Below are 144,179 nucleotides of genomic sequence, written 5' to 3'. Positions count from 1 at the left end.
TGTTACCAGTAAAGATATTTAATGCCAATGTTATTTTCTAGAACAGAAATATAAATAATGTATTATGTTTAGAAGTAAATATGTAATAAATACGTTCTTTGTGTTATCTGAAGATTGAAATGGAATCTTCTGTAAGAAATATATTTAGGTATGTTAACTTTGTTACTATAATTATTTCAGTAACAGAGACAAAGTCACAATGAACTAGAACTGATATTATTGATCTAACATTATCCTATTTTATAGACTCAGTTGAACATAGCAACCTTATAAAGAGTGACGTTACTATATATAGTGGGGCACATACTAAAATGTTACAGAAATATATCAAGCATACAAATATCTAAAAAATTTAAATTAAAAATCTTCTGCACCCATTTGATATATTACAAAGTAAACAAAATATGAATCCCTTTTAAAATATATAAAATTATATAGCATAAATGTATGCATTATAACATGCATGTTGTGTGTGCCTGCATATAGCGTGCCAAACGATAAATGAGACCCCTATAAAAGTACGGCTAAATACATTTAGCTATTTATTATTATTATTATAAATTTGCTAATCTAAAGTTAAATATTATATATCCCATATACTTTAATAGACGATTTACTGTTAACTCATGTCATCTTATTTCATTATTATGCATATTTAATTATTTTTATTATCTTAAATCACAAACATACATTTATTAAGAAAGGGTATTATCATATAACTTTACCACATATCCTTTTGGCTACTAATATGGGGAGAGGCATGGGCACCCCGCCTGTGACATCATTTTCTGTGTACCTCAAGTCTGTGTGTTTATATATATCTTTTTATACCTACTGTGTTGATTTCACATAATGTTAGAATAAACATATTATTTTAAACAGATAGGTAGATAGATATATATAGATAGAGACTTATTTAAATCTATAAGTAAACTGTACATTAATGTTGTGGTATGGGTGTTTGATGGTAGTTTGTGTTTAAATGCATTTGTACACAAGGTAAAGAGTGAACTGTGTTTTTGTGTGCTTTTATATATGTGATTGATATGTAAATTTAAAATAATGTATGTATGTAAGTGTATTGTTGAGATATAATTTATATATAAGTATTTATATGGGATGGTACTTAAGTTAACGTATGACCCAATTGTGCAAGTTTATGACAGTTTTAATTGTATTTGTAAGTACTTATGTTGATACAAGTCTCTATGTATTTTTAGTATATTATATACATATTTATGTCCATACATTTATTTCAGTGACATACTTAATATACTTAAAATCCCTAGTTTTATTTGTAGCAGTTGTAAATTTGTGTGTAACTGTATGTAAATAAAAATTGGAAGGAAATCTAATGTATGCTGCTTTGTGTATAGCTATATGTATATATATTCATTACCAATACTATACGTACATCTACTTATGTGAATCGTATGATTTGCACTCAATCGTATAATTTGTTAATAAATGTGTTTGCAACTCTGAAGTTTAAACAAGTCTGTCTTTTTGAAAACATAACAAATCCTAGATAACTCAAATAATTTGGGGTAAACGTCTATGCAGATTTTAACTAAATAAGTAAGTTGTTTATATTTTCCTTTATACGTTAGGTAAAATGTCCTACATTTTTAACATACAGTGTCCTAATCTATTGTTTTAACCATGAATGGTGGCTCCTGAGCGGGATTATTATTATAGTTTGTATAGTATTGCGGAATTCTGTAGAGCTGGGGTTAAGTCTAGTTATAATTAAGAGAGTTTACTGGTTGCTAGCATGGGGGGTCGGCTTTCGTTCCCTGGTAACTTTGTTCATGTGCAGCTTCTTAAGACTTTTGCTTCTTAACTAGATGATGCAGGGTCACAAAGGTCCAAAGCTGCATCCCCCGCTTCATAAAACAGCCCATACTGTTTAAATCTACTATTTATGTGGTAGATGAATGGGGAATGGGAAATAGTAAGGGAGTGGATGTGTTTTGAGAGAGAAGATAGCCAACATGTGTTTTCTGGAAATAAATTGGTAATCCTCTCCTTAATTAGAGAGCTTTAGGGCTGATAGCTGAGCCCTCACTACACCACAAGCTTCACTACTTTAAATATGGCTTCTCGCAATCCCTGGGAGCTGATGTTAGGAAATATTATACAACTAGGATAGCGCTCCCCTTTACAAATGAATGTGTGTGAGTTAGACAGTTACTAAGGCACATGGTCCCAAAACAATATCCAGGGAAAGTGCATGGAGGTAAAAAGCTAAATGTATACACACAAAAAGAGAGAGAGAGAAAATAAATAAGTGGATCTTGCCCTACACTACCCTTGCACAATAAATTCACTCATTGTTATAGCAAATAACAGTCACACCAGCATCTTCAGATACTAAATGTACTTTGTTATTAGTACAAGATACAAATAAAATCCTAGAGATTGCATTGAATTGCTATAAAACTAGGATCCCTGTGTAAAAATATAAATATGCTCATATACACCATATACCTAATATAAATATGCTTATATACACCATGCTCTCTGTGCTAGTGAAGGGTTAATACCCACTGTGCTGCTCTATGTGCTAGTGAAAGGTTAATACACACTGTGCTGCTCTCTGCATTAGTAAAGGGTTAATACACACTGTGCTGCTCTCTGCATTAGTAAAGGGTTAATACACACTGTGCTGCTATCTCATAGTTGCCAACAGTCCCTGATTTCCAGGGACAGTCCCTGGATTTTGTTGTATGTCCCTGGATTTTTTTTGTCCCTGGAAATGTCCCTGAAAATCTCTTTTGCACAACATTTGTTGTTTGTATATATATATATATATATATATATATATATATATATATATATATATATATATATATATATATATATATATATATATATACAGATAGATAGATGATAAATAGATATAGTGTATTATTTAAATATAATTCATTCCTAATGGAATGTTATTATTATTGAATGGGTTCACATATTATTTGTCTTTCTAATTTTGATGCTGTGTTGTAAAAATAACCATATGCCCAGAAAGTGTTCCAGAGACTGGGCAGGTGTAAGAGCTTGGTGCTGTAATATGTATAATAAACTATGGATAAATCTAAATAATACTATTACTTTCAAATGGGTGTGTTTTGATTGCAGAACTGAGTGGGCGGAGCAGCTGAACAGTAGGTCGTCAATACTCCAGTAACCCGCTTGCTTGCTCTGCTGCAAAGTGTCCCTGGAATTTTTTTTGAAATGTTGGCAACTATGTGCAGCTCTCTGTGCTAGTGAAGGGTTAATACACACTGTGCTGCTCTCTGTGCTAGTGAAGGGTTAATACATACTGTGCTGCTCTCTGTGCTAGTGAAGGGTTAATACACACTGTGCTAGTGAAGGGTTAATACACACTGTGCAGTTCTCTGTGCCAGTGAAGGGTTAATACACACTGTGCAGTTCTGTGCTAGTGAAGGGTTAATATACACTGTGCTACTCTGTGCTAGTGAAGGGTTAATACACACTGTGCTACTCTGTGCTAGTGAAGGGTTAATACACTGTGGGCGGAGCAGTTGAACAGTAGGTCGTCAATACTCCAGTAACCCGCTTGCTTGCTTTACTGCAAAGTGTCCCTGGAATTTTTTTTTTTAATGTTAGCAACTATGATACAAAGTGCAGCTCTTCTCAGTGCTAGTGAAAGTGCTTATATATATATATAGTGTAGCTTTATGTATATTGTATAGCTGTATGTATATAGTGTAGCTGTATGTATATAGTGTAGCTTTATGTATATAGTGCAGCTTTATGTATATAGTGTAGCTTTATGTATATAGTGTAGCTTTATGTATATAGTGTAGCTTTATGTATATAGTGCAGCTTTATGTATATAGTGCAGCTTTATGTATATAGTGTAGCTTTATGTATATAGTGTAGCTTTATGTATATAGTGTAGCTTTATGTATATAGTGCAGCTTTATGTATATTGTGTAGCTTTATGTATATAATGTAGCTTTATGTATATAGTGTAGCTTTATGTATATTGTATAGCTGTATGTATATAGTGTAGCTGTATGTATATAGTGTAGCTTTATGTATATAGTGAAGCTTTATGTATATAGTGTAGCTTTATGTATATAGTGTAGCTGTAATGTATATAGTGTAGCTTTATGTATATAGTGTAGCTTTCTGTATATAGTGCAGCTTTATGTATATTGTGTAGCTTTATGTATATAGTGTAGCTTTATGTATATAGTGTAGCTGTATGTACAGTATATAGTGTAGCTTTATGTATATAGTGTAGATGTAATGCACTAGTAGAGGATATGACAGTGACAATGTGCTCAGTTACTAATTTTATGAATTTGCAGCACTTAAACAATGTTATAAAGCATCCAATTTGTCTTTAAAATGGTTGGATTTTTTCTTTTGTCTGATTGGCTGCTGCTTAACAAATGACTTCTCAGCATGTATTCTGGGAGATGTAGTTCAGTATTGAACTGCTCTTTGTTCCCCAAACCCCTCCCATTTACTTCCTGACTGTGCAGCAGACGTTGCTGGGTGAGTGAGTCAGGCTGTGTGTATTGTGTGATAAAACGTTTTATTAACTTTCTGGTCTTCTTAAAATGTTTATAATTGTTATAAATGTTGTTATTTAATGTTTGTTATTCATCTGCTTGTGCCAGACAATTGGTACTAAGTGCTGTTCAACTAGTTGTGTTAGTGAAGGGCTAACACACACTGTGCTGCTCTCTGTGCTAGTGAAGGGTTAATACACACTGTGCTGCTCTCTGTGCTAGTGAAGAGTTAATACACACTGTGCTGCTCTCTGTGCTAGTGAAGGGTTAATACACACTGTGCTGCTCTCTGTGCTAGTGAAGGGTTAATACACACTGTGCTGCTCTCTGTGCTAGTGAAGGGTTAATACACACTGTGCTGCTCTCTGTGCTAGTGAATAATTAATACACACTGTGCAGCTATCTGTGCCAGTGAAGGGTTAATATACACTGTGCTGCTCTCTGTGCTAGTGAAGGGTTAATAAACACTGTGCTGCTCTCTGTGCTAGTGAAGGGTTAATACACACTGTACAGCTCTCTGTGCTAGTGAAGGGTTAATACACACTGTGCTGCTCTCTGTGCTAGTGAAGGGTTAATACACACTGTGCAGCTCTCTGTGCTAGTGAAGGGTTAATAAACACTGTGCTGCTCTCTGTGCTAGTGAATGGTTAATACACACTGTGCAGCTCTCTGTGCTAGTGAAGGATTAATACACACTGTGCAGCTCTCTGTGCTAGTGAAGGGTTAATACACACTGTGCAGCTCTCTGTGCTAGTGAATGGTTAATACACACTGTGCAGCTCTCTGTACTATTGAAGGGTTAATACACACTGTACAGCTCTTGGGGCTAGTGAAGGGTTAATACACACTGTACAGCTCTCGGGGCTAGTGAAGGGTTAAACACACTGTGCAGCTCTCTGTGCTAGTGAAGGGTTTATACACACTGCTAGTGAAGGGTTAATACACACTGTGCTGCTCTCTGTGCTAGTGAAGGGTTAATACACACTGTGCTGCTCTCTGTGCTAGTGAAGGGTTAATACACACTGTGCAGCTCTCTGTGCTAGTGAATGGTTAATACACACTGTGCAGCTCTCTGTGCTATTGAAGGGTTAATACACACTGTACAGCTCTTGGGGCTAGTGAAGGGTTAATACACACTGTACATCTCTCGGGGCTAGTGAAGGGTTAAACACACTGTGCAGCTCTCTGTGCTAGTGAAGGGTTTATACACACTGCTAGTGAAGGGTTAATACACACTGTGCTGCTCTCTGTGCTAGTGAAGGGTTAATACACACTGTGCTGCTCTCTGTGCTAGTGAAGGGTTTATACACACTGTGCAGCTATCTGTGCTAGTGAAGGGTTAATACACACTGTGCAGCTCTCAGAGCTAGTGAAGGGTTAAACACACTGTGCAGCTCTCTGTGCTAGTGAAGGGTTTATACACACTGTGCTGCTCTCTGTGCTAGTGAAGGGTTTAAACACACTGCTGCTCTCTGTGCTAGTGAAGGGTTTATACACACTGTGCAGCTATCTGTGCTAGTGAAGGGTTAATACACACTGTACAGCTCTCAGAGCTAGTGAAGGGTTAAACACACTGTGCTGCTCTCTGTTCTAGTGAAGGGTTAATACACACTGTGCTGTTCTCTGTGCTAGTGAAGGGTTTATACACACTGTGCTGCTCTCTGTGCTAGTGAAGGGTTAATACACGCTGCATCTTTCTGTGCTAGTGAAGGGTTAATACACACTGTGCTGATCTCTGTGCTAGTGAAGGGTTAATATATACTGTGCAACTCTCTGTGCTAGTGAAGGGTTAATACATACTGTGCAACTCTCTGTGCTAGTGAAGGGTTAATACATACTGTGCAACTCTCTGTGCTAGTGAAGGGTTTATACACACTGTGCTGCTCTCTGTGCTAGTGAAGGGTTTATACACACTGTGCAACTCTCTGTGCTAGTGAAGGGTTAATACACACTGTGCAACTCTCTGTGCTAGTGAAGGGTTTATACACACTGTGCTGCTCTCTGTGCTAGTGAAGGGTTAATACACACTGTGCAACTCTCTGTGCTAGTGAAGGGTTTATACACACTGTGCTGCTCTCTGTGCTAGTGAAGGGTTAATACATACTGTGCAACTCTCTGTGCTAGTGAAGGGTTTATACACACTGTGCTGCTCTCTATGCTAGTGAAGGGTTAATACACGCTGCATCTTTCTGTGCTAATGAAGGGTTAATACACACTGTGCTGATCTCTGTGCTAGTGAAGGGTTAATACATACTGTGCAACTCTGTGCTAGTGAAGGGTTAATACATACTGTCAACTCTGTGCTAGTGAAGGGTTAATACATACTGTGCAACTCTCTGTGCTAGTGAAGGGTTAATACATACTGTGCAACTCTCTGTGCTAGTGAAGGGTTAATACACACTGTGCTGCTCTCTGTGCTAGTGAAGGGTTAATACACACTGCTGCTCTCTGTGCTAGTGAAGGGTTTATACACACTGCATCTTTCTGTGCTAGTGAAGGGTTAATACACACTGTCCTGATCTCTGTGCTAGTGAAGGGTTAATATATACTGTGCAACTCTCTGTGCTAGTGAAGGGTTTATACACACTGTGCTGCTCTCTGTGCTAGTGAAGGGTTAATACATACTGTGCAACTCTCTGTGCTAGTGAAGGGTTAATACACACTGTGCTGCTCTCTATGCTAGTGAAGGGTTAATACACGCTGCATCTTTCTGTGCTAATGAAGGGTTAATACACACTGTGCTGATCTCTGTGCTAGTGAAGGGTTAATACATACTGTGCAACTCTGTGCTAGTGAAGGGTTAATACATACTGTCAACTCTGTGCTAGTGAAGGGTTAATACATACTGTGCAACTCTCTGTGCTAGTGAAGGGTTAATACATACTGTGCAACTCTCTGTGCTAGTGAAGGGTTAATACACACTGTGCTGCTCTCTGTGCTAGTGAAGGGTTAATACACACTGTGCTGCTCTCTGTGCTAGTGAAGGGTTTATACACACTGCATCTTTCTGTGCTAGTGAAGGGTTAATACACACTGTCCTGCTCTCCATGCTAGTGAATAGTTAATACACACTGTGCTGCTCTCTGTGCTAGTGAAGGGTTAATACACACTGTGCTGCTCTCTGTGCTAGTGAAGGGTTTATACACACTGTGCTGCTCTCTGTGCTAGTGAAGGGTTAATACACACTGTGCTGCTCTCTGTGCTAGTGAAGGGTTAATACACACTGTGCTGCTCTCTGTGCTAGTGAAGGGTTAATACACACTGTGCTGCTCTCTGTGCTAGTGAAGGGTTAATACACACTGTGCTGCTCTCTGTGCTAGTGAAGGGTTAATACACACTGTGCTGCTCTCTGTGCTAGTGAAGGGTTAATACACACTGTGCTGCTCTCTGTGCTAGTGAAGGGTTAATACACACTGTGCTGCTCTCTGTGCTAGTGAAGGGTTAATACACGCTGCATCTTTCTGTGCTAATGAAGGGTTAATACACACTGTGCTGATCTCTGTGCTAGTGAAGGGTTAATACATACTGTGCAACTCTCTGTGCTAGTGAAGGGTTAATACACACTGTGCTGCTCTCTGTGCTAGTGAAGGGTTAATACACACTGTGCTGCTCTCTGTGCTAGTGAAGGGTTTATACACACTGCATCTTTCTGTGCTAGTGAAGGGTTAATACACGCTGCATCTTTCTGTGCTAATGAAGGGTTAATACACACTGTGCTGATCTCTGTGCTAGTGAAGGGTTAATACATACTGTGCAACTCTCTGTGCTAGTGAAGGGTTAATACACACTGTGCTGCTCTCTGTGCTAGTGAAGGGTTAATACACACTGTGCTGCTCTCTGTGCTAGTGAAGGGTTTATACACACTGTGCTACCCTCTGTGCCAGTGAAGGGTTAATACACACTGTGCAGCTCTCTGTGCTAGTGAAGGGTTAATACACACTGTGCTGCTCTCTGTGCTAGTGAAGGGTTAATACACACTGTGCTGCTCTCTGTGCTAGTGAAGGGTTAATACACACTGTGCTGCTCTCTGTGCTAGTGAAGGGTTAATACACACTGTGCTGCTCTCTGTGCTAGTGAAGGGTTAATACACACTGTGCAGCTCTCTGTGCTAGTGAAGGATTAATACACACTGTGCTGCTCTTTGTCTTAGTGAAGGGTTAATACACACTGTGCAGCTCTCAGAGCCAGTGAAGGGTTAATACACACTGTGCTGCTCTCTGTGCTAGTGAAGGGTTAATACACACTGTGCTGCTCTCTGTGCTAGTGAAGGGTTAATACACACTGTGCTGCTCTCTGTGCTAGTGAAGGGTTTATACATACTGTGCTGCTCTCTGTGCTAGTGAAGGGTTAATACACACTGTGCTAGTGAAGGGTTAATACATACTGTGCTGCTCTCTGTGCTAGTGAAGGGTTAATACACACTGTGCAGCTCTCTGTGCTAGTGAAGGGTTAATACACACTGTGCTGCTCTCTGTGCTAGTGAAGGGTTAATACACACTGTGCAGCTCTCTGTGCTAGTGAAGGGTTAATACACACTGTGCTAGTGAAGGGTTAATACATACTGTGCTGCTCTCTGTGCTAGTGAAGGGTTAATACACACTGTGCTGCTCTGTGTGCTAGTGATGGGGTTAATACACACTGTGCTGCTCTCTGTGCTAGTGAATGGTTAATACACACTGTGCAGCTCTCTGTGCTAGTGAAGGGTTAATACACACTGTGCTGCTCTCTGTGCTAGTGAAGGGTTAATACACACTGTGCTGCTCTCTGTGCTAGTGAAGGGTTAATACACACTGTGCTGCTCTCTGTGATAGTTAAGGGTTAATACACAGTGTGCTGCTCTCTGTGCTAGTGAAGGGTTAATACACACTGTGCTGATCTCTGTGCTAGTGAAGGGTTAATACACACTGTGCTGCTCTCTGTGCCAGTGAAGGGTTTTTTTCTGCATGGTAGTATCCCCCTAACCTCCCTGCCCCCCCCCCCCCCCACCCAAACAGCTCTCTAACCCTCTGCTTTTTTTTATATATATATATATATATATATATATATATATTTTATATAAACTTTTTTCTATAGTGCAGCTGCACCCCTCATTCCCCTACTACCCTACCCCCTCCCAGATCATTTTACTTGCTAATATCCCCCTCAATGCCTCAATATCAAGGCATCGCTACAATACCCTGAAACTTATCAGAAGCCCCCAAAGTGCACATTATCAGTCCTGCTTAAAAGTATAAAGAACATTTTATTTTCATGAGACGTGTGTGGTGTTGCACTAATCTAACACACAGGCCTAGTGAATACACTTTCCAAACAGATTAACACTTAGTTTTCTAATGGCCAACCCCCCCCCTCTTAGTTTGCCTTATGTATAGGAGCCAATTGGAACTTGTTACTGAGTAGACAAAGGGTTGTCACTGCTATTTTGTTTGCAACCCTTGTATTGTTTTACATGATCTTATCAACCCTGCTCAGACTTACTAGGGCTGAGCCATGTTGAGAGTCACAACTCAGGAGGTACATTTACTGATGCTAATTCTAAAAGAACTGGTTTAAAATGGCGAGCATCAAAAATTTTTCAAACTCTCTCTGAGAATGCTTCCCCCTCTTGTGGTGAGGAGGGTTTTTCAGATGAATATAAATATGAGATGTTGCAATCCTCTGATGATTCAGATTATTCTGATTTTTATCATTTTATTGAATTCAAAAGATGCAAAATATCTTTTTCTGTGTTAATGATTCTGAAATAGTTTTTGTCAACCCCCTTGGTAAACCTAGATTTTAAACCTTAGGAGGTTAAGCATCCCATATCCTCGGAGTGATTTCCCTCCTCAGGTGTTAAAGAATATATAGATTTTTATTTAAGGCACCCCTTATTGCAAGAAATTTGTAGTAAACTTTGTGCTGAATGTCCTCGTCCTTCTCTCCCAAATAATTCCACCGTCACTCCTGATATTGACCCCCAAATTTTAAAATTCCTGGGTTTTCCTGGATCCAGTATTGGATCAGCCAATAGGATTGAAGCTTAATCCTATTGGCTGATTGCATCAGCCAATAGGATTTTTTCACCTTTAATTCCGATTGACTGATAGAATTCTATCAGCCAATCAGAATTCAAGGGGCGCCATCTTGGATGATGTCATTTAAAGGAGAATTAATTCTTGAAGAGCCGTGGAAAGAAGAAACTCTGCGCCGGATGTCTTGAAGATGGAGCCGCTCCGCGTCAGAAGGATGAAGATAGAAGATGCCGTCTGGATGAAGACTTCTGCCCGTCTGGAGGACCACTTCTATAAACACATATTAACACATAAATATATATGTATATAGTCATATACATAAATCTATAAAAATATGATGCCATCACTGCGCTACTTACTTCTTCGCTGCATACTATCTCTGACAGCATGAGAACGAGGCTCCCATTGGAAACTATGGAAACCAGCTCTTGTGACTTGTAATAACAGTGTACATTAGCGTGCACTCGTTTTACACAGTGGAACCTAAATATTGCTTTCATGAAAGTGATATTTAGCGCTCCACTTGTAATCTGGCACTAAGTGTACAAACAATAAAAGGGTCAAATTATTAGTATTGAAGTACTCGGCATTGTATCTCACATATATCTAATAACTTGTTAATATTATACATCTTTTTACAACTAAGTTCTGTTAAAATAACCATTTCCATCAATAAAAACATAATATAATGCTGTATCCTGAGATATTTTAGGACACAACAGAAAAATCTCTGACATTTAAATAAACAGTTTGTTTCCTCCGACGAATGAAGGTTCCTTTAAATGATGTCATCCAAGATGGTGTCCCTTGAATTCCGATTGGCTGATAGGATTCTATCAGCCAATCGGAATTAAGGTAGGAAAATCCTATTGGCTGATGCAATCAGCCAATAGAATTGAGCTTGCATTCTATTGGCTGATTGGAACAGCCAATAGAATACGAGCTCAATCCTATTGGCTGATCCAATCAGCCAATAGGAATTTTTCTACCTTAATTCCAATTGGCTGATAGATTCCTATCAACCAATCAGAATTCAAGGGACGCCATCTTGGATGACGTCATTTAAAGGATCCTTCATTCATCGGGAGTCGTCGGAAGAAGAGGATGCTCCGCGTTGGCTGGCTTCAAGATGGACTCGCTCCGCTCCGGATGGATGAAGATAGAAGATGCCGCCTGAATGAAGACTTCTGCCTGTCTGGAGGTCCTCTTCTGCCCGGATCGGATGAAGACTTCTGCCCCTATGGAGGACCACTTGTGCCCGGCTGGGTGAAGACGGCTCAAGGTAGGGTGATCTTCAAGGGGTTAGTGTTAGGTTTTTTTAAGGGGGGATTGGGTGGGTTTTAGAGTAGGGTTGGGTGTGTGGGTGGTGGGGTATTGTCTTTTTTGTTTCACAGGTAAAAGAGCTGATTACTTTGGGGCAATGCCCTGCAAAAAGCCCTTTTAAGGGCTATTTGTAATTTAGTATAGGGTAGGGATTTTTATTATTTTGGGGGGCTTTTTTATTTTATTAGGGGGATTAGATTAGGTGTAATTAGTTTAAAATTCTTGTAATTATTTTTTTATTTTCTGTAATTTAGTGTTTGTTTGTTTTTTTGTACTTTAGTTTATTTTATTTAATTGTAGTTAGTTTAGGTAATTGATGTAATCATAGTGTCGTGTTAGGTGTATTGTAATTTAGGTTAAGATTTATTTTACATGTATATTTGTCTTTATTTTAACTAGGTAGTTATATAGTTAATAACTATTTAATAACTATTGTACCTAGTTAAAATAAATACAAAGTTGCCTGTAAAATAAATATAAACCCTAAGATAGATACAAATGTAACTATTAGTTATATTGTAGCTAGCTTAGGTTTTATTTTACAGGTAAGTATTTAGTTTTAAATAGGATTAATTTATTTAATTGTAGTAATTTTATTTCGTTTTATTTAAATTATATTTAAGTTAGGGGGGTGTTAGGGTTAGACTTAGATTTAGGGGTTAATACATTTAATATAGTTGCGGCGACGTTGGGGTCAGCAGATTAGGGGTTAATAAATGTAGGTAGGTGTTGGTGATGTTAGGGATGGCAGATTAGAGGTTAATAAAATTTAACTAGTGTTTGTGAGGCGTGAGTGTGGTGGTTTGGGGGTTAATATATTTATTAAAATGGCGGCTATGTCCGGTCGGCAGATTAGGGGTTAAAAAATGTATTTAAGTGTTTGCGATGTGGGGGGGCCTCAGTTTAGGGGTTAATAGGTAGTTTATGGGTGTTAGTGTACTTTTTAACACTTTAGTTAAGAGTTATATGTTACGGAGTTAGCCTATAAAACTCTTAACTACTGACTTATAAATGCGGTAGGAGTCTTGACAGGAGAGGCTGTACCGCTCACTTCTTCCAAGACCCGTAATACCGGCGTTAGGCAAATCCCATTAAAAAGATAGGATACGCAATTGACGTAAGGGGATTTGCGGTAAGCTCGAGTCATGGAAAAAAAGTGAGCGGTACACCTGTACCTGCCAGACTCGTAATACCAGCGGGCGTTAAAAAGCAGCGTTGGGATTTCTCAACGCTACTTTTTAAGGCTAACTAAAGACTCGTAATCTAGCCGATAGTATGTTAAAAAAACAGCTTATTAGGCATAATTATTCTCTAAAGAAACATAATACCAAGTGAATGATTACATAACTACCATGCAAAATCTTATGTACAAAATTCATTCAACCAGATAAAACACTTTTAATGTATAACACTATACTGCTAGTGAAAACTAACAATTTGCTAATAGCAGAAAGCAGAAGACTATAAATTATTGCTAAAACAAACAAAGCATACTACTATCACAAACCACTTAGTATATGTCATGATCAGATCCGATCATCGTCGTGTCTCTGCGGCTCCCGGATCTCTTACTGTCACTTAGCAACGTGACGCGGCCTTCCTGTTTCCGGCCCCTTCATCATCAGGCTTTAAAAGCCTCAGCGGGACATCGCTCCGGTGCCCGTTTGTTGTTGTTTTCTTGCTGCTGCATACCGGCTTGTGAGTACCTGGTATCTGATTAAAGGGACACTGACCATTGCTTTGCCTGACCATTCTGCTACCTCATCCTTGTATCTAATTAAAGGGACACTGACCATTGCTTTGCCTTACCATTCTGCTGCCTCATCCTTGTATCTGATTAAAGGGACACTGACCATTGCTTTGCCTTACCATTCTGCTGCCTCATCCTTGTATCTGATTAAAGGGACACTGACCATTGCTTTGCCTTACCACTCTGCCGCCTCATCCTTGTATCTGATTAAAGGGACACTGACCATTGCTTTGCCTTACCATTCTGCTGCCTCATCCTTGTATCTGATTAAAGGGACACTGACCATTGCTTTGCCTTACCACTCTGCCGCCTCATTCTTGTATCTGATTAAAGGGACACTGACCATTGCTTTGCCTTACCATTCTGCTGCCTCATCCTTGTATCTGATTAAAGGGACACAGACTATTGCTTTGTTTGACCACTCTGCTGCCTCATCCCTGTATCTGATTAAAGGGACACTGACCATTGCTTTGCCTGACCACTCTGCTGCCTCATCCCTGTATCTGATTAAAGGGACACTGACCATTGCTTATCTGACCACTCTGCTGCCTGATCCTTGTACTTGATTAAGGGAAATTGTTCACTGCTTCATTTGATCACTCAACTGCCTTATCCTTTGCCTGTTTTAAAACTCCAATCTGAAGACCTGCATCTGTGAGTACTCCTTTTCTTTTTCTACAAGTTAACCTGTTCATTGTTATTCCTGAGTGGGTCACGTCCTGGTTTCCTCTCAGCGTGCTAGCGTGTGTTTATCTTTTCACTCTAGCAGTTAGATCCAATCCTGGACTGGTTCTATAAGACTGACAGTATATATATGAACAAGGAAATAAAGGCTGATGTTTAACAAAGGATTTATAGCTAAATGGCGATATATCAGGTACCGCTACAAAAGAAACATGGTCTGATGTTCAACAAATGATTCTCTTAACAGCTACTGTCAAAATAAATAAAGCATATTACAACATATGACCTGAAAAGCAGCAGATTACAAATTATTGCTAAAATAAATAAAGCATTCTACTACCACAAACCATTGAGTATATATACGAACAAGGAAATAAAAGACTGATGTTTAACTAAGGATTTATAGCCAAATGGCGATATATCAGGTACCGCTACTAAAGAAACATAATCTGATGTTCAATAAATGATCCCCTTAACAGCTACTGTCAAAATAAATAAAGCATATTACAACTACAAATCTCTGAGTATATACAAGAATATCTAAATCTCTCTATTCTGGGTTGGGGCCTGTGTAAGTGTCTATTCTGTTCTGCTTTATATATCACCTCAATAAAAAAATTAAATAAAAAAAAAAGGGACACTGACCATTGCTTTGCCTGACCACTCTGCTGCCTCATCCTTGTATCTGATTACAGGGACACTGACCATTGCTTTGCCTGACCACTCTGCTGCCTCATCCTTGTATCTGATTAAAGGGACACTGACCATTGCTTTGCCTTACCATTCTGCTGCCTCATCCTGCCTCATCCTTGTATCTGATTAAAGGGACACTGACCATTGCTTTGCCTTACCATTCTGCTGCCTCATCCTGCCTCATCCTTGTATCTGATTAAAGGGACACTGACCATTGCTTTGCCTTACCATTCTGCTGCCTCATCCTTGTATCTGATTAAAGGGACACTGACCATTGCTTTGCCTGACCACTCTGCTGCCTCATCCTTGTATCTGATTACAGGGACACTGACCATTGCTTTGCCTGACCACTCTGCTGCCTCATCCTTGTATCTGATTACAGGGACACTGACCATTGCTTTGCCTTACCATTCTGCTGCCTCATCCTTGTATCTGATTAAAGGGACACTGACCATTGCTTTGCCTTACCATTCTGCTGCCTCATCCTTGTATCTGATTACAGGGACACTGACCATTGCTTTGCCTGACCACTCTGCAGCCTCATCCTTGTATCTGATTAAAGGGACACTGACCATTGCTTTGCCTGACCACTCTGCCGCCTCATCCTTGTATCTGATTACAGGGACACTGACCATTGCTTTGCCTGACCACTCTGCTGCCTCATCCTTGTATCTGATTAAAGGGACACTGACCACTGCTTTGCCTGACCACTCTGCTGCCTCATCCTTGTATCTGATTAAAGGGACACTGACCATTGCTTTGCCTTACCACTCTGCTGCCTCATCCTTGTATCTAATTAAAGGGACACTGACCATTGCTTTGCCTGACCACTCTGCTGCCTCATCCTTGTATCTGATTAAAAGTACACAGACCATTGCTTATCCGACCACTCTGCTGCCTGATCCTTGTACTTGATTAACCCCTTAAGGACCAAGGCCATTTTTCAATTTCTTTCCCTTAAAGACCAAGGCTATTTTTACATTTCTGCGGTGTTTGTGTTTAGCTGTAATTTTCCTCTTACTCATTTACTGTACCCACACATATTTATATACCGTTTTTCTCGCCACTAAATGGACTTTCTAAAGATACCATTATTTTCATCATATCTTATAATTTATTATTAAAAAAATTATAAAATATGAGGAAAAAATGGAAAAAAACACACTTTTTCTAACTTTGACCCCCAAAATCTGTTACACATCTACAACCACCAAAAAACAACCATGCTAAATAGTTTCTAAATTTTGTCCTGAGTTTAGAAATACCCAATGTTAACACGTTCTTTGCTTTTTTTGCAAGTTATAGGGCAATAAATACAAGTAGCACTTTGCTATTTCAAAGCCACTTTTTTTTCAAAATGAGCGCTAGTTACATTGGAACCCTGATATCTGTCAGGAATACCTGAATATCCCTTAACATGTATATATTTTTTTTAGAAGACATTCCAAAGTATTGATCTAGGCCCATTTTGGTATATTTCATGCCACCATTTCACAGCCAATGCGATCAAATAAAAAAAATTGTTCAATTTTTCACAAATTTTTTCACAAACTTTAGGATTCTCACAGAAATTATTTACAAACAACTTGTGCAATTATGGCATAAATGGTTGTAAATGCTTCTCTGGGATCCCCTTTGTTCAGAAATAGCAGACTTATATGGCTTTGGTGTTGCTTTTTGGTAATTAGAAGGCTGCTAAATGCCACTGCGCACCACACGTGTTTTATGCCCAGCAGTGAAGGGGTTAATTAGGGAGCATGTAGGGAGCTTGTAGAGTTAATTTTAGCTTTAGTGTAGTAGACAACCCAAAGATTTGATCTAGACCCATTTTGGTATATTTAATGCCACCATTTCACCGCCAAATGCGATCAAATTTTAAAAAACGTAAATTTTTTCGCAATTTTAGGTTTCTCACTGAAATTATTTACAAACAGCTTGTGCAGTTATGGCACAAATGGTTTTTAATGCTTCTCTGGGATCCCCTTTGTTCAGAAATAGCAGACATATATGATTTTGGCGATGCTTTTTGGTAATTAGAAGGCTGCTAAATGCCGCTGCACATCACACGTGTATTATGTCTAGCAGTGAAGGGGTTAATTAGGGATCTTGTAGGGAACTTGCAGGGTTAATGTTAGCTTTAGTGTAGAGATCAGCCTCCCACCTAACACAGCAGACCCCCTGATCCCTCCCAAACAGCTCTCTTCCCTCCCCCACCCCACAATTGTCCCCGCCATCTTAAGTACTGGCAGAAAGTCTGCCAGTACTAAAATAAAAGGTATCTTTTTTTTTAATTATTTTTTTTTTTAGCATATTTACATATGCTGCTGTGTAGAATACCGCTTAGCCCCAAACCTCCCTGATCCCCCCCCAAACAGCTCTCTAACCCTCCCCTTCTACATTATTGGGAGCCATCTTGGGTACTGGCAGCTGTCTGCCAGTACCCAGTTTACAAAAAAATATATATTTTTTTATTTTTTTCCCCACTTTTCTGTAGTGTAGCTTCCCCCCTCCAAAGAATAAAACCCCCACCCCCTCCCAGATCACTTCGATTGTTTAGAATAGATTTTTATTCCCCCTCTCTGCCTCTATATTTTAACAAACTGTTCCATAGTGTAATGGTTCCCACCCGCTCCCTCCCCGTGCACGCGCCCGCCCGCCTCCCTGCGTGCACGCGCGCGCATCCGTGCGCGCCCCCAGCGAGCCCGCCCACGATCCCGCCCACCGCTGCATTACGACATGCACCGATGGCCGCCCACCCGCCTCCCACGTCGGCTCCCACCCACCAACGATTGCGGGCCATCGATGTCCGGTGCAGAGAGGGCCACAGAGTGGCTCTCTCTGCATCGGATGGGGTAAAATGTTATTGCAGTGATGCCTCGATATCGAGGCATCACTGCAATAACCGGAAAGCGGCTGGAAGCGATCAGGATCGCTTCCAGCCGCTTTCAACCCCAACGTCGTACAGGGTACGTCGCTGGTCTTTAAAGACCAGGTTGTGTGCGACGTACCCTGTACGACACGTGTCGTTAAGGGAAATTGTTCACTGCTTCATTTGATCACTCAACTGCCTTATCCTTTGCCTGTTTTAAAACTCCAATCTGAAGACCTGCATCTGTGAGTACTCCTTTTCTTTTTCTACAAGTTAACCTGTTCATTGTTATTCCTGAGTGGGTCACGTCCTGGTTTCCTCTCAGCGTGCTAGCGTGTGTTTATCTTTTCACTCTAGCAGTTAGGTCCAATCCTGGACTGGTTCTATAAGACTGACAGTATATATATGAACAAGGAAATAAAGGCTGATGTTTAACAAAGGATTTATAGCCAAATGGCGATATATCAGGTACCGCTACTAAAGAAACATGGTCTGATGTTCAACAAATGATTCTCTTAACAGCTACTGTCAAAATAAATAAAGCATATTACAACATATGACCTGAAAAGCAGCAGATTACAAATGATTGCTAAAATAAATAAAGCATTCTACTACCACAAACCATTGAGTATATATACGAACAAGGAAATAAAAGACTGATGTTTAACTAGGAGCAGGAGCGAGCTGCACTTAGTGCTATGGCACGGTCGGGCCGGGCTGTGACTATACAGCTGGCCCGATGCGCTGTTTGAAAAAAACAGACCCGCTCAGAAGATCACAGAGAGCGGGTCTGTAAAACAGCAGTTTTTTTAAAAAATTCAAAGGGGAAATTTTGTTTTATAATGTTTGCGCTAATATAATGTTATATAATTCTGCACTATGTGCAGAATTATTTAACATTATTTTTAAGGTTTACTGTCCCTTTAAGCTATCCAAAACTTGTGATCAACTAATTTTTCTCACTGAACAATTTTGTAATCTATAACCCAATATATTATCTTAATAAGAAGCCAAATTATTGCATGTGTTTTTAATTCAATTTCTTTCCCCCATATTTTTAGTAGTGTTCAAACAATAAAAATTAAGTTTTATATTAAGATATTTTGACTCTGTCACCTTAGAGATCTGAATACAAATCAATAACTAAGTCTATATAATAAGTAACAAATAACAACATATCTAAATATAGCTCTTGAGTGCTATAGATGTACTCTTCTAGTGGTTCTTTTTATAGCCAATAATAACCTGTAAAGTTTTAAATTATTCAACTACATCCCTGACCATATTGTACTCTTTGTACATAAGCAACAACTAAGAGATAAACATATGAAAGTTCAACTAGCCTATTAGTATCCATGTGGGGTTTCCTCATACAACAATGAGTATTCTCAATACACCCCACATAATTAAATAGGATACAAATTAGATGGTTTTTAAGAATGTGCACACAGTAGCACTTATCTTTTTAAATAGACTTATCCTTAGATATTACACTGTAGTACCACACTTATCTTTAGTTATTCTTAAGATCCTTTTTTTTTTCTTTTTCCTTTTACCATCTTTCTCTTACTTATGTTTTTGTCTATCAATTTATCATTATTTTTTTATATCTACCATCATAAATCTAATATCACATCACACAAACACATTACTAGCAATGATTAGCTAGTCAATTTAGTAGAATTGTGTATATAATATAATATTGGTGACAACCATTATGTGTTTTGGAAAATGTATCGACCATTCTATTATAGTATTACAGTATAGTATAGTATTTTGGTATTTGTAAATATCCCTGTATGTCACACCTAAGCCCAACCTCCACTCGATCTTCAACTAGAGTTAATTTGGCTAACACAATCTATTTAGGCTCACCTGTGACTACAGGTAATCATCTCTGAGGAAGCGCATGTACACATGCACGAAACGCGTCAGAGAGAAGGAGCTGTACCTCTTGTCTTCTACCTGCATGAATAAACCTTGAATTGCACTGGCACCCTGGCTCCAATTTCTCCTTTTCTTTTTCAAATTGTTTATATATATATATATATATATATATATATATATATATCAATGAACAAATGGCTGCACTCACTGGTCCTTTCAATCAAAATATTTATTTATGTGACGTTTCGGGGACCGTATCCCCTTCCTCAGACGTCTGAGGAAGGGGATACGGTCCCCGAAACGTCACATAAATAAATATTTTGATTGAAAGGACCAGTGAGTGCAGCCATTTGTTCATTGATATTACTCACTTTTTGCATGCACCCTGGCACATTGAATTTTAAAGTGAGAGTGCTCTCCTGCTGCTTATATTTATATATATATATATTGTGACAGACCCTTCTGTCAGGACTGAAGGAGTTAATTGTGTTTAGCTAAGAAACTAATTTCTAAAGACAGAGTTGCTGGCCTTAGCTATTGTGTGCTATAATTACATTTAAGTAATAAACAGGCCATTGTTTAATCACCCTCAGAGAGCAGACGCTAGGTGATAAGACAAGCCAAATGTGTTTAAGTTGTTATCTGCCTAAGTAAAGTATTTAAGTAATGTAATTCTACTGTTTCATAAAAGGACGTCTTCCCCTTTTTATCTAAATGTACAAGAGTCTTTCAACCCCCCCATCTGGGGTCAAACCTGTATAAATACTAGGCATCTAGCCTTTAATAAATGACATTCTGTTTTAAACCTGAAACTGGCTGGGTTGTGAATTGCTGATTCCCTATGCAGGACATTGTTCATCTGGTATTAACCCTTGGTACACTGTTGGTACCGTAACATTGGTGGCAAGCGACGGAATGAACCTTATCGCCCAGAAGAGCAACTACACAAGCCAGTAACCTCAGGAAGAGGGGGATTATTACAATACTGACTAAGATGGAAAGAGTACCAGGGACAGAAGGAACCAATGGGCCCAGCATAGCAGACAGAACCCCCGCAGAAGCAAGCTTTGATCGGGCGGTTAAAATAAGACTGGCACATTATGGCCCCAACCCATCTGCGGAAATTATCGACCGGGTCATAGCAGCTGTGGAGGCCAACCTACTTCGCCAAAACGGCGCTGCAGCAAACCCAGTGGAAAAGAGAAAAGTAAATTTTGCAGCTTTTAAAAACTTCCTGGAAACAGAAGGAGAGATTGATGGGTACCTTGCGGATTTTGAGAGCCATGTGCACTACACAAGGTACCCGCAGAGGACTGGGTCATGATATTATCCGGAAAATTATCCGGCCGGGCCAGTGAGGCTTTTCGGGCCATTCCAGATGAGGAAGTCGGGGATTATAATACTGTAAAAGAGGCTCTGCTCTCCAGGTATGCGGTTACACCGGAGGCATACCGGAGGCGGTTCAGAGACACTGTTAAATTAACTGGAGATTCCTACCTTGAGTGGGCATGTAAGGTGCACCGCACAGCAGCTCACTGGATAGCGGGATGCCAAGCCGTGTCTGGGGAAGAGGTGCTGCAGCTATTCCTGTTGGAACATTGCTTCGACAAGTTACCCGCAGGAGTTCGAGAGTGGGTTCGGGACCGTAAACCCTCCACCCTGCATGAAGCGGCTCGCTTGGCAGATGAGTATACGGATGCCCGCAAACTGGACACTTCTACCACTAAGCCCCCTGCTAGAGTGGAGTACAGACCCCCAGTCACCCCAGCAGCTGCCAGTTACCAACCCCCGGCGCACCGCTATACCACACGGCCTCTGGCCATGAACTACCCTCAGAGAGCCCGGTTCAATTCACGGGGCTACTCACAGCCTATTTGGTGCTTTGGATGTAAGCAACTAGGGCACAAAAGACCAGAGTGTCCCCTAAATGCAGCGAACCAAGCACAGTCCTGGAGAAGACCCGCCGGCGGAATCCCACGTAACTCTCAGCCTGCGGCCCGCTACGTAGAGGCGCAAGAATGCTGGAGCATCCTACATGAGGCAGACCTTGTGCAAGCTGCCCACCGGAATAACCGGCAACTGGTTAAAGTGAATGGGAAGAAGGTCAGTGGTCTACGGGATACTGGTGCTACCATGACCTTGCTTCAAAAGAACTTGGTGTCTGAGAAACATTACACTGGAGACACTGTGGCTGTGAGGGTAGCAGGGGGCGATGTGTTCAGCCTACCTGTTGCCAGGGTACATTTGGATTGGGGAGTGGGCGCTAGACCTGTGAATGTGGGGGTCAAGAAGGACTTACCTGCTGATGTTCTTCTTGGAAATGACTTGGCTCCCCTTGTTTCTGCCTATGCTCCCATGGGTCCCGCTGATGTTAACCCTGTGACTACCCATGCTCAGATCCGTGCAGCAGAGACTGACCCCCCTGCTGCTAAGCCCCAGGACGCTGAGCTCAGTAAATCTCTATCCGCTATTGATACGTGGAAGTCCCGTTACAATGCGCTGATGAAGGAGAAGAGGAGCGCAGAGGAAAAAGCACGTTTAGAACGTGAATCTCTGCTAGACAAGCTGCACCGACAGACTGCAGAAAACACCAGCTTGAGAGTGGGACATGAAACATTAAAGACAAACTTAGCGACACTTGAGGAGAAGCTGACGCTGGCTCATAGTGAGGTGCAGCAACTCAAGGGCACCCTATGTCAGTATGAAGGGATTGTGGATACCTATAAAGAGCAGGTACAGAAAACTTGTAAAGAAGCTGATGGGATTTTGAAGGACTGTTTAGCCCTAGTCTGGGCACTGAGGAAGTTGAACCCTTCTTTGTATGGACAGGAATTCTCTCTCATAACGGAAATACAGATGGATTGTCCTGACAAACTGACATGCCTACCACCTCCTAGTCCGGTCATCCCCAGGTTGACCCGCCAAAGGGTCAAGCCGGGTCTGCCGGAGTATTCCACAAGGGGGGAGATATGTGACAGACCCTTCTGTCAGGACTGAAGGAGTTAATTGTGTTTAGCTAAGAAACTAATTTCTAAAGACAGAGTTGCTGGCCTCAGCTATTGTGTGCTATAATTACATTTAAGTAATAAACAGGCCATTGTTTAATCACCCTCAGAGAGCAGACGCTAGGTGATAAGACAAGCCAAATGTGTTTAAGTTGTTATCTGCCTAAGTAAAGTATTTAAGTAATGTAATTCTACTGTTTCATAAAAGGACGTCTTCCCCTTTTTATCTAAATGTACAAGAGTCTTTCAACCCCCCCATCTGGGGTCAAACCTGTATAAATACTAGGCATCTAGCCTTTAATAAATGACATTCTGTTTTAAACCTGAAACTGGCTGGGTTGTGAATTGCTGATTCCCTATGCAGGACATTGTTCATCTGGTATTAACCCTTGGTACACTGTTGGTACCGTAACATATATATATATATATATATATATATATATATATATATAAATGTTTGCCATTGGCTCACCCATGTGTTCAGTTAGAAACCAGGAGTGCATTACTGCTTCTTCAACTAATGATACCAAGCGAATGAAACAAATTCGATAATAGACATAAACTGGAAAGTTTTTTTTAAATTGTATGTTCTACCTAAATCAGGAAAGAAAAAAATGGGTTTCATGTCCCTTTAAGTATCAGACAATTAGAATCCTCTATTTCCCTCTAGGTTTATAATTAACTGTAGAGCCCAGATAAACCATTTTCATTTAATATTAGTCTGAAGCTGCTATTTGCTCCAGTAATAAATATCACTCAGCTTATGGCCCTGTTGTATCAGTCTCATCACATATACTGATCTAATGATAAATATCTTGTGATCTGCATATTATTTTATTTCTAATGAGGTTATTTTATAATACATTTCTTATTTCTATTAGCTGCACCTGTTTATCATCAGAACGTTTATCCCACTGATCTGAGACTGATTCTTGTTGTTAGTAAAGACCTTAGTAAGTGTATTCTGCAACTGTTGCTGTTTATGTCACATGATCACAGACTTAAAGGGACACAAAACCCAATCTCTTTCTTTCAGGAGTCGGATAGAATACACAATTGTAAACAACTTTTCAATTTACTTTTATTATCAAATGCACTTAATCCCCTTGATATAATTTGCTGAAGCAGCATCAATGCACTGCTGAGAGTTAGCTGAACACATCTAGTCAGCCAATCACAAGAGACAAATGTGTGCACCAATCACCAGCTAGCGCAAATGGGAAAATTCACATTTGGGTTTATTTTTATATCTAAAATAGCTGTTGGTTCTTTCTAATTTATTTCCATTATCAAATTGTACAAATTCTTTTAAAATACAGGTTATGTGGTACCAGCTTCTACTTAGCATATGGAGGAGTTCACGTTATATAAAAATATAAGTCTGTTATTGGCTGATCGCTGTCACATGATACAGGCGCAGAACAAAATATCAGAAAAAAACTACTGCTCTTTAGAAATTCATAGTATGTTTTATTGCATTGCATTGTTAGTATGCATCTGTTAATTTTGTTCTGTATTTTATTATCCTTTTAAATTGGCTGAGCTTGCTAGAGAACATATCTAATTATGTTATCACTCTATGTAAACACAAAGGTTTCCTTTTTATCTCTGTCATAGATAACAATTGAAAATAAACATTTTAGTGCCTATCTTTCACATACCCTCTAGTTGTGTGATTTAAGACAACTCAGTACAGACCAAGAGAGTTTAAAGGACTGGGGGTGGAGCACATGACAATTACTAAATGTCTGACAGAGAGGATTAATAGGCAGTATAATACCAAAACTGTAGTATTAGATTTAACTTACATTTAAACAACTCTTCTTCAACATTTCTTTTCTGGGGAAAATATTGTTCATGTCTAAGTGCTGCTCTTTAATTTAAATGTTAGAAAAAACATAGTAATAATATATTTGTAAGGTTGTGGTATGTCATACTCATAAATAGATTGTCTACTCCTCAGCTTATATTGTATGGGTAATAAAGGGATTATCTATCTTTTAAAACAATAAACATTCTGGTGTAGACTGTCCCTTTAACTGTACTAAATGCTTGTGGTGAATCAACAGCACATATGTAATAACCTAATCAGCTGATCTGTATCACATGAATTGTTATGTGTGCCTTTAATTATACCATACGTACAGTTAATCAGAACCATTATTTATTATTATCTGTCTAAACCATTTAATATACTTTTTACAGACACGGCCAGAGCACTGAGAGATATCAGGTATTGATGTAACTGGAGTGAATAAGGGAACCTTCTTCCTGAGCACAGACATTGGAGCCTGTTATCAGCATGAACTCATATGTGTTAGGTGAGTAAAATAGATATTATGCTGACTTTAATTACAGGGAAAATAGAATAGATCACTCATTAAACAAATATAAACTATTATATTTATATCTGCATCTTTTAATAACAGTTGTGTCAGTGAGGGTTCTAGGGAAGGAGCAACCTCCATTAGGCTGGAGAGGAGGGTAAAAATCCTACTCCCATCTCTATTCTTTTTAGACAGATCATGTCCATTAACTGCCTAACCTCACCCCCAGACCTGGTTCAGTACTCAGAACCCCTGCAACTCCACCTTCCCCTGCCCTGACCTCGCTCATGGACACCCATAACTACACTTATGCCTACCTTGTTCCCATGTGTGGATCACCCACAACTCCCCCAATAAGTGTTCCCCACTCCAGAACCGCCACTGATTTGTGTGCTTAGTTTTACAGTGAGTATTATTAAAAGTAATACAGTTTTCAGTTGTTTATATAAATCAAACAACCGCAATCACAATTTAAGAAGTATCATAAGATCACTGCCCCTTAGCCTCTCATAAAATGTCACTCTGATTATTAGTCTGTGATGATTAAGACATCATGTTCTCACCCAACTCGTTGAGCAAGCGTGGGCAGACTTTTATGTGCATTTGCTTATGCAATGTTAAATGAGGTTGGTAGTTGACACCTATGCTGCCCAGAATACAGATGTACTTGTTCCCTAGCCAAGAACATTAGCTGCTTGCACCTTATTTAATGTGGACCTATAACTTTTTATCATAAATGATCTAGTTTATTATGAAATAGACAAATTTGTTTTCTTTGTCTTCCATTTTATTAAAATTTGTGATTTATAGGCAAATACATTTAAAAACACAAAACAAGATACATTTTATTGAGTATAAATGAATAATATGTTTTTTTTAATAAAATGGATTATATTATTTAGAATAAACAGTCTAATTCTCGTTTTTCCTTTTCTTTTTATGGAGACAAACACTTGAATAGTTCATATCCATCCTTCACTAGAGGAAGCATCAGTTTGATACCACAAACTCAAAAAGTCTAATGACTATTCACAAACATTGGGCAAAACACAGCAGATATTTAAAGGAGATGGTGAATTGTCAGGAACTGGGCAGCAGTCATTATGTACAGACAGTAATTTAGTCATCAAACAAGAGGACAACATGTATGCCTTATCTAGTGAAATGATTATCCCAGAGCTCTCAAATCATTTTAAAGAAGGTAAAAGTCTACAGTCTAACCAAATGATTCATACAAAGGAGAAACCATTAAAATGTACAGAATGTGGGAAAATCTTCAAATTGAAGTCAAATCTCTTAAAACACCACAAAATCCACACTGGTGAGAAGCCTCACAAATGTACAGAGTGCAGCAAATGTTTTATACAAATGACAAGTCTTATAGCTCATGAGAGGACCCACACAGGGGAGAAACCATTCAGTTGTACAGAGTGTGGAGTCCAGTTATCACGAAAATCCCATCTCTTAACCCACAAAAGGATTCACACAGGAGAAAAACATTTTACATGTACAGAATGTGGGAAAAGTTTTACACAAAAGTGTAAACTGAAAATTCATGAGAGGATTCACACAGGAGAAAAGCCTTTCACATGTAAAGAGTGTGGAAAAGGTTTTACACAACTAGTTAGTCTGAAAACTCATGAAATGATTCACACAGGAGAAAAGCCTTTCACATGTACAGAGTGTGGAGTACAGTTTTCACAAAAGTCCATTCTCTTAACCCACAATAGGATTCACACAGGAGAAAAACCTTTCGTTTGTACAGAATGTGGGAAAATGTTTGCAGACAAGTCAGCTTTCCGAAGACACCAGGTTATTCACACAGGGGAAAAACCTTTTACATGTGCAGAGTGTGGAAATAGTTTTACACTAAAGAGTAGTCTGAAAACTCATGAAAGGATTCACACAGGGGTAAAACCTTTTACATGTGCAGAGTGTGGGAAATGTTTTACAAACATAATTAGTCTGAAAACTCATGAAAGAATTCACACAGGAGAAAAACCTTTCACATGTAAAGAGTGCAGAAAATGTTTTACACATAAGAGTCATCTGAAAATTCATGAAAGGAGTCACACAGGAGAAAAGCCGTTCACATGTACAGAGTGTGGAAAATGTTTTACACAACTAATTAGTCTGAAAAATCATGAAATGATTCACACAGGAGAAAAGCCTTTCACATGTACAGAGTGTGGAAAATGTTTTACACAACTAATTAGTCTGAAAACACATGAAAGGATTCACACAGGAGAAAAGCCTTTCACATGTACAGAATGTGGGAAAATGTTTGCAGACAAGTCAGCTTTCCGAAGACACCAGGTTATTCACACAGGGGAAAAAGTTTTACACTAAAGAGTAGTCTGAAAACTCATGAAAGGAGTCACACAGGGGAAAAACCTTTTACATGTGCAGAGTGTGGAAACGGATTTACACTAAAGAGTAGTCTGAAAACTCATGAAAGGAGTCACACAGGGGAAAAACATTTTACATGTGCAGAGTGTGGGAAATGTTTTACACATAAGAGTAATCTGAAATCTCATGAAAGGAGTCACACAAAAGAAAAACCTTCGGGGGGGTGGAGCTAGCTCGGCAACAGAATGGACGCACATGAGTAGAGCTCCCTATAACTTTTATCCTTTTATGCTTATAATGGCCATCCAGCTGAACGAATAATACATTAAAAGTGAGTTCAACCTCTGGTGAGACTGCCCTGACTACTGGTGTTACTTTTACCGCGAGCTACAGAGACAACAGAGCTGCATACTTGGTTAATGGACTGATCGTTATAGAAGCTCTGGGGTAGCGGCCATCTTGCCTGTTTGTTTTTTCTACTGCCCTCGTGGCACACTATAACCCAGTCTATTCTGACTCCTTTGTACATTGTTTACTAGCACTATCCCGAAATAGACCTTGAGCCATGGAAGATCTTTGTAATACCGTGCATGCTGTGTTTGGGGAGCTGAGGAGAGAGCTTCTACAGATTATTACCAACTATTCCTACCAAAATAGTGGAAAACAGCACACCAAAATTCCTCTTTCATTGGGGCACGGAGCAACAGACTTGCCAAGTCTCACCAAAGTACATAAATTTCAAGAAACTCCAGCCACCAATTTCTTTAAAAGACCTTTATTCTTTGTCTTGGGTCCCATTGATAATACAACGTTTCAAGCCAGCATTAGGCTCTTAGTCATGTACACTTTAGTTATACAGGTTTCTGTTACTTATACCTGCACCTGTTAATCATTCACCTGATGTTAATTAACCCATTCCATAAAGAACACAACCATTGCTGTTGCAACAGTGACATCTTGTGGATGAAAAATATAGTACATCACTGTTTTTATTCTGAATTTTTCAGTGTTCTTTCATGGAATGGATAAACACCATCACATATTATTAAAACAACATAAAACCTATATACAATATGTTGGGAGCCTATTAACATTCATAGAGGATCTAAATTGCCCAGTAAAAGGATTAAAATTTAGTATGAATATGAGTGAAGTGGGTATAGAATACTTGGACACTTATGTTTATAAAGAAAAAAGGTTTTTTGGAAACTGATCTATACACAAGACCGATAAGAATAATTTGCTACAATATGGCAGCTGCCATCCAGAGAATGTGTTTAAAGCAATACCTAAGAGCCAGTTCACTAGGGTTAAGAGAATTGTGTCAGACAGCAATAAATGTAAACAAAGATTGGGAGAAATGGCCAACAAATTCATTGCAAGGAAATACCCTAGGAACTTGATAATAGAACAATTGGCAAATGCAGAAGCTGGTTTTAAACAAAATCAGAAACAAGGGAATTTAGGTAAGAAAGGAGAGAACAACATAATATTTGTCACTCAACATAACAGGTTCAGTCAAAAAATAACCGGTGTCTTGAAAAGACACTGGCACATAATAAGGGAATGTAATCCACAAGTGGAAGAATTCAAACAGGTGCCCATGGTAGCATATAAGAAAAATAAAAGTATCAAGGATTTGATTGTACACACTGACATAGGTTCTGCTAAGAGAAATATCCAATTAACAATTGGTAGCAAAAATAACGGTTGTTATCCGTGCTTGAACTGCAGTCATTGCAGTTCTATGATAAAAGGAAAAAACTTTTATCATCCAACTAGCGGACGGAAATTCACAATAAATAAATACTTTACATGTAGAACTACTTTCTTCAACATAGGTGTGTCCGGTCCACGGCGTCATCCTTACTTGTGGGATATTCTCTTCCCCAACAGGAAATGGCAAAGAGCCCAGCAAAGCTGGTCATATGATCCCTCCTAGGCTCCGCCTACCCCAGTCATTCTCTTTGCCGTTGCACAGGCAACATCTCCACGGAGATGGCTAAGAGTTTTTTGGTGTTTAAATGTAGTTTTTATTCTTCAATCAAGTGTTTGTTATTTTAAAATAGTGCTGGTATGTACTATTTACTCTGAAACAGAAAAGAGAAGAAGATTTATGTTTGTAAGAGGAAGATGATTTTAGCAAACGTTACTAAAATCGATTGCTGTTTCCACACAGGACTGTTGAGATGAAGTAACTTCAGTTGGGGGAAGCAGTTGGCAGACTTTTCTGCCTGAGGTATGACTGGCCACATTTCTAACACGACTTGGTAATGCTGGAAGGCTGTCATTTTCCCTATGGGGACTGGTAAGCCATTTTCTTAGATTAAGTAAAAGAATAAAGGCTTTATAAGGGCTTAAAAAACTGGTAGACATTTTTCTGGGCTAAAACGATTACTTGCTAAGCATATTTGACAGATTATAGCGCTTTATAGTTATTATAATCTTGGGGATTGTTGTTAAAAAACGGCAGGCACTGTATGGACACCTTTTTCAGATGGGGGCCTTCTCTAGTCATAGGCAGAGCCTCATTTTCGCGCCACTAATGTGCAGTTGTTTTTGGAAGGCAAGGCATGCAGATGCATGTGTGAGGAGCTAAGATCCACTGAAAAAGCTTATAGAAGGCGTCATTTGGTATCGTATTCCCCTCTGGGCTTGGTTGGGTCTCAGCAAAGCAGATTCCTGGGACTGTATAGGGGTTAAATGTAAAAACGGCTCCGGTTCCGTTATTTTAAGGGTTAAAGCTTTCAAATTTGGTGTGCAATACTTTTAAGGCTTTAAGACACTGTGGTGAAATTTTGGTGAATTTTGAACAATTGCTTCATACTTTTTCGCATATTCAGTAATAAAGTGTGTTCTGTTTAAAATTTAAAGTGACAGTAACGGTTTTACTTTAAAACGTTTTTTGTGCTTTGTTGACAAGTTTAAGCCTGTTTACCATGTCTGAACCATCAGATAAACGATGTTCTATATGTATGAAAGCCAATGTGTCTCCCCATTTAAATATATGTGATAATTGTGACATGGTGTCCAAACAAGGTAGGGACAATGATGCCACAGATAATAATAGTGCCCAAGATGATTCTTCAGATGAGGGGAGTAAGCATGGTACTGCATCACCCCCTTCTGTGTCTACACCAGTTTTGCCCACACAAGAGGCCCCTAGTACATCTAGTGCGCCAATACTTATTACTATGCAACAATTAACGGCTGTTATGGATAATTCTATTGCAAATATTTGATCTAAAATGCCTACTTATCAAAGAAGGCGCGATTGCTCTGTTTTAAACACTGAAGAGCAAGAGGACGCTGATGATAACGTTTCTGACATACCCTCACACCAATCTGAAGGGGTCAGGAGGGAGGTTTTGTCTGAGGGAGAAATTTCAGATTCAGGAAAAATTTCTCAACAAGCTGAACCTGATGTTGTAACATTTAAATTTAAATTAGAACATCTCCGCGCACTGCTTAAGGAGGTATTATCTACTCTGGATGATTGTGACAATTTGGTCATTCCAGAGAAATTATGTAAGATGGACAAGTTCCTAGAGGTTCCGGTGCCCCCCGATGTTTTTCCTATACCCAAGCGTGTGGCGGACATAGTAAACAAGGAATGGGAAAGGCCCGGCATACCTTTTTGTTCCTCCCCCTATATTTAAGAAATTATTTCCTATAGTCGACCCCAGAAAGGACTTATGACAGACAGTCCCTAAGGTCGAGGGGGCGGTCTCTACTCTAAACAAACGCACTACTATTCCCATAGAAGATAGTTGTGCTTTTAAAGATCCTATGGATAAAAAATTAGAGGGTTTGCTTAAAAAAAATGTTTGTTCAGCAAGGTTACCTTCTTCAACCAATTTCATGCATTGTTCCTGTCACTACGGCAGCGTGTTTCTGGTTAGAAGAACTAGAAAAGTCGCTCAATAAAGAATCTTCGTATGAGGAGGTTATGGACAGAGTTCATGCACTTAAATTGGCTAACTCTTTTATTCTAGATGCCGCTTTGCAATTAGCGAGATTAGCGGAGAAAAATTCAGGGTTTGCTATCGTGGCGCGCAGAGCGCTCTGGCTAAAGTCTTGGTCAGCGGATGTGTCTTCCAAGACAAAATTGCTTAACATCCCTTTCAAGGGCAAAACACTGTTTGGTCCTGATTTGAAAGAGATTATTTCAGACATCACCGGAGGAAAGGGCCACGCCCTTCCTCAGGATAGGTCTTTTAAGGCTAGAAATAAGCCTAATTTTCGTCCCTTTCGCAGAAACGGACCAGCCTCTACTTCTACATCCTCTAAGCAAGAGGGTAATACTTCTCAACCCAAACCAGCCTGGAGACCGATGCAAGGCTGGAACAAGGTTAAGCAGGCCAAGAAGCCTGCCACTGCTACCAAAACAGCATGAAGGGATGGCCCCCGATCCGGGACCGGATCTGGTGGGGGGCAGACTTTCTCTCTTTGCTCAGGCCTGGGCAAGAGATGTTCAGGATCCTTGGGCACTAGAAATAGTTTCTCAAGGTTATCTCCTGGAATTCAAGGAACTACCCCCAAGGGGAAGGTTCCACAGGTCTCAATTATCTTCAAACCAAATAAAAAGACAGGCATTCTTACATTGTGTAGAAGACCTGTTAAAGATGGGAGTAATTCATCCAGTTCCAATAAGAGAACAAGGGATGGGGTTTTACTCCAACCTGTTCATAGTTCCCAAAAAAGAGGGAACATTCAGACCAATTCTAGATCTCAAGATCCTAAACAAATTTCTCAGGGTTCCATCGTTCAAAATGGAAACCATTCGAACGATCCTTCCTACCATCCAGGAAGGTCAATTTATGACCACGGTGGATTTAAAGGATGCGTACCTCCATATTCCTATCCACAAGGAACATCATCAGTTCCTAAGGTTCGCTTTTCTGGACAAGCATTACCAGTTTGTGGCACTTCCATTCGGATTAGCCACTGCTCCGAGAATTTTCACAAAGGTACTAGGGTCCCTTCTAGCGGTTCTAAGACCAAGGGGCATTGCAGTAGTACCGTACTTGGACGACATCCTGATTCAAGCGTCGTCTCTGTCAAAAGCAAAGGCTCATACGGACATCGTCCTAGCCTTTCTCAGATCTCACGGATGGAAAGTAAACATAGAAAAAAGTTCTCTTTCCCCGTCAACAAGAGTTCCCTTCTTGGGAACAATAATAGACTCCTTAGAAATGAGGATTTTTCTGACAGAGGTCAGAAAATCAAAACTTCTAAGCTCTTGTCAAGTTCTTCATTCTGTTCTTCGTCCTTCCATAGCGCAGTGCATGGAAGTAATAGGATTGATGGTTGCAGCAATGGACATAGTTCCTTTTGCACGAATTCATCTAAGACCATTACAACTGTGCATGCTCAGACAGTGGAATGGGGATTATACAGACTTGTCTCCGACGATTCAAGTAGATCAAAGGACCAGAGATTCACTCCGTTGGTGGCTAATCCTGGACAACCTGTCACAGGGAATGAGCTTCCGCAGACCAGAGTGGGTCATTGTCACGACCGACGCCAGTCTGGTGGGCTGGGGCGCGGTCTGGGAACCCCTGAAAGCTCAGGGTCTATGGTCTCGGGAAGAATCTCTTCTCCCGATAAACATTCTGGAACTGAGAGCGATATTCAATGCTCTCAAAGCTTGGCCTCATCTAGCAGAGGCCAAATTCATAAGGTTTCAATCAGACAACATGACGACAGTTGCATATATCAACCATCAGGGGGGAACAAGGAGTTCCCTGGCGATGGAGGAAGTGACCAAGATAATTCAATGGGCGGAGGATCACTCCTGCCACTTGTCTGCAATCCACATCCCAGGAGTGGAAAATTGGGAAGCGGATTTTCTGAGTCGTCAGACATTCCATCCGGGGGAGTGGGAACTCCACCCGGAAATCTTTGCCCAAATAACTCAATTATGGGGCATTCCAGACATGGATCTGATGGCGTCTCGTCAGAACTTCAAGGTTCCTTGTTACGGGTCCAGATCCAGGGATCCCAAGGCGACTCTAGTAGATGCACTAGTAGCACCTTGGACCTTCAACCTAGCTTATGTTTTCCCACCTTTTCCTCTCATTCCCAGGCTGGTAGCCAGGATCAACCAGGAGAGGGCTTCGGTGATCTTGATAGCTCCTGCGTGGCCACGCAGGACTTGGTATGCAGACCTGGTGAATATGTCATCGGCTCCACCATGGAAGCTACCTTTGAGACAGGACCTTCTTGTTCAAGGTCCATTCGAACATCCGAATCTGGTTTCTCTCCAACTGACTGCTTGGAGATTGAACGCTTGATTTTATCAAAGCGTGGGTTTTCAGATTCTGTAATAGATACTCTGATTCAGGCTAGAAAGCCTGTAACTAGAAAAATTTACCATAAGATATGGAAAAAATATATCTATTGGTGTGAATCTAAAGGATTCCCATGGAACAAGATAAAAATTCCTAGGATTTTATCCTTTCTACAAGAGGGTTTGGAGAAGGGATTATCTGCAAGTTCTCTGAAGGGACAGATTTCTGCGTTATCTGTTTTACTTCACAAAAGGCTGGCAGCTGTGCCAGACGTTCAAGCGTTTGTTCAGGCTCTGGTTAGAATCAAGTCTGTTTACAGACCCTTGACTCCTCCCTGGAGTCTTAATCTAGTTCTTTCAGTTCTTCAAGGGGTTCCGTTTGAACCCTTACATTCCGTAGATATTAAGTTATTATCTTGGAAAGTTTTGTTTTTGGTTGCAATTTCTTCTGCTAGAAGAGTTTCTGAGTTATCTGCTCTGCAGTGTTCTCCGCCCTATCTGGTGTTCCATGCAGATAAGGTGGTTTTGCGTACTAAGCCTGGTTTTCTTCCGAAAGTTGTTTCCAACAAGAATATTAACCAGGAGATAGTTGTACCTTCTTTGTGCCCGAATCCAGTTTCAAAGAAGGAACGTTTGTTACACAATTTGGACGTAGTCCGTGCTCTAAAATTCTATTTAGAGGCCACTAAAGATTTCAGACAAACTTCTTCTTTGTTTGTTGTTTATTCTGGTAAAAGGAGAGGTCAAAAAGCAACTTCTACCTCTCTTTCCTTTTGGCTTAAAAGCATTATCCGTTTGGCTTATGAGACTGCCGGACGGCAGCCTCCTGAAAGAATCACAGCTCACTCCACTAGGGCTGTGGCTTCCACATGGGCCTTCAAGAACGAGGCTTCTGTTGACCAGATATGTAAGGCAGGGACTTGGTCTTCACTGCACACTTTTGCCAAATTTTACAAATTTGATACTTTTGCTTCTTCAGAGGCTATTTTTGGGAGAAAGGTTTTGCAAGCCGTGGTGCCTTCCATTTAGGTGACCTGATTTGCTCCCTCCCTTCATCCGTGTCCTAAAGCTTTGGTATTGGTTCCCACAAGTAAGGATGACGCCGTGGACCGGGCACACCTATGTTGGAGAAAACAGAATTTATGCTTACCTGATAAATTACTTTCTCCAACGGTGTGTCCGGTCCACGGCCCGCCCTGGTTTTTTTAATCAGGTTTGATGAATTATTTTCTTTAACTACAGTCACCACGGTATCATATGGTTTCTCCTATGCATATTTCCTCCTGTACGTCGGTCGAATGACTGGGGTAGGCGGAGCCTAGGAGGGATCATATGACCAGCTTTGCTGGGCTCTTTGCCATTTCCTGTTGGGGAAGAGAATATCCCACAAGTAAGGATGACGCCGTGGACCGGACACACCGTTGGAGAAAGTAATTTATCAGGTAAGCATAAATTCTGTTTTTGCTATTTATATGATCAAGTGTCCATGTGGACTTATCTATATAGGCGAGACCTGCAGAGAGGTAAGGGAGAGGATAACAGAACATAAATCAAACATAAGATGTAAAAACATGGAGGCTCCTGTGTCCTCTCACTTCCTCTCTGCAGGTCACAATATTAGTCAACTTAGATTCCTTATCATAGATCAGGTAATGAAACCAAGGAGGGTGGTGATAGAGAACATCTCCTTAAAATGAGGGAGATGTTCTGGATTCATAAATTAGATTGCCTGACCCCTAGGGGTCTAAACAAAGACTTTGATTGGAGTCTGTTTTGTTGACTTCTAATTAATTATCTAGTATGCCATATAGATAAGTTAAAGAATAAATATATTATGAGTACAGACATAAATATATAAGGATAAAAATAACTGGTCAGATATTGGCAAACAGGATTGTAGATATTTCTCTTAAAAAGCAGGTGTTTTCTGGAAAGGTACATTTCTTTAATTTTTCTGTATGATTGTCTTTTTGTATAAATCTATGATAATGAGAATGTATTATGTACATTGATCCCTATTACTGTGGCTCTATAGATATTGGGATTTTATGCTCCTCTTTTTAAATTGTATATAGGTTTTATGTTGTTTTAATAATATGTGATGGTGTTTATCCATTCCATGAAAGAACACTGAAAATTTCAGAATAAAAACAGTGATGTACTATATTTTTCATCCACAAGATGTCACTGTTGCAACAGCAATGGTTGTGTTCTTTATGGAATGGGTTAATTAACATCAGGTGAATGATTAACAGGTGCAGGTATAAGTAACAGAAACCTGTATAACTAAAGTGTACATGACTAAGAGCCTAATGCTGGCTTGAAATGTTGTATTATCAATGGGACCCAAGACAAAAGAATAAAGGTCTTTTAAAGAAATTGGTGGCTGGAGTTTCTTGAAATTTATCAACTATTCCTACCCTCAGCACCTCGGCACTGAGCAACAGGTGAAACTGGAGAGGGATCCCGCTCATAGTACCGGAGGATATGTGGCACAGAGCCAGCAGAAACCACAACCGTTTGCTTCACAATCGGTGGATGGTGTATCTGCAGTGAGACAGGTGATGGGAGTAGAGCGAGAGTTGCGGGGAGACAGTGTGGTCTCACTTTCATTTGACAAAGATGAGGATCCTGGTGCTAGCTGGCTATCTGCACTAATCACGACTGAGAGGATGGGAGATACTGAGATGGTATCAGCAGTGAACATCTGCAATGTGCTCAGTGGTGGAGGCTTGGATACTAACATGATCTTTCTGAAGGTTTCTTTCTACAAGTGTCAAGGCCCTGAGAACTTTACCTGGACTGTTTATTTTGGTGGCGGAGATGTGGCTGAGACTTTACCCCAGCATAACAGGGCTGGTGTCGGATAAAGGTTCTGATATGTGGAGGGGAGTCCCCTTTACTGGGAGCTGCTCCTAGATCATTCTCCCATGTTTGAAATATTAGTCAGGTCATTTATCTTATATATTTTATTGCTTACCGGACTGAGCAGCCCCAGGCAAGGAGTTGGTTGAACTTATGATGGAACTGATCTTCACCAGCAAGGAATTGACCAAATATATTCTAAGTCTGTGGTTTTTTTTTTTTGGTTTTTTTTCTATAAATCGCATGGCAGATGTGGGTTATATGATATAGGTAGATTTATGATGTTAGATGTTTAACGCAGAGCTTTTTCACAATGTTTACATACACTTTGTTTTCTAGATGGTAATGTATATTTCTGGACTGTTCTCTGGGTAGGTTTCAATATTCTGATGTTCAGGTAGCTACTTTAATGGGGGAATAGATAACATTCTGAGTTAATAGAGCCTGTGTTCATTTAAATGTGATCTGTTTCCTGTTTTCCCCTCTGCTGCCCATATCCTCCCTGGCCCACTAGATGGCAGTATAGACACATAAGATTTCCCAGCCGTGTCTCAGATACTGGTAAGAACGATATTCCCTCCAGCCCTCTGAACCCATGTATGCGAGTTAGTGTGACTGTTCTTTTGGATTTTGATGCATAACATAGCTAGTTCAATAGAGGTTGATTAATCATTTAGTTTGACATCTATTATAAATCTCACTTTTTACCACTGGATGGACAAAGATCAGTTGCTATAAATGTTTCTATTATCTATTCATGGAAATGCTGTCCTGGGACTGTAATATTATATTTGAACTCTAAATCCTTTTTTTTCTTTACCCTTTTCAGTGCCGGGATAGTTCTGTCATGTTTATTTTGCTAATATCTATGTGCCTAATACTGGGGAGTTTATTGTTTCTATATGTCTAATATGATCCCTGACTTACATTTCTAGCTATAGTATAGTCTAACATTTCAGTACAAATACCTCTGGGTACTACAGACCAATGTTATTTAATGCTGTAGTTCGTTAGAACATTAGTTTATAAGATTGACCTAAGGCTTATTCTGAAGTATACTGGGCTTAAATAAGATTATTTATTACAATCCAGGCAGTTTAGCTCTGCTTTTGTATGCTTTTAAACCCACATGTTGAATGAGCATCTACACTGGGTATATTTATATAATAGACTACTGCCCTACCCCTTTTAGGGTATAGTATATATAGTACTGATAAGACTTGCGAACATTTAAATTTATATATTTGCTAGGACAGTCTGATAAGATGTTAATGTCTGAAACATAGGTTTTCTGGAGAGTCCCTGGTTGAATATAAGTATTGTGGACTTGTAATCATCAGCTACTATGTTAGCACTGAATCTATTGTAGGCCTATATCGTAGCAATAATCACATTATTGAGATTATTTAAGCATTGTCAGGCTTCTAATTTTAGTGTAATAGGTGTTACTGTATTTGTGTTACATCACTACCTGTCATGTGGGCTGGTGTGCTGCCTGCGGCCGGGACAGCATATTCTAGCCCTTGGGCTTATTACAGTCAAAATTAGCTTTAGAACACCTATACTCTAACATTCTATATACCAATTGGATAACATTAACATAAGACCTTCTTAAGAATTCGCTAGGATATATCACCGGTTTTTGCAGTTATACAGTATATGTTTTTAGGGAACAGGTTTTTTTTCATTATTAAAAGTAGGGGTACTATACACTTTCTGATCTACTTTGCAGATATATTTTGATGCAAATACATATGGTTAATACCCCCTACACTAGTAATGCTACTGTTCTGATAGTTTAAGTTTCAGTGTTATAGTTTTCTTATTTAGTTTAATATGTAATTGATGGCTTTCCAATATGCTGGGTTTTTTTTTATTTGAAGTGCTTAGCAACACCCCTAGTGTACTCTAATCTAATAATATAAGGTGTCTTCATCTTAGCAGAATTGAGACTAACTAAATTATATTCTCTTCCCAGTCATGAAAATTGCCAGTCCATATAGATCATTTAGATTTAGGCAAAACAACAATGATAGCCCTTGGCTGCTTATATTTGGCAAGTTATTATCCATGTTACAGAGTGTAGGTATGTGTGGTCTACCTTTTATAGCCTCAACTGTCTAGCTATATATTATAAACTGGTTGGCTCTGGATTGCCCCCCTAGGGCTCCCGCCTTAGTATATGTTTACTTAGTAAACCAAGGAACGTAGAATACCTTGAATTTCCCTTCTATCTAACACAAGACTGGTACAATGTAGCGGCTAGTAATAGCCTCATTCAAGTATTACATAATAATAGTCTTGCTAATCCCTTTTCTTATTGTATATTTTCTAATGATTTCACTAGTCTAAGGAGATTTATATTTGTATGGGCTTAAATATGCCCCTATAGGCTATATATTTGAATTCTTTTCATAACTTTTGGCAATTACAGTCATAAGGGCTCCAAAAGGGCCCCATATTTTTATTTGAAAATCTTAGGTTAGTCCTTTTTACTTTTATTAACCACATAGGTAGCACTTCTTTACTAGTGTTTGGTTCAGTTTTTAGTTTTTGTTTTCTTTACATGTAGAAGTGCAAGACTTTATATATGTTTATAGTTTTGTGGAGATGTATGCTATATGTACAGTACTGTGTACCTTAATATATATCCTCACGGGTTGAGGGTTTTTCTAAATGATTGCTATGTACTGTTATATTCTTTACCTCAATAAAAAATATTTAAAAAAAAAAAGAAGAAAAACCTTCACCGTGTTTAGAAGCTGGAAAAAGGTTTCTATGCAAGTTAGGTATCACAAATCACCAAATATTTACACACAAAGAAACTTTAAAAACAGGGTGGAAACATTTATTTAAAGTTTCCTAAAGAGAACAAACTCTCTAAATAGAAGAGTCAAAGGATCCTACTGTAAACAATAGTTTCTAATTCCCAGTTACAAAAGCCACTACAATGATTGTCATCTGGGAGATATATTTAATGTGCACATCATGTGGATAAACCTTTTCTTATAGCAATAGATGCTTAGCATTGTACATGTTATATACCAGAGGAATTACTGAGGGAAACTGATTTTATATAATAAGACACAATATCAATAACACAAACAGATTGATTGATTAAGCAATGTAATGAAATGAGAGCAGGTTTAATAAGATGATGATGTCACTTAGGAGGTGGATCTGTATTAGTTAAGGTAGAATAATGTAGATTGGATACAGCATAAGTTATACAATCGGCTAGATTACGAGTTTTGCGGTAAGAGCTGCTCGGTACTAACTTGCAAGTTATTGTCACCGCTCACTTACCTACAGTGCTGGTATTACAGGTTTGCAAAAACCCGGCGTTAGCAGACAAGAAGTTAGCGTAGAGCAAAATTGAGCTCCATACCGCACTCCAATACCAGCACTGCGGTAAGATGGTTTTACGTGCTCGTGCACGATTTCCCCATAGACATCAATGGGGAGAGCCGGCTGAAAAAAGCCTAACACCTGCAATAAAGGAGCGTAAAGCTCCATAACGCAGCGACCTTGATTCCTATGGGTAAAGAAATTTTTATGTTTACACCTAACACCCTAACATAAACCTGAGTCTAAACACCCCTAATCTGCCGCCCCCTACTCCGCCGACACCTACATTATACTTATTAACCCCTAATCTGCCGCCCCCGACATTGCTGATTGGAACAGCCAATAGAATGCGAGCTCAATCCTATTGGCTGATTGCATCAGCCAATAGGATTTTTTCACATTTAATTCTGATTGGCTGATAGAATTCTATCAGCCAATCGGAATTGAAGGGACGCCATCTTGGATGACGTCATTTAAAGGAGAATTCATTGTTCAAGAAGACGTCGATTGAAGTGGATGCTCCGTGCCGGATTCTTGAAGATGGACCCGCTCCGTGCCGTCTGGATGAAGACTTCTGCCCGTTTGGATAAAGACTTCTGCCGCTTCTTTGAGGACTTTTGCCGGCTTCGTTGAGGATGGATGTCGGGTCTTCAAAAACTGTAAGTGGATCTTCTGGGTTTTATTTTTAGATTAGGGTTTGGTCGAAAAAGAGCTAAATGCCCTTTTAAGGGCAATGCCCATCCAAATGCCCTTTTCAGGGCAATGGGGAGCTTAGGTTTTTTAGTTAGGATTTTATTTGGGGGGTTGATTGTGTGGTTGGTGGGTTTTACTGTTGGGGGGCTGTTTGTATTTCTTTGGGGCAATGCCCTGCAAAAGGCCCTTTTAAGGGCTATTGGTAGTTTAGTTTAGTTTAGGCTAGGTTTTTTTTTATTTTGGGGGGCTTTTTTTATTTTGATAGGGCTATTAGATTAGGTGTAATTAGTTTAAATATCTGATAATTTCTTTTTTTATTTTGTGTAATTTAGTGTTTTTTATTTTTTTATTTAGTTAATTGTATTTAATTTATGTAATTTATTTAATTTTAGTGTTAGGTGTTAGTGTAACTCAGGTTAGGCTTTATTTTACAGGTAAATTTGTATTTATTTTAGCTAGGTAGTTGGTAAATAGTTAATAACTATTTAGTAACTATTCTACTTAGTTAAAATAAATACAAACTTACCTGTGAAATAAAAATAAAACCTAAAGTAGATACAATGTAACTATTAGTTATATTGTAGCTAGCTTAGGGTTTATTTTATAGGTAAGTATTTAGTTTTAAATAGGAATTATTTAGTTATTAATAGTAGGTTTTATTTAGATTTATTTTAATTACATTAAAGTTAGTGGGTGTTAGGGTTAGATTTTGGGTTCGGTTTAGGGGTTAATAACTTTAGTATAGTGGCGGCGACGTTAAGGGCAGAAGAATAGGGGTTAATAATATTTAACTAGTGTTTGCGATGCGGGAGTGTGGCGGTTTAGGGGTTAATATGTTTATTCTAGTGGCGGCAATGTCCGGAGCGGCAGATTAGGGGTTAATAATTTTATTTTAGTGTTTGCGATGCGGGAGGGCCTCGGTTTAGGGGTTAATTGGTCGTTTATGGGGGTTAGTGTACTTTTTAGCACTTTAGATATGAGTTTTATGGTACAGCTTTGTAGCGTAAAACTCATAACTACTGACTTTCAGTATACGGTAAGGATCTTGTAGTTATAGACTGTAACGCTCACTTTTTGGCCTCCCAGGCAGACTCGTAATACCAGCGCTATGGAAGTCCCATTGAAAAAGGACTTTTTGAAAGCTGCGGTAGTTACATTGCGTTACGGCCAACAATGTGTGCGGTGCAGCTAAACCTGCAAGACTCGTAATACCAGCGGTAGTGAAAAAGAGCCTTAATGCTGCTTTTTCACTCATACAGCAAAACTCGTAATCTAGCCGATTGTTTGCATTTATTATGTAATGCTCCTTTTGACTATATATTGATATACAACATTTTTACAACAAAATAAAAGAATATTAGATTCCAGACCAGTATTTTGTGTGTTTTTTTTTTGTTTAATTAGAAATACAATATCACAGAATAATTAGGAATACATCATTAAAGACAGAAGGCAAACCTGACACTCAAAGTTTAACGCTGATAATTCAGTTAAAGCAGCAATTTTACCTAACTTTCTAATTTTATTTATGTATTTTTTGTTTTATTGGTATCCTTTATTAAAGAGTAAACATAGGTAGGCTGATATAAGCTGAGGAGCGTGCACAAGTCTTTAGCACTCTGTGCAGCAGTGTTTGCAACTATGTATGACATTGCTATAAATTTTATTGAATACTCAGATATCTGATTGCTAAAGATAACTTCAGGCTCTTAAAGTGAACCACAACACCTGCTTGACATATTCTAAACTAACTTTTTCTAATAAAAACAATGCTGTATGCAGTCTTTATCTTACTGCATTATATTGTAGATAAAAGCTTTACAATTTAAACATTGATCTGCAGCATTGGATGTGCTATGCAAGCTGCCATCTTGTAATGTGCGTTCCACAACACTGTGTCACGTGATGCACACGGCACCAGCTATTACTAAATCATAGCGAGCCCTGCAGTGTCTGACAAGAACGGCTTCAGGCACTGTTATGTTTATAAATAGCACGAGCAGGGAAGGACGTATAAGGATGAGGATAGGTGAAGAGGGAGGCACAGGGGGAAGAAAGAAAGCAAACTCACGCTGCATAAAAAATTGTAACAAGAGACATTCATCTACCTTACATATGATCTCCGGAGCCTTTCTTCCCCCTCTCCTCCCCCTCACACTTCCTTCCCTGCTCGTGCTATTTATAAGCATAACAGTGCCTGAAGCCGTTCTTGTCAGACACGTAGGGCTCACTATGATTTAGTAATAGCTGGTGCCGTGTGCATCATGTGACACAGTGTTGTGGAACGCACGTTACAAGATGGCAGCTTGCATAGCACATCCAATGCTGCAGATCAATGTTTAAATTGTAAAGCATTTATCTACAACAGAATGCAGTAAGATAAAAACTGCATACAGCATTACAGTCAGTTTATTTTGGATAATCAGAAAATGTTAATTTAAAACATTTCCAGCAGGTGCTGTGGTTCCCTTTAAGCTTTAAAGTATTTTTGCTGGATAGAACCATATTTGCCTCTGCAGATGTTTTTTAGTTTTCAGTAGATTTTTTTTGTGATGCTGAAATCCTCCACAGTAAAATTGTTTCTATGCAGCGAGGAGTAAACAGTTGTGAGATACAAACAGCTGCATTTATTACAATAAAGCTGATCTCACTACTCTCTCAGATAAGAGGCGGCTGAAAATCTTTATGAATCTGATGATTTATGTGCAGCAAATCTGTGCGGTTTCTTTTATTTATTTTTTAGTGAGAAATTAGTTTCAATAATGGGTTTTATTTAACAAGTGCTAATCCTGGGTTGTACAGTCAGATAAGTTTACAGCCATAGAATATTCTTAAACAAACTTGTAAGGCCAGAGTAGAAGCGGCGGGTTAACTGCTTCACAAAACAAAACAGTGTCACAAAACGCATACAAAATACAATACAGCTACACTTATAACACTATCTTATAAAAACTTATTCTAAAAAAATACAAAAAAGTTATAATGGATCAAAGATCTGAGGTCTCAGGTGTTAGAAAAAAAGCAGGCAAAGGGCTTTAACATAGGAATACATACATACACTCTGTGTGGTGATATAGAGTGAGGACCTTATTGAGAGCCTTCTTTGACTTTTTGCTACTGCTGCGGGCACGCTCAGCCCTTTTCTGTGGTTTGTACCTCAGTGCTTGTGGTTCCATGGACTGTTACCTCTGTATCAAGCTGCCTACAAACATTGTTGCCGATATGCACATTCACTTTGAGCTACGCTACCCCCTTTTCTACTTCCATGTGTATTATTGTGTCCCTATATCAGCACTAGTAGTGTATTATTTTGTCCCCATGTCTAGGGATGGGCGAATGTTTCTAAACATTCAAATTTTAAAACTAATTTTTATACATTTGTTCGTTTGAATCGAGTTTCGAATGTTTACCTAACATTCTAACATTTGATATTCGAATGTTCGTTTTTGAATTTTTCGATTACATTCAAAAATATTGGTTCTAATAATAGAATGTTTGGCTTTGCATTATATTATATTTGAATTCGACATCTATATTTCACATTCAAATTCGAAATATAATATTCAAATTCGATTCAATATATCACATTCTATATATGTGACGGATACCCCGGCTACCCCGACTGGATAGCTCTGCAAAACGGGTCCTGCTTCCTCCCTGCCAACTGCAGCTATGTAACTGGCAAGTTACCACAGCCTGTAGCCACCCCTGATGCCCGACAGCACCAGTACTCAGGGTCCCACCCTGTGGCAGACTCCGGCTACCCTGACTAGGTAGCTCTGCCAGAGGGTCCTTCCTCTGCCTGGAACAGGCTGCTATGTAGCCCAGGAAAGTGATTTTAGCAGGATCCCATCCAAATAACTAGACATACTAGCATTCAGGTGAAACAGGAAATGATTTTATTGAAAACACACACTCCTTTTATACACAAAGCTCATCTTGATAAGATACTGGACAATCCCACAATTTTCCTGCCATTCCCGCCCCTCCAGACAGACCGGCACCTCCATGGCACTCACAGTCCCTTCCAGGGTGTCATATTAAAGCTCTCGGTCCCCAGATGCCACAGTCCAAAAATCAGCCCATTGAAATTATGGGGATAGGGGTTTCAAAAACCCCCGGTTCCCAAACTACTAATCCCAAAAAGAGTGGAGCTCTGGGGCACATGGTTGCTGGAGCTACCAGGGGTAAAGTTAGCGGGTGTTCTGATGTTCTGTGGCCAACCGGGAGTTCCAGGAGGCCAGCCTGAGAGGGGTTTGGCAGGTGTCTGTTGTGAGGCGGCCGACCAGGAGTTCCAGGAGCCCCGCCAGCCTAGGAGGGTTTTCCCAGTCATACATCAGCTCTTCTCTTAACAAGTTTAGAACACAAAACAAGCAAAAAAAGCTTCCAGAGATTGTGGTTGCTCTGAGGAGCCAAAAGCCACTGAGAACCAACAGGGGTGAGGTTGTAGGGGGGGGTAGGGGTTTAACCCTTGCAGCCCGGTATCCGTGACAACTCCCCACTTCCAGTTCGGCAGACCCAGCTAGATCCTTAACGGGTTGGCCTGGGGCTGTCCGATGGTGGGTTTCTGCTGGCATTTATCCCCTGCACACTGGTCGCAGGGATAGTCACACGATGTAAAGTACCAAACAAGTTTGCCAAGGCCAGCTCCCAAACAGTTGCTCTCCCACAAGTTCCAGTGTCTTTAAATTCCATGGCCATACTGCCTCCCTCTGTGACACTTTGTTGAGTACCGGCTGACCCACCAACAAACAGCCCCAGCTGTATTCCACCCCAGACCGGAGGGTGAGGTTGCACCTTGGTGGGGCAGGCAAAGCTTGGGTGCCCAAACATGTGGCACCAACTGCAGGAGCTTTTATCCTCTTGCCCAATGCAATGCCTGCCCCTGGTGAGAATTCCTCCTGGGTGCAAAAAGGGTAGAGATCATGCCCAGCTACTGGGGAGAGAGACGGGCTGTCTCTCCTCCTGGGAAGGGGCCGACTACCTCCACTCCCTGAGAAACTGTGCTGCCAATGGGGAGAGAGACCGACTGTCTCCTCTACATGCTCCTGGCTCTGCCGCTGGGGAGAGAGACCGACTGTCTCCTCTCCCAGGAAGGGGTTCTGTGTAAGGGGAGCGAGCACGACTACCTCCACCCCCAGGGGATGTCTCTGCCGCTTGGAAGAGAAACAGACTGTCTCCTCTCCTGGCTCTGCCGCTGGGGAGAGAGACCGTCCGTCTCCTCTCCCAGGAAGGGGTTCTGTGTAAGGAGAGGGAGGATGACTACCTCCACCCCCAGGGGATGGCTCTGCCGCTTGGAAGAGATACCAACTGTTTCCTCTCCTGGCTCTGCCACTGGGGAGAGAGACCGACTGTCTCCTCTCACAGGAAGGGGTACTGCGTAAGGGGAGGGAGGACGACTACATCCGCTCCCAAGGGATGGCTCTGCCGCTGGTTGTTTGATATATATTTTTCTAAAACTTGCAAATTTGTTCTTATATGTGTTGTGGAAGAGCTGCCCTGCATAAACCCTACCTGTTCTCTCCTTATAATATCCGGTATGATTTTATTAAGTCTATTTGTGATTATCTTCATTAGTATCTTGTAGTCTGCATTTATCAGGCACAGTGGCCTATATGACTGCGGTAGTGTAAGATCTCTCCCTTCTTTTGGAATGACCACAATATTTGCTGCTTTAAATGCTTGCGGGATTGCTACTTCTCCATTATACGTGCTCTGATTTATCTTGTGTAATGGAGCGATTATTCTATGGGACAACACTCGGTGGCATCACTAGGGTTGGTGTCATCCGGTGCGGAAACTCATGGTGTCACCCACCCCTCCCACAATGTTTTTTTCCAACTAGACATTTTAAGAAAGTGGGGGGTTTTATGTGTAGATTCTGTGGAGGTGTTTTCGTCTTTGTTTTGTTTTTTCTTCAGAGGTGATTTTTTAAGTATAGTTTATTTGGCTTCATTTAGGGTTGGGATTTTTTTAAGTTTAGGTTTTTGGAGGCAGTTTGCTTTATGGGGGTTTGGTTTTTGGGTGGAGGATTTTATATATATATATATATATATATATATATATATATATATATATATATATATATATACATACAGGGAGTGCAGAATTATTAGGCAAATGCGTATTTTGACCACATCATCCTCTTTATGCATGTTGTCTTACTCCAAGCTGTATAGGCTCGAAAGCCTACTACCAATTAAGCATATTAGGTGATGTGCATCTCTGTAATGAGAAGGGGTGTGGTCTAATGACATCAACACCCTATATCAGGTGTGCATAATTATTAGGCAACTTCCTTTCCTTTGGCAAAATGGGTCAAAAGAAGGACTTGACAGGCTCAGAAAAGTCAAAAATAGTGAGATATCTTGCAGAGGGATGCAGCACTCTTAAAATTGCAAAGCTTCTGAAGCGTGATCATCGAACAATCAAGCGTTTCATTCAAAATAGTCAACAGGGTCGCAAGAAGCGTGTGGAAAAACCAAGGCGCAAAATAACTGCCCATGAACTGAGAAAAGTCAAGCGTGCAGCTGCCAAGATGCCACTTGCCACCAGTTTGGCCATATTTCAGAGCTGCAACATCACTGGAGTGCCCAAAAGCACAAGGTGTGCAATACTCAGAGACATGGCCAAGGTAAGAAAGGCTGAAAGACGACCACCACTGAACAAGACACACAAGCTGAAACGTCAAGACTGGGCCAAGAAATATCTCAAGACTGATTTTTCTAAGGTTTTATGGACTGATGAAATGAGAGTGAGTCTTGATGGGCCAGATGGATGGGCCCGTGGCTGGATTGGTAAAGGGCAGAGAGCTCATGTCCGACTCAGACGCCAGCAAGGTGGAGGTGGAGTACTGGTTTGGGCTGGTATCATCAAAGATGAGCTTGTGGGGCCTTTTCGGGTTGAGGATGGAGTCAAGCTCAACTCCCAGTCCTACTGCCAGTTTCTGGAAGACACCTTCTTCAAGCAGTGGTACAGGAAGAAGTCTGCATCCTTCAAGAAAAACATGATTTTCATGCAGGACAATGCTCCATCACACGCGTCCAAGTACTCCACAGCGTGGCTGGCAAGAAAGGGTATAAAAGAAGAAAATCTATTGACATGGCCTCCTTGTTCACCTGATCTGAACTCCATTGAGAACCTGTGGTCCATCATCAAATGTGAGATTTACAAGGAGGGAAAACAGTACACCTCTCTGAACAGTGTCTGGGAGGCTGTGGTTGCTGCTGCACGCAATGTTGATGGTGAACAGATCAAAACACTGACAGAATCCATGGATGGCAGGCTTTTGAGTGTCCTTGCAAAGAAAGGTGGCTATATTGGTCACTGATTTGTTTTTGTTTTGTTTTTGAATGTCAGAAATGTATATTTGTGAATGTTGAGATGTTATATTGGTTTCACTGGTAAAAATAAATAATTGGAAATGGGTATATATTTGTTTTTTGTTAAGTTGCCTAATAATTATGCACAGTAATAGTCACCTGCACACACAGATATCCCCCTAAAATAGCTATAACTAAAAACAAACTAAAAACTACTTCTAAAACTATTCAGCTTTGATATTAATGAGTTTTTTGGGTTCATTGAGAACATGGTTGTTGTTCAATAATAAAATTAATCCTCAAAAATACAACTTGCCTAATAATTCTGCACTCCCTGTATATATATAAATATATAAATATTTTAGGGGACTTATTTTAGGTGTACATTTTTGGGGGTACTTTTTTTTTTTCCTTTGCTGAGATTTTTTATGTATAGTTTAGAACATTTTTTTTTTTTTTTTGTGGCTTGCATGCAGGGCGGTCTTTAATATTGACTGGACCCTGGGCAAACATTTTCTTGCCCCCCCCCTCCCATGCAATTTTGATCTCCACCCCAACATCCCAAAAAGCAACTAAATCAATTTAATTTATAATTTTCTTTTTTTTTTTTAAATTATTAGCCCTGCAGTGGATCATCCCATCCACTACTGAGCTAATCATTTAAAAAAAAAAATGAAATAAATTGCAATATATGAAACTGGACCGAAGCAGTACTAATAAGTAAATAAATATATAAATTCCTCCACTGTGGATTAATTGTATATGCTTTTGAATGTGATTCTGGTGTGAGGTTAGCTGGTTAAAGAGATTTAGGGCAGCCGACAGGAGCAAAGCAAGGTAAAGACTGAGGAGGAAGCATGGAGGTGCAGACAAATATAAGTTTACTGACTACTGGAACAGCAGAACTACTATGGGAAGCTGTAAAATCTAACACAGAGAGAAAACAAACCTATAAAAACAAACCTTACCTTAATGTGTGAAGTATCAGCATGACATTATACATCAGCCACAGCAGCACATGTCACTTCTCTGCTAGGAACAAGTTCTGATGCAGTGACTTTTTCTGATGCAGTGGGATTGGCTGGATGCTGAGTTTTGGCTTAGCATTCAGTGCAGCACCGTGCACATCTAAAACAGCACATGGCACTAGCTTGGCATGTCACATGACACCGGTACATTCTGGCACAGTTTCTCACAAATAAATATAAGCAGATAACTTTTGACTGTGACAGTATTAGGACTGACTGTGTGTCATCCCCATGTCACATGACATCATTTTTTTTTAGGAATCTTGGGCCCCTCAACAAAGCCTGGGCCCTGGGCAGCTGCCCCTTTTTCCCTGTGCTAAAGACAGCCCTGCTTGCATGATACACACAGGACACACGCACACACACAGAATCACACACATAAGCACTCGGACACACACACACTCAGATATGCACAAAAACACACTCAGACACATATACATACTTACAAAAAATGTAAACTGCATTTTATAATGTTTATGCCTGTAATGAATATATCATAATGGTTTCTTCCAGTGTTGCTGTTTATATTTGTTGCAGTTCATATATTCTAACACTAGGGACAAGCATGAGGTATAACAGTGAAATGGGTGTGTTATCTTCAGTTAATAAAAAGTTCTTGAAGTTGAACAATGGTGCCTTAATGAGTTCTGTGCATTCTACAACAGGAGATCTTTACATGGTGTCAGAAGTAAACAGATTTATTTCAGTTTGATTGTCATGGCTGCAAGCAGACAGCAAGTGCCTCCTATGGACTTTGATAAAGGCAATGTATGTGAGCACTGGACAAGATGGAGAGAGCTCATGGAATTATTATTTGCTGGCCCTGATGCTGACAAGTGGACACAGGAGCAGAAGGCTGCACAGCTTCTCATTTGCATTGGAGAGAAAGGCAGAGATATTTGCAGATCATGGAGTGCAAGTGGAACTGTATCTGCTGAAGGTAAAAAGGATCCCAATGTGTTATGTGAGAAATTTGAGGCATACTGTAATCCTAGGAAAAACACAACTGTACAGAGAAAAGTGTTTTATGAAAGACATCAGGGTAAAACAGAATCTATAGATGAGTGGGTCACACAGCTACATCTCATAGCTAAAGACTGTGCCTTTCAGGACTGTGATGATAAATGATAGAATTGTGATGGGATCACATTCTAGAAAAGTACAGGAAAATGACTGCTAGAAGAGGATCTAACCATAAACTCTGCAGTAAAAATAGCTACATATATATATACACACACACAGAGACAATATATAAATATTTTTAAATAATGTATGTATAATATAATAATATTGTGTAGTGTGTGTGAATATATACATATATTTTTTTGAGGGAGAGAGATTTAATAAAGATATACAAAGTGTGTGTGTGTGTGTATATATATATATATATATATATATATATATATATATATATATATATAGTTAGTAACACATACATACACGCATTAAAATGTGTGTGTGTGTTTATATATACATACTCACATATATATATATATATATATATATATATATATATATACACACACATATATGTATATACACACACACATACATATATATATATATATATATATATATATATATATATATATATATATATATATATATATATATATATATATGCAATATCCCTATCAATTTAATAGGCTTTTAGAGGAAATATGGAATTTGTAGGTATTCCTATTTAACAAAAAATTGAAAAAATAGAGAGAGTAGAAAATATTGCTGTTTATTTAATATTCGGTGCTACCCTTGAATAATAAATTTAAATGACAAAAAAGATAGACATGTATTGGGGCATTTGTAAATGTCCCAAAAAAGCAAGGGATAAAAAAGCACACGAAAAATCATTTAGAAAACATCCAATTTCTTTATTTAAATGTTCCACTTCACATTCAGTGTTTGATCAGTTTCTCCGGGCTACAGTAGTTAGAGGAAACTCTTACAATTTAAAATGTACAAACAAAACAAGGGCAATACATAAAGCTATCTGAAAATCTCAAACCCTATGCATACGTATGCTGACTAGAACAATGTAAAACTATAGGATAATATATGTGAAAAATCATACACAGATTGTCTAAATACAAGACATTACTAGCTTATCCTAGATGTAAGACATATATATAGCATACTATATACACAAATGAACAAGAGGCTTATCAGTCCATTTTCACTGTTAGATGTAAGTATGAAAGCCATATACTGTTAATACATAGCATGTGTCGGTAGATAGTCGACCGCAACAGAGTCTGCTGCACACTAGGTCAAAAAACCGATTCACAATTTGTATAATATAAAGACAGTACTTATCTTCCAGAGTAAAGTTGCGATGGTGCTTTTTAACTTTCTTTTGCCGGTCCGTAATTTCTCGGCGTGTGACGTAATCCCCAGTGGGGGTGGTTAGATCGTCACTGCAGCTCCAATTGGTTCCTAGTAGTTGAAACTATATCCATTGGTCCAGGAAAAAACCAAGAGAGAGTAGACCAACCGCAACTCTGTAACTCCTTGTCAGGGCATTTACGGTTGATATCAGGCTTTCATATTGACAAGTGAGAATACTTAGGAAATAAAGCACCTGTTTGTTATCGGCTGTCCTCAGACTCCAAGAGTCGATTCCTAAAGTCACAGATACAGCATCCAAGCGCTATCGTTTCAGCGCATATGCACAGCTCCCAGGCTTGATCTGGTCATTAGGATCTTTATCAAGGACTGAAGTATAGGCTTATTATAGTGCTGGGTTGAGATTTCCGCTTTCATGTGTCACCACAAAAAAACCTCAGACAGTATTTAACTTATCTTAAGGTGTAATACACATAGTGCCAACGCACGTTTCACCCCCCTCCAGAGCATGTGTCCCAGGGGTTCATCAGGGCATACTGAATCCATACCGGACATCCTCTTTATAGAGCATACCTGATTACTCACAGGTGATTCTCATACACAGTCCCACCCATATTTTATTTGGAGGTCTGTGTCCTGTGAATAACCAGGAGCCCTTAAAGGGATATTTACATACAAATAGATTGTCACATTTGTTTTAAATACTATCTTAAAGTTGTGCAAAGAAGAAATATATTCATTATTGAGCAAACACTTTAAAGTATTACCCTTATTCCTAGGCAACATCATAGCTCAATTTGCACATAGAGATTACTCCAAAAACCAAATGGCACACATCCTGTCAGATTTAAATTGCTCTCTTATAGAAAGCTTATGTATTCTAATTTGTCGTTCAGACCTACTGGTAATCTTGTCCCCAGCTTATAGATCCATTTGGTCTCTTTCTGTAAAAGGACTTTGTCGTTGTTACCACCTCGTCCATTAGTGATCCCTTTATCAATAATTATGAATTTTAATGAATCTGCGTTGCAGTTGTGCATATCACAGAAATGTCTGGCTACGTTTGTGTCTCTGGAATAGAGGATGTCATCTCTATGTTCTTGTACCCGATCCTTTACCATCCTTTTAGTTTTTCCAACGTAAAAGACCGGGCACGAACATCGTAAAAGGTAGACCACCCCCTCAGACTTGCAATTAAAAAAGAATCTTATGTCAAAGACTCTATTTTCTTGCACTGAGAATTGTTTAGTGCTATCCATGTGGGCACAGTATACACAGTGCCCACATGGATAGCTACCTTTATTATCTGATTTTGATTTCATAATTACTGATAACACAATTTTTCTTGCAAAAAGATGGAGGTCTTTTATAACCTCAAACCTATCTAATTTTGCAGTAGGACAAAACGACAGGCCTTTTTTAAGGAGTTCAATATGAGCCAGGTTCAGGGGAAAAGAGGAGAGGTTCACTATTTGGAGTTCTTCCTCTCTAGGGTGAGACAAGCTATAGGAGATATACCACAGATGGCAGCCAGAAAGGCACAGAGCCTACGAGATAAGCTGGTAAAAAGTCAGTTTATCAGAGGACCCTCTGATGCTGACTGGCTACGAAAAGATAAGGGAATAAAAGGTAGCTATCCATGTGGGCACTGTGTATACTGTGCCCACATGGATAGCACTAAACAATTCTCAGTGCAAGAAAATAGAGTCTTTGACATAAGATTCTTTTTTAATTGCAAGTCTGAGGGGGTGGTCTACCTTTTACGATGTTCGTGCCCGGTCTTTTACGTTGGAAAAACTAAAAGGATGGTAAAGGATCGGGTACAAGAACATAGAGATGACATCCTCTATTCCAGAGACACAAACGTAGCCAGACATTTCTGTGATATGCACAACTGCAACGCAGATTCATTAAAATTCATAATTATTGATAAAGGGATCACTAATGGACGAGGTGGTAACAACGGCAAAGTCCTTTTACAGAAAGAGACCAAATGGATCTATAAGCTGGGGACAAGATTACCAGTAGGTCTGAACGACAAATTAGAATACATAAGCTTTCTATAAGAGAGCAATTTAAATCTGACAGGATGTGTGCCATTTGGTTTTTGGAGTAATCTCTATGTGCAAATTGAGCTATGATGTTGCCTAGGAATAAGGGTAATACTTTAAAGTGTTTGCTCAATAATGAATATATTTCTTCTTTGCACAACTTTAAGATAGTATTTAAAACAAATGTGACAATCTATTTGTATGTAAATATCCCTTTAAGGGCTCCTGGTTATTCACAGGACACAGACCTCCAAATAAAATATGGGTGGGACTGTGTATGAGAATCACCTGTGAGTAATCAGGTATGCTCTATAAAGAGGATGTCCGGTATGGATTCAGTATGCCCTGATGAACCCCTGGGACACATGCTCTGGAGGGGGGTGAAACGTGCGTTGGCACTATGTGTATTACACCTTAAGATAAGTTAAATACTGTCTGAGGTTTTTTTGTGGTGACACATGAAAGCGGAAATCTCAACCCAGCACTATAATAAGCCTATACTGCAGTCCTTGATAAAGATCCTAATGACCAGATCAAGCCTGGGAGCTGTGCATATGCGCTGAAACGATAGCGCTTGGATGCTGTATCTGTGACTTTAGGAATCGACTCTTGGAGTCTGAGGACAGCCGATAACAAACAGGTGCTTTATTTCCTAAGTATTCTCACTTGTCAATATGAAAGCCTGATATCAACCGTAAATGCCCTGACAAGGAGTTACAGAGTTGCGGTTGGTCTACTCTCTCTTGGTTTTTTCCTGGACCAATGGATATAGTTTCAACTACTAGGAACCAATTGGAGCTGCAGTGACGATCTAACCACCCCCACTGGGGATTACGTCACACGCCGAGAAATTACGGACCGGCAAAAGAAAGTTAAAAAGCACCATCGCAACTTTACTCTGGAAGATAAGTACTGTCTTTATATTATACAAATTGTGAATCGGTTTTTTGACCTAGTGTGCAGCAGACTCTGTTGCGGTCGACTATCTACCGACACATGCTATGTATTAACAGTATATGGCTTTCATACTTACATCTAACAGTGAAAATGGACTGATAAGCCTCTTGTTCATTTGTGTATATAGTATGCTATATATATGTCTTACATCTAGGATAAGCTAGTAATGTCTTGTATTTAGACAATCTGTGTATGATTTTTCACATATATTATCCTATAGTTTTACATTGTTCTAGTCAGCATACGTATGCATAGGGTTTGAGATTTTCAGATAGCTTTATGTATTGCCCTTGTTTTGTTTGTACATTTTAAATTGTAAGAGTTTCCTCTAACTACTGTAGCCCGGAGAAACTGATCAAACACTGAATGTGAAGTGGAACATTTAAATAAAGAAATTGGATGTTTTCTAAATGATTTTTCGTGTGCTTTTTTATCCCTTGCTTTTTTGGGACATTTACAAATGCCCCAATACATGTCTATCTTTTTTGTCATTTAAATTCCTATTTAACAACTCAACTTTTTACTAGGAATATCAGTTTAGTAGTTTTTTATCTCAATAGGTAACCCACTGACAAAACTATCGGCTAGATTTAGAGTTTTGTCGGTAACGACCCGCGTAGCTAACGCTGGCTTTTTTCTGGCCGCACCTTTTAAATAACTCTGGTATTGAGAGTCCACAGAATGGCTGCGTTAGGCTCCAAAAAAGGAGCGTAGAGCATATTTAACGCCACTGCAACTCTCGATACCAGAGTTGCTTACGGAAGCGGCCAGCTTCAAAAACGTGCTCGTGCACGATTCCCCCATAGAAAACAATGGGGCTGTTTGAGCTGAAAAAAAACCTTACACCTGCAAAAAAGCCGCGTTCAGCTCCTAACGCAGCCCCATTGTTTGCTATGGGGAAACACTTCCTACGTCTGCACCTAACACTCGAACATGTACCCCGAGTCTAAACACCCCTAACCTTACACTTATTAACCCCTAATCTGCTGCCCCCGCTATAGCTGACCCCTGCATATTATTATTAACCCCTAATCTGCCGCTCCGTAAACCGCCGCTACTAATAGTTAAGAACTATTTAATAGCTATTGTACCTGGTTAAAATAAATACAAAGTTACCTGTAAAGTTACCTGTAAAATAAATATAAATCCTAAAATAGCTATAATATAATTATAATTTATATTGTAGCTATATTAGGGTTTATTTTACAGGTAAGTATTTAGCTTTAAATAGGAATAATTTATTTAATAAGAGTTAATTTATTTAGTTAGATTTAAATTATATTTAACTTAGGGGGGTGTTAGTGTTAGGGTTAGATTTAGCTTTAGGGGTTAATCCATTTATTAGAATAGCGGCGAGATTCGGTCGGCAGATTAGGGGTTAATAATTGAAGTTAGGTGTCGGTGATGTTAGGGAGGGCAGATTAGGGGTTAATACTATTTATTATAGGGTTATTGAGGCTGGAGTGAGGCGGATTAGGGGTTAATAACTTTATTATAGTAGCGGTGAGATCCGCTCGGCAGATTAGGGGTTAATAAGTGTAGGCAGGTGGAGGCGACGTTAAGGGGGGCAGATTAGGGGTTAATAAATATAATATAGGGGTCGGCGGTGTTAGGGGCAGCAGATTAGGAGTACATAGCTATAATGTAGGTGGCGGCTCTTTGCGGTCGGCAGATTAGGGGTTAATTATTGTAGGTAGCTGGCGGCGACGTTGTGGGGGGCAGATTAGGGGTTAATTATTGTAGGTAGCTGGCGGCGACGTTGTGGGGGGCAGGTTAGGGGTTAATAAATATAATATAGGGGTCGGCGGTGTTAGGGGCAGCAGATTAGGGGTACATAAGTATAACGTAGGTGGCGGTCGGCAGATTAGGGGTTAAAAAAATTTAATCGAGTGGCGGCGATGTGGGGGGACCTCGGTTTAGGGGTACATAGGTAGTTTATGGGTGTTAGTGTACTTTAGAGCACAGTAGTTAAGAGTTTTATAAACCGGCGTTAGCCCAGAAAGCTCTTAAAGGGACACTGAACCCAAATTTTTTTCTTTCGTGATTCAGATAGAGCATGCAATTTTAAGCAACTTTCTAATTTACTCCTATTATCAATTTTTCTTCGTTCACTTGCTATCTTTAGTTGAAAAAGAAGGCATCTGAGCTTCTTTTTGGTTCAGACCTCTGGAAAGCATTTTTTTATTGGTGGATGCATTTATCCACCAATCAGCAAGAATAACCCAGGTTATACACCAAAAATGGGCCGGCATCTAAACTTACATTCTTGCATTTCAAATAAAGATACCAAGAGAATGAAGAAAATTTGATAAAAGGAGTAAATTAGAAAGTTGCTTAAAATTGCATGTTCTATCTGAATCACGAAAGAAAAAATTTGGGTTCAGTGTCCCTTTAACTACTGACTTTTTTCTGCGGCTGGAGTTTTGTCGTTAGAATTCTAACGCTCACTTCAGACACGACTCTAAATACCGGAGTTAGAAAGATCCCATTGAAAAGATAGGATACGCAATTGACGTAAGGGGATCTGCGGTATGGAAAAGTCGCGGCTGAAAAGTGAGCGTTAGACCCTTTCCTGACTGACTCCAAATACCGGCGGTAGCCTAAAACCAGCATTAGGAGCCTCTAACGCTGGTTTTCACGGCTACCGCCAAACTCCAAATCTAGGCCTATGTGTTTTAACAGAGAGCTCATTCAACTCTGAATATGATTTTATAAATCCTCAGGATAACCTGCTATAAGCTTTCAATATTTACTCTTAAAGAACTTTGGTTTTGCAAAGCAATTCTGATTTTTATCAAAGTCTTAGTTGTGAGTCACAGATGAGCAAAACAGCAGGTTTGAAAAAGCAGGCAGATTTCATGCAATGAAAAAGTAGTTTGCAACACCTGATATGTAGAAATTAGTAGAGAAATATACCCAAAAAGTAAAGCTATTTGCAGTTAGTCAGAGACAGTCAAATTTACAAGCAGCTGAGATAAAAGTAGTTGCAATTAGTATATAGCTTTCTTACTTGTTTTACTTCTGATATCCGGTCTGCTGTTGATCCTTAGTAATAACTTACTTAGGCGTTGAAGATCCTGAATTCAGTAAATGTTATGCAGTCTGGTTAGAGAGCAGAGTGTTATGCGATTCCCTCAGAACACAGCGTGTGGATGATGATGTCAGTGCATAGCTGATTCAGTGTGAAGTGGCTGCAGAGGGAGAGGATGATACTCACAGCTGTTAGAGGATTAATGCAGGTAACAGAGTTCAGAGATGATTCAAGCTGCAATATAGTGAATCCTTCTGAAAAGAGAAATATGGAAACTTCAAATATCAAATAGTTTGGCTTGAGAGATAAGTTCAGGAAGAGCGCAGCAACAATGGGAGAGAAAAGAAATTTCCCAAACACTTGCAGTGATCAAGCAGTTTGTGTAGGAATAGGCCCCTCCTTAAATAGGGATATGAGTAGGAACAGGGATATGCCTCTTAAAGGGGTAGCAGATATGACAGATCCCCCCACTCAGGATGTCCCCACTCCATCCATTCAACTTGGTTTTGAGGGGTATTTGGTATGAAACTTTGCAAGTAAACGAGGAGCATGTAAATCGAGGGCCGGAATCCATGAATCCTCCTCTGGACCATACCCCTTCCAATGGACCAAATATTCTACTCTTCTCCATCTACGTTGTGAATCTAGTATACTTTCCACTTCATATTCTTCTTGGTCAGATGAAGCGACAGGTGAAGTTGTTGTATCTGCAACAGGAGGAGGTGTGTTCCCTAAGTAATGTTTCAGAAGGGACACATGAAATGATGGATGAATTCTGAGCGTGTGAGGTAAATTGAGTATTACAGCATTGGAATAAATGATTTTCTTGATTGTATATGGACCTATGAATTGGTTGGCCGGTTTCTTACAGGGAACAGTAAGTTTAAGGTTTTTGGTAGATAGCCAAACATGGTCACCGATAGTATATACAGGAGGAGTTGACCGTTTTGTATCAAAGTATTTCTTTTGAGTCTTTTTTGCTTCTTCCAGATGGTCTTTTAGCATTGCTAGTGAGGATTTTATGTTCTGACTGTAGTTGCTTACTGTTGGATTAGTGGATATTAAATCTTTTACTGGTAAAGATTTAGGATGGAAACCATAAGTTGCGTAAAATGGGGATGTTTTGGTGGAGGAATTTATGGAATTGTTGTATGCAAATTCAGCAAAGGGTAAGCAATCCACCCAGTCATCCTGTAGGTGAGATATATAGCATCTCAGGTATTGTTCCAGTGTTTGGTTGGTGCGTTCAGTTAAACCGTTAGACTGAGGATGGAAAGCGGTTGAATATTGTGGTGAAATTCTGAGAAGTCTACATAGTTCTCTCCAAAACTTTGATGTAAATTGCGTTCCTCGATCGGACACTATGGATGTGGGAAGTCCATGCAATTTAACAATATTTGAAAAGAAAACCTTGGCGGTTATCACAGTGGTTGGTAAGGATTTTAGTGGTATAAAATGGGCTAGTTTCATGAGGTGGTCAGCCACTACTAATATGGTAGTGTTGTTGTTAGAGGGTGGTAGGTCTACTATAAAATCCATAGCAATCATACTCCATGGGACTTCTGGTATAGGTAGAGGGCACATGAGACCAAAAGGTTTTGATGTGATTTTTTGTTTCTAGAGCAGACATGGCAATCTTTAACGAAGTTGAAGACATTCTGTCCTAATTGGGGCCACCAAAAAGCTCTACTTTAAAAGTTCCCTTGTTTTAGTTGTTCCTGGATGACCACTAAGTGGTGATTCGTGGAAGTGTTGTAAGAGTTCCTTTCGTAGAGATGGAGGAACATAAGTCAAGTTGTTGTAATAATAGATCCCAGAAGTATCGTCCTTTGTACAGATAGAGGGAACCTCTTTATCTGACTGTAAAGCTTTTAGAATGTCAGCATGCAAGGGCAATGAGGTGGGATGATGTGTACTTTCTCTTGATCATCTGGCAGTGGTTCAAGTGATCGTGAGAGAGCATCTGCTTTAATATTTTTTGAACCCGGTCTGTAAGTGATTAGGAAATCGAAACGGTCCAGAAACAGAGCCCATCTTACCTGTCTAGAGGAAAGGGTTTTATTGTTTCTCAGGTATTGCAGATTCTTATGGTCTGTGAAGATGTAGAATGGTTTTGGGGTGCCTTCTAGCAGATGCCTCCAGTTTTCCAGAGCACATTTTATCGCCAGTAGCTCCTTATCCCCAACTGAGTAGTTTCTTTCAGGAGCTGTGAGTGACCTGGAGTAATACCCTATGGGGTGTAAGGAAGGATTCTCTAGGCTCTGTTGTGAAAGAACAGCTACGATACCAGTGTTAGAGGCATCAACCTCAAGTGTGTATTGGGAGTCAGGATTAGGTAACTGTAATATGGGAGCAGTTGAGAAATGTTCTTTTAATGACTCGAATGCATTCTGGGTTTCATTGGTCCATACAAATTTTTGTTTACCAGTTAACCTTGTTAGGGGATGTACTATAGTAGAGAATTTTTTTATGAAGCGTCTATAAAAATTTGAGAAGCCCAGGAACCTCTGAAGTGATTTTACTGTTGTGGGTGTGGCCCAATCCAAAATGGAAGTGACTTTTTCTAAATCCATAGTTATACCAGAGGGTGAGATTATATAACCTAGGAATTTTATCATCTTTACATGGAAACAGCACTTCTCCATTTTAGCATAGAGGGGATGTTCCCTCAGCCTGGCTAAAACCCACCTTACATGTTTGATATGTTCGTTAATATCTCGTGAGTAGATTAAAATGTCATCTAAATATATTACCACGCACACATCCATCAGATCTTTAAAGATATCATTTATAAAAAATTGGAATGTGGCGGGTTGCGTTTGTTAGACCGAATGGCATTACGTTGTATTGGAAAAGCCTGTATCGGGTCCTGAAAGCAGTTTTCCACTCATCCCCACTCCTCATCCTAATGAGGTTATAAGCACCTTTTAAGTCAAGTTTTGTAAAAATCCTGGCATCTCTTAGCCTTTCTAGGAGCTCAGGGATGAGTGGAAGTGGGTATCTGTTTTTTTTTTTTTTATCGTTACAGAATTTAAAGCCATATAGTCAATGATGGGTCTGAGGGTGCCATCTTTATTGGTGACGAAAAATATGCCTGCTGCTGCAGAGGAGGTGGAAGGTGAAATAAAACCCTTTTGTAAGTTTTCGTCTAAGTACTCCCTTAAGTTTCAACTCTTTTTGTGATAGGGGGAAAATTCTGCCTAAGGGTATGACTGCACCAGGTTTGGTGTCTATAGGGCAGTCATACGGTCTGTGTGGTGGTACATTTTCTGCATCCTTTAGGTTAAAGACGTCAGAAAATTCCATATAAGCTGTGGGCAAAGATGGTTCGATATGTTGTATGCTGGTGTAAGGAAAATAGGTAGTAAGTAGTACAGTATGGTGAGTCGAAAGTGAGATCATTAGAGGACCAGTCTATTGTAGGATTGTGTTTTGTTAACCATGGGTAACCAAGTATCAAAGGGTGTATGGAACCAGGGATTACATCGAAGGTGATGTATTTATGTATTTCTTATGGCCAGTGTTATTGGTGCAGAGAATTGGTATTGTGTGGTAAGTTATAGGACCCTTTAAGAAATTAGAACCATCAATAACTCTGACATAAACAGGTGTTTTTTTAAGCACACAGGGTATTTTATTAGTGGTTACAACTTTACGGTCTATAAACATGCCAAATGCCCCCGAGTCAATCATAGCCTCTTTCTGGAGGATGTGCTGATCCCACTGTAAAGACAAGAAAATAGACAAGTGAGTTTTTGTGACTGGTACAGTATGTGAACTTATGTGGCAAATCTTACCCTTCTTCTGACGGATTAGCAAGGGATATGTAGAAACAGTATGATCCTTATTGGCGCAGTACATGCATAAGTTTGCAAGGCGATGTCTTGATTTTTCTTCTTGAGACAGTGGTCCTTTGAGGCTTCCAATCTCCATGGCAACAGGAGGGGTGCTATGTTTATCATAGTGTGGAGTGAAGGGTTTCGTATTATATAGGTCAGGACTTTGTATTTCTTGTCTCCTTTCTCTGTATCGACGGTCCATAGATATGCATACCTTTATGAGAGCTTCTAAGGTTTCAGGCAATTCTATCCTTGAAAGTTCATCCTTAAGATGCTCTGACAATCCTAGACGGAATTGTTTTTTAAGGCTTACTAAGTTTCATTGAGAATCTGTGACCCACAACTGGAACTCTGCTACATAATCCTCAACCGCCCTTTTGCCCTGCTTTAGGGATCTTAGATTGTTTTCAGCTGTGTTCTGCTTGTTAGTATCCTCATAGAGGGTAGACATTGCAGAAAAAAAATTGTGTAGGGAATCCAGGATTGGATCATTTAATTCAAAAAATCTGTCCGCCCAGGACCTGGGCTATCCGCTAAGGTAGGAGATCGTAGTACAAACTTTGATTCGTTCTGTACAATAAGTTTTCGGTTTCATGCTATACAACAATAAGCAGGAATTTTTAAACTCTTTTTTTAGATTGCATAGTTTTAATCTTAACGTCATATTCTCTGAGTTGAACTTCTTGGGAGTTTTTATAGTCCTCCAGCTCGGAAACCCTAGTTTCTACCTCGGCAATTCTATTTGAAAATTGCCAGAATTCATTCGTCAGTCCTGCTATATCTTTTTTAAGGGATTCGAACTGAGGGAGTATAAGGTCAGCTATTTGATTAAACATTATATTTACCTCAGGATTTTGTATAGGTGTATTTGTTGTATCAATTGAGCTATCTAGAACAGATCTAGGTTTTTTATCCTTTTTAGCAGGCATGGCAGGGGATCTATTTTTAGCATTGGTGATAAACTTTTCCATAGATAGTGAATAAAGATAAGCCTTTGTTTTTCGGAATGTGCGACTGTGTTACAGTGAGGACTGGGGAAAAAAAAGTGAATAAGTGAAATTGCGTGCACTCTTCAAAAAAGAACCTCTAATAGTGTATATATAGTGTATAGACAATAAATAAATTCAATCTAAACTCCTTCCTTTACCTCTTCCTTTCACCTTATCTTTAAGTCTAATCTTTACTTGTTTAGACTAAGTTGTGTTAATATTGTTAGTAGTGGTAATAGTGAGTGAAAAAAAAAAAAAAAAAGTGTTTGGAAGATAGGTCTCGGCGTAATAACGTCAGGGTGGTAGGACTGCCCGAGACTAGAGAGTTTGATGATCTAATAAAATTTGCCTCACAAACGCTCCCCCAATTGCTCGGGATGAACATTCAACCAGAAGGGGTGTTAGTTGAACGGGCCCACAGGACAGGACAGATAAAGAGATTCAGTGATGGATATAGTAGACCGCGTATAGTGGTCATACGTTATCTTAACTTCCATGATAAAATTAACATCTTAAGACACTTTAGAAAACTAAATGCACTAATGATAGGTAATACACGCATACATCTCTTTCAAGATTTTTCAATAGAAACCTCTACTAAACGTAAGGAAATGGCTCCATATTGTACAGCTATTATTAAGGCAGGATATAGAGCCAGAATGAGATACCCTGCACAAATATTGGTTGATCTGGACGATATAACTCAAACGTTTAATAATGCATCAGAAGTGAAGCTCTTTTTTGAAAGATATAAAATAGAGTTCAATGCTACAGAGAGGAAAAATATAGATACTTCCTAGCTATAAAATATGCAGGAGTTAAATTAAGTTAAACTTAAGGAAGACTGTTCTAGGTATATGGAATGACTGAAATAAGGTTGACAATTGTGATTGTGTGTTTTCATCCTCCCCCCGAAAGGAGAGAGTATGAATTAAATTTTTTTTAATATTGCTTATACTTTTAAAGTGCTACAGGTAACTAAAAAGAAGACAAAAGTGTTACCTGAATATAAATGTTTTCTATACGGGGAGAGAATTAGTTTTTTTTTTTTTTTTCTTATTCTTTTTATGCTCCCCTCCACCCCCCCTGTGATAAAAGATATGAGAATATACAAAACCAGAAATGACTTCTGAGCTCAAACTAATATCATGGAATGTGGGAGGGATAACGTCTCCAATTAAAAGAAAGAATGTTTTGAAGCAGCTTAAAAAACAGAAACCTGATATAATCTTTTTGCAAGAATTGCATCTAAAGGCAACTGAAATTGATAAACTAAAGGTTGGATGGATTGCAGAGGTGCTGGCCACTCCATGCAATAGTAGGAAATGTGGCGTGGCTATTTTATTCCATAAGAACCTTAGCTATAAGATTATAAATCAGGAGTTAGATCCATTCGGTAGATATATTGTTATACAAATAGAAGTAAATAATAAACTCTGGACACTTTGTAATTTATATGGACCAAATGAACTTGATGTTCAGTTTTGGAATAAAATTAAGAATAAGCTGATTCCGTATTTGGACCGTAATCTAGTGATAGCCGGAGATTTTAATATGACTCAACACCCAGAGATAGACAGGTTCAGATTGAGTTCTCCAAGATATTATGCAAGGGAAGCTAAATTTTTTAGGGACTTTTGTAAAACTTTAAATTTAAAAGATATATGGCGAATACAACATCCTGATACACGCAATTATACATGTGAATCAAAATCACATAAAAAATTTTCTAGAATAGATTTATTTCTGCTAGAAGAGAGACTGCTATCCCTGGATGTTGAGTCACAAATCTCGGAGATCATTCTGTCGGATCACGCGATAGTGAGTATAAAATTACAGAGTTCTCCTTCAAGGGGTAAGAATAATAATATTTTTCATTTTCCAAATTATATGTCAAATAATAAACAGTTTAGAAATTGGTTGGTGGAAGCCTGGAGAGAATATTATAGAAATAACATGGGGTATTTACACAAAATAGAAACTTTCTGGGAAGCGGGAAAGACCGTCCTGAGAGGCGAGATAAAATCACACATGATTAAGGAAAAAAAGAAATATAAACAACAAGACACCCAACTTGCTAACCAACTTAAAAATGCATATAGGAGATATTTGAGCGAGCCGAATAATACTCATTGGAATAAATATAAGCAAGCTAAAGAAGCTAGGGAGCTTTTTATGAGGGAAGCCTGGTCATTAGAAGACTTAAAAAATAGAGCTTTCTATCAAGGATTTCAAGGTACTACTGCCAAGCATTTAGCAAGAATATATAAAATTAGGAAAAATAAAAATATAATAAGTATCAGAGATGGAGAGCGAAAATGTACCCAAACCACTGAAATTTGTGATATATTCCATAAATATTATAAAAGAATTTATTCTAAGGTAAAGATAGATGAATCAGAGCAAGAAAAGTTCTGGCAGAGTATTAAATTACCAAAAATGACTGATGATGATTTAAAGATGATTAACCAGCCAATAACAATAGAAGAATGTGAAAAGGCAATTAATGCTATGAAACAGAATAAAGCCCCCGGCCCAGATAGGTTACGCGCGGAATTTTATAAAATTTTAATTAAAGAGGTAACAACTACTTTAACCCAATTATTTAACTATTATCTTTGTGAAAGTCAGATGGATTCCCCATATTTTTCAGACTCAATTATAACACTAATATATAAAAAAGGTAAAGACCCAGAAGATCCAGGCGGATATAGACCCATATCCCTCCTAAATAATGATTATAAATTGCTGATGGCAATACTTGCCCAAAGATTTAAAAAAGTTATTGGAACAATAATCCATAGTGACCAGACAGGATTTATACCAGAAAGAAATATAGCGCGTAATATTAGGAAAGTATTACTGACTATAGATAATTATTATAATAAAAAAAGAGAGAAAAATAAGATAAAGACAGACCTTGCGTTAGTTATGCTAGATGCCGAGAATGCTTTTGATTCAATTATATGGGAACATCTGTTTTTGGCGCTTGAAAATTTTGGGTTTTCTGGTTGTATAGTCAATATGCTCAGAAAAATATATAAAAATTCAAGATCGCAAGTATTAGTCAATGGTCTTTTATCACAGTATATTACATTACAGAGGGGCACGAGGCAAGGATGCCCCTTGTCACCCCTCTTATTCAATGTGTCATTAGAACCACTGGCAATATGGCTCAGACAGGAATTAAAAGGTATAGCCTTGGGAGATCAGAATGTCATTCTATCTCTCTATGCAGACGACCTTATGCTGTACCTAAGCGATACAAGATATAGTATTCCCCAATCTATTCAGTTAATCAACCGTTTTAGTACTTTTTCTGGTTATAGAATTAACCCAATAAAATCTGAGATTTTGTGGATTCATAAGACTCTGAATAGTAACTTTCTTTCATGTAATTAGCAAGAGTCCATGAGCTAGTGACGTATGGGATATACATTCCTACCAGGAGGGGCAAAGTTTCCCAAACCTCAAAATGCCTATAAATACACCCCTCACCACACCCACAAATCAGTTTTACAAACTTTGCCTCCTGTGGAGGTGGTGAAGTAAGTTTGTGCTAGATTCTACGTTGATATGCGCTCCGCAGCAGGTTGGAGCCCGGTTTTCCTCTCAGCGTGCAGTGAATGTCAGAGGGATGTGAAGAGAGTATTGCCTATTTGAATTCAATGATCTCCTTCTACGGGGTCTATTTCATAGGTTCTCTGTTATCGGTCGTAGAGATTCATCTCTTACCTCCCTTTTCAGATCGACGATATACTCTTATACAGTGTTTTTCAACCAGTGTGCCGTGGCACACTAGTGTGCTGTGAGAGATCCTCAGGTGTGCCACGGCAGACTGACAACAGTGTGACATATTTTTTAAACTTTGCTTGTTTTGTACTCCCAGTGCAGGGGTAGTTTGTAGGAGGCATGGCATAACAGCACAATAGATACAGTATGTGTGTGTTTGTGTGTATGTGTATATATATATGCTGTATTAGGCTACAATGTGTGATTTTTTTTAAATTTTGGGATGGTGGTGTGCCACAGGATTTTTTAATGTAAAAAAGTGTGCCACGGCAAAAAAAAGGTTAAAAATCACTGCTCTTATATACCATTACCTCTACTGATTCTCGTTTCAGTACTGGTTTGGCTTTCTACTACATGTAGATGAGTGTCCTGGGGTAAGTAAGTCTTATTTTTGTGACACTCTAAGCTATGGTTGGGCACTTTTATATAAAGTTCTAAATAATTGTGTTTAAACATTTATTTGCCTTGATTCAGGATGTTCAACATTCCTTATTTCAGACAGTCATTTTCATTATATGGGATAATGCATTTGAATAATCAATTTTTTTCTTACCTTAAAATTTGACTTTTTTCCCTGTGGGCTGTTAGGCTCGCGGGGGCTGAAAATGCTTCATTTTATTGCGTCATTCTTGGCGCGGACTTTTTTGGCGCAAAAAATTATTCGATTCACAATCTTTGGATTCAGAACATTGTTTCACAAGGGTACAGAATAGGCTTCAAGATAAGGCCTCCTGCAAGAAGATTTTTTATTTCCTGTGTCCCAGTAAATCCAGTGAAGGCTCAAGCATTTCTGAAATGTGTTTCAGATCTAGAGTTGGCTGGAGTAATTATGCCAGTTCCAATTCTGGAACAGGGGCTGGGGTTTTACTCAAATCTTTTCATTGTACCGAAGAAGGAGAATTCCTTCAGACCAGTTCTGGATTTAAAAATATTGAATCATTATGTAAGGATACCAACATTCAAGATGGTAACTATAAGGACTATTCTGCCTTTTGTTCAGCAAGGGCATTATATGTCCACAATAGATTTACAGGATGCATATCTGCATATTCCGATTCATCCAGATCACTATCAGTTTCTGAGATTCTCTTTCCTAGACAAGCATTACCAGTTTGTGGCTCTGCCGTTTGGCCTAGCAACAGCTCCAAGGATTTTTACAAAGGTTCTCGGTGCCCTTCTCTCTGTAATCAGAGAACAGGGTATTGTGGTATTTCCTTATTTGGACGATATCTTGGTACTTGCTCAGTCTTCACATTTAGCAGAATCTCATACGAATTGACTTGTATTGTTTCTTCGAGAACATGGAGGATCAATTTACCAAAAAGTTCATTGATTCCTCAGACAAGGGTAACCTTTTTAGGTTTCCAGATAGATTCAGTGTCCATGACTCTGTCTCTGACAGACAAAAGACGTCTAAAATTGGTTTCAGCTTGTCAAAACCTTCAGTCTCAATCATTCCCTTCGGTAGCCTTATGCATGGAAATTCTAGGTCTTATGACTGCTGCATCGGACGCGATCCCCTTTGCTCGTTTTCACACTCTGTGATTAATACTATGTTACAGGCTCGTAAATCTGTATCCAGGAAGATATATTATCGAGTCTGGAAGATTTACATTTCTTGGTGTTTTTCTCATCATTTTTCTTGGCATTCTTTTAGAATTCCTAGAATTTTACAGTTTCTTCAGGATGGTTTGGATAAAGATTTGTCTGCAAGTTCTTTGAAAGGACAAATCTCTGCTCTTTCTGTTCTTTTTCACAGAAAGATTGCTAGTCTTCCTGATATTCATTGTTTTGTACAAGCTTTGGTTCGTATAAAACCTGTCATTAAGTCAATCTCTCCTCCTTGGAGTTTGAATTTGGTTCTGGGGGCTCTTCAAGCTCCTCCGTTTGAACCTATGCATTTGCTGGACATTAAATTACTTTCTTGGAAAGTTTTGTTTCTTTTGGCCATCTCTTCTGCTAGAAGAGTTTCTGAATTATCTGCTCTTTCTTGTGAGTCTCCTTTTCTGATTTTTCATCAGGATAAGGCGGTGTTGCGAACTTCTTTTAAATTTTTACCTAAGGTTGTGAATTCTAACAACATTAGTAGAGAAATCGTGGTTCCTTCATTGTGTCCTAATCCTAAAAATTCTAAGGAAAAGTCGTTGCATTCTTTGGATGTAGTTAGAGCTTTGAAATATTATGTTGAAGCTACTAAGGATTTCCGAAAGACTTCTAGTCTATTTGTTATCTTTTCTGGTTCTAGGAAAGGTCAGAAGGCTTCTGCCATTTCTTTGGCATCTTGGTTAAAATCTTTGATTCATCATGCTTATGTCGAGTCGGGTAAAACTCAAAGGATTACAGCTCATTCTACTAGGTCAGTTTCTACTTCCTGGGCATTTAGGAATGAAGCTTCGGTTGATCAGATTTGCAAAGCAGCCACTTGGTCTTCTTTGCATACTTTTACTAAATTCTACCATTTTGATGTGTTTTCTTCTTCTGAAGCAGTTTTTGGTAGAAAAGTACTTCAGGCAGCTGTTTCAGTTTGATTCTTCTGCTTATAATTTCGGTTTTTTTCATTATAAGATTTAAACTTTGTTTTGGGTGTGGATTTTTTTCAGCGGAATTGGCTGTCTTTATTTTATCCCTCCCTCTCTAGTGACTCTTGCGTGGAAGATCCACATCTTGGGTAGTCATTATCCCATACGTCACTAGCTCATGGACTCTTGCTAATTACATGAAAGAAAACATAATTTATGTAAGAACTTACCTGATAAATTCATTTCTTTCATATTAGCAAGAGTCCATGAGGCCCACCCTTTTTTGTGGTGGTTATGATTTTTTTGTATAAAGCACAATTATTCCAATTCCTTATTTTTTATGCTTTCGCACTTTTTTCTTATCACCCCACTTCTTGGCTATACGTTAAACTGATTTGTGGGTGTGGTGAGGGGTGTATTTATAGGCATTTTGAGGTTTGGGAAACTTTGCCCCTCCTGGTAGGAATGTATATCCCATACGTCACTAGCTCATGGACTCTTGCTAATATGAAAGAAATGAATTTATCAGGTAAGTTCTTACATAAATTATGTTTTTCGCATGTCTTTAAAGAAGCGGATAATATGAAATATCTGGGAATTAAAATCTCAAAAAATCCAAGCGAATGGTATAAGCTCAACTTTGAGGATATATTTACCAATATGGCAGATGAGATGAAAAATTGGAAACTATATTATCTATCGATTTCCGCTAAGATTATGCTAATAAAGACAATTTTTTTTCCACGGATCTTGTATCTATTACATAATCTTCCTTTATTTATTACCAAGCAAGATACTAAAAGGTTTTATACAGCATGTTCACTGTTTATTTGGGGAAAGATTCGGCCTAGAATATCAAGGAATAGATCAACACAGTCTAAAAAATATGGGGAATTAGCACTGCCAAATATAGAATACTATAACTGGATCTGTATGATAAAATTTGCGGTAGACTGGGTAACAGAAGCAAACTATGTGACTTATCATGATATAGAAACAAAGCTCGTCAAGCCATTTGATTTGAAAACCCTTACTACATTGTCCTGTGAAGAAGCTACCAAGTAACATTGCATATAGTCTGACTTTTGTCAATATTATAATTGCTTGGCAGAAGTACTGTAAGGAGTTGGGACACAACCCAAGGTCATCACATTTACTTTCTATTAAAGGTAACCCCGACTTTACACCAGGGATCCGGGATTTGGTATTTTCAGAATAGGAAAGGAAGGGACTTGTCTATGTGTCCCAACTCTTTCAGGATGATAGCAAGACATTACAGTCATTTGAAAATGTATCTAGTAGATATGCCCTCTCGACTAAGAATTTCTATGCTTACCTTCAGATAAGGAATTATGCTAGCCAAGTGTGCAGAATAAGTGGATTCAAGTGGGGTGCTAAAGAGATTCCTAATGGAATTAAACTGTATGAGATAGGCCGACGATCAACGTCTTATTGGTATAAATCTTTAACTATAAAGTCTGGCCAAAATAATATAAGAGAACTCAAAGAAAATATAATGAAAATAATTCCTAATATAACAGAGCAGGAGATAGAAAAGAGTATTTCTCTTTCATCACAAGCAACTAGTAATATAAGTTGGCGAGAAGCCCAAATAAAACTACTTAATAATTACTATCTAACTCCTTATAGGCTATATAAGATCTCAAAGACTAGACAAACAAGTTGTTGCTTTAAATGTAAAGAAGAAATGGCAGATATCATTCATTGCATATGGGCATGCCCGAAAATTAACCAATATTGGAGAAAAGTTAATTATTGGCTAAATAAATATCTCGAAAAAAAAATTACTATAACTTTTCGACTGATTTTTATGCTAGACTCAGAAAGGAGAAGTAAAGGAGAACAACTTTTTATCAATTTTACCATAATAGCCATTCCCGAACTAGTAAATTTATTAACTTTACAAATGACAATTGAATCATATGACACTAAATTCAACTCGGAAATACATTTTCGAGCTTTTTTTGCAAAGTGGAAAAAATATATAAGTGCTTGGCCAGCACCGCTCCAACACCAATTTACTGTTAGATTCCAGAATTCTTCAATATTTCTTTCCCTAGTACTAGAGGGTGAGTTACCTTATCACTGGATAGATATAACCCAATTTGGGGTTTAATGTAACGACAAGGCTTGTCTTCCAAAGAGCGACTTTTCCTTTTTTTTTTTTTTTTTCCTCTCTCACTCCCCGTCTATAATCGATAGCACCTGAAGAATATACCATGTTAGGTAATTATAATTAAAATTGTGTCTGTTATAAACTGTATAATGTGATGCAAAATCTATTCTTGCACGGCACTAATGATAATTAAAGATAATGAAGTAATTTTTGTAATAAGATGATGATAATATGATATGTATGTTGGAATACTATCATTGTACGGTATTACTTAAGGTAAAAGTGTAATGCTGGTAATGAGATTTATTTTACTTTTTTTTTTTTAATGTTCAATGTTTGTATGAAAAACTTAATAAAAAGATTTAAAAAAAAAAAAGGAATTTTTAAACTCACGAAATTCTGATCTAACCCCTGAAAAGGGTTGTGGTGGGTTTATATGTGGTTCCGGGTGCTCAGCTGCTTTTTGGGTAAAAAGTCATTAATCAGGCGTTTTAGGGTGTTATTCTCTGTTTGCAATTCATTTAGTCCCTGTGCATGGATATCAACTTTTTGATTAAGTGAGGCTATTTGGTTTGCCATTTCTGTGGGATCCATCTTTACCTAATTACCTTTCTCTTGTAAGGTGTATCCAGTCCACGGATCATCCATTACTTGTGGGATATTCTCCTTCCCAACAGGAAGCTGCAAGAGGACCACCCACAGCAGAGCTGTCTATATAGCTCCTCCTCTCCCTGCCACTCCCAGTCATTCTCTTGCAGCTCTCAACAAGATAGGAAGCAGTTAGAGAGATGTGGTGTAATTTAGTTATTTTTTCTTCAAATCAAAAGTTTGTTATTTTCAAATGGTACCGGAGTTGTACTATTTTGGTCTCAGGCAGAAAGTAGAAGAAGAGTCTGCCTGTGGTCTTGATGATCTTAGCAGGTTGTAACTAAGATCCATTGCTGTTCTCACACATAACTGAAGAGAGAGGTAACTTCAGCTGGGGAACGGCGTGCAGGTTTTCCTGCTATGAGGTATGTGCAGTTTAAATTTTTCTAGAGAAATGAAAATACTAGAAAATGCTGTTAATACCGGATTTATCTAAGGTAAGCCTGATTACAGTGATTTAATAACAACTAGTATCATGCTTGCTGTTAAAGGTAATACTCTTATTATTTTTTCCATTACTGAAATATAAAACGTTTGCTGAAAGTGCTTAAACGTTTTCTATATGCATATTGGTGATAAAACTTTATTGGGGCCCAGATTTTTCCACATGGCTGGCTATATTTTGCCTAGGGAAAATTTTGTTAGGCCTCTCACTGTGTATACAGAAGTGGGAGGGGCCTAATTTTGCGCCTAAATGCGCATTAGTTTTTGCAAACTGAGACATCCAGTTTCCCTGGAGTCCCCTGAAGGCTTAGGACCTCTCTAAAGGGTTTTTGTGCTTTCCAAAGTCGATTGTATGGGAAGGTAGGGCCACAGCAGAGCTGTGGCAGTTTGTTGTGACTGTTAAAAAATGTTTATTTCGTTTTTTTGATCCGTTTTTTAAACTAAGGGGTTAATCATCCATTTGCAAGTGGGTGCAATGCTCTGTTAGCCTATTATACACACTGTAAAAATTTCGTTTGATTTACTGCTTTGTATCACTGTTTTTCAAATTCTGCCCTTTTTTATTTTTCTTAAAGGCACAGTACCGTTTTTAATTTTTGCTTGTTTACTTTCTTTAAAGTGTTTTCCAAGCTTGCTAGTCTGTTTAAACATGTCTGACATAGAGGAAACTCCTTGTTCATTATGTTTAGAAGCCATGGTGGAACCCCCTCTTAGAATGTGTACCAAATGTACTGATTTCACTTTAAGTTCTAAAAACCATATTCTGTCTTTAAAAGATTTATCACCAGAGGAAACTGACAAGGGGGAAGTTATGCCGACTAACTCGCCTCACGTGTCAGAACCTTTAACTCCCGCTCAAGGGACTCCCGCTCTTGAGGCGCCAAGTACATCTAGCGCGCCCATGGCGTTTACTTTACAAGACATGGCGGCAGTCATGGATAATACCCTTACAGCGGTATTATCCAGACTACCTGGGTTACAAGGAAAGTGAGACAGCTCTGGAGTTAGAAGAAATACAGAGCACTCTGATGCTTTAGTAGCTATGTCTGATACCCCCTCACAATATGCAGAAGCTGAGGAAGGAGAGCTTCTTTCTGTGGGTGATTTTTCTGACTCAGGGAAGATGCTTCAACCTGATTCTGATATGTCAACATTTAAATTTAAGCTTGAACACCTCCGCGTGTTGCTCAGGGAGGTTTTAGCTGCTCTGAATAACTGTGACACCATTGCAGTGCCAGAGAAAATGTGCAGATTGGATAAAACTGATGTTTTTCCAATACCTAAAAGGTTTTCAGAAATTATTACTAAGGAATGGGATAGACCAGGTGTACCGTTCTCTCCCCCTCCTGTTTTTAAGAAAATGTTTCCCATAGATTCTGCTACACGGGACTTATGGCAGACGGTTCCTAAGGTGGAGGGAGCAGTTTCTACCCTAGCTAAGCGTACTACTATCCCCGTTGAGGACAATTGTGCTTTCCTAGATCCAATGGATAAAAAGTTAGAGGGTTACCTTAAGAAAATGTTTATTCAACAAGGTTTTATTCTACAGCCTCTTGCATGCATTGCCCCAGTCACTGCTGCTGCGGCCTTCTGGTTTGAGTCTCTGGAAGAGGCTTTACAGGTAGAGACCCCATTAGATGATATACTTGACAAGCTTAGAGCACTTAAGCTAGCCAATTCATTTGTTTCTGATGCCGTCGTTCATTTAACTAAACTAACGACTAAGAATTCTGGCTTTGCTATTCAGGCGCGTAGGGCGCTATGGCTTAAATCATGGTCAGCTGACATTACTTCAAAGTCTAAGCTTCTTAATATTCCCTTCAAGGGGCAGACCCTATTCGGGCCTGGATTGAAGGAGATCATTTCTGATATTACTGGGGGAAAAGGTCATGCCCTTCCTCAGGATAGGTCTAACAAATCAAGGGCCAAACAAACTAATTTTCGTGCCTTTCGAAACTTTAAGACGAACGCGGCATCAACTTCCTCTAATAAAAAACAAGAGGGAACTTTTTCCCAGTCCAAGTCGGTCTGGAGACCTAACCAGGCTTGGAACAAAGATAAGCAGGCCAAGAAGCCTGCTGCTGCCTCTAAGACAGCATGAAGGATTGGCCCCCCCATCCGGTAACGGATCTATTAGGGGGCAGACTTTCTCTCTTCGCCCAGGCTTGGGCAAGAGATGTCCAGGATCCCTGGGCGTTGGAAATTGTGTCCCAGGGATATCTTCTGGACTTCAAAGCTTCCCCTCCAGAAGGGAGAGTTCACCTTTCACAATTATCTGCAATTGAGAGGCATTCTTACATTGTGTTCAAGACCTCCAAGTTATGGGAGTGATTCGCCCAGTTCCAAAGGGGGAACAGGGTCAAGGTTTCTAGTCAAATCTATTTGTGGTTCCCAAAAAAGAGGGAACCTTCAGACCAATATTAGATCTCAAGATCCTAAACAATTTTCTCAGGGTCCCATCCTTCAAGATGGAGACTATTCGAACCATCCTACCTATGATCCAGGAGGGTCAATACATGACTACCGTGGACTTAAAGGATGCTTATCTTCACATTCTGATACACGAGGATCATCATCGGTTTCTCAGGTTTGCCTTCCTAGACAGGCATTACCAGTTTGTGGCTCTTCCCTTTGGGTTAGCTACAGCTCCAAGAATCTTTACGAAGGTTCTGGGGTTACTTCTGGCGGTCCTAAGGCCGCGGGGCATAGCAGTAGCCCCTTACTTAGACAACATTCTGATACAGGCGTCGAATTTCCAAATTGCCAAGTCTCATACGGACATCGTTCTGGCATTCCTGAGGTCGCATGGGTGGAAAGAGAACGAAAAGAAGAGTTCTCTATCCCCTCTCACAAGAGTTTCCTTTCTGGGATAGATTCTGTAGAAATGAGGATTTACCTGACAGAGGCCAGGTTATCAAAACTTCCAAATTCTTTCCGTGTTCTTTATTCTACTTCTCGCCCTTCGGTGGCTCAGTGTATGGAAGTAATCGGCTTAATGGTAGCGGCAATGGACTTAGTTCCGTTTGCCCGCCTACATCTCAGACCGCTGCAACTCTGCATGCTCAGTCAGTGGAATGGGGATTACACAGATTTGTCCCCTCTACTAAATCTGGATCAAGAGACCAGGGATTCTCTTCTCTGGTGGCTATCACGGGTCCATCTGTCCAAAGGTATGACCTTTCGCTGGCCAGATTGGACAATAGTAACAACAGACGCCAGCCTTCTGGGCTGGGGGGCAGTCTGGAACTCCCTGAAGGCTCAGGGATCGTGGACTCAGGAGGAGGTTCTCCTTCCGATAAACATTCTGGAACTAATAGCGATATTCAATGCTCTTCAGGCTTGACCTCAGCTAGCGACAATGAGGTTCATCAGATTTCAGTCGGACAACATCACGACTGTAGCTTACATCAACCATCAAGGGGGAACAAGGAGTTCCCTAGCGATGTTGGAAGTTTCAAAGATAATTCGTTGGGCAGAGATTCACTCTTGCCACCTATCAGCTATCCATATCCCAGGTGTAGAGAACTGGGAGGTGGATTTTCTAAGTCGACAGACTTTTCATCCGGGGGAGTGGGAACTCCATCCGGAGGTGTTTGCACAGTTGATTCAACGTTGGGGCAAACCAGAACTGGATCTCATGGCGTCTCGCCAGAACGCCAAGCTTCCTTGTTACGGATCCAGGTCCAGGGATCCCAAGGCAGCGCTGATAGATGCTCTAGCAGCACCTTGGTCCTTCAACCTGGCTTATGTGTTTCCACTGTTTCCTCTGCTCTCTCGTCTGATTGCCAAAATCAAGCAGGAGAGAGCATCAGTGATTTTGATAGCACCTGCGTGGCCACGCAGGACTTGATATGCAGATCTGGTGGACATGTCATCCTTTCCACCATGGACTCTGCCTCTAAGACAGGACCTTCTACTTCAGGGTCCTTTCAACCATACAAATCTAATTTCTCTGCGACTGACTGCCTGGAGATTGAACGCTTGATTTTATCAAAGCGTGGCTTCTCCGAGTCAGTCATTGATACCTTAATTCAGGCACGAAAGCCTGTCACCAGGAAAATCTATAATAAGATATGGTGTAAATATCTTCATTGGTGTGAATCTAAGGGTTACTCATGGAGTAAGGTCAGGATTCCTAGAATATTGTCCTTTCTCCAAGATGGATTGGAGAAGGGTTTGTCAGCGAGTTCCTTAAAGGGACAGATTTCTGCTCTATCTATTCTTTTGCACAAGCGTCTGGCGGATGTTCCAGACGTTCAGGCATTTTGTCAGGCTTTAGTTAGAATAAAGCCTGTGTTTAAACCTGTTGCTCCGCCATGGAGTTTAAATTTAGTTCTTAAAGTTCTTCAAGGGGTTCCGTTTGAACCCTTGCATTCCATAGATATCAAGCTTTTATCTTGGAAAGTTCTGTTTTTGGTAGCTATCTCCTCGGCTCGTAGAGTTTCTGAGTTATCTGCCTTACAGTGTGATTCCCCTTATCTGATCTTCCATGCAGATAAGGTAGTTTTGCGTACCAAACCTGGGTTTTACCTAAGGGGGTATCTAATAAGAATATCAATCAGGAGATTGTTGTTCCGTCACTGTGCCCTAATCCTTCTTCAAAGAAGGAACGTCTATTACACAATCTTGACGTGGTTCGTGCTTTAAAGTTTTATTTACAAGCTGCTAAATATTTTCGTCAAACATCTGCATTGTTTGTTGTCTACTCTCGACAGAGGAGAGGCCAAAAGGCTTCGGCAACTTCTCTTTCGTTTTGGCTAAGGAGTATAATATGCTTAGCTTATGAGACTGCTGGCCAGCAGCCTCCTGAAAGGATTACAGCTCATTCTACTAGAGCGGTAGCTTCCACATGGGCTTTTAAAAATGAGGCTTCTGTTGAACAGATTTGCAAGGCGGCAACTTGGTCTTCGCTTCATACTTTTTCAAAGTTCTATAAATTTGATACTTTTGCTTCTTCTGAGGCTATTTTTGGGAGAAAGGTTTTGCAGGCAGTGGTACCTTTCGTTTAAGTACCTGCCTTGTCCCTCCCTTCATCCGTGTCCTATAGCTTTGGTATTAATATCCCACAAGTAAAGGATGATCCGTGGACTGGATACACCTTACAAGAGAAAACATAATTTATGCTTACCTGATAAATTTATTTCTCTTGTGGTGTATCCAGTCCACGGCCCGCCCTGTCATTTTAAGGCAGGTATATTTTATTTTTAAACTACAGTCACCACTGCACCCTATGGTTTCTCCTTTCTCTAGCTTGTCTTCGGTCGAATGACTGGGATTGGCAGGGAAAGGAGGAGCTATATAGACAGCTCTGCTGTGGGTGGTCCTCTTGCAGCTTCCTGTTGGGAAGGAGAATATCCCACAAGTAATGTATGATCCGTGGACTGGATACACCACAAGAGAAATAAATTTATCAGGTAAGCATAAATTATGTTTTTATGGCTTGATCACTCTGCAATATCCCTATCAATTTTATAGGCTTTTAGAGGAAATATGGTATTTGTAGGTATTCCTATTTAACAACTCACAAACAGGTTAATGAAGTTGTTTTTACTAGGAATATCAGTTTAGTAGTTTTTTATCTCAATAGGTAACCCACTGACAAAACTATGTGTTTAACAGAGAGCTTATTCAACTCTGAATATGATTTTAGAAATCCTCAGGATAACCTGCTATAAGCTTTCAATATTTACTCTTAAAGAACTTTGGTTTTGCAAAGCAATTCTGATTTTTATCAAAGTCTTAGTTGTGAGTCACAGATGAGCAAAACAGCAGGTTTGAAAAAGCAGGCAGATTTCATGCAATGAAAAAGTAGTTTGCAACACCTGATATGTAGAAATTAGTAGAGAAATATACCCAAAAAGTAAAGCTATTTGCAGTTAGTCAGAGACAGTCAAATTTACAAGCAGCTGAGATAAAAGTAGTTGCAATTAGTATATAGCTTTCTTACTTGTTTTACTTCTGATATCCGGTCTGCTGTTGATCCTTAGTAATAACTTACTTAGGAGTTGAAGATCCTGAATTCAGTAAATGTTATGCAGTCTGGTTAGAGAGCAGAGTGTTATGCGATTCCCTCAGAACACAGCGTGTGGATGATGATGTCAGTGCATAGCTGATTCAGTGTGAAGTGGCTGCAGAGGGAGAGGATGATACTCACAGCTGTTAGAGGATTAATGCAGGTAACAGAGTTCAGAGATGATTCAAGCTGCAATATAGTGAATCCTTCTGAAAAGAGAAATATGGAAACTTCAAATATCAAATAGTTTGGCTTGAGAGATAAGTTCAGGAAGAGCGCAGCAACAATGGGAGAGAAAAGAAATTTCCCAAACACTTGCAGTGATCAAGCAGTTTGTGTAGGAATAGGCCCTTGGGAGAGGAGACTTCCGGTTGGGGGAAGGAGAGCGTGCACGCTGCAAGGTCTCTCCACCAGGCTCACGGGGCCTAACAACAACTCCCCACATCAGAGGACGCCTTTGCCGGCTAACACCGGCCTGGATAACGGACCATTGGGTCCCAGATGCGGAAGTCATTATCTGCCTAAGAAAAGCTTCGTGGCAGAAGCTGCTTTGCCTACCTATCTACACGAACGGAGTACCAAAGCTAAAGCTGCAGCATTGACCTCTCACCTGGATGAGTTGGTACCACAATGAGGAAGTATTGGCGGCAGTCTAAAGATACTAAGTCACTGGGACACTGAGTAACCCGGACAAGCGGAGGGCCGAAAAGAGAACATAGGCCTGGTTTGCGGCCTGGTCTGCAACCCGGCGTGGGACGCCGGCAGAGTCGGCCCGAGGAGCAGGCGAGGATAGTGTCTGCGACGCGGCAAAAAGCGGAGACACCGCAGAGGTGAGCTGTACCTGAGGGACTGGGGCTGACACAGCTTGTGACGGCCGCGGAACAAACTGAGAGGAGAGTGACCGAGGGTGACAGTATTGGTACTTCATAGAGTGGAGACGCCGTGGAGGCGAAATACATCTGAGGGCTCCTGGCATACATGGCCTGCAACGGGACCGGAGGAACCAGAGAGGAGGTGTGATCGAGAGCGGCACCTAGGGCCCGGCATAAAAGGGAGACACCGCGGAGGTGAATGGCACCAGAGGTCCTCCTGGGTAACACAGAACGTGGCAGTCCTGGAGGGAGCAAATAAATAGAAAGAAGCGGAGACAAGATACAGTCCAAGCAAGCAAGGCACACGGAGGGTATATATGTGCCATATAATAAAGTAACTGGCAATATCCTGCTACCCCAGGGGCAAGTAATTGAGGAGTACCCAGTAGCAAACAAGTTAGTAATCCCACAGAGAAAGGAAGGTCCGGACTGACAACTGGATATAAATAAGAAAGAGAAGGTACTTTTTATTTTGTCATTTCTTTTTGTCTATACAGCTGCCTACTTGAAAGGGGTGTCTGCTGCTGAAGGGTCTAAAAAGGTTAAAAATCTGCATCGCTATCCAATACGACCCTTAGCTGGGGACAAAAACCACACAGGAGTGGACTATAATACGAGCCTAAGATAAGTAACTTTGTAATATTTCCGGACACTGTGAGGAATTGCCTAGTCTGGGAGAAGTATTTTCCTTTTTTTCTTGTTGTTATTTTTGGTGTTACTGCTCCCTACAAATATTAGCAACATAAAGAGCCTAGGCCATTACAGGAACAGTGATACCTAAATACGGACAAATATGTGCCATATGTGAGCATGATTTAAAATGCTGGAATATAAATGTTTTATATAGTGTAACAGGGTTCAAGAAAACAAAATAGTTTGCTGAAGTTGGGATAGAAAGATTGGGGATGCTGTTTTTTGTGCTTAAGGTTTTACAAGAAAAAGAGGGTAATTTGTGATGCTTGATGATAGTATTGAATATATTCTGTTTAACTATTTGCATATAATCTTAGGAGTTCTCCACTTTCTGATATTACACCACAATTAGTACAACCCGATAAACAGGAGACACAGACACTCATGCAACAAATTACTGATTTAATAATGCAACAATTTAATGCTATTAAAAATGATATTTCTGGCCTCACGGAGGAGGTTAGGCAATTTTCAAAGAGGATAGCGGAGGTAGAATTAAGAGTCTCAGATTTAGAGGACCAGGCAGGATTACAAGATAAGAAAGTTAAAACCCAGGAATTAACAATAATAAAACTCCAAGCTAAAGTGGAGGAATTAGAAGACCAGTCACGCAGGAATAACATAAAATTAGTGGGTCTGCCAGAATCCATTTTGCCCCAGGACTTAAATAAATTTGCCTCGCAAGAACTGCCAACGTTATTAGGCCTGCAAATTACAGATTCATTATTCATGGTAGAAAGGGCGCATAGATTAGGATCTCTCAAAATGGGCAATGAAAGTACAATTAAACCAAGACCTATCATGATAAAATATCTGAATTTTCAAGCGAAGGTTATAATAATGAGACAATTTAAGCAGAAGAATATGCTAATGGTAGGTCAGAATAGGATACTTCTGTTTCAAGATTACTCAATGGAAACACAAATGAAACGCAGGGAAATGTCCCCTTATTGCACAACCCTAATTCAGAGAGGTGTACAGGCGAGACTTATATATCCAGCTAAAATCTATTTGAAAGTTAATAATGAAAATGTGTTATTGAAAACGGCAAAAGAAGCTAAAGATTTTATTAGTACACTATAGCTGATATTATAGGTTGAGAGGCGGTGCCCCGACTAAACTTTGCAATGCATGACAGCAATAACAACTGTATAAGGGCCACTATAAGAGCTCTACTTGCTCCAGATTATAAATGTATTGAATATATGAAGGTAGATGTACAGAGATATGGTATGCAGAGTAAAGAGTTTTTATTGTTTGTACAGGTTTCTGGTTTTTTTTTTTTTTTTTTTTATTTTCTTATGTTATGCTCTCTGATATTAATTCAGTTTTATAGTTTAAAATAGTTAATATTCTATCATGGAATGTTGGGGGAATAACCTCCCCAGCAAAAAGGAGTATAATTTTAAAGTTGCTAAAAAAAAATAAACCAGATATTGCTCTTATACAAGAGACGCATCTGCAAGATGCAGAGATTGTTAAACTTAAATGTAATTGGGTGGGTGAGATAGTATCTGCACCTGGACCGAAACGCAAGAGAGGGGTCGCAATATTATTTGCAAGAAATTTTATGTACAAAATTGTTAATCAAATACAGGATCCAGAGGGGAGATACATTATAGTTGAAGTAGAACACGGTAATACACACCTAGTAATTTGTAATATATATGGCCCAAATGAGTTAGATCCAGTGTTCTGGGAAAATATATATGTCAAACTATTTCCATATATCAATAAAAATCTGATCGTTGCCGGGGATTATAACATGACAACTAGTCCAACCTTGGATAGAATTAGACAGGGCTATTCCCAGATAGGCAGGAAAGCGGAAGAAAAATTATTCGCCTCTTTTCGTAACAAGCTGAATCTTTTTGATATTTGGCGAATAAAAAACCCAGATATAAGCGCATTTACATGTGAGTCGAAGACACATAAAGACACATAAAGCGATGTCTCGGATAGATCTGTTTCTAATAAGTGAAGCTATGTTTTCACTTGACCTTACTCCTATGAACCAGGATATACTAATCTCAGATCACGCAATTGTTGGTCTGGAGATAGACGGGATTAGGAAGCAGAAGAGTAGTGTTAATAATTTTACTTCCCCAGAATCTTAGTTCAGGATAGTGACTTTAATAGGTTCTTAATAAAAAAATGGAAACTATACTATGAGGAAAATAAAAATTACTATCATAAGATTGAAATATTTTGGGAGGCTGCCAAGGCAGTACTCCGGGGAGAAATAAAGGCCTATATGGTCAAATGGAGGAAAAAAACCACAGCAATGGATGTGCAGTTGGCAAACCAACTAAAAAATAAGTATAAAGCTTATATTAGTACGCCTAATGAGGAAAACTGGGCTGACTATTCAAAGATAGAAAGAGAGAACTTTCTGAAAATAAAAATAGCTAAACAGGAAAAAAAAATGAATGCTTTTTTCACCAGCCATCATGGAAGGTCAGCTAAAGTATTATCTAAAATAATGAAGAACAGACAGGTTGAGAAAAGATATTTAACCTCAATTAAAATTGGGGAGACAAGATACACAACTGCGAGTAAAATAAGACAGGCAATGTATGAATATTACAAGGAAATTAATATGGCAGGAGCATGTGATAAAAAGATAAAAGAACAGTTTTGGGGAAAAGTTACTCTACCAAAAATAGATCCAGATGAATTATTGGAATTAAATTTGCCAATAACGGAAGAGGAAATCATAAAAGGAATAGGAAAGGCCAAACTGAATAAGTCTCCAGGCCCAGATCAAATTCCAGTGGAATTTTATAGAATCCTGAAAAATGAGCTTCCTGGTACCCTAGGTGATCTTTTCAATCAGTATTATAGGGATAATGTTTCAGGTTCTGATTTGTTTTCTGCATCTACAGTCACATTAATATATAAAAAAGGTAAAGACCCAGAAAATCCAAATGCATATAGACCAATATCACTATTAAACAATGATTATAAACTTCTCACATCAATAATTGCAGACAGATTAAAAAAATACATAAATAAGCTGATCCACCAAGATCAATCAGGGTTTATGCCAGGGAGAAACGTTTCAAAAAATATAAGAAAAGTTTTAATGACTTTAGATCATTATTGGTATGAAACTAAGGCTAAAGGAAAAAAATGTGAAAATGATGTTGCCCTAATAACATTAGACGCGGAAAAAGCTTTTGATTTAATTAATTGGGACCACCTGTTTACTACTCTATCACAATTTGGCTTAACAGGGAATTTTTATAATTTTGTGAAACTGATTTACAATACTCCATACTCCTGCCTTCAAATAAATGGTCAACTGTCGCCAAAAATAAGGTTAACAAAAGGAACAAGACAAGGGTGTCCGTTATCACCCTTATTATTTAATTTGTCACTAGAACCATTTGCCACAAGACTGAGACAAAGCTTACCCGGGGTAAAAGTAGGAGACGGCAGGGTGTCTCTGGCATTATATGCGGACGACATAATACTTTTCTTGCCTAGAACATCTCAAACTATACCAGTATTACTAGAACTAATAGAGGAATTCAGTGCGTTTTCTGGCTATAAGGTCAACCAGGGTAAATCAGAAATACTATGGGTTAGAAAACCCTGTGGGCAGCAGGGTAAGCATCCCTTTCAAGAAGTAGAACAAATTAAATACCTGGGTATCAATGTAAGCAGTAATCCAGGATTATGGTATAGCTTAAATTTTTCAAAGTTCTTTCAAGAAAGTAAGAGGCTTCTAGATGGATGGAGACCACTTCCCATAGCTTTATCAGCCAAAATCACGATATTGAAGACTTTTTTATTTCCTCGCCTATTGTACTTATTGCAAAATCTACCTATGTCTCTCAAAAATACTGATTTAAAGTACTATGAAAAAGAATGCAACTCCTTTCTATGGGGAAAGGGAAGGGTCAGATTAGCTAAAAGATTGTTGTATCTTGACAAAGAGGCTGGGGGATATGGCCTGCCTAATATTAAATTATATAACCAGGTTACTATGGTAAAACTAGCTGCTGACTGGATCACACAAACAAGTCAATTTTCCTCGCCAGAGATAGAAGAAAGTTTAATAAAACCCCTGTCCTTAAAAAATATACTGCACATCCCATTTTCTAAACTACCTCCAAAAATCCGAAATTTGAGAATGATAAGTAACATAGTAAAGGCATGGCAAAAATTTTGTAATATTCTCAAACTTAATTATAAGGTATCCAAATATCTTACGTTTCTGGGACATATTGATTTTGGACCTGGATTGAATTTTGGAATATTTCATAGCTGGAGAAATGCAGGTTTAGAGTATGTAATACAATTATTAGATAAAAGAACAGGGCTGATAAAATCTTTCTCCCAAATTCAAGTAGAATTTGGTCTACCGAGACATCACTTTTTTGGTTATCTTCAGGCCAGACAATTTTTCAATCATTTAACGAATAATCAAGATAGCAGTTGGGAGTTAGGAATAGTTGGAGTAGGTATCCAAATTTATAGGGCAGGTTTTTTTTCAATCGCAACATGGTATAAAATGATTATGAAAAACCTAGGTAAGACACATTTAGAGAATCTGCAGAATAAATGGCAAAAGATTCTGCCAGAAATTACAGAAATAAATATCAAACAAAGTATAGAAATAGTTGGAGATAAGTATATGCGGTGGAAGGAAACACATAGCTACATTATAAACAATGCATATATTACTCCTAAATTATTAGCGAAATGGGACAAAAATTCTAAAGGAGATTGCTTCCACTGCCATGCACCACAGGCAGATATTGCACATTGTTTCTGGCATTGCCCCAAGATTCTACAATACTGGAAAAAGGTGGCATACTGGGTAAATAGATTTTTAACACAACGTTTTTCCCCTACGCTTACTTCAATACTTTTTTTTGTATTACCGAATCAATTTAAGAAAGAAGAACATGCGCTTATAACGACTATAATACAAGTAGCTCGGAATTTAATACTACAGTATTGGAAAGCTCAAAAATACCCCAGCATAGCAGAGTTTAGTCAGAAGGTGATTGGGCAGCTGATATGTGAACAACTAAATATAGAACCCGGCAACGTGAATCAATTTAAAGCCTTCTTTACAAAATGGAGGAAGGTCATTAAGAGTCAGACAGCTGAGTTTATAGAGGAAATAATGAAACCTTTCTTTAAAGCAGGATACATAAGTAGAGATGATTTATAAATTCGATGATATATAAAGGCCCTGTTCAGGGATTGATAGTAAATCGATGGTAAGTCTCTGATAGGAAGCTGTACTTACAGAAGAGCATAACATAATTTAATAAAATTTTTTTTTTTTTTTTTTTTTTTTCTTCTCTCCTCTTCTCTCTCTTTTTTTTTTTTCTCTATGCGTTGTTTTGTCTTGTCCCTTGGGCCAGTAATGTTTGATCTTGATTCATGCTTTGTTAATTGAAGCAGTGGCCAGTCCTACATGTATTTTAATTTAAAGTTGTGAAAAACCCCAATTCAAGTGATAAGAGTGTAATATATTAGTTAGTTGATTATTAATCCTGTTGTATTTTTGTCTTGTTTTTCTGGGTTCAGAAGAAACGAGGATATAAGATATTACTTGTATGGTATATATGACAAACGATTTGCATTTGTTTCTCTTTTATGTTGTATTGCTCTAATTGTCATATGAACTGTTTGCTTGAATTGGTATATAAATAAAGAAATAAAAAAAAGGAATAGGCCCTTAAATAGGGATATGAGTAGGAACAGGGACATGCCTCTTAAAGGGGTAGCAGATATGACAATATATATACACAGACAATATATAAATATTATTAAATAATGTATGTATAATATAATAATATTGTGTAGTGCGTGTGAATATATATATATATATATACACAAACTCTCCAATAGAGACGGCACACTCTTTATCAATTCAGCCACCTGGTGCTCTGCCTCAACAACAGCATACAGCAAAATAGTGTTGAATCTCACGGGCGGTCCCCGTGATTGTAAATGATCCAAAGCACAGCAGGCACAACAGGATTTATAACACTCCGTATTTATTAATGTCAAAATAAACCAGACGTTTCGGCTCTCACAGGAGACTTTTTCAAAAAATATATATATATTGAGAGAGAGAGAGATTTAAATAAAGATATACAAAGTGTGTGTATATAAATATATATATATATATATATAATATTTATATTATTTTTTGGGGGTGATAAATATAACACTTATACAAAGGAAGAGAGAGACATACCTCTGTTTAAATTGTAATTTGTACAGTTTAGGTGATAAATCAGTGTCACTCACTGTCTGACTCTAGTCTGATCTAATCTTACAGGCTGTGAGGCTGGCACTGCAAAAGTAATCTTGCTTGCTGAAGTGAATTCACATAGCAGCATGTGTCAGCGTGGGTCTTCTCACTGATGTCACGTGCGTAATCACGTTACGTCCGTCACAGCACACACAGGATGCTTGTTAGCAACTATGATACAAAGTGCAGCTCTTCTCAGTGCTAGTGAAAGTGCTTATATATATATAGTGTAGCTTTATGTATATAGTGTAGCTTTATGTATATAGTGTAGCTGTATGTATATAGTGTAGCTTTATGTATATAGTGTAGCTGTATGTATATAGTGTAGCTGTATGTAGTGTAGCTTTATGTATATAGTGTAGCTGTAATGTATATTGTGTAGCTTTATGTATATAGTGTAGCTTTATGTATATAGTGTAGCTGTAATGTATATAGTGTAGCTTTATGTATATAGTGCAGCTTTATGTATATAGTGTAGCTGTAATGTGTATAGTGTAGCTTTATGTATATAGTGTAGCTTTATGTATATAGTGTAGCTTTATGTATATAGTGTAGCTGTAATGTGTATAGTGTAGCTTTATGTATATAGTGTAGCTTTATGTATATAGTGTAGCTTTATGTATATTGTGTAGCTTTATGTATATAGTGTAGCTTTATGTATATAGTGTAGCTTTATGTATATAGTGTAGTTTTATGTATATAGTGTAGCTTTATGTATATAGTGTAGCTTTATGTATATAATGTAGCTTTATGTATATAGTGTAGCTTTATGTATATAGTGTAGCTTTATGTATATAGTGTAGCTTTATGTATATAGTGTAGCTGTAATGTATATAGTGTAGCTGTAATGTGTATAGTGTAGCTTTATGTATATAGTGTAGCTTTATGTATATAGTGTAGCTTTATGTATATTGTGTAGCTTTATGTATATAGTGTAGCTTTATGTATATAGTGTAGCTGTAATGTATATAGTGTAGCTTTATGTATATAGTGTAGCTGTAATGTATATAGTGTAGCTTTATGTATATAGTGTAGCTGTAATGTGTATAGTGTAGCTTTATGTATATAGTGTAGCTGTAATGTGTATAGTGTAGCTTTATGTATATAGTGTAGCTTTATGTATATAGTGTAGTGTTACGGTACCAACTGTGTACCAAGGGTTAACCCCAGATGAACAATGTCCTGCATAGACAATCAGCAATTCACAACCCAGCCAGTTTCAGGTTTAAAACAGAATGACAACTTTATTTGAAGGCAGCACACAGATTTATACAGGTTTTTGACCCCCCCTCAGATGGGGGTTGAAAGAATGTTGTACATTAGATAAAAGGGAGAAGCGCCCTTGACATGATACAATAGAATTATATTACTTAAATACTTTACTTAGGCAGATAACAACTTAAACACATTTGGCTTGTCTTATCACCTAGCGTCTGTTCTCTGAGGGTGATTAAACAATGGCCTGTTTATTACTTAAATGTAATTATAGCACACAATAGCTGAGGCCAGAAAACCTGTCTTTAGAAATTAGATTCTTAAAGCTAAACACAGTTAACTCTTTCAGTCCTGACAGAAGGGTCTGTCACATAGCTCCCCCCTTGTGGAACACTCCGGCAGACCCGGCTTGACCCTTTTGCGGGTCAACCTGGGGATGACCGGACTAGGAGGTGGTAGGCATGTCAGTTTGCTGGGACAATCCATCTGTATTCCCGTTATGAGAGAGAATCCCTGTCTGTATAAATAAGGGTTCAACCTCTTCAGTGCCCCGACTAGGGCTAAACAGTCCTTCAAAATATCATCGGCTTCTTTACGTGGTTTTTGTACCTGCTCTTTATAGGTATCCACAATCCCTTCATACTGACATAGGGTGCCCTTGAGTTGCTGCACCTCACTATGAGCCAGCGTCAGCTTCTCCTCCAGTGTCACTAAGTTTGTCTTTAATGTTTCGTGTTCCACTCTCAAGCTGGTGTTTTCTGCAGTCTGTCGGTGCAGCCTGTCTAGCAGAGATTCCTGTTCTAAACGTGCTTTTTCCTCTGCACTCCTCTTCTCTCCCGCTAGCACTGTTACATGATTACTTAACGTGACCATTTTATCCTCTACGTGACTCTTCTCCTTCATCAGCGCATTGTAACGTGACTCCCACATATCAATAGCGGATAGAGATTTACTGAGCTCAGCGTCCTGGGGCTTAGCAGCAGGGGGGTCAGTCTCTGCTGCACGGATCTGAGCACGGGTAGTCACAGGGTTAACATCAGCGGGACCCATGGGAGCATAGGCAGAAACAAGGGGGACCAAGGTATTTCCAAGGAGAACATCAGCTGGTAAATCCTTCATGACCCCCACATTCACAGGTCTAGCGCCCCCTCCCCAATCCAAATGCACCCTGGCAACAGGCAGGCGGAACACAGTGCCCCCTGCTACCCTCACAGCCACAGTGTCTCCTGTGTGCTGTTTCTCAGACACCAAGTTCTTTCGAAGCAAGGTCATGGTAGCACCAGTATCCCGTAGACCACTGACCTCCTTCCCATTCACTTTAACCAGTTGCCGGTTATTCCGGTGGGCAGCTTGCACAAGGTCTGCCTCATGTAGGATGCCCCAGCATTCTTGCGCCTCTACGTAGCGGGCCGCAGGCTGAGGGTTACGTGTGATTCCGCCGGCAGGTCTTCTCCAGGACTGTGCTTGGTTCGCTGCATTTAGGGGACACTCTGGTCTTTTGTGCCCTAGTTGCTTACATCCAAAGCACCGAATAGGTTGTGAGTAGCCCCGCAAATTGAACCGGGCTCTCTGAGGGTAGTTCGTGGCCAGAGGCCGTGTGGTATAGCGGTGCGCCGGGGGTTGGTAACTGGCAGCTGCTGGGGTGACTGGGGGTCTGTACTCCACTCTGGCAGGGGGCTTAGTGGTAGCAGTGTCCAGTTTGCGGGCATCCGTATACTCATCTGCCAGGCGAGCAGCTTCATGCAGGGTGGAGGGTTTACGGTCCCGAACCCACTCTCGAACTCCTGCGGGTAACTTGTCGAAGCAATGTTCCAACAGGAATAGCTGCAGCACCTCTTCCCCAGATACGGCTTGGCACCCCGCTATCCAGTGAGCTGCTGTGCGGTGCACCTTACATGCCCACTCAAGGTAGGAATCACCAGCCAATTTAACAGTGTCTCTGAACCGTCTCCGGTATGCCTCCGGTGTAACCGCATACCTGGAGAGCAGAGCCTCTTTTACAGTATTATAATCCCTGACTTCCTCATCTGGAATGGCCCGAAAAGCCTCACTGGCCCGGCCGGATAATTTTCCGGATAATATCATGACCCAGTCCTCTGCGGGTACCTGGTGTAGTGCACATTGTCTCTCAAAATCCGCAAGGTACCCATCAATCTCTCCTTCTGTTTCCAGGAAGTTTTTAAAAGCTGCAAAATTTACTTTTCTCTTTTCCACTGGGTTTGCTGCAGCGCCGCTTTGGCGAAGTAGGTTGGCCTCCACAGCTGCTATGACCCGGTCGATAATTTCCGCAGATGGGTTGGGGCCATAATATGCCAGTCTTATTTTAACCGCCCGATCAAAGCTTGCTTCTTCAGGGGTTCTGTCTGATATGCTGGGCCCATTGGTTCCTTCTGTCCCTGGTACTCTTTCCATCTTAGTCAGTATTGTAATAATCCCCCTCTTCCTGAGGTTACTGGCTTGTGTAGTTGCTCTTCTGGGCGATAAGGATTCTCCCGTCGCTTGCCACCAATGTTACGGTACCAACTGTGTACCAAGGGTTAACCCCAGATGAACAATGTCCTGCATAGACAATCAGCAATTCACAACCCAGCCAGTTTCAGGTTTAAAACAGAATGACAACTTTATTTGAAGGCAGCACACAGATTTATACAGGTTTTTGACCCCCCCTCAGATGGGGGTTGAAAGAATGTTGTACATTAGATAAAAGGGAGAAGCGCCCTTGACATGATACAATAGAATTATATTACTTAAATACTTTACTTAGGCAGATAACAACTTAAACACATTTGGCTTGTCTTATCACCTAGCGTCTGTTCTCTGAGGGTGATTAAACAATGGCCTGTTTATTACTTAAATGTAATTATAGCACACAATAGCTGAGGCCAGAAAACCTGTCTTTAGAAATTAGATTCTTAAAGCTAAACACAGTTAACTCTTTCAGTCCTGACAGAAGGGTCTGTCACATGTAGCTTTATGTATATTGTGTAGCTTTATGTATATTGTGTAGCTTTATGTATATAGTGTAGCTTTATGTATATAGTGTAGCTGTAATGTATATAGTGTAGCTTTATGTATATAGTGCAGCTTTATGTATATAGTGTAGCTTTATGTATATTGTGTAGCTGTAATGTATATAGTGTAGCTTTATGTATATTGTGTAGCTGTAATGTATATAGTGTAGCTGTAATGTATATAGTGTAGCTGTAATGTATATAGTGTAGCTGTAATGTATATAGTGTAGCTGTAATGTATATAGTGTAGCTTTATGTATATAGTGTAGCTGTAATGTATATAGTGTAGCTGTAATGTATATAGTGTAGCTTTATGTATATAGTGTAGCTGTAATGTATATAGTGTAGCTGTAATATATATAGTGTAGCTTTATGTATATAGTGTAGTTTTATGTATAACCTATGTGAAGTTGGCACCCCATGTTTGTAAAAACTGAATAAAAATATACCATTCGTTTGTGCTGATTTGTGCCGCAAAAACCAACGTTTGTGCCGGTTTGGTTTAGGAGATATTGCACATTATTTTTTTTATGAAACCCCACCCACTTTGCACCCCATGTTATGCAATTTTAAAAACAAATATACCATTTGTTTGTGCTGCGTTTGTGCTGGTTTGTGCCGCAAAAACGAATGTTTGTGCCGGTTTGGTTTCGGAGATATAGCGCATTATATTTGCTGAAACTCCGCCCACTTTGCACCCCATGTTATGCAATTTTAAAAACAAATATACCATTTGTTTGTGCTGCGTTTGTGCTGGTTTGTGCCGCAAAAACGAATGTTTGTGCCGGTTTGGTTTCAGAGATATAGCGCATTATATTTGCTGAAACTCCGCCCACTTTGCACCCCATGTTATGCAATTTTACAAACAAATATACCATTTGTTTGTGCTGCGTTTGTGCTGATTTGTGCAGCAAAAATGAACGTTTGTGCTGTTTTGGTTTCGGAGATATAGCGCATTATTTTTTATGAAACCCCGCCCACTTTGCACCCCATGTTATTCAATTTTAAAAACAAATATACCATTCGTTTGTGCTGCGTTTGTGCTGATTTGTGCCGCAAAAATGAATGTTTGTGCCGGTTTGGTTTCGGAGATATAGCGCATTATATTTGCTGAAACTCCGCCCACTTTGCACCCCATGTTATGCAATTTTAAAAACAAATATACAATTTGTTTGTGCTGCGTTTGTGCTGGTTTGTGCTGCAAAAACGAATGTTTGTGCCGGTTTGGTTTCGGAGATATAGCGCATTATATTTGCTGAAACTCCGCCCACTTTGCACCCCATGTTATGCAATTTTAAAAACAAATATACCATTTGTTTGTGCTGCGTTTGTGCTGGTTTGTGCCGCAAAAACGAACGTTTGTGCCGGTTTGGTTTCGGAGATATAGCGCATTATATTTGCTGAAACTCCGCCCACTTTGCACCCCATGTTATGCAATTTTAAAAACAAATATACCATTGGTTTGTGCTGCGTTTGTGCTGATTTGTGCCGCAAAAACTAACGTTTGTGCTGTTTTGGTTTCGGAGATATAGCGCATTATTTTTTATGAACCCCGCCCACTTTGCACCCCATGTTATTCGATTTTAAAAACAAATATACCATTTGTTTGTGCTACGTTTGTGCTGGTTTGTGCCGCAAAAACGAACGTTTGTGCCGGTTTGGTTTCGGAGATATAGCGCATTATATTTGCTGAAACTCCGCCCACTTTGCACCCCATGTTATTCGATTTTAAAAACAAATATACCATTTGTTTGTGCTACGTTTGTGCTGGTTTGTGCCGCAAAAACGAACGTTTGTGCCGGTTTGGTTTCGGAGATATAGCGCATTATATTTGCTGAAACTCCGCCCACTTTGCACCCCATGTTATTCAATTTTAAAAACAAATATACCATTCGTTTGTGCTGCGTTTGTGCTGATTTGTGCCGCAAAAACTAACGTTTGTGCCGGTTTGGTTTAGGAGATATTGCGCATTATTTTTTAATGAAACCCCGCAGCGCTTTTAAGCAAGTTAATATTGGGCTGTCTGTGGTTAACATGACATTACAGGCGATTAATATGGCAACAAAGAGGTTAAATTGGCTAAAGGAGGTTTATTAGGCCTAATGGGGTTGAAGAGGGCTTTACTGCAATTTAATTGAAAATTTCCTTTTTCAATTAAGTAGTGGGTTTCTACTTATTCACTTTGCAGTTAATATTAACTTGCTTAGATTTAACAAGCGCTTAAAAGCGCTGCGGGGTTTCATTAAAAAATAATGCGCAATATCTCCTAAACCAAACCGGCACAAACGTTAGTTTTTGCGGCACAAATCAGCACAAACGCAGCACAAACGAATGGTATATTTGTTTTTAAAATTGAATAACATGGGGTGCAAAGTGGGCGGAGTTTCAGCAAATATAATGCGCTATATCTCCGATACCAAACCGGCACAAACATTCGTTTTTGCGGCACAAATCAGCACAAACGCAGCACAAACAAATGGTATATTTGTTTTTAAAATTGCATAACATGGGGTGCAAAGTGGGCTGAGTTTTCGCAATTATAATGCGCTATATCTCCGAAACCAAACCGGCACAAACATTCGTTTTTGTGGCACAAACCAGCACAAACGCAGCACAAACAAATGGTATATTTGTTTTTAAAATTGAATAACATGGGGTGCAAAGTGGGCGGGGTTTCATAAAAAATAATGCGCTATATCTCCGAAACCAAAACAGCACAAACGTTCGTTTTTGCAGCACAAATCAGCACAAACGCAGCACAAACAAATGGTATATTTGTTTTTAAAATTGCATAACATGGGGTGCAAAGTGGGCGGAGTTTCAGCAAATATAATGCGCTATATCTCCGAAACCAAACCTGCACAAACATTTGTTTTTGCGGCACAAATCAGCACAAACGCAGCACAAACGAATGGTATATTTGTTTTTAAAATTGAATAACATGGGGTGCAAAGTGGGCGGGGTTTCATAAAAATAATGCGCTATATCTCCGAAACCAAAACAGCACAAACGTTCGTTTTTGCAGCACAAATCAGCACAAACGCAGCACAAACAAATGGTATATTTGTTTTTAAAATTGCATAACATGGGGTGCAAAGTGGGCGGAGTTTCAGCAAATATAATGCGCTATATCTCCGAAACCAAACCGGCACAAACATTCGTTTTTGCGGCACAAACCAGCACAAACGCAGCACAAACAAATGGTATATTTGTTTTTAAAATTGCATAACATGGGGTGCAAAGTGGGCGGGGTTTCATAAAAAAATAATGTGCAATATCTCCTAAACCAAACCGGCACAAACGTTGGTTTTTGCGGCACAAATCAGCACAAACGTAGCACAAACGAATGGTATATTTTTATTCAGTTTTTACAAACATGGGGTGCCAACTTCACATAGGTTTATGTATATAGTGTAGCTGTAATGCACTAGTAGAGGATATGACAGTGACAATGTGCTCAGTTACTAATTTTATGAATTTGCAGCATTTAAACAATGTTAAAAAGCATCCAATTTGTCTTTAAAATGGTTGCATTTTTTCTTTTGTCTGATTGGCTGCTGCTTAACAAATGACTTCTCAGCATGTATTCTGGGAGATGTAGTTCAGTTTTGAACTGCTCTTTGTTCCCCAATCCCCTCCCATTTACTTCCTGTGCAGCAGACGTTGCTGGGTGAGTGAGTCAGGCTGTGTGTATTGTGTGATAAAACGTTTTATTAACTTTCTGGTCTTTCTTAAAATGTTTATAATTGTTATAAATGTTGTTCTTTAATGTTTGTTATTCATCTGCTTGTGCCAGACAATTGGTACTAAGTGCTGTTCAACTATTTGTGTTAGTGAAGGGCTAACACACACTGTGCTGCTCTCTGTGCTAGTGAAGGGTTAATACACACTGTGCTGCTCTCTGTGCTAGTGAAGGGTTAATGCACACTGTGAAACTCTCTGTGCTAGTGAAGGGTTAATAGACACTGTGCTGCTATCTCTGCTAGTGAAGGGCTAACACACACTGTGCTGCTCTCTGTGCTAGTGAAGGGTTAATACACACGGTGCTGCTCTCTGTGCTAGTGAAGGGTTAATACATACTGTGCTGCTCTCTGTGCTAGTGAAGGGTTAATACACACTGTGCTGCTCTCTGTGCTAGTGAAGGGTTAATACACACTGTGCTGCTCTCTGTGCTAGTGAAGGGTTAATACACACTGTGCTGCTCTCTGTGCTAGTGAAGGGTTAATATACACTGTGCTGCTCTCTGTGCTAGTGAAGGGTTAATACACATCGTGCTGCTCTCTGTGCTAGTGAAGGGTTAATACACACTGTACAGCTCTCTGTGCTAGTGAAGGGTTAATACACACTGTACAGCTCTGTGCTAGTGAAGGGTTAATACACACTGTGCAGCTCTCTGTGCTAGTGAAGGGTTAATACACACTGTGCTGCTCTCGGGGCTAGTGAAGGGTTAAACACACTGGGCAGCTCTCTGTGCTAGTGAAGGGTTTATACACACTGTGCAGCTATCTGTGCTAGTGAAGGGTTAATACACACTGTACAGCTCTCAGAGCTAGTGAAGGGTTAAACACACTGTGCAGCTCTCTGTGCTAGTGAAGGGTTTATACACACTGCTAGTGAAGAGTTAATACACACTGTGCTGCTCTCTGTGCTAGTGAAGGGTTTATACACACTGCTAGTGAATAGTTAATACACACTGTGCTGCTCTCTGTGCTAGTGAAGGGTTAATACACACTGTGCTGCTCTCTGTGCTAGTGAAGGGTTTATACACACTGTGCAGCTATCTGTGCTAGTGAAGGGTTAATACACACTGTGCTGCTCTCTGTGCTAGTGAAGGGTTAATACACACTGTGCTGCTCTCTGTGCTAGTGAAGGGTTAATACACACTGTGCTGCTCTCTGTGCTAGTGAAGGGTTAATACACACTGTGCTGCTCTCTGTGCTAGTGAAGGGTTAATACACACTGTGCAGCTCTCTGTGCTAGTGAAGGGTTAATATACACTGTGCTGCTCTCTGTGCTAGTGAAGGGTTAATACACATTGTGCTGCTCTCTGCTAGTGAAGGGTTAATACACACTGTACAGCTCTCTGTGCTAGTGAAGGGTTAATACACACTGTACAGCTCTGTGCTAGTGAAGGGTTAATACACACTGTGCAGCTCTCTGTGCTAGTGAAGGGTTTATACACACTGTGCAGCTATCTGTGCTAGTGAAGGGTTAATACACACTGTACAGCTCTCAGAGCTAGTGAAGGGTTAAACACACTGTGCAGCTCTCTGTGCTAGTGAAGGGTTTATACACACTGCTAGTGAAGAGTTAATACACACTGTGCTGCTCTCTGTGCTAGTGAAGGGTTTATACACACTGTGCAGCTATCTGTGCTAGTGAAGGGTTAATACACACTGTACAGCTCTCAGAGCTAGTGAAGGGTTAAACACACTGTGCAGCTCTCTGTGCTAGTGAAGGATTAATACACACTGTGCTGCTCTCTGTGCTAGAGAAGGGTTTATACACACTGCATATTTCTGTGCTAGTGAAGGGTTAATACACACTGTGCTGCTCTCTGTGCTAGTGAAGGGATAATACACACTGTGCTGCTCTCTGTGCTAGTGAAGGGTTTAAACACACTGTGCTGCTCTCTGTGCTAGTGAAGGGTTTAAACACACTGTGCTGCTCTCTGTGCTAGTGAAGGGTTAATACACACTGTGCTGCTCTCTGTGCTAGTGAAGGGTTTATACACACTGTGCTGCTCTCTGTGCTAGTGAAGGGTTAATACACGCTGCATCTTTCTGTGCTAGTGAAGGGTTAATACACACTGTGCTGATCTCTGTGCTAGTGAAGGGTTTATACACACTGTGCTGCTCTCTGTGCTAGTGAAGGGTTAATACACGCTGCATCTTTCTGTGCTAGTGAAGGGTTAATACACACTGTGCTGATCTCTGCTAGTGAAGGGTTAATATATACTGTGCAACTCTCTGTGCTAGTGAAGGGTTAATACATACTGTGCAACTCTCTGTGCTAGTGAAGGGTTAATACACACTGTGCAACTCTCTGTGCTAGTGAAGGGTTAATACACACTGTGCAACTCTCTGTGCTAGTGAAGGGTTTATACACACTGTGCTGCTCTCTGTGCTAGTGAAGGGTTTATACACACTGTGCAACTCTCTGTGCTAGTGAAGGGTTAATACATGCTGCATCTTTCTGTGCTAGTGAAGGGTTAATACATACTGTGCAACTCTCTGTGCTAGTGAAGGGTTAATACACACTGTGCTGCTCTCTGTGCTAGTGAAGGGTTTATACACACTGCATCTTTCTGTGCTAGTGAAGGGTTAATACATACTGTGCTGCTCTCTGTGCTAGTGAAGGGTTAATACACACTGTGCTGTTCTCTGTGCTAGTGAAGGGTTAATACACACTGTGCTGCTCTCTGTGCTAGTGAAGGGTTAATACATACTGTGCAACTCTCTGTGCTAGTGAAGGGTTAATACACACTGTGCTGTTCTCTGTGCTAGTGAAGGGTTCATACACACTGTGCAGCTCTCTGTGCTAGTGAAGGGTTAATACACACTGTGCTGCTCTCTGTGCTAGTGAAGGGTTAATACACACTGTGCAGCTCTATGTGCTAGTGAAGGGTTAATGCACACTGTGCTGCTCTCTGTGTTAGTGAAGGGTTAATACACACTGTGCTGCTCTCTGTGCTAGTGAAGGGTTAATACACACTGTGCTGCTCTCTGTGCTAGTGAAGGGTTAATACACACTGTGCTGCTCTCTGTGCTAGTGAATGGGTTAATACACACTGTGCTGCTCTCTGTGCTAGTGAATGGGTTAATACACACTGTGCTGCTCTCTGTGCTAGTGAAGGGTTTATACACACTGTGCAGCTCTCTGTGCTAGTGAAGGGTTAATACACACTGTGCAGCTCTCTGTGCTAGTGAAGGGTTAATACACACTGTACCACAGACATAGACGCAGCAATAGTATCAATTGATGCAGAGAAGGCCTTCGACTCCATAACTTGGGATCATCTATTTACAGCATTAAAAAAATATGGAGTCGAGGGCCCTTTCTTTCAATTTATACAACCATTATATCATTTATCGTCTGCTGCAGTTATTATTAATGATACCACTACAGAATACTTTTCTTTAAACAAGGGCTCAAGGCAGGGATGTCCATTGTCCCCTTATTTATTTAATCTAGCGCTCGAGCCTCTGGCTATCCAGCTCAGAAAAGAACTGGAGGGGATTAAAATAGGTAAAAGAAAGATAACAACATTGCTATATGCGGATGATCTATTAGTACTGCTATCCAATACAAAAAAAAATATCCCTGCCTTAAATCAAATACTACGAGATTTTAGGGTCTTTTCAGGCTATAAAGTCAACCTTACAAAAACAGAAATTTATTGGCTAAATAAAAATAAGGACTCGTTACAAATCTCCCCTTTTAAAGAAGCAAAAGATCACTTCACTTATTTGGGTATTAAACTGTCAACTAATTTTGAAGACTGGTATGATTTTAATTACCCACCAATCTTCCTTAAAATAAAACAATATATGGAAAAGTGGGCCAAATTTAAACTCACGTTGACAGGCAAAACCAATTTAATTAAGATGCTACTATTTCCCAAATTGTTGTACCTAATGCAAAATCTACCAATAATAATAAAAAAAAAAGGATCTTAATAGATTCAAACAAGAATGTATACAATTTCTTTGGGGGGAAAAAAGAAAGGCAATTTCATATAAGAAACTTATGCTGCTTAGAACCGAAGGAGGGCTAGCGTTACCCGACATAGAAATGTATAATTTAGTCTGTATTGGCAAGATTGCCTTAGACTGGCTGACTGAAGCTGATTATTATACAGCTCTTCCATTAGAAAGAGTCTTAGTATACCCATTTTCCCTTACTGCTCTTCTTCATATACCTAGAGATAAATGGCCTTATAAAATTAAATGTCTGCCTACTGTCCAGATGGTAATTACTGCATGGCAGAGAATACTACAGATTTTCGACATTGATAGTTCTTTCTCCATTTATTTACCCATATTGGGAAATCCTAATTTTGAACCAGCACTGGATTCAAGTATATTTAAGACCTGGGCTCAAAAAGGGATTACCAAGGTATATCAATTTATAGATAAAGAATCATGGACTTGTAAGACCTTTACTAAAATAAAACAAGATTATGAGATAAAAAACAAAGAATTTTACGCCTTTCTACAAATTAGGCATTATCTACAGGAAATACTACAAAGCAATCTGGCGATAGATGCCTGGGACCCAATAGAACCTATTATAAATCTTTTTAAGGCAGGCAGGTATAGTATCTCAACAATATATAGGCTGATTATTTCTAACAATGGCTTCAATAATCTACAAAAACTAGCAGAAACCTGGCGGGTATCGCCAGAAAGAATCCAAGAAAGCTTTATCCTTATAGATAGAGCAACAGTCTCCACCTCATGGAGGGAGACACATACTAAATTTATAAATAGAATCTATATTACTCCACAGGTAAAGGCTAAATGGGACAAAACTATGACATCCTGCCAGAAGTGTAAGAATAATAGCGCAGATTTGCAGCACTGTTTCTGGTACTGTTATAAAGTTAAAAAATTTTGGTACAAGATAGGTAACTGGACTAGTAAAATTAATCAATGTAATTTTCAAATAACGGATAAGAATGTTTTTTTTTTTCATTAATCAAGAAGAGACAGCTTTTAAAAACATCCGCCAATTGAATACTATAATTATTACAGGAAGGCTTTTAATTCTGAAATATTGGAAGTCTAAAAAAGCCCCAAGCTTGAAAGAATTTAAGCAAAAGCTTCAAAATCAAATTATTTTGGAACAAATTGATACGTCAGTAAACTCAGAAGCTCAAGTCAAGAAATTTTTTTGCAAGTGGAAAAGTGTAATTGTTGATATACCAGAAAACATGCAGAGACAGATAATTGCACCTTTTAGGGGTACAATATATATGGAACAAGCTATAGCGAATAATGAATATCCTGAGTAGTCAGCCATTGGGGGTCGGTGTGGGGACGGGAGATGGAGGGGTTCGGAGAATTATTATTTTTTTTTTATTATTTATTTTTTTGTCTCGTGTTGTTTTGTTTTGTCTTGTTTTGACTTGTTTTTGGTTGTATTTTATTTTTATGATATAAGAAAATTTCCAATTTCAACATGCAAATAAGGTTTTAGTAACAATTATTGATTTCACAGAAGTATCTTCCTTCTCTCATTAATGTAATTAGATACACATTCACAAATGCCTGGAGCAGTGTGTTTTGTTTAAATCTATGTATAAAACTGTGATGACAAAAAGTGTGTTGTGATACTAAGAGTAAGTGTATCGACTGTACTAGGGACTCCTGATGTTCTTATTTTGCTTTATTTTTTTTCTTATCAATGGAATGGAATGTTGAATTGGTCAATAAATAATTATAAAAAAAAAAAAAAAAAAATACACACTGTGCTGCTCTCTGTGCTAGTGAAGGGTTTATACACACTGTTCTTCTCTTTGTGCCAGTGAAGGATTTTTTTCTGCATGGTAGTATCCCCCTAACCTCCCGGCCCCCCCCCCCCAAACAGCTCTCTAACCCTCCGCTTTTTATATATATATATATATATATATATATATATATATATATATATATATATATTTTTTTTATATAAACTTTTTTCTATAGTGCAGTTGCACCCCTCATTCCCCTACTACCCTACCCCCTCCCAGATCATTTTACTTGCTAATATCCCCCTCAATGCCTCAATATCAAGGCATCGCTACAATACCCTGAAACTTATCAGAAGCCCCCAAAGTGCACATTATCAGTCCTGCTTAAAAGTATAAAGAACATTTTATTTTCATGAGACGTGTGTGGTGTTGCACTAATCTAACACACAGGCCTAGTGAATACACTTTCCAAACAGATTAACACTTAGTTTTCTAATGGCCAACCCCCCCCCTCTTAGTTTGCCTTATGTATAGGAGCCAATTGGAACTTGTTACTGAGTAGACAAAGGGTTGTCACTGCTATTTTGTTTGCAACCCTTGTATTGTTTTACATGATCTTATCAACCCTGCTCAGACTTACTAGGGCTGAGCCATGTTGAGAGTCACAACTCAGGAGGTACTTTTACTGATGCTAATTCTAAAAGAACTGGTTTAAAATGGCGAGCATCAAAAAATTTTCAAACTCTCTCTGAGAATGCTTCCCCCTCTTGTGGTGAGGAGGATTTTTCAGATGAATATAAATATGAGATGTTGCAATCATCTGTTGATGATTCAGATTATTCTGATTTTAATCATTTTATTAAATTTAAAAGATGCAAAATATCTTTTTCTGTGTTAATGATTCTGAAATAGTTTTTGTCAACCCCCTTGGTAAACCTAGATTTTAAACCTTAGGAGGTTAAGCATCCCATATCCTCGGAGTGATTTCCCTCCTCAGGTGTTACAGAATATATAGATTTTTATTTAAGGCACCCCTTATTGCAAGAAATTTGTAGTAAACTTTGTGCTGAATGTCCTTGTCCTTCTCTCCCAAATAATTCCACCGTCACTCCTGATATTGACCCCCAAATTTAAAAATTCATGGGTTTTCCTGGATCCAGTATTGGATCAGCCAATAGGATTGAAACTTAATCCTATTGGCTGATTGCATCAGCCAATAGGATTTTTTCACCTTTAATTCCGATTGACTGAATTCTATCAGCCAATCGGAATTCAAGGGGCGCCATCTTTTATGACGTCATTTAAAGCAGAATTAATTCTTGAAGAGCCGTGGAAAGAAGATACTCCACGCCGGATGTCTTGAAGATGGAGCCGCTCCGCGTCAGAAGGATGAAGATAGAAGATGCCGTCTGGATGAAGACTTCTGCCCATCTGGAGGACCACTTCTATAAACACATATTAACACATAAATATATATGTATATAGTCATATACATAAATCTATAAAAATATGATGCCATCACTGCGCTACTTACTACTTCGCTGCATACCATCTCTGACAGCATGAGAACGAGGCTCCCATTGAAAACTATGGAAACCAGCTCTTGTGCACTCGTTTTACACAGTGGAGCCTAAATATTGCTGTCATGAAAGTGATATTTAGCGCTCCACTTGTAATCTGGCACTAAGTGTACAAACAATAAAAGGGTCAAATTATTAGTATTGAAGTACTCAGCATTGTATCTCACATATATCTAATAACTTGTTAATATTATACATCTGTTTACAACTAAGTTCTGTTAAAATAACCATTTCCATCAATAAAAACATAATATAATGCTGTATCCTGAGATATTTTAGGACACAACAGAAAAATCTCTGACATTTAAATAAACAGTTTGTTTCCTCCGACGAATGAAGGTTCCTTTAAATGACGTCATCCAAGATGGCGTCCCTTGAATTCCGATTGGCTGATAGGATTCTATCAGCCAATCGGAATTAAGGTAGTAAAAATCCTATTGGCTGATGCAATCAGCCAATAGAATTGAGCTTGCATACTATTGGCTGATTGGAACAGCCAATAGAATGCGAGCTCAATCCTATTGACTGATCCAATCAGCCAAAAGGATTGAACTTCAATCCTATTGGCTGATCCAATCAGCCAATAGGATTTTTTCTACCTTAATTCCGATTGGCTGATAGAATCCTATCAGCCAATCGGAATTCAAGGGACGCCATCTTGGATGACGTCATTTAAAGGTACCTTCATTCATCGGGAGTCGTCGGAAGAAGAGGATGCTCCGAGTCGGCTGGCTTCAGGATGGACCCGCTCCGCTCCGGATGGATAAAGATAGAAGATGCCGCCTGGATGAAGACTTCTGCCTGTCTGGAGGTCCTCTTCTGCCTGGATCGGATGAAGACTTCTGCCCCTATGGAGGACCACTTGTGCCCGGCTGGGTGAAGACGGCTCAAGGTAGGGTGATCTTCAAGGGGTTAGTGTTAGGTTTTATTAAGGGGGGATTGGGTGGGTTTTAGAGTAGGGTTGGGTGTGTGGGTGGTGGGTTTTAATGTTAGGGGGGTATTGTCTTTTTTTTTTTACAGGTAAAAGAGCTGATTACTTTGGGGCAATGCCCCGCAAAAAGGCCTTTTAAGGGCTATTTGTAATTTAGTATAGGGTAGGGATTTTTATTATTTTGGGGGGCTTTTTTATTTTATTAGGGGGATTAGATTAGGTGTAATTAGTTTAAAATTCTTGTAATTATTTTTTTATTTTCTGTAATTTAGTGTTTGTTTTTTTGTACTTTAGTTTATTTAATTTAATTGTATTTAATTGTAGTTAGTTTAGGTAATTGATGTAATGATAGTGTAGTGTTAGGTGTAATTGTAATTTAGGTTAAGATTTATTTTACATGTATATTTGTCTTTATTTTAACTAGGTAGTTATTATATAGTTAATAACTATTTAATAACTATTGTACCTAGTTAAAATAAATACAATGTTGCCTGTAAAATAAATATAAACCCTAAGATAGATACAAATGTAACTATTAGTTATATTGTAGCTAGCTTAGGTTTTATTTTACAGGTAAGTATTTAGTTTTAAATAGGATTAATTTATTTAATTGTAGTAATTTTATTTCATTTTATTTAAATTATATTTAAGTTAGGGGGTTGTTAGGGTTAGACTTAGATTTAGGGGTTAATACATTTAATATAGTTGCGGCGACGTTGGGGTCGGCAGATAGGGGTTAATAAATGTAGGTAGGTGTTGGTGATGTTAGGGACGGCAGATTAGGGGTTAATAAAATGTAACTAGTGTTTGTGAGGCGGGAGTGCAGTGGTTTAGGGGTTAATATATTTATTAAAATGGTGGCGATGTCCAGTCGGCAGATTAGGGGTTAAAAAATTTATTTAAGTGTTTGCGATGTGGGGGGGGGCTCGGTTTAGGGGTTAATAGGTAGTTTATGGGTGTTAGTGTACTTTTTAACACTTTAGTTAAGAGTTATATGTTACGGCGTTAGCCCATAAAACTCTTAACTACTGACTTTTAAATGCGGTAGGAGTCTTGACAGGAGAGGCTGTACCGCTCACTTCTTCCAAGACTCGTAATATACCGGCGTTAGGCAAATCCCATTAAAAAGATAGGATACGCAATTGACGTAAGGGAATTTGCGGTAAGCTCGAGTCGTGGAAAAAAAGTGAGCGGTACACCTGTACCTGCCAGACTCGTAATACCAGCGGGCGTTAAAAAGCAGCGTTGGGACCTCTCAACGCTGTTTTTTAAGGCTAACTAAAGACTTAATCTAGCCAATAGTATGTTAAAAAAACAGCTTATTATGCATAATTATTCTCTAAATAAACATAATACCAAGTGAATGATTACATACTACCATGCAAAATCTTATGTACAAAATTCATTTAACCAGATAAAACACTTTTAATGTATAACACTATACTGCTAGTGAAAACTAACAATTTGCTAATAGCAGAAAGCAGAAGACTATAAATTATTGCTAAAACAAACAAAGCATACTACAGGGAGTGCAGAATTATTAGGCAAGTTGTATTTTTGAGGATTAATTTTATTATTGAACAACAACCATGTTCTCAATGAACCCAAAAAACTCATTAATATCAAAGCTGAATAGTTTTGGAAGTAGTTTTTAGTTTGTTTTTAGTTATAGCTATTTTAGGGGGATATCTGTGTGTGCAGGTGACTATTACTGTGCATAATTATTAGGCAACTTAACAAAAAACAAATATATACCCATTTCAATTATTTATTTTTACCAGTGAAACCAATATAACATCTCAACATTCACAAATATACATTTCTGACATTCAAAAACAAAACAAAAACAAATCAGTGACCAATATAGCCACCTTTCTTTGCAAGGACACTCAAAAGCCTGCAATCCATGGATTCTGTCAGTGTTTTGATCTGTTCACCATCAACATTGCGTGCAGCAGCAACCACAGCCTCCCAGACACTGTTCAGAGAGGTGTACTGTTTTCCCTCCTTGTAAATCTCACATTTGATGATGGACCACAGGTTCTCAATGGGGTTCAGATCAGGTGAACAAGGAGGCCATGTCTTTAGATTTTCTTCTTTTATACCCTTTCTTGCCAGCCACGCTGTGGAATACTTGGACGCGTGTGATGGAGCATTGTCCTGCATGAAAATCATGTTTTTCTTGAAGGATGCAGACTTCTTCCTGTACCACTGCTTGAAGAAGGTGTCTTCCAGAAACTGGCAGTAGGACTGGGAGTTGAGCTTGACTCCATCCTCAACCCGAAAAGGCCCCACAAGCTCATCTTTGATGATACCAGCCCAAACCAGTACTCCACCTCCACCTTGCTGGCGTCTGAGTCGGACTGGAGCTCTCTGCCCTTTACCAATCCAGCCACGGGCCCATCCATCTGGCCCATCAAGACTCACTCTCATTTCATCAGTCCATAAAACCTTAGAAAAATCAGTCTTGAGATATTTCTTGGCCCAGTCTTGACGTTTCAGCTTGTGTGTCTTGTTCAGTGGTGGTCGTCTTTCAGCCTTTCTTACCTTGGCCATGTCTCTGAGTATTGCACACCTTGTGCTTTTGGGCACTCCAGTGATGTTGCAGCTCTGAAATATGGCCAAACTGGTGGCAAGTGGCATCTCTGCAGCTGCACGCTTGACTTTTCTCAGTTCATGGGCAGTTATTTTGCGCCTTGGTTTTTCCACACGCTTCTTGCGACCCTGTTGACTATTTTGAATGAAACGCTTGATTGTTCGATGATCACGCTTCAGAAGCTTTGCAATTTTAAGAGTGCTGCATCCCTCTGCAAGATATCTCACTATTTTTGACTTTTCTGAGCCTGTCAAGTCCTTCTTTTGACCCATTTTGCCAAAGGAAAGGAAGTTGCCTAATAATTATGCACACCTGATATAGGGTGTTGATGTCATTAGACCACACCCCTTCTGATTACAGAGATGCACATCACCTAATATGCTTAATTGGTAGTAGGCTTTCGAGCCTATACAGCTTGGAGTAAGACAACATGCATAAAGAGGATGATGTGGTCAAAATACTCATTTGCCTAATAATTCTGCACTCCCTGTACTATCGCAAACCACTTAGTATATGTCATGATCAGATCCGATCATCGCCATGTCTCTGCGGCTCCCGGATTTCTTACTGTCACTAAGCATCACGTTGCTTAGCAATGTGACGCGGCCTTCCTGTTTCCGTCCCCTTCGTCATCAGGCTTTAAAAGCCTCAGCGGGACATCGCTCCGGTGCCCGTTTGTTGTTGTTTTCTTGCTGCTGCATACCGGCTTGTGAGTACCTGGTATCTGATTAAAGGGACACTGACCATTGCTTTGCCTGACCACTCTGCTGCCTCATCCTTGTATCTGATTAAAGGGACACTGACCATTGCTTTGCCTGACCACTCTGCTGCCTCATCCTTGTATCTGATTAAAGGGACACAGACCATTGCTTTGCTTGACCACTCTGCTGCCTCATCCTTGTACTTGATTAAGGGAAATTGTTCACTGCTTCATTTGATCACTCAACTGCCTTATCCTTTGCCTGTTTTAAAACTCCAATCCGAAGACCTGCATCTGTGAGTACTCATATTTTCTTTTTCTACAAGTTAACCTGTTCATTGTTATTCCTGAGTGGGTCACGTCCTGGTTTCCTCTCATCGTGCTAGCGTGTGTTTATCTTTTCACGCTAGCAGTTAGGTCCAATCCTGGACTGGTTCTATACGACTGACAGTATATATATGAACAAGGAAATAAAGGCTGATGTTTAACAAAGGATTTATAGCCAAATGGCGAAATATCAGGTACCGCTACTAAAGAAACATGGTCCGATGTTCAACAAATGATTCTCTTAACAGCTACTGTCAAAATAAATAAAGCATATTACAACATATGACCTGAAAAGCAGCAGATTACAAATTATTGCTAAAATAAATAAAGCATACTACTACCACAAACCATTTAGTATATATACGAACAAAGAAATAAAAGACTGATGTTTAACTAGGAGCAGGAGCGAGCTGCACTTAGTGCTATGACACGGTCGGGCCGGGCTGTGACTATACAGCTGGCCCGATGCGCTGTTTGAAAAAAACAGACCCGCTCAGAAGATCAGAGAGCGGGTCTGTAAAACAGCAGTTTTTAAAAAAAATTCAAAGGGGAAATTTTGTTTTATAATGTTTGCGCTAATATAATGTTATATAATTCTGCACTATGTGCAGAATTATTTAACATTATTTTTAAGGTTTACTGTCCCTTTAAGCTATCCAAAACTTGTGATCAACTAATTTTACTCTCTGAACAATTTTGTAATCTATAACCCAATATATTATCTTAATAAGAAGCCAAATTATTGCATGTGTTTTTAATTAAATTTCTTTCCCGCATATTTTTAGTAGTGTTCAAACAATAAAAGTTAAGTTTTATATTAAGATATTTTGACTCTGTCACCTTAGAGATCTGAATACAAATCAATAACTAAGTCTCTATAATAAGTAACAAATAACAACATATCTAAATATAGCTCTTGAGTGCTATAGATGTACTCTTCTAGTGGTTCTTTTTATAGCCACTAATAACCTGTAAAGTTTTAAATTATTCAACTACATCCCTGACCATATTGTACTCTTTGTACATAAGCAACAACTAAGAGATAAACATATGAAAGTTCAACTAGCCTATTAGTATCCATGTGGGGTTTCCTCATACAACAATGAGTATTCTCAATATACCCCACATAATACAAATTAGATGGTTTTTAAGAACGTGCACACAGTAGCACTTATCTTTTTAAATAGACTCATCCTTAGATATTACACTGTAGTAACACACTTATCTTTAGTTATTCTTAAGATCCATTCTTTTTCCTTTTACCATCTTTCTCTTACTTATGTTTTTGTCTATCAATTTATCATTATTTTTTTATATCTACCATCATAAATCTAATATCACATCACACGCACCATTACTAGCAATGATTAGCTAGTCAATGTAGTAGAATTGTGTATATAATATAATATTGGTGACAACCATTATGTGTTTTGGAAAATTAATCGACCATTCTATTATAGTATTACAGTATAGTATAGTATTTTGGTATTTGTAAATATCCCTGTATGTCACACCTAAGCCCAACCTCCACTCGATCTTCAACTAGAGTTAATTTGGCTAACACAATCTATTTAGGCTCACCTGTGACTACAGGTAATCATCTCTGAGGAAGCGCATGTACACATGCGCGAAATGCGTCAGAGAGAAGGAGCTGTACCTCTTGTCTTCTACCTGCATGAATAAACCTTGAATTGCACTGGCACCCTGGCTCCAATTTCTCCTTTTCTTTTTCAAATTGTTATATATATATATATATATATATATATATATAATCTATAAAAAATGTTTGCCATTGGCTCACCCATGTGTTCAGTTAGAAACCAGGAGTGCATTACTGCTTCTTCAACAAATGATACCAAGCGAATGAATCAAATTCGATAATAGACATAAACTGGAAAGTTTTTTTAAAATTGTATGTTCTACCTAAATCAGGAAAGAAAAAAAATGGGTTTCATGTCCCTTTAAGTATCAGCCAACCAGAATCCGGTATTTCCCTATAGGTTTATAATTAACTGTAGAGCCCAGATAAACCATTTTCATTTAATATTAGTCTGAAGCTGCTATTTGCTCCAGTAATAAATATCACTCAGCTTATGGCCCTGTTGTATCAGTCTCATCACATTTACTGATCTAATCATAAATATCTTGTGATCTGCATATTATTTTATTTCTAATGAGGTTATTTTATAATACATTTCTTATTTCTATTAGCTGCACCTGTTTATCCCACTGATCTGTGACTGATTCTTGTTGTTAGTAAAGACCTTAGTAAGTGTATTCTGCACCTTCAGCTGCTGCTGTTTATGTCACATGATCACAGACTTAAAGGGACACAAAACCCAATCTCTTTCTTTCAGGAGTCAGAACACACAATTGTAAACAACTTTTCAATTTACTTTTATTATCAAATGCACTTAATCCCCTTGATATAATTTGCTGAAGTAGCATCAATGCACTGCTGAGAGTTAGCTGAACACATCTAGTCAGCCAATCACAAGAGACAAATGTGTGCACCAATCACCAGCTAGCGCAAATGGGAAAATTCACATTTGGGTTTATTTTTATATCTAAAATAGCTTTTGGTTCTTTCTAATTTATTTCCATTATCAAATTGTACAAATTCTTTTAAAATACAGGTTATGTGGTACCAGCTTCTACTGATCGCTGTCACATGATACAGGAGCAGAACAAAATATCAGAAAAAAACTACTGCTCTTTAGAAATTCATAGTATGTTTTATTGCATTGCATTGTTTTTTTTTAAATATATATTTATTAGCCATTTCAACATACAATTCCATTAATTTGAGAAGAAAAGAAGAAAAAAAAATACTAACAAGCAGTATTCTGTCAATATTATACAGGTTATACAAATTAAACAAATTAATACTTCAGCTTTACTATTGGCAGAATATAAAATATACCTCTGTACAAACAAGGCTATATATAAAAAAAAAGGAAAAGAGGGACATAAGTTAATTGTCATGCCAAATGGTGGCTTTCTTGATTAATAAAAATAAGACGAACAAAAAAAAAAAGCAAGTGACATGGCCCCCCATCTCCTCTCAAACACCCCTACACCAACCAACTACATGAGGTCATAATCACCATAAGCGATGGCTGTTTCCATATAGATAGTACCCCTAAAAGGGGAAATTATTTGTTTTTGAATTTCTATAGGGAAGCTAGTAATAATATTTTACCATTTATGGAAAAATAGCTTAATTTTATAGTCTGAGTCTATTGAAGTGTCCATTTGTTCTAGTACCAGTTGGTTTTTAAGTTTTTGTATAAATTCCTTCAAGCTTGGGGCTTTCTGCGCTTTCCAGTATTTTAGTATCAAAAGTCTTCCCGTGATGATTAGCATATTTAGTTGGCGAGTGTTTTTATATAAAGATTCCTCTTGACCTATTAAGAAAAAGATATGCTTATCCTTGAACTGTAATATCAACATTTTTTAATTTTTCTACAACTCCAGAAGCAATGCTCTAGGTCTGCGTTTATAGTTTTACATTTCTGACAGCCTGTTGAAGTTTTATCCCATCTGGCCTTTACCTGTGGAGTAATGTATGTTCTATTTATAATTTTTGAATGTGATTCTCTCCAGGAAGTGGCAATTGTAGTTCTATCAGCCAGATTAAAACTTGCTTGAATTTGCTCTACTGTAGTCTGCCATGTGTCTGCTAGTCTTTGCAAGTTATTCTGCCCGAAAATGTTATTAATAAGTTTATATAAAGTTGAAATACTGTACTTCCCTGCCCGGAAAAGAATTATGGCAGGTTCTATTTTGTCCCAGGTCTCTATTTCTACACTATTCTGCAGTATGCCTTGTAAGTAATGTCGACATTGTAGGAATGCATAAAATTCCTTATTTATTATCTCAAATTCTTGTTGGATTTGGGCAAAAGATTTACATACCCTTAAATCACTATCTATTAGTTGTGAAACCTTAATAAGCCCTTTCGATGCCCAATTTTAAAAAATCTTTGAGTTTATTCCTGGTGTAAAATTAGGATTACCTTGGATAGGTAGGTATTTGGAGTATGACACTGCCATGTCTAATTGTTTGAGTATCCTTTGCCATGTTTTTATCACCATCTGTATAACAGGGAGTCCTTTAATCTTATGTGGGCATTTGTCAAAGGGAGTGTGCAGTAAAGCGGTAAGCGAGTATGGATATGACAAGGTTTCTTCAGTGTGTAAGTCTGCATAATAGTCCGCTCCCGTTAGCCAATCCAGAGCTATCTTCCCAATACAACTTACATTATAAATCTCTATGTCTGGGAATGCGAAACCTCCCTCTCTTCTGAATAATGAGAGCTTTTTATATGCTATTGCCCTTCTTTTCTTACCCCATAAAAATTGTATGCAGGCTTGTTTAAATGCCTTAAGGTCCTGTTTTTTTATCAAGATTGGTAAGTTTTGCATTAAGTATAATAGTTTAGGGAACAATAGCATTTTTATTAAGTTTATTTTACCAGTTAGGGTAAGTTTAAATTTTGCCCATTTTTCCAGATCATGTTTTATTTTCAAGAAGGGGGTAATTAAGATCATACCACTCTCTGAAGTTGGTCGACAATTTAATACCTAAATACACAAAAAAATATTTTGCTTCCTTGAAAGGGAAGGATTGCACAGATTTCTTATTTTTATGTAACCAGTAAATTTCTGACTTTGAAGAATTGATTTTATAGCCTGTAAAGGCACCGAAGTCTTGCAGTATTTGTATTAAAACTGGGACATTTTTTTTAGTGTTGGAAGTTAATACTAGCAAATCGTCAGCATATAATAATATTGTTATTCTCCTTTTGCCTATCCTAATCCCGTCCAATTCTTTCCTAAGTTGTATGGCCAGGGGTTCTAGGGCCAGGTTAAATAGATAGGGGGACAATGGGCATCCCTGTCTTAACCCCCTTATGTATAGTAAAGTATTTTGACGGGGTATCATTTACAATAACGGCAGCTGTAGCCGACTTATATATTAGAGAAGTGAAATGAAGAAAAGGGCCCTCGACTCCATACTTTTGTAATGCTGTAAAAAGATGGTCCCAAATGATGGAGTCGAAGGCCTTCTCCGCATCGATTGAGACTATAGCAGCATCTGGTCCTAATTTGACACCTCTCTTATCTGGTTGCTTTTGAAAAAGATTAAGTATTAATTGTAATTTACGAAGATTGCGTGTACAGCTTCTTCCTGGCATGAAGCCGACTTGATCTTTATGTATTATTAGGCCAATAAGTTGTTTAATTCTATGAACTATTATAGACATCAATATTTTATAGTCGCTATTTAGCAACGAGATCGGTCTATACGACCCTACTTCTTCTGGATTTTTATTTTTTTTAAGAATCAAAACGACTAAAGATGCAGCAAAGTATTTTGAGCATTTAGTATTTTCAATATAATATTGATTAAACAGGGATGTTAGCAATGGGGCAATGTCTTCAGCGAGAATTTTATATAGCTCTGCAGGGAGCTGATCTGGCCCTGCGGCTTTGTTTGTTGACAATTTTTTAATGGCATTTATTACTTCAATAACTGTAATAGGAGAGTTTAATTCGTCTAAACTAGCCCACTCAAGTCTTGGGACCTGTACTTCCCTCCAGAATTTCTTTTTCGCTTGTATATTAGCTGTTGTTTCAGCATAAACTTCCTTGGAAATATAAGGAGATGTGATTTTGGATTTCTTTAATATTTGTGATTCGCCCTGTTGGGGTCTTGATAGAACCAATTGTGACTCTCTTTTTTTGTAGTTTAGTTATGTTTGCAAGAAATTTACCAGCTTTCCCTCCATGCCTATAAAAAAAAGCCTCTTTTTAAGATGATCTTGTGCATCTTTCTGTGTTAGAAATAGCTCTCTTTCTTTTTTAGCTCTTTGATAGGTTACCCATAACACCCTAGAAGGTTCGCTAATATATGAATTATATGCATTGCGCAATTGTGAAGCCAACTCAGTATCTCTAGCCGTGTATTTGCATTTTAGGGCTATCAAATATGCTTTGATTTCGCCTCTTATCACCGCTTTAAAAGTCTCCCATAAAGTTTCCGTTTTTATCTCTATCTATTCATTTCTAATTTTAACAATTTTTCACTTATTAGGAAATAATCTATCCTAGACATTGTGCGATGTGAGTATGATTCACACGTATATTTTCTCGTGTCTGGGTTTTGCACCCGCCAAATATCTTTAAGACATAGTGGATTACAAAAGTTCTTGTAAATATTAATTTCCTGTTTGCTGTTCCTATTTAGTGATGGTCTCAATCTATCCAGGGTGGGGTACCTGACTAGATTAAAATCCCCTGCAATAATCAGGTTATCTGTAGCAATAGAAATTAACTTGGTCTGCAAATTTGCCCAGAAAACTCTATCTACTTTATTAGGGCCATAGATGTTACACAATTAGTCTGATACCTGATATCTCCAGTTGTATAATGAGGTATCTTTCTTCTGGATCTAGCTCTTTTCCTATAATTTTATATTGAAGCTTTTTATGAAACAGAAATGTCACCCCCTTTTTCCTATTTGCACATGGTGTGCCTACGACTTCTCCCACCCAATCACATTTAAGTTTACTCAGCTCAATGTCATTTAGATGTGTTTCTTGTAGGAACGCGACGTCTATTTTATGTCTTTTTAATTGCGCTAGTATCTTTTTGCGTTTTTGTGGTGATGTAATACCCCCTACATTCCATGAAGCAAAATTAATAGAATTAATCATTTAGCTATAAAATAGGGTATCATCCCAACTCAACTCTTGCATATTTAAAACCCATAAAAGCCAGATGGCGCAGGGGGGAGAGAGGAGGGAGGGATGGGGGAGGGCAGGGAACACAAAAAAAAACAAAAAACACAATAGGGTACACAAGACCCTGCAAAAAAGAAAAAGTATTTGGGCATCATCAAATTCTTTCACTGGAACATATTCCAAAGACAACATGATCTAAGGATTTAAAATTATCTAGCACAGTCATTTTATCTACCACGCTCTCAAAGTAGAATGGCTTTCAATTTTGCATACTCTCTAACTTCCTCAGGTGTGTGAAGAATCTTATTTTCGCCATCTGTCAAGATTTTAATTTTAGCAGGGTATATGACCGTGGCTTTTATCCCTGCCTGAATTAGCTTTGTACATAGAGGCGTTATTTCTCTGCGTTTTAGTGAAGTCTCTATTGAGTAATCTTGGAACATTAGAATAGATTTGCCTTCCATTGAAAATGGGGCCTTCTGTCTATATTGTTGCATTAACTTTACCTTGTCTTGAAAGTTAAGAAACCTAGCTATAATTGGTCTACTCTTAATTGTTCCGTCCGGTAATGTTTTTAATGGGCCTATGCTGTGTACTCTTTCAACTACGAAAGGCAACACGTTAGTTGCTATTCCTAGTTCCTGTGGAATTATCATTGAAATAAGCTTGTCTAGATCTTGGTTCACATTTGTCTCTGGTATCCCCAGGAATCTCACATTATTCCTGCGGGCACAATCTTCTAGATCATTTAGTTTATTTTGTAAATTTGCTATATATGCACCTTGATCCTTCAATGTTTGATGTTGTACTATGTTCGCATCTTCCAAGTCGGAGATGCGTTGTTCTGCCTCGTTTAGCCTCATTGTGAATTATTTAATTTCTACGGTTAGATTACTTATGTCTATCTTAATTTGTTCAAACTGTGGTAGCATAAGTTCAGCTATCTGCTTCACTATGTCTTGTGATTCAGAATTAGGGGCATCTGTAATTGTACCTATTAGTGGAGTATTTACTATATTATCCATACTAGTTCTATTTTTTTTTTTATCTCTTGTTTTGGCCGGCATGTTTGATGGTTGTGCTTTATAATTGGTAATAAACCTCTCCATGTAGAAGAGAAGGGGGAGAGAAGGAGTGCAAAGAAGTGAAAAGGATGCAGTGAAAAAGACAAGGAAAAGGATTTTTTTTCATTTTTTTCCTTTTTAAAAAGAAAAAAACATGTGTTTATATTATCTATTTGAATGTGTTATCAACAATGTGGGTGTTACAAATATTTTTTTTATTTTTTTTTAATTTTTTTTTTTTAAATTTATTTTTGTGTGATTGGGTTGTGTTTCAAAACTATATAGTAATTCTAACAGGTTACAGAAGCTTACCTGAAGATTGTGCAAATTCTTTTACAGGAGTAAGTTTGTCTACTTAGATAGACCTATAACTTAAGTGAGACTCTTATTATTTTCAAACTATTTGGCAAAAGAAAGAAAGAAGATAAAAAAAAGAAGAGATGAAAGCACAGAAGGATTAAGGGGTAAAAAGGGTCCCCTTTTAAATGTAATATGTTTTCCCGTTGAAACAATCAACCAGATAATCAGTTAGTCCTTGTAGGCAATGGATTGTGGGTATATACAATGTACCAGTTCAAGAAGCTAACCCTGAGTAGTATCAGTCTAACGTGCTTTGACTAATATTAGTAAATCTGTATAGAGCAGTATACATTAACCCTTTTGCGTAGTCTTTCCATTTTATATACACTATATCATGAAGTAAAGAATGGGTGTAGGGTGTCTTGTTATTTATAGTCATACATTTACCTTATTAAAATACCCTTAACATCATTGCTATATATAGTCAATATTTGTTCTAGTACAACTAATAGAAAAACCCTTTCCCGTTTAAAGGAAAGCAGGAGAGAATATTAAGAGGGTATAGCTGTATACAATATGCAATCTCATGTATCTGGCAGTGGAAATATTTCAAATTAACGTGCTTACAATTATTGATAGTAGATCTATCTTTTTTTGTAACAAGCAAAAATATCTAAGTACCAGACGTATTACTGTTTAGAATCAAACCTTGCACCTATTATACCATATTAATTGTAAGTCACTATTCACATCAGAGTGCACGAGCAGTTCACCACAAGTGACATTCTGTACATAAGAATGCGCAGGCATGTACTATGTAAGAACACCACTGATAAGCGGAGGACAGTGGGAGCAAGAAAATGTCACATTTCTGATTTAGGCAATTCCTTCAATATTATGATTTTTCAAAATGTTATTGTCCCTGTAAAGGAAAGGCAAACACAAGAAAAACAAAAGAACCTTTTCAGGCACAGTCTCAGTTGTTATTAGCCAGTCAATCAGTGCCCGTAGTTGCTCCCAAGGTTGATAGCTGGGTAATAGGGAGCGCAACTGAGCCTATGCAATATACTTGTACCGGGCTTTAGGCCATCTTTTTCCTCCTTTACCCTTTACTGGGATGACTCTCACTTATACTCCAACACACTTGTAGTCACAGATTTGTGCCCATCTCAAGGCCTCTCTTAGTAAACAATAACAGTACCTTATGCGTAGCTTATAGATTCGTGAGGCAGCAGTCTCGCTGAGATCAGTGTCCAAACTGCGCTTATCTCTCTTGACCGGTGTACTGGCTCCCCTCTCTGGTTTCCTTACCAGAGTCAACAAACACGCGGGGGGGATTCCTCTCGGTAAGTGGCTTGTTGCGTTATGTAAACGCTGTGCGGACGATCACCTCAGTATCTCTATCGTCATGGCTCTTGCAGGCTAGGTACAGCTCCAAAGTGCTGTGGTAACAGTGAGCGCACGCCCACCTCCGGCGTCGCATCCGATGTTGCTCAGTAGGCCCAGGTGACGAGCCTCCATACACCTGAGGTATAGACCGTGTATCGAGCAGATGAGTCCCAGTATAGGAACTCTAGTATCCGTGGGCCGGCAAAAGAAAAGAATGGCCCCAAGGACTGGATCTGCTGCTTGCTGGTTCTTGCGGCTTGACTCTTTCCCAACAGAGTCGCAACACGCTGCTATCTCACGTGTCTCCGCCCCTTCCGGTATTTCAATTCAACTCATTGTTAGTATGCATTTGTTAATTTTGTTCTGTATTTTATTATCCTTTTAAATTGGCTGAGCTTGCTAGAGAACATATCTAATTATGTTATCACTCTATGTAAACACAAAGGTTTCCTTTTTTATCTCTGTCATAGATAACAATTGAAAATAAACATTTTAGTGCCTATCTCTCACATACCCTCTAGTTGTGTGATTTAAGACAACTCGGTACAGACCAAGAGAATTTAAAGGACTGGGGGTGGAGCACATGACAATTACAAAATGTCTGACAGAGAGGATTAATAGGCAGTATAATGCCAATACTGTAGTATTAGATTTAACTTACATTTGAACAACTCTTCTTCAACATTTCTTTTCTGGAGAAAATATTGTTCATGTCTAAGTGCTGCTCTTTAATTTAAATGTTAGAAAAAACATAATAATAATATATTTGTAAGGTTGTGGTATGTCATACTCATAAATAGATTGTCTACTCCTGAGCTTATATTGTATGGGTAATAAAGGGATTATCTATCTTTTAAAACAATAAAAATTCTGGTGTAGACTGTCCCTTTAACTGTACTAAATGCTTGTGGTGAATCAACAGCACATATGTAATAACCTAATCAGCTGATCTGTATCACATGAATTGTTATGTGTGCCTTTAATTATACCATACGTACAGTTAATCAGAACCATTAGTTATTATTATCTGTCTAAACCATTTAATATACTTTTTACAGACACGACCAGAGCACTGAGAGATATCAGGTATTGATGTAACTGGAGTGAATAAGGGAACCTTCTTCCTGAGCACAGACATTGGAGCCTGTTATCAGCATGAACTCATATGTGTTAGGTGAGTAAAATAGATATTATGCTGACTTTAATTACAGGGAAAATAGAATAGATCACTCATTAAACAAATATAAACTATTATATTTATATCTGCATCTTTTAATAACAGTTGTGTCAGTGAGGGTTCTAGGGAAGGAGCAACCCCCATTAGGCTGGAGAGGAGGGTCAAAATCCTACTCCCGTCTCTATTCTTTTTAGACAGATCATGTCCATTAACTGCCTAACCTCACCCCCAGACCTGGTTCAGTACTCAGAACCCCTTCAACTCCACCTTCCCCTGCCCTGACCTCGCTCATGGACACCCATAACTACACTTATGCCTACCTTGTTCCCATGTGTGGATCACCCACACCTCCCCAATAAGTGTTCCCCACTCCAGAACTGCCACTGATTTGTGTGCTTAGTTTTACAGTGAGTATTATTAAAAGTAATACAGTTTTCAGTTGTTTATATAAATCAAACAACCGCAATCACAATCTGAGAAGTATCATAAGATCACTACTCCTTAGCCTCTCATAAAATATCACTCTGATTATTAGTCTGTGATGATTAAGACATCATGTTCTCACCCAACTGGTTGAGCAAGAGCGGGCAGGCTTTTATGTGCATTTGCTTGTGCAACGTTAAATGAGGTTGGTAGTAGACACCTATGTTGCCCAGAATACAGATGTACTTGTTCCCTAGCCAAGAACATTAGCTGCTTGCACCTTATTTAATGTGGACCTATAACTTTTTATCATAAATGATCTAGTTTATTATGAAATAGACAAATTTGTTTTCTTTGTCTTCCATTTTATTAAAATTTGTGATTTACAGGCAAATACATTTAAAAACACAAAACAAGATACATTTTATTGAGTATAAATTAATAATATGTTTTTTTTAATAAAATGGATTATATTATTTAGAATAAACAGTCTAATTCTCTTTTTTCCTTTTCTTTTTATGGAGACAAACACTTGAATAGTTCATATCCATCCTTCACTAGAGGAAGCATCAGTTTGATACCACAAACTCAAAAAGTCTTAGATACTAATGACTATTCACAAACATTGGGGAATTTACAGCAGATATTTAAAGGAGATGGTGAATTGTCAGGAACTGGGCAGCAGTCATTATGTACAGACAGTAATTTAGTCATCAAACAAGAGGACAACATTTATGCCTTATCTAGTGAAATGATTATCCCAGAGCTCTCAAATCATTTTAAAGAAGGTAAAAGTCTACAGTCTAACCAAATGATTCATACAAAGGAGAAACCATTAAAATGTACAGAATGTGGGAAAATCTTCAAATTGAAGTCAAATCTCTTAAAACACCACAAAATCCACACTGGTGAGAAGCCTCACAAATGTACAGAGTGCAGCAAATGTTTTATACAAATGACAAGTCTTATAGCTCATGAGAGGACCCACACAGGGGAGAAACCATTCAGTTGTACAGAGTGTGGAGTCCAGTTATCACGAAAATCCCATCTCTTAACCCACAAAAGGATTCACACAGGAGAAAAACATTTTACATGTACAGAATGTGGGAAAAGTTTTACACAAAAGTGTAAACTGAAAATTCATGAGAGGATTCACACAGGAGAAAAGCCTTTCACATGTAAAGAGTGTGGAAAATGTTTTACACAAATAATTAGTCTGAAAACTCATGAAAGGCGTCACACAGGAGAAAAGCCGTTCACATGTACAGAATGTGGAAAAAGTTTTACACTAAAGAGTGGTCTGAAATCTCATGAAAGGATTCACACAGGAGAAAAGCCTTTCACATGTACAGAGTGTGGAAAAAGTTTTACACAACTAATTATTCTGAAAAATCATGAAAGGATTCACACAGGAGAAAAGCCTTTCACATGTACAGAGTGTGGAGTACAGTTTTCACAAAAGTCCCATCTATTAACCCACAAAAGGATTCACACAGGAGAAAAGCCGTTCACATGTACAGAGTGTGGAAAATGTTTTACACAAATAATTAGTCTGAAAACTCATGAAATGATTCACACAGGAGAAAAGCCTTTCACATGTACAGAGTGTGGAGTACAGTTTTCACAAAAGTCCTATCTCTTAACTCACAAAAGGATTCACACAGGAGAAAAACCTTTCGTTTGTACAGAATGTGGGAAAATGTTTGCAGACAAGTCAGCTTTCCGAAGACACCAGGTTATTCACACAGGGGAAAAACCTTTTACATGTGCAGAGTGTGGAAATGGATTTACACTAAAGAGTAGTCTGAAAACTCATGAAAGAATTCACACAGGAGATAAATCTCTCACATGTAAAGAGTGCGGAAAATGTTTTACACATAAGAGCCATCTGAAAACTCATGAAAGGAGTCACACAGAAAAAAAGCCATTCACATGTACAGAGTGTGGAAAAAGTTTTACACCAAAGAGTGGTCTGAAATCTCATGAAAGGATTCACACAGGAGAAAAGCCTTTCACATGTACAGAGTGTGGAAAAAGTTTTACACAACTAATTAGTCTGAAAAATCATGAAAGGATTCACACAGGAGAAAAGCCGTTCACATGTACAGAGTGTGGAAAATGTTTTACACAAATAATTAGTCTGAAAAATCATGAAATGATTCACACAGGAGAAAAGCCTTTCACATGTACAGAGTGTGGAGTACAGTTTTCACAAAAGTCCCATCTATTAACCCACAAAAGGATTCACACAGGAGAAAAGCCTTTCACATGTACAGAGTGTGGAAAAAGTTTTACACAACTAATTAGTCTGAAAAATCATGAAAGGATTCACACAGGAGAAAAGCCGTTCACATGTACAGAGTGTGGAAAATGTTTTACACAAATAATTAGTCTGAAAAATCATGAAATGATTCACACAGGAGAAAAGCCTTTCACATGTACAGAGTGTGGAGTACAGTTTTCACAAAAGTTCCATCTATCAACCCACAAAAGGATTCACACAGGAGAAAAACCTTTCGTTTGCACAGAATGTGGGAAAATGTTTGCAGACAAGTCAGCTTTCCGAAGACACCAGGTTATTCACACAGGGGAAAAACCTTTTACATGTGCAGAGTGTGGAAATGGATTTACACTAAAGAGTAGTCTGAAAACTCATGAAAGGAGTCACACAGGGGAAAAACCTTTTACATGTGCAGAGTGTGGGAAATGTTTTACACATAAGAGTCATCTGAAATCTCATGAAAGGAGTCACACAAAAGAAAAACCTTTACCGTGTTTAGAAGCTGGAAAAAGGTTTCTATGCAAGTTAGGTATCACAAATCACCAAATATTTACACACAAAGAAACTTTATAAACAGGGTAGAAACATTTATTTAAAGCATCCTAAAGAGAACAAACTCTCTAAATAGAAGAGTCAAGAAAGGATCCTACTGTAAACAATAGTTTCTAATTCCCAGTTACAAAAGCCACTACAATGATTGTCATCTGGGAGATATATTTAATGTGCACATCATATGGATAAACCTTTTCTTATAGCAATATATGCTTAGCATTGTACATGTTATATACCAGAGGAATTACTGAGGGGAAACTGATTTTATATAATAAGACACAATATCAGTAACACAAACAGATTGATTGATTGATCAAGCAATGTAATGAAATGAGAGCATGTTTAAATAAGAGGATGATGTCACTTAGGAGGTGGATCTGTATTAGTTAAGGTAGAATAATGTTGATTGGATACAGCATAAGTTACACAATCGGTTAGATTACGAGTTTTGCGGTAAGAGCTGCTCGGTACTAACTTGCAAGTTATTGTCACCACTCACTTACCTACAGTGCTGGTATTACAGATTTGCAAAAACCCGGCGTTTGCAGGAAAGAAGTGAGCGTAGAGCAAAATTGAGCTCCATACCGCACTCCAATACCAGCGCTGCGGTAAGCTGGTTTTACGTGCTCATGCACGATTTCCCCATAGACATCAATGGGGAGAGCCGGCTGAAAAAAAGCCTAACACCTGCAATAAAGGAGCGTAAAGCTCCATAACGCAGCCCCATTGATTCCTATGGGTAAATACATTTTTATGTTTACACCTAACACCCTAACATAAACCCCCGAGTCTAAACACCCCTAATCTGCCGCCCCAGACATCGCCGACACCTACAGTACACTTATTAACCCCTAATCTGACACCCCCGACACCTACATTATACTTATTAACCCCTAATCTGCCGCCCCCGACATCGCTGATTGGAACAGCTAATAGAATGCAAGCTCAATCCTATTGGCAATCAGCCAATAGGATTTTTTCACCGTTAATTCCGATTGGCTGATAAATTCCAATTGGCTGATAGAATTCTAAGGGATGCCATCTTGGATGACATCATTTAAAGGAGAATTCATTGTTCAAGAAGACGTCGATTAAAGTGGATGCTCCGTGCCGGATGTCTTGAAGATGGATCTGCTCTGTGCCGGATGGATGAAGATAGAAGATGCTGTCTGGATGAAGACTTCTGCCCGTTTGGATAAAGACTTCTGCCGCTTCGTTGAGGACTTCTGCCAGCTTCGTTGAGGATGGATGTCGGGTCTTCAAAAACTGTAAGTGGATCTTCGGGGGTTAGTGTTGGGCTTTTTTAAGGCTTTATTGGGTGGGTTTTATTTTTAGATTAGGATTTGGGCTGAAAAAGAGCTAAATGCCCTTTTAAGGGCAATGCCCATCCAAATGCCATTTTCAGGGCAATGGGGAGCTTAGGTTTTTTAGTTAGGATTTTATTTGGGGGGTTGGTTGTGTGGGTGGTGGGTTTTACAGTTGGGGGGTTGTTTGTATTTCTTTGGGGCAAGGCCCTTTTAAGGGCTATTGGTAGTTTAGTTTAGGCTAGGGTCTTTTTTATTTTGGGGGGCCTTTTTTATTTTGATAGTGCTATTAGATTTGGTGTAATTATTTTAAATATCTGATCATTTCTTTTTTTATTTTGTGTAATTTAGTGTTTTTTTTTATTTTTTATTTAGTTAATTGTATTTAATTTATGTAATTTATTTAAGTGTAGTGTTAGTGTAACTCAGGTTAGGTTTTATTTTACAGGTAAATTTGTATTTATTTTAGCTAGGTAGTTAGTAAATAGTTAACTATTTAGTAACTATTCTACTTAGTTAAAATAAATACAAACTTACCTGTGGTAGTTTAGGCTAGGTTTTTTTTTATTTTGGGGGGCTTTTTTTATTTTGATAGGGCTATTAGATTAGGTGTAATTAGTTTAAATATCTGATAATTTCTTTTTTTATTTTGTGTAATTTAGTGTTTTTTATTTTTTTATTTAGTTAATTGTATTTAATTTATGTAATTTATGTAATTTTAGTGTTAGGTGTTAGTGTAACTCAGGTTAGGCTTTATTTTACAGGTAAATTTGTATTTATTTTAGCTAGGTAGTTAGTAAATAGTTAATAACTATTTAGTAACTATTCTACTTAGTTAAAATAAATACAAACTTACCTGTGGTAGTTTAGTTTAGTTTAGGCTAGGTTTTTTTTATTTTGGGGGGCTTTTTTTATTTTGATAGGGCTATTAGATTAGGTGTAATTAGTTTAAATATCTGATAATTTCTTTTTTTATTTTGTGTAATTTAGTGTTTTTTATTTTTTTATTTAGTTAATTGTATTTAATTTATGTAATTTATGTAATTTTAGTGTTAGGTGTTAGTGTAACTCAGGTTAGGCTTTATTTTACAGGTAAATTTGTATTTATTTTAGCTAGGTAGTTGGTAAATAGTTAATAACTATTTAGTAACTATTCTACTTAGTTAAAATAAATACAAACTTACCTGTGAAATAAAAATAAAACCTAAAGTAGATACAATGTAACTATTAGTTATATTGTAGCTAGCTTAGGGTTTATTTTATAGGTAAGTATTTAGTTTTAAATAGGTATTATTTAGTTATTAATAGTAGGTTTTATTTAGATTTATTTTAATTACATTAAAGTTAGTGGGTGTTAGGGTTAGACTTAGGGTTCGGTTTAGGGGTTAATAACTTTAGTATAGTGGCGGCAATGTTGGGGGCAGAAGAATAGGGGTTAATAATGTTTAACTAGTGTTTGCGATGCGGGAGTGTGGCGGTTTAGGGGTTAATATGTTTATTCTAGTGGCGGCAATGTCCGGAGCGGCAGATTAGGGGTTAATAATTTTATTTCAGTGTTTGCGATGCGGGAGGGCCTTGGTTTAGGGGTTAATAGGTCGTTTATGGGTGTTAGTGTACTTTTTAGCACTTTAGTTATGAGTTTTATGGTACAGCTTTGTAGCGTAAAACTCATAACTACTGACTTTCAGTTTACGGTATCGATCTTGTAGTTATAGGCTGTACCGCTCACTTTTTGGCCTCCCAGGCAGACTCATAATACCGGCGCTATGGAAGTCTCATTGAAAAAGGACTTTTTGAAAGCTGCTGTAGTTAAGTTGCATTACGGCCAACAAAGTGTGCGGTGCAGCTAAACCTGCAAGACTCGTAATACCAGCGGTAGTGAAAAAAAGCCTTGACACTGCTTTTTCACTGATACCGCAAAACTCGTAATCTAGCCGATTGTTTGCATTTATTATGTAATGCTCCTTTTCACTATATATTAATATACAACATTTTTACAACAAAATAAAAGAATATTAGATTCCAGACCAGCATTTTTTTTGTTTAAGTAAAAATACAATATCACAGAATAATTAGGAATACATCATTAAAGACAGAAGGCAAACCTGACACTCAAAGTTCAACGCTGATAATTCAGTTAGAGCATGCAATTTTACCTAACTTTCTAATTTATTTATGTATTTTTTTGTTTTATTGGTATCCTTTATTAAAGAGTAAACATAGGTAGGCTGATATAAGCTGAGGAGCGTGCACGTATCTTTAGCACTCTGTGCAGCAGTGTTTGCAACTCTGTATGACATTGCTATAAAAAAAAAAATTATGTCATAATTTTTATTGAAAGTTTCAAAATTTACAACATAGAAAAAATAAAAGCCATGCATCAAACAATTATACAGAGTATCTTCCTGACTTCCAGTTGGCAAGTAAGGGTGTAGTCCATTGAACAGAAGGACTCTCCTAATTATCAGGCAATAATTTTGTCATTTGCATTTCGTGAGAAAGATTAAGACATATGGTCCAAAGATACAGTAATGACCATCAAATACTATTTATAACAGACAAAAAATACAAGATCAACAGTTTCTAAAAAAAATGATTGCATGGATTAGCAAAAATGGAAAAAAAAAAACTTCCTTAGATGCATATCAAGAAGTGAGAATAAAGAATTAAAGATAGTTAATAGAATAGAGTAGATAGCGGAAAGGGAGAAAAGAATAAAGAGGAGGGGGGGAAAGGGAGGGAGGGAAGGAAAAGGGGAGTGGAAGGTGGGGGTGAGTAAGGAAAACAATGGGTAACCTAAGCTATTAATAGGTAATATACAAGGGCCCAAGTACAAGGTGGACTATCTTCACCAGGTAATTTGTGAATATCAGGATGTTTGGGGAGGGGCGACACTCCGTGAGTCCCGATTAACTGTCTTGTCTCTGGTATGGTCTGTTGCGTCATGGTCTGCTGTGTCTATGTTGTGTGAGAATCTATATCCAACATGAGGCAGTGCATGTCCAGCTTATCTGTTTTCATGTAATGATATCTCTCCAATGAGAGGAGTTCATCCATCTAAATGTGTACCAGTCAGTTATTGTAGGGGGAGTTATTGACCTCCAACGTACCGGAATGAGTTTCTTGGCTCCATTTATCATCATCAAAAGGAGAGATTTTGAGACTTTATTTTGTATCTTTGAGATGTGTAGAAGTAACAACGTGCCCATTCGCGGAGCCAAGTTCACTCCTATAATTTTTGACATTGCGGTAAAAACGCTCTCCCAATAAGCAGCTATAACTGGACAGGTCCACCAAATATGGTGCATCGTCCCTTCCTGTCCACACCCTCTCCAACATGACTTGGGGATGAGTGGGTAAGACTTGTATAACCGAGCTGGGGTAAGGTACCACCTGCTAAGTAGTTTAAAATGCATTTCCTGAATTACAGCGGAAGACGATGCCTTAGCTGCAATCTGAAATGCCCTCCTCCACTCAGAAATAGGTGTGTCCGTCACCATCTCCCTGTCCCATGCCTTAGCATAGGATGGTAGTGTTTCCTCATCAACCACCAGTAGCAATTTATAGAGAAGTTATATTGTATGACAGGGAGGTGTCTGTTGTATGCACAGGTGTTCGAAAGGAGTCAAGTCTCTGTTCATGTCGCTTTTATATTTATGTGTTGTAATAAAGTGTTTAATTTGCGAACGCGAGAAGCACGTTGAAAAAAGGACCTTGTCCCACCTCTGTAGTGATGTCAGTGGTGCTATATTGCCCTCCTCCAGTGCAAAGCCGAGAACCCCCTCTCTCAGGCAGTATGGGTGTCTGCTGGCTATTCCGACATGAGTCAGCGGAATTGCTGGGTGTTCCCTAATAGGGGTGAGTGGTGAATATCTCGAAGAGATATGACTAGTGATCAGGGTCACCCTGTACCATACCCGTAATGTTTCATGAGCAATGAGGTAGTGTTTCAATATGGCTGGTCTGTGGCGTGGTTCTAACCATATACCAATAAACAAGGAGAGAGAAAACCAGCGGGTAAAAATAAAATGTAGCGTTTATTCAAATAGCTTAAAAACAGGATCAAGGAGACATCCTATGAGAGTCATGAACACCTTGGGGCTGATTCTAACCATGCCAATGTGGCTGTGCTTCCTTTGGTGAATATTTGATTGTCTAGGTGGACCCAGGCCTTCTGGGCAGAATTGTGGCTCCAGTCTATAATATGATGCAGGAATATCGCTCTACGGTATAATTGGAGTTGTGGAAGACCCAGTCCGCCCCGATATTTTGGTAAGTGTAATGTCTGCTTGTTTATTCTGCTCCTCCTCCCCCTCCAAATATAGTTGTCTATTGTTCTTTGCAACAAAGTCAGGTAAGAGGATGGTAGGGGAATGGGCAAGGTCTGTAAAAGGTATAGCACTCATGGGGGGATATTCATCTTAATTATACTCAGTCTCCCTAACCAAGATATAGGCTTATTATTCCATGACTGGAGGTCTCGCGTTATTTCTGTTCTAAGTGTCTGGTAGTTATTAAATTGATATAGGTCGTTGTCGTTACTTGTGAGGTTGATCCCTAAGTATTTAATTTTCTTTCTGGCTACGCTAATGTGTAGTGTATTCTCCAATTGGGAGATAATTGGGACGGGGGTTGTTATATTTAGAAGTTCCGACTTGGTGACATTAAGGTGGAAGTTTGAGACCTTACCATATTCGGATAATTCAGTTAAAATGTCTGGGAGCGTGGACTCTATGTTGGTCATGACAAACAAAAGACATTGCTATAAATTGTATTAAATACTCAGATACCTGATTGCTAAAGATAACTTCAGGCTCTTAAAGGGAACCACAACACCTGCTTGACATATTCTAAACTAACTTTTTCTAATAAAAACAATGCTGTATGCAGTCTTTATCTTACTGTATTCTGTTGTAGATAAAAGCTTTACAATTTAAACATTGATCTGCAGCATTGGATGTGCTATGCAAGCTGCCATCTTGTAATGTGCGTTCCACAACACTGTGTCACGTGATGCACACGGCACCAGCTATTGCTAAATCATAGTGAGCCCTGCAGTGTCTGACAAGAACGGCTTCAGGCACTGTTATGTTTATAAATAGCACGAGCAGGGAAGGAAGTGTGAGGGGGAGAGGTTGGCACAGGGGGAAGAAAGATGGCAGCTTGCATAGCACATCCAATGCTGCAGATCAATGTTTAAATTGTAAAGCTTTTATCTACAACAGAATGCAGTAAGATAAAGACTGCATACAGCCCTACAGTCGGTTTATTTTGGATAATCAGAAAAAGTTAGTTTAAAACATTTCCAGAAGGTGTTGTGGTTCCCTTTAAGCTTTAAAGTATTTTTGCTGGATAGAACCATATTTGCCTCTGCAGATGTTTTTTAGTTTTCAGTAGATTTTTTTTTTTTTTGTGATGCTGAAATCCTCCACAGTAAAATTGGTTCTATGCTTTGAGGAGTAAACAGTTGTGAGATACAAACAGCTGCATTAATTATAATAAAGCTGATCTCACTACTCTCTCAGATAAGAGGCGGCTGAAAATCTTTATGAATCTGATGATTTTTGTGCAGCAAATCAGTGAGGTTTCTTTTTTTTAATGAGAAATTAGTTTCAATAATGGGTTTTATATAACAAGTGCTAATTCTGGGTTGTACAGTCAGATAAGTTTACAGCCATAGAATATTCTTAAACAAACAACAAAACTTGTAAGGCCAGAATAGACGTGGTGGGTTAACTGTTTCACAAAACAAAACAGTGTCACAAAACACATCAAAAATACAGTACAGCTACACTTATAACACTATCTTATAAAAACTTATTCTAAAAAAATACAAAAAAGCTATAATGGCTCAAAAATCTGAGGTCTCAGGTGTTAGAAAAAAAGCAGGCAAAGGGCTTTAACATAGGAATACGTACATACACATGCCGCCTATATATATATATATATATATATATATATACATACACTAACAAAAAGGTATTGGCGGAGGGGCGGAGCCTTTAGCTGTTGCGGCAGGACGTGTTTGTTGGGAGCTCCTGCATTTAATCTACATTTAAGCTATATTTAAGAACTTGTTTCAACTTTTATTTCTACCTTTCTTACTGAGGAACCCAAGATAAACAATCTTTAATTAGTGAAGAGAGTTTCAGGAATCTACGACATTTCTCGGACCTGCCTATGCTCCTCAGTATACTCCACTACAATTAGCCATGAGGTCGAGAGGCCTCTCCTGTCTGACTGTTAGGGCTGTAGGGGCTTCCGCACTAATACCCCCCCAGGTCACTGGGTTACCAAACCAGTTTCTATATAACTGGACAATTATCATTTAGTACAGTACATGCTATATGCTTCTGATAGAAGGGGAATTGAGAGTTTTTTTTAATTACGCAAGCACCTATTAAAGATGGCATCTGGCGCCAACATACTTCTTGAGGCTGTAGTAAGCTTACTGCATGCGCACCATGAAAAGATACTACAATCCTGGTCTGCTGAGTGGAATGCCCTCCGTGCGCTAACTCAGCAAATTGGACATCCAAGAGAGTCACCTGAGCAACCCGGCAAAGCTTCAAGTGTTCAGGAGCTCATCCCCGGCCTGCTACGCCCTCCACCCCAAGCCCAGGTTCCGGTTAAAGCAACTCAGAATCTGAGCGTATCCGCAAACAACCCTCTAGCCGCTCACCCAGATAGTAATTTCAACAAGAGAGTGTTAAAGATACACCCCTCCACGAAGCAACTGAGGACAGGGGAACCGCAGACTGATGCCAGAGTAGGTGCGGGTGTCATATCCCTTGACCTGAAGGCGACTCACCATCCCCTGAACTTTAGAGACAATGCCAAGCTGTTCGAGAGGCATGAGGACTGGGGGACCGATGGTCCTGCAGAGCTGCGGCCCTTGGTCGAGCAGTCCACTGTTACGGAGCAGAGGATGGTGGCCAGGAGAGAGAGCCCCGTAGGGTTCGCTTTACATGAGATGGGATCGGCTTTTGCCCTGCAGCGTCACAGATGGTACACACTGGAGAATGCTGGCCAGATGGCTGTGTATGGCCTCACCCCGGGAGTTGATCCGGATCCTGAGAGAGAGCCCACAGTGAGAGACGCTTATACCTCCTTAGTGTTGGGTGGTTTGCGGAGGGATCATTCTTTCAAACGGACCTGCGGGATTGTGTTGAACTTCTGCAGTGTAGAGGGGTCGGCTGGACAACGGGTGGTGAGTCGGCCCTTGAAGACACATTTTGTGGATACCAGATTGACTCAGAGATGCGGAGTCGGTTGAGACATACACATTATGGCCTAGATTTGGAGTTCGGCGGTAAAAGGGCTGTTAACGCTCCGCGGGCTTTTTTCTGGCCGCACCATAAATTTAACTCTGGTATCGAGAGTTTAATCAAATGCTGCGTTAGGCTCCAAAAAAGGAGCGTAGAGCATTTTTACCGCAAATGCAACTCTCGATACCAGAGTTGCTTACGGACGCGGCCGGCCTCAAAAACGTGCTCGTGCACGATTCCCCCATAGGAAACAATGGGGCTGTTTGAGCTGAAAAAAAACCTAACACCTGCAAAAAAGCAGCGTTCAGCTCCTAACGCAGCCCCATTGTTTCCTATGGGGAAACACTTCCTACGTCTGCACCTAACACCCTAACATGTACCCCGAGTCTAAACACCCCTAACCTTACACTTATTAACCCCTAATCTGCCGCCCCCGCTATCGCTGACCCCTGCATATTTTTTTAAACCCCTAATCTGCCGCTCCGTAAACCGCCGCCACCTACGTTATCCCTATGTACCCCTAATCTGCTACCCCTAACACCACCGACCCCTATATTATATTTATTAACCCCTAACCTGCCCCCCACAACGTCGCCGACACCTGCCTACACTTATTAACCCCTAATCTGCCGAGCGGACCTGAGCGCTACTATAATAAATGTATTAACCCCTAATCCGCCTCACTAACCCTATCATAAATAGTATTAACCCCTAATCTGCCCTCCCTAACATCGCCGACACCTAACTTCAATTATTAACCCCTAATCTGCCGACCGGAGCTCACCGCTATTCTAATAAATGTATTAACCCCTAAAGCTAAGTCTAACCCTAACACTAACACCCCCCTAAGTTAAATATAATTTAAATCTAACGAAATAAATTAACTCTTATTAAATAAATTATTCCTATTTAAAGCTAAATACTTACCTGTAAAATAAATCCTAATATAGCTACAATATAAATTATAATTATATTATAGCTATTTTAGGATTAATATTTATTTTACAGGCAACTTTGTAATTATTTTAACCAGGTACAATAGCTATTAAATAGTTAAGAACTATTTAATAGTTACCTAGTTAAAATAATAACAAATTTACCTGTAAAATAAATCCTAACCTAAGTTATAATTAAACCTAACACTACCCTATCAATAAAATAATTAAATAAACTACCTACAATTACCTACAATTAACCTAACACTACACTATCAATAAATTAATTAAACACAATTCCTACAAATAAATACAATTAAATAAACTAGCTAAAGTACAAAAAATAAAAAAGAACTAAGTTACAGAAAATAAAAAAATATTTACAAACATAAGAAAAATATTACAACAATTTTAAACTAATTACACCTACTCTAAGCCCCCTAATAAAATAACAAAGCCCCCCAAAATAAAAAATTCCCTACCCTATTCTAAATTAAAAAAGTTACAAGCTCTTTTACCTTACCAGCCCTGAACAGGGCCCTTTGCGGGGCATGCCCCAAGAATTTCAGCTCTTTTGCCTGTAAAAAAAAACATACAATACCCCCCCCAACATTACAACCCACCACCCACATACCCCTAATCTAACCCAAACCCCCTTAAAGAAACCTAACACTAAGCCCCTGAAGATCTTCCTACCTTGTCTTCACCATACCAGGTTCACCGATCCGTCCTGGCTCCAACATCTTCATCCAACCCAAGCGGGGGTTGGCGATCCATAATCCGGTCCAGAAGAGGCTCCAAAGTCTTCCTCCTATCCGGCAAGAAGAGGACATCCGGACCGGCAAACATCTTCTCCAAGCGGCATCTTCGATCTTCTTCCATCCGGAGCGAAGCGGCAGGATCCTGAAGACATCCAGCGCGGAACATCCATCCGGACCGACGACTGAACGACGAATGACTGTTCCTTTAAGGGACGTCATCCAAGATGGCGTCCCTCGAATTCCGATTGGCTGATAGGATTCTATCAGCCAATCGGAATTAAGGTAGGAATTTTCTGATTGGCTGATGGAATCAGCCAATCAGAATCTAGTTCAATCCGATTGGCCGATCCAATCAGCCAATCAGATTGAGCTCGCATTCTATTGGCTGATCGGAACAGCCAATAGAATGCGAGCTCAATCTGATTGGCTGATTGGATCAGCCAATCGGATTGAACTTGATTCTGATTGGCTGATTCCATCAGCCAATCAGAAAATTCCTACCTTAATTCCGATTGGCTGATAGAATCCTATCAGCCAATCGGAATTCGAGGGACGCCATCTTGGATGACGTCCCTTAAAGGAACAGTCATTCATCGTTCAGTCGTCGGTCCGGATGGATGTTCCGCGCTGGATGTCTTCAGGATCCTGCCGCTTCGCTCCGGATGGAAGAAGATCGAAGATGCCGCTTGGAGAAGATGTTTGCCGGTCCGGATGTCCTCTTCTTGCCGGATAGGAGGAAGACTTTGGAGCCTCTTCTGGACCGGATTATGGATCGCCAACCCCCGCTTGGGTTGGATGAAGATGTTGGAGCCAGGACGGATCGGTGAACCTGGTATGGTGAAGACAAGGTAGGAAGATCTTCAGGGGATTAGTGTTAGGTTTATTTAAGGGGGGTTTGGGTTAGATTAGGGGTATGTGGGTGGTGGGTTGTAATGTTGGGGGGGGGGGTATTGTATGTTTTTTTTTACAGGCAAAAGAGCTGAAATTCTTGGGGCATGCCCCGCAAAGGGCCCTGTTCAGGGCTGGTAAGGTAAAAGAGCTTGTAACTTTTTTAATTTAGAATAGGGTAGGGAATTTTTTATTTTGGGGGGCTTTGTTATTTTATTAGGGGGCTTAGAGTAGGTGTAATTAGTTTAAAATTGTTGTAATATTTTTCTTATGTTTGTAAATATTTTTTTATTTTCTGTAACTTAGTTCTTTTTTATTTTTTGTACTTTAGATAGTTTATTTAATTGTATTTATTTGTAGGAATTGTGTTTAATTAATTTATTGATAGTGTAGTGTTAGGTTAATTGTAGGTAATTGTAGGTAGTTTATTTAATTATTTTATTGATAGGGTAGTGTTAGTTTTAATTATAACTTAGGTTAGGATTTATTTTACAGGTAAATTTGTTATTATTTTAACTAGGTAACTATTAAATAGTTCTTAACTATTTAATAGCTATTGTACCTGGTTAAAATAATTACAAAGTTGCCTGTAAAATAAATATTAATCCTAAAATAGCTATAATATAATTATAATTTATATTGTAGCTATATTAGGATTTATTTTACAGGTAAGTATTTAGCTTTAAATAGGAATAATTTATTTAATAAGAGTTAATTTATTTCGTTAGATTTAAATTATATTTAACTTAGGGGGGTGTTAGTGTTAGGGTTAGACTTAGCTTTAGGGGTTAATACATTTATTAGAATAGCGGTGAGCTCCGGTCGGCATATTAGGGGTTAATAATTGAAGTTAGGTGTCGGCGATGTTAGGGAGGGCAGATTAGGGGTTAATACTATTTATGATAGGGTTAGTGAGGCGGATTAGGGGTTAATAACTTTATTATAGTAGCGCTCAGGTCCGCTCGGCAGATTAGGGGTTAATAAGTGTAGGCAGGTGTCGGCGACGTTGAGGGGGGCAGATTAGGGGTTAATAAATATAATATAGGGGTCGGCGATGTTAGGGGTAGCAGATTAGGGGTACATAGGGATAACGTAGGTGGCGGCGATTTGCGGTCGGAAGATTAGGGGTTAATTATTTTAAGTAGCTTGCGGCGACGTTGTGGGGGGCAAGTTAGGGGTTAAGAAATATAATATAGGGGTCGGCGGGGTTAGGGGCAGCAGATTAGGGGTACATAAGTATAACGTAGGTGGCTGTCGGCAGATTAGGGGTTAAAAATTTAAATAGAGTGGCGGCGATGTGGGGGGACCTCGGTTTAGGGGTACATAGGTAGTTTATGGGTGTTAGTGTACTTTAGGGTACAGTAGTTAAGAGCTTTATGAACCGGCGTTAGCCAGAAAGCTCTTAACTCCTGCTATTTTCAGGCGGCTGGAATTTTGTCGTTAGAGCTCTAACGCTCACTTCAGAAACGACTCTAAATACCAGCGTTAGAAAGATCCCATTGAAAAGATAGGCTACGCAAATGGCGTAGGGGGATCTGCGGTATGGAAAAGTCGCGGCTGAAAAGTGAGCGTTAGACCCTTTAATCACTGACTCCAAATACCAGCGGGCGGCCAAAACCAGCGTTAGGAGCCTCTAACGCTGGTTTTGACGGCTACCGCCGAACTCCAAATCTAGGCCTATGAATGCTAAAACTTTTGCTATCTTAATAAGGGACATGAGTCAGACGGCTCCAGTTAAAGTTTATGTCTATATATATATATATATATATATATATATATATATATATATATATATATATATATATACACAAATAGTGAAGAAAAGATTCGATCCTCAGGTCAGAATAGGTAATTTAAAACGTCTTTATTATATTTCCATTAAAAAGTCCCTGGAGGGGTACTATACAGCAAGAGAACATAGAGCACTGTGTACTCAAGCTGACATGTTTCGGCTGGGTGCCGTAATCATAGCTTGATTGAGTGCATCAGTGCTAATCATTTAAAAGACAATGTTGTTTGTGATTGGTTAAAACATAATTACACATTTTCAATGTTCAAGCTGAAGTGCTGTGTTAACCTATTCCCTGCCTAATTTCTATATGCTGCTGATTAACCACTATCTATTGTTAAAAGGAGACATTCATATGTAAAATATATATATATATATATATGTAAGTTGGAAAAAGGTGAATAGAAGACTTGGACTTATTGCACTATATACCTGTCAGTGTTGTAACATATATAATTGGTTATTTTGTTTTGTTTTGCATTGTTTATAACCATTCTATTTAGTACATTTTCATTTTATATTTTACATTTTACATTTTATTACCATTCCTCAGTTGTTGCATTAACTATTTGGTTGCCATACCCACAGTAAGTATATTACTTCTGTAACTTTTACCTAGCTACTTAAGTGACCTCTAACACAATTCACTGGGCTGGTGACTATTGTGCATTGTGCTTATTGCACAACGTTATTTAGTTATATATTTTTTTTTTTTTTTTCGCTGTTGTGCTAAATTGTTGTTGAATTTCCTCCTCTGTTTTATGCTAGTTAAAATGAAACCTTAGTAGACCAGCATTCAGTGCTAGCAACATTTTCCTGTACAGTCTATTTTTCTCGCTCAAGCTTGATATATAATGTAGCCCTATACATCGTTGCTGTGCTAGTGTGTGGCTTGGATCAGTTCAGTTCAGCTAGTTCATTGAATTGGGAATTGGCAACGCATTACTGTTGGTCAGGAACTTTATAGCGGAATATGGGCATTCATAGCATTTGTTTTTTCTGTCGAGTTCCTTGCTCTTGGCTGGATAAAGCAGCTCTAACCTGTCAGATTATATCACATATTTAATGCTATAAGTATATAAACATCTATTACCTTTAGAGGCATTGTAAAACTAACTACCTACATTTTTGCACCTCTATACCTATGCCTGTTGAAGCTCCAATTCCACTACCTTGACTTAAATAACAGAGACATGCCCTAATCTGACACTTCTACTAGCCCTTGCACCTGTAATGTTAGTATATTTAGCAGCATAACTTTCATACAGCCCTAGAAAAGTTAGGTTACAAGGTTTTTACTTTTCTTAAAATAATACTTTAGTTGCTACTTCTATTCACTCTAAAGACTACGCATAAAGACCATTATATTGATATACTTTGCAGGAATACACAGTTCTAGTTTCAACTTTAGCGGAAGTAACCCCTTCAATATCAGATACCAGTTAGACGTGTTACCACAGTTCATCTCTTAAATATAAAAAGAGGTTTGTCATTGAGGCCCAAGAGCGGTCTCTTCAGTTAGCAGTAACCTCCTAAGCTTGATATATTTCTAATTGAGGCCCAAAAGAGGTCTCTTGTGTGAACCAGGAGTTGGTTGAGCATTAGGCATCTCATACATGTACGTTTGATTGCACATTACTATTGTAACCCAATGTTATTTTGTACTACTGTTTTAACATTGGCGCACATCCATTTTCAAAAGCACAACATATTTTTTGAACTGCTGCAAAAAATTGCCTGCAAACAGCATCAAGAGACAACTATTCTTTTTAAATAAAATTGTGATCTTAGTCACACAATATGGCCATATTTTGCTTACAATTCAAACGGAATAAGTAGCACCAGCCGGGAGTGAAATATAAAAAGTCAAAATTTATTAGGACATTTAATAAAAAGCCTGTGGCACAGACTGTATACAAATTGCAACAAGAAGTCAGCATCTAAAGCAAAGGCTGACGCGTTTCGGCGGGTGCTGTAGTCGTAGCTGCTTGCTTCACATACTAAAACATTCTATTTAAAACACAATGCTGCTTCCAATTGGTTAACACCTAATAGATTAATTAACAACACATGTAACTTTGAATTAACCATTTCTTCACCTAACGAACCGACAATAAAAAACTAAGCATATCACCTAATGCCCTTTTTCTCACATTTATACGAAGTTTTTATATAATATGTACCTAACAACCTGTAACAGTATATCATAGTTAGTAACAGATTGTACTCCAAACCTAGATGTGTGGCTAGGACAAATAAATTGTTAGCTATATAGGATACTGCATATAAAAATTTCTAAGCATGAGGAGTGTAATGTGTAATTATATGGGGAACTTATTAGACCATCATTGCCAAAAATGTATCAAATTGTAGTCAGAATTTAACCCCTTTGGATGTCTGGTTTTTAGCTTAAAAATCCAGAACACCTCTCTTTTACCTAGTAGAGCCTCTTGGTCTCCTCCCCTTTCAGGTAAGATAACTTTCTCGATGCAAGTCCATCTAAATGACTCTGTACTTTTGTTGTGTATCTGTGCAAAGTGTTGCACTAATGGTGTGCTTGCTGTCCCAATTTTAATATTAGATAGGTGTTCCCTAATCCTGAACCTTATCTCACGTGTCGTGAGGCCCACATACTGCTTTTCACAAACTTTGCAGGTGATCAGATACACAACAAAAGTTGACCTGCAATTCAAACATGAGTATTTTCTATATATCTGTCCTGTTACGGTTGAATTGAAACTGTCTCCTGTATCTACTTTTTCACATGCTACACCTGTTCTATTATGGCAGCGAAACATTCCATGTGTGGTTAGCCAGGAGGACTCTCTTTTTGGCAGTTTAGTGGGGGCAATCATGTTGCCTATTATTTTTCCTCTCTTGTATGCAAACTTGCAATGCCCAACTGAGAGATTAGCTAGACCATCATCTGCCCTCAAAAGAGGGATATGTTTCCTTACAATCTCACAAATGCTATTAAATTGTTCTGAGTAGTCTGTTATAAATAAGATGTTATCTTTGCCTTGAGTCTGTGTCTGTTCAATTTTCCCTTTGTTCTCTTTCAACAAGTCTGCTCTATCTAATTTCTCTACTTTATCAAATGCCTCCTTGATAACCTTTTTATCATAGCCTCTCTCTTTTAAACATGTAGAAAGTCCTGTGGCCTGTTGCTGGTATTTGGTCTGGTCAGAGCAGTTTCTTTTCAAATGAATAAACTGACCCTTGGCTACCCCTTTAAACACATTTTTGGGATGGCTGCTTTTTGCATGTAAAAGTGTGTTCCCCGAAATGGGTTTTCTGTACACACTAGTGGAAACTGTCTTACCATTACTCCCTGACAAAGTCATGTCCAGATAATTAATCTGGACTGCATTCCATTCATGGGTAAAGCTTAAATTCAAGTCATTGGTATTTAGGTAGTTTAAGAAGGTGTCAACCTTTTGTACAGGCCAATCCTTGAGCCGAAGGGTTTCCCATCTCCATAGATCCGGCGCTGCTCCCACCAACCCATGAAAAGGTTGGCGTACGAGGGGGCAAACTTTGCCCCCATCGCAGTGCCGCAAATCTGGAGATAGAAAACCCCCTCAAACTCAAAGTAATTGTTCCGTAAGAGAAACTCAGTTACCTGCAAAACAAATTCATAATATTCCTGGTTGTCTCCATAGTATTTCCTCATATAAAAGGCAATAACAGTATGCCCTTCTCATGGGGAATTGATGAATAAAGTGACTTTACGTCAACCGTAAGCCATTTATATTCTTTATCCCAAGTAATGTTGGAGATTAAATTAAGAATATGTGTGGAGTCCTTGACGTGGCTCCATAGGTCCATCACCATCGGTTGTAATATAAGATCTAGCCATTCCGAAAGGTGTTCTGATAAGGACCCTATACCACTTACTATGGGTCTTCCTGTTATGGACTTATGAATTTTAGGAAGATGGTTGAAAACCGGTGTAATCGGATTTTCCACCAGCAGGTGATCACTCGTCTCTTTGACAATGAAGCCCCCATATACCCCATCATCCACCAAGTCCTTCAATTTGCTTTTAAAATTTCTGGTAGGCTCACTATTGAGAATCCTGTAATTTTGTGGATCATGGAGTTGTCTGAGGGCCTCACCCACAAAAGCAGCCCGGTCCATTACCAGCACTGAACCTCCTTTATCGGCTGCCCTTATGACCAGATCACCATTTTTGTTCAAATTTTCCAAAGCTTCTCTCTCTGTTCTGGACAAATTGTGCTTGGGTTTAGCCAGTTTGTAATACAGATTGGTCAAGTCTGTTTCAACTCTCTTTTGAAATGTCTCAATTATTGGACCCCTACTTTGTATGGAGTAAAAATCAGTTTTACATTTTAATTTTGGGAATGAATAAACCTCAGCATTATCAATCCTATCAGGGTCACTATTCAGTGACTCAAGTACTGATAAACCACATAGATCTGGAAAATCTAAACCATCAATCTCTGTACGTTTAGTCCTCTGTAAAAATAAATTCTCTGGTGAATTATCAACAGTATTATCAAGTTTATTCAAAAAGTGTTTTTTAAGGGTGATCTTTCTGATAAACCTGTTCACATCCAGCAAGGTATTAAACAGGTTAAAGGAACTAGTGGGTACAAAGCCAAGTCCCATACCTAGTACCTTTGTCTCCAAATTACTTAAAGTATGAGAGGAAAGGTTTATTACACTGTTCATACATACACATGCCGCATATATATATATATATATATATATATATATATATATATATATATATATATATATATATATATACATACACTAACAAAAAGGGAGGGGCGGAGCCTTTAGCTGTTGCGGCAGGACGTGTTTGTTGGGAGCTCCTGCATTTAATCTACATTTAAGCTATATTTAAGAACTTGTTTCAACTTTTATTTCTACCTTTCTTACTGAGGAACCCAAGATAAACAATCTTTAATTAGTGAAGAGAGTTTCAGGAATCTACAACATTTCTCGGACCTGCCTATGCTCCTCAGTATACTCCACTACAATTAGCCACGAGGTCGAGAGGCCTCTCCTGTCTGATTGTTAGTGCTGTAGGGGCTTCCGCACTAATACCCCCCCAGGTCACTGGGTTACCAAACCAGTTTCTATATAACTGGACAATTATCATTTAGTACAGTACATGCTATATGCTTCTGATAGAAGGGGAATTGAGAGTTTTTTTTAATTACGCAAGCACCTATTAAAGATGGCATCTGGCGCCAACATACTTCTTGAGGCTGTAGTAAGCTTACTGCATGCACACCATAAAAAGATACTACAATCCTGGTCTGCTGAGTGGAATGCCCTCCGTGCGCTAACTCAGCAAATTGGACATCCAAGAGAGTCACCTGAGCAACCCGGCAAAGCTTCAAGTGTTCAGGAGCTCATCCCCGGCCTGCTACGCCCTCCACCCCAAGCCCAGGTTCCGGTTAAAGCAACTCAGAATCTGAGCGTATCCGCAAACAACCCTCTAGCCGCTCACCCAGATAGTAATTTCAACAAGAGAGTGTTAAAGATACACCCCTCCACGAAGCAACTGAGGACAGGGGAACCGCAGACTGATGCCAGAGTAGGTGCGGGTGTCATATCCCTTGACCTGAAGGCGACTCACCATCCCCTGAACTTTAGAGACAATGCCAAGCTGTTCGAGAGGCATGAGGACTGGGGGACCGATGGTCCTGCAGAGCTGCGGCCCTTGGTCGAGCAGTCCACTGTTACGGAGCAGAGGATGGTGGCCAGGAGAGAGAGCCCCGTAGGGTTCGCTTTACATGAGATGGGATCGGCTTTTGCCCTGCAGCGTCACAGATGGTACACGCTGGAGAATGCTGGCCAGATGGCTGTGTATGGCCTCACCCCGGGAGTTGATCCGGATCCTGAGAGAGAGCCCACAGTGAGAGACGCTTATACCTCCTTAGTGTTGGGTGGTTTGCGGAGGGATCATTCTTTCAAACGGACCTGCGGGATTGTGTTGAACTTCTGCAGTGTAGAGGGGTCGGCTGGACAACGGGTGGTGAGTCGGCCCTTGAAGACACATTTTGTGGATACCAGATTGACTCAGAGATGCGGAGTCGGTTGAGACATACACATTCTGAATGCTAAAACTTTTGTTATCTTAATAAGGGACATGAGTCAGACGGCTCCAGTTAAAGTTTATGTCTATATATATATATATATATATATATATATATATATATATATATTCTTTAGACTCTCAATTTCTTGTCTGGTGTTTATGTTCATATTACTCAGATGTGTTGTTTAAATTCTGGCCGCTAGCACTTATACTATGAGCTGGGCTATATACAATTTACATGCAGCTATTTAACACCCAAGGCAGAGCCGTGTTAATTTTTAGCCATATTAACTAACTCCAGTACACATACTTGAAATATGCTGAATTCACCTGTACTGGTATCGGCTGAGTATACAACACAGAATTTTACTTGCGTGTCTCTGAACTTTACTACCATGCTGTTCATACTGCAGGAGACATCTATACTAAGTTTTTTTTTTTTTTTTTTTCGCTGTTGTGCTAAATTGTTGTTGAATTTCCTCCTCTGTTTTATGCTAGTTAAAATGAAACCTTAGTAGACCAGCATTCAGTGCTAGCAACATTTTCCTGTACAGTCTATTTTTCTCGCTCAAGCTTGATATATAATGTAGCCCTATACATCGTTGCTGTGCTAGTGTGTGGCTTGGATCAGTTCAGTTCAGCTAGTTCATTGAATTGGGAATTGGCAACGCATTACTGTTGGTCAGGAACTTTATAGCGGAATATGGGCATTCATAGCATTTGTTTTTTCTGTCGAGTTCCTTGCTCTTGGCTGGATAAAGCAGCTCTAACCTGTCAGATTATATCACATATTTAATGCTATAAGTATATAAACATCTATTACCTTTAGAGGCATTGTAAAACTAACTACCTACATTTTTGCACCTCTATACCTATGCCTGTTGAAGCTCCAATTCCACTACCTTGACTTAAATAACAGAGACATGCCCTAATCTGACACTTCTACTAGCCCTTGCACCTGTAATGTTAGTATATTTAGCAGCATAACTTTCATACAGCCCTAGAAAAGTTAGGTTACAAGGTTTTTACTTTTCTTAAAATAATACTTTAGTTGCTACTTCTATTCATTCTAAAGACTACGCATAAAGACCATTATATTGATATACTTTGCAGGAATACACAGTTCTAGTTTCAACTTTAGCGGAAGTAACCCCTTCAATATCAGATACCAGTTAGACGTGTTACCACAGTTCATCTCTTAAACATAAAAAGAGGTTTGTCATTGAGGCCCAAGAGCGGTCTCTTCAGTTAGCAGTAACCTCCTAAGCTTGATATATTTCTAATTGAGGCCCAAAAGAGGTCTCTTGTGTGAACCAGGAGGTTGGTTGAGCATTAGGCATCTCATACATGTACGTTTGATTGCACATTACTATTGTAACCCAATGTTATTTTGTACTACTGTTTTAACATTTTTGTATGCCATCTTTCAAATCTCAAATAAAAATGATAAAAAAAAAAAATAAAAAAAAAGGTATTGGCGCACATCCATTTTCAAAAGCACAACATATTTTTTGAACTGCTGCAAAAAATTGCCTGCAAACAGCATCAAGAGACAACTATTCTTTTTAAATAAAATTGTGATCTTAGTCACACAATATGGCCATATTTTGCTTACAATTCAAACGGAATAAGTAGCACCAGCCGGGAGTGAAATATAAAAAGTCAAAATTTATTAGGACATTTAATAAAAAGCCTGTGGCACAGACTGTATAAAAATTGCAACAAGAAGTCAGCATCTAAAGCAAAGGCTGACGCGTTTCGGCGGGTGCCGTAGTCGTAGCTGCTTGCTTCACATACTAAAACATTCTATTTAAAACACAATGCTGCTTCCAATTGGTTAACACCTAATAGATTAATTAACAACACATGTAACTTTGAATTAACCATTTCTTCACCTAACGAACCGACAATAAAAAACTAAGCATATCACCTAATGCCCTTTTTCTCACATTTATACGAAGTTTTTATATAATATGTACCTAACAACCTGTAACAGTATATCATAGTTAGTAACGGATTGTACTCCAAACCTAGATGTGTGGCTGGGACAAATAAATTGTTAGCTATATAGGATACTGCATATAAAAATTTCTAAGCATGAGGAGTGTAATGTGTAATTATATGGGGAACTTATTAGACCATCATTGCCAAAAATTTATCATATTGTAGTCAGAATTTAACCCCTTTGGATGTCTGGTTTTTAGCTTAAAAATCCAGAACACCTCTCTTTTACCTAGTAGAGCCTCTTGGTCTCCTCCCCTTTCAGGTAAGATAACTTTCTCGATGCAAGTCCATCTAAATGACTCTGTACTTTTGTTGTGTATCTGTGCAAAGTGTTGCACTAATGGTGTGCTTGCTGTCCCAATTTTAATATTAGATAGGTGTTCCCTAATCCTGGACCTTATCTCACGTGTCGTGAGGCCCACATACTGCTTTTCACAAACTTTGCAGGTGATCAGATACACAACAAAAGTTGACCTGCAATTCAAACATGAGTATTTTCTATATATCTGTCCTGTTACGGTTGAATTGAAACTGTCTCCTGTATCTACTTTTTCACATGCTACACCTGTTCTATTATGGCAGCGAAACATTCCATGTGTGGTTAGCCAGGAGGACTCTCTTTTTGGCAGTTTAGTGGGGGCAATCATGTTGCCTATTATTTTTCCTCTCTTGTATGCAAACTTGCAATGCCCAACTGAGAGATTAGCTAGACCATCATCTGCCCTCAAAAGAGGGATATGTTTCCTTACAATCTCACAAATGCTATTAAATTGTTCTGAGTAGTCTGTTATAAATAAGATGTTATCTTTGCCTTGAGTCTGTGTCTGTTCAATTTTCCCTTTGTTCTCTTTCAACAAGTCTGCTCTATCTAATTTCTCTACTTTATCAAATGCCTCCTTGATAACCTTTTTATCATAGCCTCTCTCTTTTAAACATGTAGAAAGTCCTGTGGCCTGTTGCTGGTATTTGGTCTGGTCAGAGCAGTTTCTTTTCAAATGAATAAACTGACCCTTGGCTACCCCTTTAAACACATTTTTGGGATGGCTGCTTTTTGCATGTAAAAGTGTGTTCCCCGAAATGGGTTTTCTGTACACACTAGTGGAAACTGTCTTACCATTACTCCCTGACAAAGTCATGTCCAGATAATTAATCTGGACTGCATTCCATTCATGGGTAAAGCTTAAATTCAAGTCATTGGTATTTAGGTAGTTTAAGAAGGTGTCATCCTGTTCTCCCTGCCAGATGAATAACAGGTCATCTATAAACCTTTTGTACAGGCCAATCCTTGAGCCGAAGGGGTTCCCATCTCCATAGATCCGGCGCTGCTCCCACCAACCCATGAAAAGGTTGGCGTACGAGGGGGCAAACTTTGCCCCCATCGCAGTGCCGCAAATCTGGAGATAGAAAACCCCCTCAAACTCAAAGTAATTGTTCCGTAAGAGAAACTCAGTTACCTGCAAAACAAATTCATAATATTCCTGGTTGTCTCCATAGTATTTCCTCATATAAAAGGCAATAACAGTATGCCCTTCTCATGGGGAATTGATGAATAAAGTGACTTTACGTCAACCGTAAGCCATTTATATTCTTTATCCCAAGTAATGTTGGAGATTAAATTAAGAATATGTGTGGAGTCCTTGACGTGGCTCCATAGGTCCATCACCATCGGTTGTAATATAAGATCTAGCCATTCCGAAAGGTGTTCTGATAAGGACCCTATACCACTTACTATGGGTCTTCCTGTTATGGACTTATGAATTTTAGGAAGATGGTTGAAAACCGGTGTAATCGGATTTTCCACCAGCAGGTAATCACTCGTCTCTTTGACAATGAAGCCCCCATATACCCCATCATCCACCAAGTCCTTCAATTTGCTTTTAAAATTTCTGGTAGGCTCACTATTGAGAATCCTGTAATTTTGTGGATCATGGAGTTGTCTGAGGGCCTCACCCACAAAAGCAGCCCGGTCCATTACCAGCACTGAACCTCCTTTATCGGCTGCCCTTATGACCAGATCACCATTTTTGTTCAAATTTTCCAAAGCTTCTCTCTCTGTTCTGGACAAATTGTGCTTGGGTTTAGCCAGTTTGTAATACAGATTGGTCAAGTCTGTTTCAACTCTCTTTTGAAATGTCTCAATTATTGGACCCCTACTTTGTATGGAGTAAAAATCAGTTTTACATTTTAATTTTGGGAATGAATAAACCTCAGCATTATCAATCCTATCAGGGTCACTATTCAGTGACTCAAGTACTGATAAACCACATAGATCTGGAAAATCTAAACCATCAATCTCTGTACGTTTAGTCCTCTGTAAAAATAAATTCTCTGGTGAATTATCAACAGTATTATCAAGTTTATTCAAAAAGTGTTTTTTAAGGGTGATCTTTCTGATAAACCTGTTCACATCCAGCAAGGTATTAAACAGGTTAAAGGAACTAGTGGGTACAAAGCCAAGTCCCATACCTAGTACCTTTGTCTCCAAATTACTTAAAGAATGAGAGGAAAGGTTTATTACACTGTTCATACATACACATGCCGCATATATATATATATATATATATATATATATATATATATATATACATATATATACATACACTAACAAAAAGGGAGGGCGGAGCCTTTAGCTGTTGCGGCAGGACGTGTTTGTTGGGAGCTCCTGCATTTAATCTACATTTAAGCTATATTTAAGAACTTGTTTCAACTTTTATTTCTACCTTTCTTACTGAGGAACCCAAGATAAACAATCTTTAATTAGTGAAGAGAGTTTCAGGAATCTACAACATTTCTCGGACCTGCCTATGCTCCTCAGTATACTCCACTACAATTAGCCACGAGGTTGAGAGGCCTCTCCTGTCTGACTGTTAGTGCTGTAGGGGCTTCCGCACTAATACCCCCCCAGGTCACTGGGTTACCAAACCAGTTTCTATATAACTGGACAATTATCATTTAGTACAGTACATGCTATATGCTTCTGATAGAAGGGGAATTGAGAGTTTTTTTTAATTACGCAAGCACCTATTAAAGATGGCATCTGGCGCCAACATACTTCTTGAGGCTGTAGTAAGCTTACTGCATGCACACCATAAAAAGATACTACAATCCTGGTCTGCTGAGTGGAATGCCCTCCGTGCGCTAACTCAGCAAATTGGACATCCAAGAGAGTCACCTGAGCAACCCGGCAAAGCTTCAAGTGTTCAGGAGCTCATCCCCGGCCTGCTACGCCCTCCACCCCAAGCCCAGGTTCCGGTTAAAGCAACTCAGAATCTGAGCGTATCCGCAAACAACCCTCTAGCCGCTCACCCAGATAGTAATTTCAACAAGAGAGTGTTAAAGATACACCCCTCCACGAAGCAACTGAGGACAGGGGAACCGCAGACTGATGCCAGAGTAGGTGCGGGTGTCATATCCCTTGACCGGAAGGCGACTCACCATCCCCTGAACTTTAGAGACAATGCCAAGCTGTTCGAGAGGCATGAGGACTGGGGGACCGATGGTCCTGCAGAGCTGCGGCCCTTGGTCGAGCAGTCCACTGTTACGGAGCAGAGGATGGTGGCCAGGAGAGAGAGCCCCGTAGGGTTCGCTTTACATGAGATGGGATCGGCTTTTGCCCTGCAGCGTCACAGATGGTACACGCTGGAGAATGCTGGCCAGATGGCTGTGTATGGCCTCACCCCGGGAGTTGATCCGGATCCTGAGAGAGAGCCCACAGTGAGAGACGCTTATACCTCCTTAGTGTTGGGTGGTTTGCGGAGGGATCATTCTTTCAAACGGACCTGCGGGATTGTGTTGAACTTCT

The 144,179-nt window shown here is 39.0% G+C and overlaps 1 protein-coding gene across 1 annotated transcript; it reads left to right on the top strand.

The window, feature by feature from the left end:
• Window positions 1-26,075: 26,075 nt before the first annotated feature.
• Window positions 26,076-119,631, top strand: LOC128661324 (uncharacterized). Its single transcript, XM_053715593.1, has 7 exons — window positions 26,076-27,412; window positions 36,164-36,596; window positions 52,369-52,498; window positions 52,733-52,965; window positions 82,705-82,887; window positions 114,461-114,564; window positions 117,052-119,631. The coding sequence occupies exons 1-7, from the start codon at window positions 26,240-26,242 to the stop codon at window positions 119,371-119,373; spliced, it is 4,578 nt and encodes a 1,525-aa protein (XP_053571568.1). The 5' UTR covers window positions 26,076-26,239; the 3' UTR covers window positions 119,374-119,631.
• Window positions 119,632-144,179: the final 24,548 nt, after the last annotated feature.

This window comes from Bombina bombina, chromosome 5 (genome assembly GCF_027579735.1).
Source record: "Bombina bombina isolate aBomBom1 chromosome 5, aBomBom1.pri, whole genome shotgun sequence".
Classification (NCBI taxonomy): domain Eukaryota; kingdom Metazoa; phylum Chordata; class Amphibia; order Anura; family Bombinatoridae; genus Bombina; species Bombina bombina.
The sequence above is the reverse complement of the archived record's forward strand: the minus strand, read 5'-3'. Positions and strand labels throughout refer to the sequence as shown.

Bases quoted from the DNA above. Each gene is read 5' to 3' on its own strand.
- LOC128661324 (XM_053715593.1), top strand. From the start codon at position 26,240: ATGTATGCCTTATCTAGTGAAATGATTATCCCAGAGCTCTCAAATCAT. The intron at 52,499-52,732 runs GTAAAAGGTAGA...CTAATTTTGCAG, and splicing joins AAAGACCGGGCACGAACATC to TAGGACAAAACGACAGGCCT. The intron at 52,966-82,704 runs GTAGCTATCCAT...ATTTGTCACTAG, and splicing joins AAAAGATAAGGGAATAAAAG to AACCATTTGCCACAAGACTG.